Here is a 139,191-nt window from a genome sequence, read left to right on the forward strand (position 1 = left end):
CATACCTGTATAGTTCCCCTTCTCACTTTCCTGCTTGATCTGCTCAAAAAGGTGCATAATGTAAGTAGCAGACTCCGTAGTTTGTGCTTGAGAAGGTGTACTTCAAGTTGATAAAACACTCATCTCAGTCTCAACAACTTTAGATAAGGTGCTGAGGAGTGACACAGGCCAGTAGGCGGAGGACACAGTCTTTGTAGATGAGGTGATCTCCTTTGGAGGACAAGATGAACACCTGGGATATCATCTTCCTGGAGAACAATAATAAGAAAACAATGCATGTTAACTTTAATGGGTAACATCAACCTAGGTCCAATTTAGCTGCTTTTAGCAATGCTAGTATTTACACACTAGCATTGCTGGGAATAAGCTTGAAAAAAAACTGAATAGTCCGCCGGAAGTTACATCAAATACAATTTCAACTTAATCTGTCGATTTTCTTTAGGCTTGGTCCTTTTGCAGGGGGAAATTTGAGATAAAAAAAATAGATCTACTAGATTGTGTAATTAAACAGCATTTCCAAACGTGGGTCTGTTGTAGACCCATGCAGTACCTCATGTCAAAATAAAAATCCCCCACAAGTTATATTTTTTTCAGGTATTATGCACGTGTAGGACTTTTATGTTGACACGAGGTAAATGGAGAGGAATTGGGTCTACCCGTTTGGAAAGTCTTTAATTTATTTTCTATTACATTTTTTTCTTTCTTCAATTTACTCCCTGCATAAGGACGAACCCTACGAGTAAATTGAAATTGAATTGTATTTAACCTCCGTCTTCCGTAGGACATTTTTTTTTTCAAGCTATTTCCTATCAACGCTAGTGTAAATACTAGCGTTGCTAAATGCAGCAAGGTCCAATAGTATAAAGAGCTAGACATCAACTAAACTACTGTGTGCTCAGACATTCAAAGATCAACATTTCAAATGCTTGTGATTCACAATTATTGAGATTAACGTACCAGCAGCCAAAGAACAACCTACTCACTTGACTTGGCTAGAATGTGACTCCTAGTCTTTAACGTTACCACATTACAATAGCTAACTGTAAATTCAAATATCATGATTTAGTATGGAATGGAACTTTGCTTTCCTACAGGATGCTTGCTTACTTAATAATACAAAACAAAATCCCTTTGTATTTTTGTATTTTTACTTTTTTTAATGTTTTTTTTTTTATTAAACAGTAACATGCAAAACACAAAAACAGAACAGCCAGAGGGATTCCACAAAGAAATACGGAAGAGAAAGAAAAAAATAATACAAATCCACATTATATCAATTCAAATACAGACATGTAGTGAATACATTTTTGACATTTTTTTGTATACGTTTTAATGATTCTAAATAGTTTTCCAAATCAGATAAAAAATAAAGAAAAGGGACTTTTTCTTCATAAATGTTGATTTGTGTATCCTAATGAAATAAAGAGATGTATGACATACTCACGTTCAATTGTGGAATCAGTGTAGTAAAATAATGTCAAACTTTTGTTGCCAAGATATAGTTTTACATCAGTCCAGAATACTTCACTGTGTAAACAATGACAGAATAAGTGTTCAATAGATTCAGTTTCTAGTTCACAAAAACTTTATTCACTGGTAACTTCAGGTATATATTTAGAAATCAAGCTATTACACGGTGTGGCAGACCAGAAGGTTTGGTCAAGACGTTTACATAGATCAGACACGGACAGAGTATGATTAGCTCGGTTTCAAGGGTGTTTATTAAATAATAAAGGAAAAAGAAAAGAACACTAACCAGTTAACATTCTCTATAGAGTCAAGGCGATCCTTAGAGTCACTCAAATTGTTATCTAAGGAGTAAAGATTCTCATAAAACTTAGTGTTAAAGTATGACAACAACTCTCCATTCTCAGTGGTAAAAAAGTATCTACTGTTCTTTTCACCTTTTTCAAACCATTGTTTTCTGGATCTTATGAAGGCTCCTCTAGCCTTTTCCTCATAAAATGTATCTAGTTGATTCTGTGAATCCTTCAATTTAGCTTTCTCATTAAGATCAAGATGCTCAATCTCTGGGATAGCCGCAACTGTCTTAGAGAGTTCAGCTACCTCACATTTCCTTCTTAAAGCAAGCCGTTTTCCACAAGTAATACAGGCTGAGCGGATTTTAAATTTCAGCAGTTCCCAATATTTCCCATATTCTGCATTAGATGTAGCTAAATTCCAGTAAACAGAAATTAGATTTTTAATCACATTTTCTAAATCATCATGCAATAACAATGAGTTGTTTCATTTCCAATAACCACCAGAGTATTTTTTATCATCATTACTGCACATTCTGAAAGTCAGTCATATGACTTTATGATCCGTTAAGACTGCAGGCAGTATTTTTACCTCTACAGTGTTGGGCTCAAGACTAGAGGTTATCACCTACAAGTCAATTCTTGATTGTAGTGAACGATCTCTATTACTCCATGTGTATTGTTTCTCTCCAGGGTTTTTAACTCCCCATATGTCAATTAAGTCCAGGCTTTGGCAATCAATATGTAAGTAGGTAGCAGTCACGCAATTGTAAATGAGAACTTGTTCTCAACTTGCCTACCTGGTTAAATAAAGGTGAAATAAAAATAAATACAAATTTGTACACACACACACACACACACACACACGTGCGTGCGTGCGCATCAATTCTTTTTTGATGATTGTTGAAGGCCAGCTAAATTAACTTCAAGTTTCACAGCGCCACCTAGTGAGATTATTTAATTCATTGCACTTTCAAATTCACCATATTTTTGCAACATTGAATAGCTTTATATTTTATAAGAGCAATGTATTCACAGTAAATGTGTAGTTTTCATTTACCCTCCCCGCCCCCCAATAATCTAAAATTAACAAAGTCTAGGGGTCATGAACGCTGTGAACCAGAGCGTGGCGGTACCAAGCACATTTTAGCTTAGTCTAGGTTCAAAATGTCCCATTGTGGTTGGAAGTGATTTGGAACTCAGGCATGAGGTAGCTTAAACAAATGTCTGGTGAAGTTTTTGTCCTGAAGGGAAACGTTTTTGGGACAAGATGGCGGGTAGGCCTATGCCCGAATAGTTGTTGGATTTAGAGATGGAGTCAGGGGAACGCATATACAGTTGAAGTCGGAAGTTTACATACACTTAGATTGGAGTTATTAAAACTTGTTTTTCAACCACTCCACACATTTCTTGTTAACAAACTATAGTTTTGGCAAGTCGGTTAGGACATCTACTTTGTACATGACACAAGTCATTTTTTCAACAATTGTTTACAGACAGATTATTTCACCTATAATTCACTGTATCACAATTCCAGTGGCTCAGAAGTTTGCATACACTAAGTTGACTGTGCCTTTAAACAGCGTGGAAAATTCCAGAAAATGATGTCATGGCTTTAGAAGCTTCTGATAGGCTAATTGACATCATTTGAGTCAATTGGAGGTGTACCTGTGGATGTATCTCAAGGCCTACCTTCAAACTCAGTGCCTCATTGCTTGACATCATGGGAAAATCAAAAGAAATGAGCCAAGACCTCAGAAAAACAATTGTAGACCTCCACAAGTCTGGTTCATCCTTGGGAGCAATTTCCAAATGCCTGAAGGTACCACGTTCATCTGTACAAACAATAGTATGCAAGTATAAACACCATGGGACCACGCAGCCGCCATATCGCTCAGGAAGGAGACGCGTTCTGTCTCGTAGAGATTAATGTACTTTGGTGCGAAAAGTGCAAATCAATCCGAGAACAACAGCAAAGGACCTTGTGAAGATGCTGGAGGAAACAGGTACAAACGTATGTATATCCACAGTAAAACGAGTCCTATATCGACATAACCTGAAAGGCCGCTCAGCAAGGAAGAAGCCACTCCTCCAAAACCGCCAAGAAAAAGCCAGACTACGGTTTGCAACTGCACATGGGAACAAAGATCGTACTTTTTGGAGAAATGTCCTCTGGTCTGATGAAACAAAAATAGAACTGTTTGGCCAAAATGACCATCGTTATATTTGGAAGAAAAAGGGGGAGGCTTGCAAGCCAAAGAACACCATACCAACCATGAATTACGGGGGTGACAGCATCATGTTGTGGGGGTGCTTAGCTGCAGTAGGGACTGGTGCACTTCACAAAATAGATGGCATCACGAGGAGGGAAATGATGTGGATATATTGAAGCAACATCTCAAGACATCAGTCAGGAAGTTAAAGCTTGGTCGGAAATGGGTCTTCCACATGGACAATGACCCCAAGCATACGTCCAAAGTTGTGGCAAAATGGCTTAAGGGCATCAAAGTCAAGGTATTGGACTGGCTATCACAAAGCCCTGACCTCAATCCTACAGAAAATGTGTGGGCAGAACTGAAAAAGCATGTGTGAGCAAGAAGGCCTACAAACCTGACTCAGTTACACCAGCTCTGTCAGGAGGAATGGGCCAAAATTCACCCAACTTATTGTGGGAAGCTTGTGGAAGGCTACCCGAAATGTTTGACCCAAGTTTAACAATATAAAGGCAATGCTACCAAATACTAATTGAGTGTATGTAAACCTCTGACCCACTGGGAATGTGATGAAAGAAATAAAAGCTGAAATAAATCATTCTCTCTACTATTATTCTGACATTACCCATTCTTAAAATAAAGTGGTGATCCTAACTGACCTAAGACAGGGAATTTTTACTCTGATTAAATGTCAGGAATTGTGAAAAACTGAGTTTAAATGTATTTGGCTAAGGTGTATGTAAACTTCCGACTTCAACTGTAGGTGGGTAAGAAGGTGGGCAAAAAAACTAAATAAAGTGGAACATATTAAGAGTAAATATGGAATGCTGCAGAAGGAAATTGAACATGATGAGAATGAGGGTGAATTAACTGCTGTGGCAGGTGCAGTGAAGCTGAGTTTGAGCCTCATCCCAATGGTGATAAAGGTGATTATTGACCCAGTGGCAGTGAGATTTTTGAAAAGAATGGACCCTTGCCTTCTGCCTGATCAGTATGTGTTGTCAGGTTGGGTGGAGAAGAGGTTGGGGATTGTTGGGTTGGTAAAAGTAACGCCAAGAGCAGTTGTGTTGATTTTTAGTTTTTCTATCATCCAGAGGGAGCATGTGCTTCGACCACGTGACTAGGGACAAGAACTGTGAATTGCTTTCTTCTCTGGAGCAGGGCGCTGTTGAATGGAGTGATAACTGGAGTGGCGTTAAGTGTTGAGGATGGTCAACTGAAGTTTAAGATTCCCGGTGTCTGTGCGACACGGACCTGCTGAAGAGCTTGGTGAATCAGAGAAGACACTGTCTGTACTACTGAGTTTTGATGCAGAGTCTTTACCAGATGATGTCAAGTTAGAATGTGTCAGTTTTCCCATGAGAGCTTTTGTCCTGAACCCATTATGGTGTTTTAGGTGTCAAGCATATGGTCATGTGGCAGCAATGTGTGAGAGGGAGATTCCTAGATGTGAGAAGCGTGCAGGAGGACATGATACAAAGGAATGTGTAGTATCAGTGGAAAAAGTTGTGTGTGTAAACTGTAGGGGTACCCATGGTGCTGGAGATCAGAGGTGTCCGGTGAGAGAAAGGCAGGTTGAGGTTGCCATGATCAGAGTATTGCAGAAGGTGTTATATGCTGAGGCAGTGAAGAGAGCCCCAGGACAGCAACACAATTAGACCCAACCAAATCATGAAAAAAGAAAAAGATAATTACTTGACACATTGGAATGAATTAACAAGAAAAACAGAGCAACCTATAATGCTATTTGACCAAAACAGAGAGTATACAGTGGCAGAATACCTGACCACTGTGACTGACCCAAACTTAAGGAAAGCTTTGACTATGTACAGACTCAGTGAGCATAGCCTTGCCATTGAGAAAAGACGCCGTAGGCAGATCTGTCTCTCAAGAGAGACAGGCTATGTGCACACTGCCCACAAAATGAGGTGGAAACTGAGATGCATTTCCTAACCTAATGCCAAATGTACGACCATATTAGAGACACATATTTCCCTCAGATTACACAGAGCCACAAATAATTTGAAAACAAACCCGATTTTGATAAACTCCCATATCTACTGGGTGAAATACCACAGCGTGCCATCACAGCAGCAAGATTTGTGACCTGTTGCCACAAGAAAAGGGCAACCTGTGAAGATCAAACACCATTGTAAATACAACCCATATTTATGTTTATTTATTTTCCCTTTTGTACTTTAACCATTTGCACATCGTTACAACACGGTATATATACATAGTATGGCATTTGTAATGTCTTTATCCTTTTGGAACTTCTGTGAGTGTAATGTTTACTGTTCATTTTTGTTGTTTATTTCACTTTTATATATTATCTACTTCACTTGCTTTGGCAATGTTAACATATGTTTCCCATGCCAATAAAGCCCCTTGAATTGAATTGAGTTGTAGAGGAAGATGGGTCCAAAGAGGATCCCTGTGAGTAGGCCAAGGCCAATAGAAAGTGATAGGAATTACGTGTGATTCAATAAGTATATATATTTGTTACATTCATGGCTATGGTTGTCAACTGTACCTCAGGAAGGGAATGTAAACCACAGAGGATAAATATTGTGGTGGCAGCTGCAGAGAAGTACTTGGGTGTACGAGATTTTACTGCAGAAGAGTTACAAGGTGTTTTGAACATCCTCTCAGGCTGCTGGCCTGGTGTAGCATCAGATAGAGCCAAATTAGTGCAATAATGGTGAGATTTTAATGGCTGTAGTAAATTAGTAGGGATTTCTTTTCGCAAAGGGAAATAAAATCATACTGCAGAATAGTAGGTTGATACAATAGGTGGCGTCTTGCACCTATAACATCTGTTTCCGGCCAGGCATAATACAGAAGAAGAATATTATTATTATTATTATCCCATCTTCAACCTAGATTTTAGTGCGGAAGTGGATGCGCGGGAAAGGAACAAACGTGAAAATGGCTTCTCCGAAAACTGTTCCTAAAGATGCACAGGTAGGAGTAAACCACCTAGTTACAATTTGTGAAATGTCATAGTCTCAATCATTCACAGTAATGATGAGTGTTTAGTTAAATATCTATTGTGGCTTTGTCTGAAGTTTTTAAGAAGATTTTTGCAGGATTTTAAGCTCATCTCGCTAGCTAACGTTAGCTAGGTGGCGAACGTTGGGTAAGTTACGGTAGCTTGCGAGCTAGGTAGTTAGACAGTTATTTATCTTTTAGCTAGATAACGTTAGAACTAGAACATAATGCTTTCTTTTTCAAAGTGCATTTATGTAGGGTGCTGTTCAGAAATATAACTCAATGTCATTCTATTTGGATGTATTTTTATAACGCATCTACTTGCCTATTGTATTGGGAACAGTAGCTATAGTAGCTAGTTAACGTTAGCCTGTTATCAGGACAAACTAACGTCAGCAGCTGACTTAATTTTTATTGTTGTAGCTAGCGATCTAGTTAGTGCAGTTTATTTACCTTTATTTCAACAAGGAAGTCATATTGAAACTAAAATCTCTTACAAATGAGCCCTGCACAATACACAAACAAGCACATAAAACAGGTAAGTATAGATAAACATAAATATACTCAATGTAACACATTAAGAACACATAAGAACAAAAAGTCAATTAAAACCAACACATACTTAATTATAAAAATCCTGTCAGCTGTCTGAATTGCCCTAGGGACTTCAAAGCTAATGTCAGCATTGACGAGTTGATGGCACAGTATACTGCTTTTCTAGCTTCTTATCCTCTCTAATTCTTCCTTTGCAAAGGTTATGATCCAAATCCTCAAAGACATGGGGATAACAGAGTATGAGCCCAGAGTGATTAATCAAATGCTGGAATTTACCTACAGTAAGTATACATTCAATTCTCCCTTGTTATTTATGCTCTGTGTGCAATATTGCATATTAGCAGCTACAAGACAAACGTTAATGTACCAAAACAATAGTGCTGAGGGATTAGTGCTTTTTGAGGTCGTTTCCATGGATTTCGGTGTCAATTATTTTTACACACTAAATGTATTATGTGGGTTGAATGCTGTAATGACACAGAATAAAACAATTAATAAAGGTCTCATGATGATAGTGGTTGCCCATTACTGCTTATCACTTATTAACCATAATTTATTCACATTAGTTTACTTTAAAAATGTATATTTCAGTTGTTTATTTAATGTCTTTTAGGCCTATTTGATGACTTTATTATTTCCTATCTCTATAGAGCTGCTGTCTGACGAAATCACTCTTTTAGTAGTTTTTGAAAGTAAATAAGGCATATTTTTATGACTGCTGAATACCAACTATTATTCTTATATAATGTTTTTACAGGTAGAGAAGCAAGTGCTCTATCCATCTCGATCGCTCGTTTTTCCTCTTCTCTCCGTCTCAGACCAGACAAGTAGGCGCGCAATGGATTATGGTCATTGTAGTTCATTACCATGATTTCTGTGCTAAACTATTTATAATATTGGCCTGTTGGAAATTACAACTCTGTACTACATCGCACAGATCGGGCTTGACCTGATTCATCTCTAGAAAAACTGCACGTTGCGCTCACCAAAAAATTAAGAACTAAATGGAATTGAAATAATTGAACAGACGTCGGTCAATACATTTTTGAAACCCCCAAAATAACCAAAATGTCGGTTAATTACTGAGCACTACAAGAAAATAAAGTAATTTGATTTTACAGGATATGTGACAACCATTATCGAGGATGCCAAAATCTATGCAACACATGCCAAGAAGAACAATGTGGATGCTGACGACATAAGACTCGCGATCCAGAGTCGCATGGACCAGTCCTTCACCTCCCCACCACCACGAGATGTAAGATTGAGTAGCAGTGCCAAGATCGACATCATTATTTGCCTATTCAGGTGTTCATAAATGATCAAGGCTAACTCCTGACTATGTTGACTTTGTGTAGTTCCTGCTGGAGGTAGCTAGGCAGAAGAACCAGACCCCTCTGCCTTTGATTAAGCCATACACTGGGCCCCGCCTGCCCCCAGACCGTTACTGTCTGACTGCTCCTAACTACAGGCTCAAATCCATACAGAAAAAGGTAACCTCATGATCTGCTCTGCGCTTGCAATTCATCTTTATTTTATTCTATTTCATTCTGTTCTATGTTGAGAATCTTTCTGACTGTTCCTCTTCTGTGCAGATGTCCTCATCCGCGGGGAGAATAACAGTGCCTCGTCTCAGTGTAGGAGCTGTATCCAGCAGGTCCAGCACACCTACCTTTGGTGAGGGACCCTTTAGTGCATTAACTTTTCAGTAATATCTCTTCATTGTATTACATATTTTTCAAACACATTGTCACAAGCACGTATATTTGACATTGGGATTTGGGTTGGCCTTTTGGTGTGCAGCCCTGTTGCTACCTTATCTGATGTATTTTCTGTTTCATTACAAAAACATTGACTCCTTTCTTCTTGCATGTTTCCAGGCACTCCCTCAGTTCAGTCAGTCACTACCAAAGTGGGGACGCCAATGTCTCTGTCGGGGCAGCGCTTCACCGTTCAGATCCCATCCTCACAGACCGCAGCCTCCAAGTCCTGTAAGAGACTCCTTGAAATAAATTCATTAGGCCCAAATCTATGGATTCCACAATACTGAGAATACAGATAACTTAAGTAGGGGCGTGGATCAGAAAACCAGTCAGTATCTGGTGTGACCACCATTTGCCTCATGCAGTGTGATACATCTCCTTCGCATATAATTGATTAGGCTGTTGATTGTGGCCTGTGGAATTTCGGTCCATTTCTCTTCAATGGCTATGCGACGTTTGTGGATATTGGCGCGAACTGGAACATGCTGTCGATCCAGAGCATCCCCAACATGCTCAATGGGTACATGTCTGCTGAGTATACAGGCAATGGAAGAACTGGGACATTTTCAGCTTCCAGGAATTGTGTACAGGTCCATGCGACATGGGGCCGTACATTATCATACTGAAACATGAGGTGATGGCGTCGGATGAATGGCACGACAATGGGCCTCAGGATCTCTTCACAGTATGTCTGTGCATTCAAATTGCCATTGATAAAATGCAACGGTGTTCGTTGTCCGTAGCTTATGCCTGGCCACACCATAACCCCACCGGCACCCTGTTCACAACGTTGACATCAGCAAACCGCTCGCTCACATGACGTCATACACTCTGTCTGCCATCTGCCCGGTACATGTGAAACCGGGATTCATCCATGAAGAGTACACTTTTCCAGCGTACCAGTGGCCGTTGAAGGTGAGCATTTGCCCACTGAAGTCAGTTATGATGCCAAAGTGCAGTCAGGTCAAGACCCTAGTGAGGACACAGAGCATGCGAGGGAGCTTCCCTGAGACGGTTTCTGACAGTTTGTGCCAACAGTTTTCAGTTGGGCAAACCCATGGTTTCATTATCTGTCCGGGTGGCTGGTCTCAGACGATCCCGCAGGTGAAGAAGCCGGATGTGGAGGTCCTGGGCTGGCTTGGTTACGTGTGGTCTGCGGTTGTGACATTGGTTGGACGTACTGCCAAATTCTCTAAAATGATGTTGGAGTTGGCTTATGGTAGAGAAATGAACATTACATTCTCTGGCAACAGCTCTGGTGGATATTCCTGCAGTCAGCATGCCAATTGCACGCTCCCTCAACTTGAGACATCTGTGGCATTGTTGTGACACCACTGCACATTTTAGTGGCCTTTTATTGTCCCCAGCACAAGGTGCACCTGTGTAATGATCATGCTGTTTAATCAGCTTCTTGATATGCCACACCTATCAGGTGGATTATCTTGGCAAAGGAGAAATGCTCACTGACAGGGATTTTAACAAATTTGTGCACCAAATGTGCGTATGGGAAATTTCTGGGATCTATTATTTGAGCTCATTAAACATGGGACCAACACTTTTAAATGTTGCATTTTACATCTTTGTTCACTGTATTTACAGTGCCTAAAGAAAGTATCCACACCCCTAAGACTTTTTCCACATGTTGTTACAGCCTGAATTTAGAGATTGTGTCACTGGCCTAGACACAATACACCATAATGTCCAAGTAGAATTATGTGTTTAGAGATTTTTACAAATTGATTAAAAATGAAAAGCTGAAATGTCTAACTATTCAACCCCATTGTTATGGCAAGCCTGGAGTTTAGGAGTACAAATTTACTTAACAAGTCATAAGTTGCATGGACTGATTTTTGAATGACTACCTTATCGCTTTACCCCACACATACAATTATCTGTAAGGTCCTTCAGTCGAACAGTGAATTTCAAACACCGATTCTACCACAAAGACCAGGGACATTTTCCAATACCTTGCAAAGAAGGGCACCTAATGGTCGATTGGTTAACAATTTTAAAAAGCAGACATTGAATATCCCTTTTGACCATGGCGAAGTTATTAATTACACTTTGGATGGTGTATCAATACACCCAGTCACTACAAAGATACAGTTGTCCTTCCTAACTCTGTTGCCGAAGAGGAAGGAAACCACTCAGGGATTTCACTGAGGCCAATGGTGACTTTAAAACAGTTACAGGGTTTAATGGCTGTGATAGGAGAACTGATGATGGATCGACATTGTAGTTACTCCACAATACTAACCTAAATGACAGAGTGAAAATAAGGAAGCCTGTATAGAAAAATAATATTACACAACTTGCATCCTGTTTGCAATAAGGCACTAAACTAAAACTGCAAAAAAATGTGGCAAAGATATGTACTTGGCAAAGACTTGGGAGGGTTTTTTTTTTTTAGGATAAAAAGAAACTGAGAACCTGGTTGTCTGCTTTCCAACAGACACTGGGAGACATTCACCTTTCAGCAGGACAGTAACCTAAAACACAATGCCAAATCTACACTGGAGTTGCTTACCAAGACGACATTGAATGTTCATGAGTGGCAAGACTTAAATGGCTTACCAACAACCAACAGTTCACAGAGATGAATGAAAAATCTGATTTGCAAATATTGTACAATCCAAGTGTGCAAAGTTCAATCAAACTTTATTTTTCACGTGCCGAATACAAGTGTAGCCTTACCATGAAATGCTTACTTAGAAGTCCTATATTTACCAAATAAAGTAAAATAATTATATAAAGTAACAACAATTACAGGGGTACCGGTACCGAGTCAGTGTACGGGGTACAGGTTAGTTGAGGTAATTTGTACATGTAGGTAGGGGTGAAGTGACTATGCATAGATGGTAAACCGTGAGTAGCAGCAGTGTACAAAACAAATGGGGGGGGGGGTCAATGTAATAGTACAAAACGCTCAACAGCTTCGATCCCCAAGCCATAAGACTGCTGAACAATTAATTTGTTTGAATTAATTGTTCAGCAGTCTTATGGCTTGGTGATAGACGCTGTTGAGGAGCCTTTTGGTCTTAGATTTGGTGCTCTGTAACCGCTTGCCGTGCATTAGTAGAGAGAAGCGGCTATGACTGGGTGTGCGTTCCTCTGACACCGCCTATTTAAATAGGTCCTGGATTGCAGGAAGCTTAGCCCCAATGTTGTACTGGGCTGTACGCACTACCCTTTGTAGCTCCTTACGGTCAGATGCTGAGCAGTTGCAATACCAGGCGGTGATGCAACCGGTCAGGATGCTCTCGGTGGTGCAGCTTTAGAACCTTTTGAGGAGATGGGGACCCATGCCAAATTTTTTCAGTCTCCTGAGGAGGAATAGGTTGCTCTTGCCAGCATACTTGGGGTCCAACATGTACGCTGTGGTGTGTATAGGCTTCAGGCAGAAGTCTTCATGCTTTTTGATGTATTTCAGAACTGCAGTTTCCTCTGCTTGGAGCAACAGTGAAGTGGGCAGGGCAGTACGGATTTCTTCTCTTACATCTGCAAGCAGAGTCTGAACATCAGACAGGATGGCATTGTCTCCCTCAATCCATGCAATGGCTACTGCTATGGGTTTCGGGAGTTTCAGGCTGCTTACCGCTCTCTCCCAAAATGCATAATCCAGGAGGATCCTCTTGATGGGGCTGTCCATATCGGCAGACTGCGATATGGCCATTTCTTGTAGAGACTCCTTCCCCTCCAGGAGACTGTCAAACATGACAACACCAACCCCACTGGTGTTGCTGGGCAGCTACAGTGTGGCGCTCTTATTCTTCTTACTTTGCTTGGTGAGGTAGATTGCTGCTATAACTTGATGACCCTTCACATACCTAACCATTTCCTTGGCTCTCTTGTAGAGTGTATCCATTGTTTTCAGTGCCATGATGTCCTTGAGAAGCAGATTCAATGCATGAGCAGCACAGGCAATGGGTGTGATGTGAGGGTAGGACTCCTCCACTTTAGACCAAGCAGCCTTCATGTTCGCAGCATTGTCTGTCACCAGTGCAAATACCTTCTGTGGTCCATGGTCATTGATGACTGCCTTCAGCTCATCTGCAATGTAGAGACTGGTGTTTCTGTTGTCCCTTGTGTCTGTGCTCTTGTAGAATACTGGTTGAGGGGTGGATATGATGTAGTTAATTATTCCTTGCCCACGACCATTCGACGACACCCATCAGAGATGATTGCAATACAGTCTGTTTCTCTATGATTTGTTGGACCTTCACTTGAAATCTGCATCCAGCAAATGAGTAGATAAAGCATGTCTGGTTGGAGGGGTGTATGCTGGGGGAAGAACATTCAGAAATCTCTTCCAATACACATTGCCTGTGAGCATCAGAGGTGAACCAGTTGCATACACAGCTCGAGCAAGACATTCATCAGCATTTCTCTGACTACGTTCCTCCATTGAGTCAAACTTCTGATTCCAGGACCATGAGCTGTTGCTATTGATAAGGTGTCTGATTTATAATTTTAACCTCGAATAGAAGTAAAGGAACTTTTGCCAGAGGTTGCTTGTTGTGGGTGCTTAGGGAACTTTATGCACTTGGCCAGATGATGATTCTGCATCTTTGTTGCATTCTTTACATATGATTTGGCACAGTATTTGCAAATGTACAAGCTTTTCCTTCTACATTAGCTGCAGTGAAATGTCTCCACAAATCAGATAGTGCCCATGGCATTTTCCTGTAAAGATTAGAAAAAAATGAGTAAAAAAACCCAAATACAATTCCATGTACAAGTAAATAGTTAAGCCGTTAAACAACTCCTTTTGTAAGATAAATGTTTTAAAATGAAACATATTGAAACAGGTGAATTAACACTCCTCAGTTAGCAGGCTCAAGCAAGCCAAAACCCACATGGTAGCAAAAACTAACTATCAGAAATTGTTAACAAGTTAGAAATGATTTAAACACACTTTCCTGTAGGCTACTATTTACTAGTTAACAAATAATGTATGTCATATACAATATATTCACCCTACCTAGTATTTTAATCAACTTACCAGAAAGCATGTAGTCCTTGGCTCAGACAGTGTAGTAGTGTGGGCTCGATAGCATCTCATTAGTGTGCAAGATCTTCAGAATCAGCTGTACATGTGATGGAAGAATGCACTGTGCATGCAAGGGTTGCAATTCCATTGAATTGGGGATAGTTGAACCAAAATATGCCATAAGACCTAGAATTGCCATGTGAATCCCACAAAAAAAGGTACACTGTTATAAGCAAACTTTTTCTTTTGATGAAATGAAGCAAAATTCCCCAAATTCCCGGGCTTAACTTCCCATGGAAAATTTCTGGAAAGTTTCCGACCCTTGGAATACTTCAATGGGTATGAATACTTTCTGAATGCACTGTACATCATTAGTAATTCAGGTCTCTGAAGCTTCAATTCAGTAGTTTGTGGGGATTGTCTTAGCATTTATTCAGTGAATAAAATGTGAATTCAAAATGTTAATTATAAATCATGATTTTTGTCTTGTTTTCCAACAGCCACACCATCCACCCCAACGGTTCAAAACGTCCTAATCAATCCCTCCCTGATCGGCTCTAAGAACATCCTCATCACCACCAACATGGTGTCACAGAACTTGGCCAGTGAATCGCTGAAAAGGAAGCATGAAGATGATGACTATGATGCATTATGACCTCATGGATAAGTAGATAAAGCAGGGAGGAGTCGGCTAGATGAAAGCAAGCGTGTGCTGTAAATATTGTAGAAGGTAGTTTTGAGGTTAGCCAGCCAGTTTACAATTATCCCATCACATTGTGTAAAATGAGTAACTGTCATGCCTGTTTGCCACCAATTTTTGTACATACAAATAAAAAAGATATTTGTGACAAGAAGAAATTTGTCATTTAGCAGACACTCTTATGAAGAGTGACTTATAGGAGCAATTGGGGTTAGGTGCCTTGCTGAAAAGGGCACATTGACAGATTTGTTTCACTTAGTCTGCTCAGGGATTTAAACCAGCAACCTTTCAGTTACTGACTCAACACTCTTAACTGCTAGGCTATCTGCCACCTCCAATAGCAAGTCTAGTCCATTATAACTGTTATAATGGGACTTAAAATGAAAGCAAGAAGTGAGTGAATACAATAGGGGTTTTCCAGTTGTTTGGGCATAGTTCAGATGTATTCCAGTTAGTGGCCAATAGAGGGAGACTTCCCCAATCTGATTATAATTGTATTGGGAATAGGAACACTTGAATATCAAAGCAGTAGGCTTGTGCTCTTTTTTTTTTATAGTACTGAGATAAACAGTAAGAAACTGGACTGTCCTGTCAAACATTACCCAGCTACTAGGATACAACAATCATATTGCACATGAATAACTTGGACTTCCAAACTGTCCAGTAAATTGTGCAGCGTTCTAAATGTTTTACACGATATGTTATTTTACGATCAATGGTTTATCAAAACCTCTGATCCCAACGTTCATTTTACACCATGACTACGGTCGCGTTCCCCTGCTCAGACGTTGCATGTATCAACCATTGGTTGCAAGGCACGTCGACTGTCAGCGACTGACAGATTGCTATAACATATGTGGTTAGCTGATGCATAAAATACCTATCCAGGCGTTGTAAGATCTGGGAAGCGTCAGCAAAGCCTGGGCTGAAGAAAGTGCACGTTACATAACCGCCCAGGCTCACTTTCTAATTGGCGCAGAAGCTGTCAGTTCAAACCATGCTCTCCAATGGACTACTTGCTTTCTGTCAAACACAGGCCGCCATGTTCTGTCCCCGGGGGCTTGTAGATTTCTTGGAGCGGAGTCTGCCACGCCGAGGAGTGCGTAAACAGTGTTCTTGGGCTTCAAACTTCGCGCTGGGTTTATCCTAAAGAACTGAACTAATCGCTATGAGCCACCCGTCCTCTGCGGGCGGCGGGGGCGGAGGACTCGGTGCCGGGAAAGCAGGAGGAGGAAAGCACGGAGGTTCGGGAGGAGCTGCGGCCGCCGCAGCTGCTGTCGCCGCCGCCGGAGTTGGAGCTGTGGCCGGGTCTGTCTCGGCTCTACCTGCCGCTGTTGTTTCCTTGCCCTCAGCAGCACTACCTGGACAATCTGCTGAACTTACAGCCTTGTTTGAGTGCCCGGTTTGTTTTGACTACGTTCTGCCACCGATTCTGCAATGCCAGGCCGGGCATCTAGTTTGCAACCAATGTCGTCAAAAGCTGAGTTGTTGTCCAACTTGTCGAGGCCCTCTCACCCCGAGTATCAGGAACTTGGCTATGGAAAAAGTTGCCTCTACTCTACCGTTTCCTTGTAAGGTAAGAAAATACAGAGTTGCATTGAATCCGAAATACGCAGATATCTGATTTTAACTAGATTGTCGTACTTATTGCCAATTAATAACTTGATTGACAGCTAAAAGAGAGCTCGCAGTCACTTTCACAAATGTGTGTGCGAGTCCCTCGTGCGCTCCGATAGCTAGATCAAAACGAGTTCGGGTGACGATACAAGGTCCAGGTTTGTAGACCTCCGTACTGTCGCATCTTTCCCATCAGATATCTTCCAGTGTATTGTACTTGGGTAACGTTACTTTAAATGAGTCTAAAGCAAACAAAGAGTATTCGAATTGAAGGTTTGGACGTTGATTCCACGCAGGGGTTACTATTGCATCTCTGCTTTTTTTTTTTACTACTGGGAAGTAGCTAGTTATGATCTATACTGTGTTGTCATCATGGTTAGTCACTTGTTATGTAATTGTCAGAGAAGACCAGAATTGAATGGACCACAACATTGACGAATACTGTCCTGGCAAAGAACAAGAAGCCCTTGTATTGAACTAACATTGTCAGTTAAAGTATCTGGTGTTGTCATAAGGACCAGAAGTGTTGTCATTGTCTTTGTGAATCATCAACAGTACATTCTGTAAATCCGCTCAATCATTCACACAGTTTATGACTGATCAAATTACCTTTACAAATCAAGAAGTTCAGTTTGTAGTTCACACCCTTTCATTGGACCTGCTGAGATGATGCTGATATCATCACTCTTAACTGCTCCATGCGGGGTTCGATTAATCTTGCCCGGGCGCCCGTGTAGGTGTGTCTTGCACCGGCTCAAAGATGATTGCATTGAATTTGGAACCAGGCTGCCTCCCGGGCGTGAGCCAGGTGCCCCTCTGTCCAACTGCAAAGTCAGTTCAAAACAAAAGTGACATAATTAAGGATGTGTAGTAATTTTTAAGATTCTGTGTTTTCCCATGCAAAAGTGAATTGCTTTTGATAAATATGCTTTATCAGCCTTCCCAGTGAGAACTAGTTTGAAAACTCAAAATGTATTTTATGGAAAAGAGCTTCTGGATGATGCCTTGTTGACAAAATGATGCTTTACTGTTTGAATTGAGAAGGGCTCTCCTCCCTCCCCGCTTTCGCCTGATGACATGACAGGCTTTTTCCCGGTTCAAACTGGGCCAGCGTAAAATAACTCCCTCAATGTCCCAGGGTCCTGAGGGTCATGAATCCCTTTGGATTCCGACATTCAAAATGGAGCAGAGGAGGCTTAATGTGTGCAATTAAATTGGCTCTCACTACTCTCATTCATGAATGCTTGGATCCACTCAGTCAAGCCGTCGCTTGACGTCATGGTAGTGTGAAACACAGAAACGCATGTATTCCCCCTCTCTGTCAGCCAGGGCAGTAGCTGCTCCTGCATCTTAATGGTGCTGTGATTGCATTGCGGCCGCATTAAAGATGTATCAGCGCTCTGTGGTGCTACAATCCTTTTGAAAGATGATCTCTGCTTCATCTTCTCATTCTCTGGCTGAGGCTAAAGGCTGTGTCAGAGAGAAGCGGCGATAAAGAGACTAAGGTCAGTAATTTGGTATTTAATACCTGCCTGTATATCCATCCATATGTCCTCAAGTGTTTTTGTTGGGGTGCTAAGGCCTCTGCAGGACCCAGGCCCGCAGAGACGAACATTTGAAAGCTATATGAAGCCCTGCCCTGCCATGTCCTTCCTTGTCCTTCCCAGCCCTGCCTCAGTAGTCAGCCAAACCATCTTCAGCCCTCATCTCTCAGTAGTACCAACAACATAGAACCCTTTAACCTTCTCGAACTTCCACTGAGGACAGGTATCACTATGACCGATAACAGCACAGGACTAAGCAGACGCTTGACCCAAACATTATAGCTCTTGTTCTTCCAGTAGTGTTTCCTCTGAATGTCTGTTTATCTTCTCTAAAGCTGCAGCTCAGTGCTCCACTGCACATAGAGGTGTTATATAGTGATTTTATGCATGCCCATTTCCTCAGGAGCAGCTCAATGTTTATGCAGTTACTTTTGATGTATTTTGGACTTTTCCCAACCAGGTCCTCTCCTCTCCTGGTGTTAGTGTTGTAACGGTCTCAGCGTTGGCCTGCAGCCGCCACACTGTGTAATGGGATTAGACACGGATATGCTGAGCCCCAGGCCTGCCTGCCTACCTGCCTACCTGCCTACCTGCCTACCTACCTGCCTACATGCCTGCATGGGCTGACAATTTATTTTCGGTAGGAGTCAGTCTATTCTGGACCGGTTCCTGTTTTTTTGGGTTGTTCCCACACACACTGCCGGCACTCAACTGCCTTCCCTACGGTTTATTGTTGGCTACGAAAGCTGATTTTAACAGACGCTCGGGTGCGGACAAACACACCTTTTTGGACCCCTCTAATCACACCCCTTATCTGAGTCATTTAGAATGGCAGAGCCTGATTGCAGCAGACGGGGAACAACACACAAACATCATTATACATAGTAGGAGTCGCGTATGCATCATAATAGTAATGTCTCATATTCTCTCTTTCTCTCACACACACACAAACAGGTAGGCCTACTCACAAACCCTCACACACATTCCCCCCCACACACACTTACCTCCACTCCCCTCCACTCTCATAATGGAGATTTTAATGAGAAATCAGCAACATTTCACACTTCAGCTGAGCTTAGAAGCAGATCAAAAGCCCACACACACATTCTTGCTCATTCATTGTCTCTCTCTCATTAGCCTATCTCTTTCTCTCCCACACACACATGCACACATTGTTTCCCCTCCTTTCTGAGGTGTGTTCCCTCCATTATATGGCTGAGGGAGTGAGGATGCCTAGCCTGCTGCCTCTGGTTAATTTCACAGTTGAGCTGTTTGCAGGGTGACCCATGTGCCCTTGCAGCTTTTGTCGAAATCAGGCATTGGGCCATGTGAACAGACACACACACACACATACACCATGAGACAATTGTCTTAGCAGGAAAGATGCACTATTTCCTGTTGATCGAAGAAAAAAATCCTCTTAGGGAATTCTGGTTACTCATTTTCAGGAAATGAGTTGACGACTGAATAAACACACTTGAATGGAGAGGAACTCGCACATGGTTAATTCCACTCAATAAAAAACCATAAGCTTAAAGCTCGATTTCAGGGTGCAAGTGTTGTTGGGACATTCTCTTTTTAGAAGCAGCAAAACTGTTAGCAGGTCGAGAATCGTCTTCCCCTTATTTCATGATTGGTTATCCCAACACAAGTACAGCTTTTAATTGGATGTGTCAGGTCTGTATTGATTGACTATTTATGAAATGCTAACTATGTCTGGTCTTTCCACCCTACTGCATCCCCCTTGAGGTTGCATGGCCTGTGGTGCTGCGCTGGCCTGGCACGTCTCTCCTGAGCATGTGATTCCTCACTTCACTTCTGCCTCTATGGCCCCATGTTATTTTTAGAAGCAGGCAATGTGACATCTGCTTTGCATACTCCTCTGCCTCCGAGCTGAGACCTCTGCTGGGAGGGAGCAGGCAGTCTGTGTGTGTGTGTGAGGTGTGGTTAAAGTTGTGGCGTGGTTAGTCGATAAAGCAGGACGCCTGCTGAGGCCTGTGTGTGTTAGAGAGAGAGCAGGGCTGATGTATGACAGATGGTAGTTCAGCTCAGTTGTGGTGTGGATGGAATGGCTGTTCAGTAGGTGTGTTTTACAGTATTAGTGTGAGAGCTGCTTCCTTACTTTGGATGTTTTTCTATTAGCAGTCTATTGAGTTGGTTGCATACTTTTACATTTTTTTTGTCATTCATTATTTGTGTTTGCATTTGTTAGGATGTCAAGGGAGGTGTTAGGAAGTAGGACGGTGCAATGTTTGTTGTGGTTGTTTTTCAGTGAATGTATCAACTGCTCTGTACAGCAACATGTCTGTAGTGCCACTATCTCCTAATGTAGGGAACATAACTGCAGTGTTTATGTTTTAGACCAACAATTTAAAATGATAGACATCATTTGGAGATGAAATGGAATGTGAGTTTATAATGTAGTAGACCCTGCGAGTCAGTATATCCGACCTCTACTAGCTATTACAGCTGATGTGATGTCTCACCATGGGGGTTTCTAATGGGGATTTGATTAAACCAGCATTAGCTGTCTGGATCTCACTACCGCGGTCTTGTTAAGTGTGTGATTTAATGAAGAGGATCGTGAGCAGACTCTGGGGCATTCTATCTCCTCGGCTCTCCTCTCTCCTCGTCAGTCTTTCCCTGCATCTCCTCGGCGCTCCTTCTCACAGCCATCATCAAATTTTCACACTGTCAACCTGACAATGTCATCCACAAATACATTTCCGTGTGTGTGTGTGTGTGTGTGTGTGTGTGTGTGTGTCCACACAAACGCTGGCAGGTTGCCAATCCCATCCCCTCTCCCCCTCTGAAGTGTTGCTCTCCTGTGTGTGTGTGTGTGTGTGTGTGTGTGTGTGTGTCAGCGTTGTGATTGACACGTGTGCTTCTGTGTTGCGGTCTTGGGGGTATAGCTGAGGGGAGAGTCTCAAGCCAGAGCCGTATGATAACATCTCTACCTGCCTGTGGAGTATTGATTGTTCCAGTAGTGTAATGTGTTTTCCCTTGCATAAATGTATAGAACTGTCTTGGAATGGTATTTTTTAGACATACATCTCAATAACTCATTCTACTGATGTATGCGGTAGGGTAGTGGTCACCAACCTTTTCTGAGTCAAAATCACTTTCTGAATCAAAATACAAACCGAGATCTTCCGCTTAGATTTCTTTTAAACATGACTTAAAAAATGTAATCCTATGCCACATGAAGCTATTAAAAACATTACTGTAGCAATGAGGTTTGTGGAGTTAGGCTATAGGCCCAATACATTATCACCGCATATTGGCTTTGCTTGAATTTCCCTGCCAATGCATTGTTGACCTGACCATTTTTTGGTAGGCTATTTGATCACACCGGCAATCGATCAGTTGTATTACTTATGAGGCACATCTGAGTGAGCATACATTTTAAATAATTTGCTTTTTATTTTTTATTTTACTGGGCTGATGGTACCTGCATCTGATGGTCAGTCTCAGCGGCGGGAGAGAACAGTAGTGCACTTGATTTGTTCTCCGGGCCCGCCGGGAAGGCAGAGTTTGAACCTTCAGACACATGAAATGGTTCAAAATCAGAACACGCAGAGCTGAATCGGGTGCACCCTACCGCCAACTTTTGAGGGGAACTCAAGGCTTTATCGTTGGGTTTTTTACAGATGTTTGGCGACTAGAAATGCCTTGGAGATCGACCAGTCGATCGCAATCAACCAGTTGGCGACCACTGTGGTAGGGTGTGTATGGTTTGCTGTGTGTTCACCAAGCCCCTGAATGGGATTTATTTGACTGGAACCAGTTTTCATCATGCTGTATTAGCAGCCTGGGCTCAGTGGGGGTGAGATGTACTTGAATGAATGTCATCATGAAAACAAAAGAACATGATTTATCTGCTTTATGAGCTCCTAGCCCAGCTACCACCACATCGGTCCCTTTCTATTATAATGCTGAATCTCAATGACCAGATCATCAGTGTGTCCTCTACTCTTCCTTTTCCTTCCTCTCCTTCCCCTTATCTCTCTTCCTCCTCCTCCCTCTCTCCTGTGTGAGGAGTCATTCACCTCAGCCAGGCCAGAGTGATGGTCACACCTGACTGCACCATAAACCCTCATCCGTCAGCACTTAATTGAATTGCCTGGTGTTTAAGAACACTGTGCACCCGTCTGTCTCTGCGCGATGTCGGTCTTTTAATCATGCCTTTTCTCATTCGTCATTCTCTTCCTCTCTCTCATGCTTTTTCTTGTTATTTCCTCATTCTCTATCACTCCTCATTTATTGATTTAACCTTTTATTTAACTAGGCAAGTCAGTTAAGAACACTTTTATTTACAATGACGGCCTGGCAAAAGGCCTCATTCTCTCTTTCAAATTAAACATTATTTGCCACATGCGTCAAATACAACGAGAGTAGACTTGACCGTGAAATGCATGCTCGTGAGCCCTTCAAACGATGCGGAGTGAAAGAAAAATGATATAAATAGTAACAGGAGAAATAAAACACAGAAGGATGAAGCTAATATACAGGGAGTACTTTCCCTTCCTGTTCTAGTCTTGCTCCCCATCTCCTTCCCTTTGCTCTCACCCTTTCATCATCTGTTGTTTGGCAGTAATGGAGGCTCCTGGTCCTTTTTGGCTTCAGAGCATCCTGTTTGTCCTTGTCCATGTTGCACTGCAGTGTATGGGTTTGTGTGTGTGCATGCGTGTGCCTCATTACATCACACATGACTCCAGCTGTCTGATTCAGAGGGGTTTGGGTTAAATGGGGAAGACACATTTCAGTTGAAGGCATACAGTTGTACAACTGACTAGGTATCTCCCTTTCCCTAATTGTAACCTCACCTGATACTGTCACCCACAGCTAACACTATAAATATTCAGCCATGTACACTGCAGGGACGCTGACAGTTAGCTATGCAGCTTATGTAGGGGTGTCGTGTGGTTGTCTGTGTCTGCACATCTATCCATATGCATTTCGGTGTCTTTATGAGTGTGTGCTAACACACACTGGTGTGGGTGTTTGCACACACTATGTATGTGTGCCTACTGCCATACCTCTTGTTTGTAAACTTGGCGGCGGTGGGTGTTCTGAAGGCATTGCATTAGCAGAACTTCTCTCACTCTGGTTTAGAGAGTCCTCTGGAAGGACCTGCTGCTGAATCTGTTGTTTTTCGACTGAGGTGTGTCCGAGCCTCCAGACACAAGTACACACGCATACATGTACCTCCGGCTTCTCATCCACATCCCATTGAGGGAGGTAATAGAGGCCGGCCTTGGATAGGGGGGACACCATGGAAACGATGCTGGGGAAATGGAAAGTCAGTCGGCCAAGGCCAGCTGCTCTTCGATCAACCACCTGCCAGAGTCAATGAAACCAGCTCCCAGCACAGCTGTTTACAATATCCATCTCTCACACACACACACAATCTGCCAGGAAAAGGCTCTGCTCTGGAGTCCGAACAGTCTGTCCTACAGGGGCAGATGGATGCGGAGGGAAAAAGAGAGGAACAAAGAAAAACATGGGAGAGGAAAGCCAGGAGGTTGTTGACATAGACAATGTACAAACTGAGTAGACACATAGTCAACATATAGAACATTCAATGGAAATCAAGTAGAGGTCGACCGATTAATCAGAATGGCCGATTAATTGGGGCCGATTTCGAGTTTTCATAACAATCGGAAATCGGTATTTTTGGACACCGATTTGACCAATTTTATTTATTTATATATATATTTTTTTACTCCTTTTAACTAGGCAAGTCAGTTAAGAACAAATTCTTATTTTCAATGACGGCCTTGTAACGGTGGCTTAACTGCCTTGTGCAGGGGCAGAACGACAGATTTTTATCTTGTCAGCTCGTGGATTCAATCTTTCAACCTTACGGTTAACTAGTCCAACGCTCTAACCACCTGCTTTATATTGCACTCCACGAGGAGCCTGCCTGTTACGCGAATGCAGTAAGAAGCCAAGTTGCTAGCTAGCTAGCAACTTATCTTATAAAAAAACAATCAATCAATCATAATCACTAGTTAACTACACATGGTTGATGATATTACTAGTTTATCTAGCCTGTCCTGCATTGCATATAATCGCTTAGGTACACGTTGCTCCAACCATAAACATCAATGCCTTTCTTAAAATCCATACACAAGTATATATTTTTTAAACCTGCATATTTAGTTAATATTGCCTGCTAACATGAATTTATTTTAACTAGGGAAAATGTGTCACTTCTCTTGCAACAGAGTCAGGGTATATGCAGCAGTTTGGGCCGCCTGGCTCATTGCGAACTGTGAAGACTATATCTTCCTAACAAAGACAGCCGACTTCGCCAAACGGGGGATGATTTAACAAAAGCGCATTTGCGAAAAAAAGCACAATTGTTGCATGACTGTACCTAACCATAAACATCAATGCCTTTCTTAAAATCTATACACAGAAGTATATATTTTTAAACCTGCATATTTAGCTAAAAGAAATCCAGGTTAGCAGGCAATATTAACCAGGTGAAATTGTCACTTCTCTTGCGTCAGGGTAAATGCAACAGTTTGGGCCACCTGGCTCGTTGCGAACTAATTTGCCAGAATTTTACGTCATTATGACATAACATTGAAGGTTGTGCAATGTAACAGGAATATTTAGACTTAGGGATGCCACCTGTTAGATAAAATACTGAACGGTTCTGTATTTCACTGAAAGGAAAAACATTTTGTTTTCGAGATGATAGTGTCCGGATTCGACCATATTTAATCACCTAAGGCTCGTATTTCTGTGTGTTTATTCTAATATAATTAAGTCTATGATTTGATAGAGCAGTCTGACTGAGCGGTGGTAGGCAGCAGCAGGCTCGTAAGCATTCATTCAAACAGCACTTTCGTGCGTTTTGCCAGCAGCTCTTCGCTGTGCTTCAAGCATTGAGCTGTTTGACTTCAAGCCTATCAACTCCCAAGATTAGGTTGGTGTAACCGATGTGAAATGGCTAGCTAGTTAGCGGGGTGCGTGCTAATAGCGTTTCAAACGTCACTCGCTCTGAGACTTGGAGTAGTTGTTTCCCTTGCTCTGCATGGGTAACGCTGCTTCGAGGGTGGCTGTTGTCGATGTGTTCCTGGTTCGAGCCCAGGTAGGGGCGAGGAGAGGGACGGAAGCTATACTGTTACACTGGCAATACTAAAGTGCCTATAAGAACATCCAATAGTCAAAGGTATATGAAATACAAATCGTATAGAGAAATATTCCTATAATAACTACAACCTAAAACTTCTTACCTGGGAATATTGAAGACTCATGTTAAAAGGAACCACCAGTTTTCATATGTTCTCGTGTTCTGAGCAAGGAACTTAAACGTTAGCTTTTTTACATGACACATATTGCACTTTTACTTTCTTCTCCAACACTTTGTTTTTGCATTATTTAAACCAAATTGAACATGTTTCATTATTTATTGGAGGCTAAATTGATTTTATTGATGTATTATATTAAGGTAAAATAAGTGTTCATTCAGTATTGTTGTAATTGTCATTATTACAAATAAAAAATAAAAATAAATTGGCCAATTAATCGGTATCTGCTTTTTTTGGGTCCTCCAATAATCGGTATCGGCGTTGAAAAATCTTAATCGGTCAACCTCTAAAATCCAGTAAACAAACTCTGGAGTATAAACTGATTTACACTGAGGATGCATCTTAATATGCAGAGGGAGGGATGCTGCTGTAACGAATACAGTGCCCCCCCCCCACCCCACGCACACACACAGGCAGTCTCCCCGCCCCCTCCATTCGTTCGTGTGCTGCAGTCGTTCGATGGGGGAATGTTTTTGCGCGGCGCCTTGTCTGTTACCGCGCTGAGCTGAAAGGAGAGCGCAGCATAGTGTGTGTGTGTGTTATGCAGGCATTCCTCTGTCTAGCCTTAGGTGATTCAGTAGGAGCTTTTGCTGTGTGTGACAGCCACTATTCTGCTGTTCGTCGTGTGTTTAGCTCGATAAGCCATCGAGGAGGAGCTGTCATTGAGCGCTGTTTGCATTTGACTGCTGCAGGAGACCGCCAGGAAGGGAGGGAGCAGGAAAGCGGGAGCGCTGGAACGATGGAGAGACAGCTGTTACCCTTCATGTCCATTGGTCTGTTCATCTTCTCTAGAGATGCTGCTTGCTAGTGTTTAGCTGTGTGGCTGATACAGCACGTGCCTGAGTCAAGCTGAAGTCGTACGATGGCGGTACTGAATGTTCTCTCTGGGTAGAGGACGGACGGTGAGGTAGCTAGTCAGCTGGGCTCCATGCTGCTGTGTGCTGAGCATCACACTGTGTTTGTGTGAGCGAGAGAAGAGAAGCAGCTGAATTCCTCCACAGCAGAGAGGTTCGGAGCTCCTCGTGGCTTTGTTTAGGCTGCCTGGCAGGAGAGAAACAGTGGGCTGGTTTCAGTGTGTTCAGTCAGAGGCACAATAAATGTGTGAGCTGAGCTTTGCAGGTGGCAAGATTAGTGCTAGAGGTAACTTAGTGTGACTGTGGACCGGACAGACACACACCCATTCATTCACACTTAGAGAGACATGCATACCATTGACTGTGTGAAACCGATATTAGGGACTTTGTGTATTTTCAGCCGTTACTGCATCATTAGAGCAGTCAGTTAGGCAGGCAGCTCTCCTTACACCTCAGGCTGCTGTTACATTACAGCAGTGTTCTTTGGGGACTGATACTCAGATTGCTTTATTTAGCCAGCTGTGGAGCCCCTCATCTCTCTTACCTGGCTTATGGTTGAGACGGATAGGTATTCTATCCTTCGAGTGCAGAAGGGATTTAGCCCCTAAACTACTTGAGACTGTGAATTCAGCAGGTCTTTGGTAGACAGGCATTGAGATTTGGATTGGATCTGCTTGTGAAGGAAGAGTGCAGCCATTGATGGGTCTCGTGGGGGGGGTATAGTAAAGACTCAGTGGTGCGTGAAATTGGTTGAGGGATAGTGTGTCAGACGCGGGGGGGTGGGGGTGTTTGTGTGTGTGTCCATTCTCACGTGTCATGCTGTGCCCTGCATCCTGCCTGCCTCTCCTCAGGGAGATGGCTCAGTGGCGCTGCCTGCTGGGGTGGCACCGCCATCACGGGGTCAGCACGGGGGTCACGGCAGGGGCTGGGCTGGGGTCAGAAGTCAGGGTTGTGGTGGGGGGCACGACTCGACCCATCTGCCGCACCAATCCGCAACAGGGGAGCAAGGTGAGTACCTTAATTTACTCAGCAACCTTTCAGACAGTTTAAACCTACTATTTTTACACCACACTTTAGATCAGCTAGATACTGCTAAAAGAGCAATGAATAATATATAAACCCCATCCTTTAGGTGTCTATCCCCTCAGAGGGTTCTGTATTCTTTTGAGAGGAGTTTGTGTGATGCTTGTCATATAGGGGGCCTTGCTGCAGATGTGAGGGTTGTTATGCCCAGAGCCGTTTTTACCGCCAGAATGTAACTCGTTTGATTAAATTCTTGCCTCTGTTCTGCATGATGTTGAATATTTAGCAGCAGATGAAGGAAAGTCTTGTACTAAAATTAGAAGCGCTCTGCTCTCACCATGGCATCAAAACAATGTTGCTATATCTCATTTTGAAGCCTGCTATTGCAGCCAGGGAAAGAGTGTGACTGAAGGAAAAACAATTGGATAAGAAGAACAGGTAATGGAACATGTGGTGTTCAAGCTGGGAAATTTGATGCCTCTAACCCAATTACTAGACAATCTCTCACTGCCGGCCAATCTCATCCCAAACTTTTAGCCAGATTGCTATTGATCCTAGTGTGGGCAGAGGAATGGAGAGGAGGTGGTGGGTGTATGGCTGTGTCAGGGCTGGGGTTGGAGGGGTGGGGGGAGATGGAGAGGATGCAGATGGCCCTCTGTGACCCATTCCCTGGCAAAGAGGGTAATCAAACACCCCTGGTCTGGCAGCTGGATGACTGTTCGGGACACATGAGCCTCTGGGTACTCTGTTCAGTAGTCTGTCATTATGACCTCATCACGCTTCCCAGGCAGAGTACCATGAGGTCACTGCCTCTCACTGGAACTACAGGAGAGGACCACACCTACTCTCTATTCCTCACCAGCTTCTTGCTTTTCTTCTACAGTTCACTATTGTTTTTTCCTTTCCCTCTGTTTTTCTCTCTGTCTACCTCTACATCCAATGTTTCCTCTAAGCTGGGCGCAGAAGAAATATCAGCTTGCGCAGAGAAGCTTGAACTTCACTCAACTTTCTAGAGTTTTCCATGTTAACACTATCAACGTTTCCTTTTACTGTGGGAATTGTGATTGAATCAGCGCAATATTATCCACTTACAATGCAACATACCAAAATAAACTATGCAAGACTGAGTATGCTAAACTAAATATGCAAGAGATTTTGTTGTAGGCAGAATGCATTGGAGTAGGATTCTATACAGACCGGTGCAGAATAACCAATCAGCTGTAGTAGGCCTATGAAAATGGGCCATTGCCATATATGAATCTTTGCCATTTACTTTGAACTGGACTGTGTTTACAGCATGAGCAGTCATGAGTAGATGTGCTTGTTTTGAGATCAAAGCGAGAGCTGCATGTAGCCACGTGTGATCTATTAGCCCAGTTATAGATCATATGTACTGATTGCTTCCGACAAGCACAAAACGTGTACATTTCTAGACATCTTTGAAAATCAAGTCAGGTAAAGGGGCCATGTTGTATTTTGAGACGGACTTGAATAAGCTAAATAGGTAGAGGGTAGTATCATTTGTCTGATTCTTTATAATAATGGTATGGGAATAAAAATGCATTTTACTTTGTAAAGTGGTTTCTTGCATCAAACAACAACATTTTCAGTCACCTTGTCTGAAGGACAAGTAGATAAATAGGTTCATGTCAAGCCCTGCATGGTTTTGTTCAAACGTCTCATGGAATGTAGGCCTACAATAAACACCACACTTTGGCTGCTACTGTAAGCTATTTCCATTTTAAAATGTTATGGGATGCATTTTCTCCATTGTTGATGGTAGACCACTCTGTTAGGCCTACATTATGATAAAATAGCCACAGTAGCCTACTTGGCCACTCAGTTGGTAGAGCATGGTGTTTGAAACGCATGGTGTTTGCAACGCCAGGGTTGTGGGTTCGATTCCCACGGGGGGCCAGTACGAAAAAGAAAACAAAAACGTATGAAATGTATGCATTCACTACTGTAAGTCGCTCTGGATAAGAGCGTCTGCTAAATGACTAAAATGTAAAAATGTATAGCCTCAGTGTTCACAGCAAACACTCACTGGAAGTTGCACAGAATTTTCACAACGTTCAAGTTTGCTCTCAGTAGACATGACATTTTCTCAGTGGATTTTTTTTAATTTTTTTTAGGGAACGTCTACATCCACTTTGTTATTCTCTTGATCTCGCCACACTTCTCTTGCGCTCTCCCCTCTCCCTCCCTTTTTTGCTTACTTCATCCATCTTCTCTCTCCCGTTTGACTATTATTGTCCCTCCCTCTCTCTGTCTCGTGGGACATTCCCGCCATCCGTGGAGAAGCGCGAGAGAGAGCTGCAGGATGGAGGCTAGCTAGCAGGGTTTGTGTTCTGAGTGTGATGGCGGTTAATGATGCAGTCAGGCTCCAAGGAGTTAAGTCCCCTCAGCACCACCATCACTCCTCCCCAGGGCTCTGTCTCAGGGGATCTGCCTAGACAACACACACAAATTTACAGTATCCGTACAACCATCTCACACCCCTCTCATTTTCTCCAATCTGCTCTGTCAACGTCAATATGAAAGAAATCGTTCCGTTTATAGTAGAGGTCGACCGATTAATCGGCATGGCCGATTTTAATTAGGGCCGATTTCAAGTTTTCATAACAATCGGTAATCTGTATTTTTGCACGCCGATTACATTGCGATCCACAATGAGACTGTGTGGCAGGCTGACCACCTGTTACGCGAGTGCAGCAAGGAGCCAAGGTAAGTTGCTAGCTAGCATTAAACTTACCTTTATAAAAAAACAATCAATCTTAACATAATCACTAGTTAACTACACATAATTGATGATTTTTCTAGTTTAACCTCTATGGGCTAGGTGGGACGCTAGCGTGCCACCCGTGGTGCACTCCATCAACAGCAGGTGCATTTCAAGAGCGGCAAATTTGAATCCAAATAAATGTCAAAATTCAAATTTTTCAAACATACAACTATTTTACACCCTTTGAAAGATAAACATCTCCTTAATCTAACCACGTTTTACGATTTCAAAAAGGTTTTACGGCGAAAGCATAAATTTAGAGTATGTTAGGACAGTACATTTACAAGAGTTGTGTGTAATGTTTTGTCAATTCAAAGACAGGGTCACCAAAACCATAAAACCAGCTAAAATGATGCACTAACCTTTTACAATATCCATCAGATGACACTCCTAGGACATTATGTTAGACAATGCATGCATTTTTAGTTCTATCAAGTTCATATTTATATCCAAAAACAGCGTTTTACTATGGCATTGATGTTGAGGAAATCGTTTCCCTCCAATAACCGGCAGTCAAGTCAGCGTCACAAATTAAATAATTAAAATTAGAAAACATTGGTAAAATATTATATTGTCATTTAAAGAATTATAGATTTACATCTCTTGAACGCAATCAACTTGCCAGATTTAAAAATAACCTTACTGGGAAATCACACTTTGCAATAATCTGAGCACTGCGCCCAGAAAAATACGCGTTGCGATACAGACTAGACGTCATGTTGGGGAGATCTAAAATCGAAAATACTATGTAAATAATCCATTACCTTTGATTCTCTTCATCAGATGTCACTTCCAGGTATCACAGGTCCATAACGAATGTAGTTTTGTTCAAAAAAGCTCATCATTTATGTCCAAAACTCTCCGTCTTGTTAGCACATGATCTAAGCCAGCCGGACTTCTCGTCATGAACGAGGGGAAAAAATATATTTACGTTCGTTCAAACATGTCAAACGTTGTATAGCATAAATCATTAGGGCCTTTTTTAACCAGAACATGAATAATATTCAAGGTGGACGAATGCATACTCTTTTATAACGTATTGGAACGAGGGTACCCAACATGAACTCGCGCGCCAGGTGTCTAATGGGCCATCATCGTTCCATGGCTCTTGTTCGGTCAGATCTCCCTCCAGAAGACTCAAAACACTTTGTAAAGGCTGGTGACATCTAGTGGAAGCAATAGGAAGTGCCAAAATATTCCCCAGCCCCTGTGTTTTTCAATGGGATAGGTTTAAAGGTAATACAACACATCAGGTATCCACTTCCTGTCAGAAAATGTCTCAGGGTTTTGCCTGCCAAATGAGTTCTGTTATACTCACAGACACCATTCAAACAGTTTTAGAAAATGTAGGGTGTTTTCTATCCATATGTAATAAGTATATGCATATTCTAGTTACTGGGTAGGAGTGGTAACCAGATTAAATCGGGTATGTTTTTTTTATCCAGCCGTGTCAATACTGCCCCCTAGCCCTAACAGGTTAACTAGCTTGTCCTGCGTTGCATATAATCAATGCGGTGCCTGTTAATTTATCAGCGAATCGCAGCCTACTTCGCCAAACGGGTGATTACTTAACTTCTCTAGGGCCAGTGGGACGAGTTCGTCCCACCTACGTAACAGCCAGTGGAATCCCGTGGCGCGTTATTCAAATACCTTAGAAATGCTATTACTTCAATTTCTCAAACATATGACTATTTTACACCATTTTAAAGACAAGACTCTCGTTAATCTAACCACACTGTCCGATTTCAAAAAGGCTTTACAACGAAAGCAAAACATTAGATTATGTCAGCAGAGTACCCAGCCAGAAATAATCAGACATCCATTTTTCAAGCTAGCATATAATGTCACATAAACCCAAACCACAGCTAAATGCAGCACTAACCTTTGATGATCTTCATCAGATGACAATCCTAGGACATTATGTTATACAATACATGCATGTTTTGTTCAATCAAGTTCATATTTATATCAAAAACCAGCTTTTTACATTAGCATGTGACGTTCAGAACTAGCATACCCCCCGCAAACTTCCGGTGAATTTACTAAATTACTCACGATAAACGTTCACAAAAAACATAACAATTATTTAAAGAATTATAGATACAGAACTCCTCTATGCACTCGCTATGTCCGATTTTTAAAATGGCTTTTCGGTGAAAGCACATTTTGCAATATTCTAAGTAGATAGCCCGGCATCACAGGGCTAGCTATTTAGACACCCACCAAGTTTAGCCCTCACCAAAGTCAGATTTACTATAAGAAAAATGTTATTACCTTTGCTGTTCTTTGTCAGAATGCACTCCCAGGACTTCTACTTCAATAACAAATGTTGGTTTGGTTCAAAATAATCCATAGTTATGTTCAAATATCCTCTGTTTTGTTCGTGCGTTCAAGACACTATCCGAAGTGTAATGAAGGGTGATGCGCCCGACGCGTTTCGTGACAAAAAAAATCTAAATATTCCATTACTGTACTTCGAAGCATGTCAACCGCTGTTTAAAATCAATTTTTATGCCATTTTTCTCATAAAAAAGCGATAATATTCCGACCGGGAATCTGTGTTTTAGTACAAAGAGAGAGAAAATAAAAACATGGGGTCGCCTCGTGCACGCCCCTCTATCTCATAGTACTCTGACCGACCACTATCCAAACGCGCTAATGTTTTTCAGCCAGGGGCTGCCTCGACATCATTCAGCTTTTTCCCGGGTTCTGAGAGCATATGGGAGCCGTAGGAAGTGTCACGTTACAGCAAAGATCCTACGTTTTCAATAAAAAGAGTCAAGAAGCTCAAGGAATGGTCAGAGAGGGCACTTCCTGTACAGAATCTTCTCAGGTTTTTGCCTGCTATATGAGTTCTGTTATACTCACAGACACCATTCAACCAGTTTTAGAAACTTTAGGGTGTTTTCTATCCAAAGCCAATAACTATATGCATATTCTAGTTTCTGGGCAGTAGTAATAACCAGATTAAATTGGGTACGTTTTTTTTATCCGGCCGTGTAAATACTGCCCCCAAGCCCTAACAGGTTAACAAAAGTGCATTCGCGAAATAAGGACAATCGTTGCACCAATGAACCTAACCATAAACATCCATGCCTTTCTTAAAATTAATGCACAAGTATATTCTTTTTAAACCTGCATATTTAGTTAAAATATTCATGTTAGCAGGCAATATTAACTAGGGAAATTGTTACTTCTCTTGCGTTCAGTGCAAGCAGAGTCAGGGTATATGCAGCAGTTTGGACCGCCTGGCTCGTTGTGAACTGTGTGAAGACTATTTCTTCCTAACAAAGACTGTAAATAATTTGTCAAAATTTTTACATAATTATGACATAACATTGAAGGCTGTGCAATGTAACAGCAATATTTAGACTTAGGGTTGCCACCCGTTCAATAAAATACGGAATGATTCTGTATTTCACTGAAAGAATAAACGTTTTGTTTTCGAAAAGATAGTTTCCGGATTTGACCATATTAATGACCTAAGGTGTGTGTTTATTATATTATAATTAAGTCTATGATTTAATATTTGATAGAGCAGTCTGACTGACTGAGCGGTGGTAGGCAGCAGCAGGATCGTAAGCATTCATTCAAACAGCACTTTCCTACATTTGACAGCAGCTCTTCGCAATGCTTGAAGCACAGCTCTGTTTATGACTTGAAGCCTATCAACTCCCGAGATTAGGCTGGCAATACTATAGTGCCTATAAGAACATCCAATAGTCAAAGGTATATGAAATACAAATGGTATAGAGAGAAATAGTCCTATAATTCCCATAATAACTACAACCTAAAACTTCTTAACTGGGAATATTGAAGACTCATGTTAAAAGGAACCATCAGCTTTCATATGTTCTGAGCAAGGAACTTAAACGTTAGCGTTTTTACATGGCACATATTGCACTTTTGTTTTTGCATTATTTAAACCAAATTGAACATGTTTCAAAATTGATTTTATTTCTGTATTATATTAAGTTAAAATAAGTGTTCATTCAGTGTTGTAATTGTCATTGTTACAAATATATGTATGTATGTATAAATATCGGCTGATTTAATCGGTATCGGCGTTGAAAAATCATAATCGGTCGACCTCTAGTTTATAGTTCTGTTTTTAAGCACAATGACTAAAATGGCACTAATGTACACTACTCTAAGGCTGTGATCCCAGACTCTCTAATTGACTGACCTGTAAAGTCTTCCATCAGGTTAGTCTGAGGCCCATTAACCCAGGTACCTTGTAGTCTCTGGACCAGGTCTCTCAGCCAGCCCTACTGCCTTGTAGGGCTGGCTCATTAGCCACTTAGCAGGACTGATGAGTCTGCAACTTCACAGGCCTTTATGCTGCAACACAACAAAGGCCTGATGGAACACATCCTGGAGGGAGGACAAGACACTCTCTAGCTCAGGAGTGCTTCCAAAGTGCCTCAGCCAGTCAGTCGATACCAACCCAGCCCGGCACAGCAGTGGCACAGCAGTGAGGAAGTTGCCCAGGCGAATGGTGTCTTAGTCTGAGAAGCTGTTCAATAATTCAGTGTAGCGAACAACTTTTAACTGTTAGAACAGGCCTGACTGTTCCACTCCTGCACAGCCAGTGAGGTAGTTTGTGTACTTTGGGTTGGTCATCTCAAGATGTAGTGGTGGGAGAGAAGCTGGGTCTCTCAGCTGAATTGAGGTGGGTTTGGCAGTGTTTTACTGCTGCTTCAGGAGGTTGTCAGTAAATGGATTTTCTAGAAATGCCCTCACAGTTAATGGTCACACAACTGGGTGTTTTTATTCATCTTATCAAATTTGAGATGGTTACATGTCATTTGTTACTTGATTGCTGACCAGCTTATAATTGAGGTTGGCTGAGCTGGTTTTTGGACAGAATTTGAGAGAATCATGGACTCTTTTTTTTCACTTTAAAATGTATTCCAAAAAAACACCATTGATTTCAAAGTTTAACAAACCATACAACTTGACTACTTAACAGCACTACTTCCATGCACAAGGACAACTTAACAGTTTACACTGAAACATTTGCAAAAATTGATTTTTGTGGAAGAACTGTGCAAATGTAAACTTTGGTAACGGAATCTCCCTTCAGTTTTATATGCGACCGTGGTTTCCAAAAAACTCTTAAATATCTGCTTTGACTTAAGATTCAAAGATGTCTGCAGAAAGAATGCGGTGTCTGCTATGACATGGCACTTTGAGTTTGAAAAAAGATATTTTGGTTATTGAACTATGGTAAGTGAAGTGGATTTACACCTGCTAATGGAATTAAATCATGGGTCCCTGATGTGTACTACACAGAAATGCATAATTATGGGTATGAATGTCATTCTCCTCATGTATTACAAGTTTGGTCATCGCAGAACACAGTAGAGTACAGTACAATAACTGTACCTTAGTTTACTTTACTTTATTTTTCTTTACTTTATTGTATTGGTCTTTACTGTGCTCTACTCACTGTACAGTAAGTTGCTGTACTGTACTCAGTACTGTGCTCAACTCACTTGACTGTACTGTGATATCCAAACTTGTGAAACATTCATCTATGATGGGTTCAGATTTGGTACAATCCATTAACATCAAGGCCAGGGTAGCCTGACCAAATTTCAACTACTCTCTGGAGAGAGAGGCAGAGAGGGGGCGAGAGAGAAGGGTTGTCGAGACTGACTGTTTTAACACTTTTGGTTTGACCAACAGAAAGACAAAACGGTTATGAGCTGAACGTAACAGTATGCCAGTGAAAGGACGGTAGAAGGTGACCCAACAGTGGTTGGTGTCTTATGATTTCCCGTTGCAGTAATGGCGTTACTGATATTTGTTTTGTTGGTAATTCAGTAACCAAATTGGTAACGGAATTACAAGTTTTAATCACTTAATAACCAAAATGTATATCAGTAGAATCACCAACTTATTGGTAGGTGTACCATTACTTGTTAATTCTGTGAACTTTTATTATCCTCCCTCATGAGGTAGAGACATTAGAATATATCTTAAAGATATGTGGTGGTTTTTGTTCATGGAATTACAAGGCAATATTTCATAAACTCATAGAAGGTAAACGGCTTGGCAGGGGTCTTTACATCAACATTATTGTGTTTTGATGTATTTCTTTTTAAGACTTTTTCTGGCAGATGTTTTCCAAGACGCTTTTTCCATCTGTTTATCCAGAAATCAAAGCCTTTAATTATGCCTAAATTCTAAGATGGGGAAATGGTTGAAAATGTTAATCTATGCTTTCATTTCCCCAAAAATATGTTAACTTTTAGCTTTTCGACATGCTCCTTTGAACTTCACATGTTGGTGCTCATGGTTCCTTTTCGATGGAAATACCCTCAAGTCAAAAGCTGTCATCAAACACCAACAAAGAAGCCTACAGAATTTCAGAAAATATATGTACAATTAAGAATGTCAAAGCAGAGGGATAGAAGCCAAGGCGGTTTATCGAACTTCTGTTTTGATTCAACGTGAACACATAAGTCTAGGAAACGTTCACCAGCAGCTCCAGTCAGACTCCCCTCGCTGGCCAAGCTCACTGCACATGATTTGCAACTTAAATGTGGAAGTTCATTAATTCAGCAGCCAGCGGCTGGGCTGACCTTTGTACCTCTTCAAAGGTTTGGCCCGTTTCCTGGCAGGAACCCAGCCCCGTCTCTCTAGACCAGGGATCATCAACTAGATTCAGCCGCAGGCCATTTAAAAAAAAACAACAACAAAACACCCGCCAGTTGGGAAACCCCGCTCTAGACCTTGCCCCCCTGCCTCCGCTCCAGCACACGTACCCTAGTAGACCTATCTCCATCCCCATCTCCCCAGACCCATCGCCTCAGCCCCATCTCTATCTGCCCAGCACCAGTCCCATCCCTATTGCTAGCCCTATCCCCCAGCCTCCGCCATATCGCCCCCACCATGCAGCCCCATCCCAAGCCAGCCAGTACTAGAAAGATAATGCTTTAGTTAGGATTTTAGCAGGCCTCCAGAGCCCAGGCCTGGGCTAGATTAGGTTTAATTAAAATAAGCGTGAGGGAGAGAAGGAAGAAAATAGCATTTACCGCCACTGGGCGAATTTACCAGCTTTTGTTAATGTCAGGGGATTGCCAACAAACCAGTTGGTTTTTCACTCCCTGGTTTAGAGAGCTAAATTGATTTTAAACAATTGTGTGGGTGAATAAGTGTGAGGGGGTTGTGTGTGTGTGTGTGTGTGTGTGTGTGTGTGTGCACTACGTCATTGACAGTGTAGAGAAGTGTAGTTGACATGAAAACCCTGAGACTCTGTAGCACCCCACAGAGAGAGGCTGGGCTATGACTCTGGTCTGACACACACAAAACCACACTGGAGGAGGAGTAGATGGAGGATTGGACACAGTGTACAATCACTGTTATTGTATTCAGAGATGAAGAGGAGAACAAGGGGTTTGGTCCAAATGGAGCAGGGACATGCTACATTCCATGAGATGTAATGTGAGCGCTGCTCAGTTGTTTAGCGTGTATTCATGTTTTGGTGGCTCTGAGGAAATGTGACCATTTTTGATGGACAAGGTTTTTCAATTCAATTTTCCTAAATTAAATTCATTGGCAACATTGGGGAACTCTACCAGAGGTCCTCATTTACCCCTTCTCCCTCCCAACCCCCTAGCACACACACCCCTCATCCAGGAGGGGAGAGGAGGGAGCTTTATCACAGACGGCCTGCCGACAGGATTACGGCAACAAATCCTGTCAATCACTCATTAATAAAGGTGGATAAGAGGATCAGCTTCCCCCAGGGACTCAACCAGTGAAACAGACTGACTTCTATACAAATATTTGGTCTGGGAGAGAGTGAAAAAGGATATAGAGGAATTTGCGTGACTGCAAGTAGGCCCATTTGAAAATCCAAATGGAATGACGTTTAACCAGATTGTTAGGTTAATAATTGGGAAACTTTTAATGGACAGGAGAATCAGTATTTGATTTTAACCAACGTTTTCTAACCCAAACAGTTGCAGTTGTGTGTGTGTGTGTGTGTGTGTGTGGCCCCTGATGGTTTTAATACCCAGCTACCCTATATATAACGCACGGTTTGTCGGACATGCTTCTATTCTCTCAAATGGTCCAGTGGGTCCAATAGCTATGTTAGATCACACCAAGTGGGAAGCCTCTAATCTGCCACATAGATGAATATTTAATGGGGCAAATATTAAAACTTGCCCCCTAGGGCAGTTAACTGCAGGGTTGTGCTCAATTCAGAATTTTGAATTGACTCCCATTCAACTCATGAGTTAATTTGACTTGATTGGCCACACCCCACAGGATGTAGAATTTGAGTTTGAATGACAGGAAGTAGAATGTAATTCAGTGCAATTCAAAGAAATTCCACTCCGTCATAGAACATGAGATTTTTCATTGTATCTGACAGGTCACACTTCCAGATACCAAGGAATATATCACTTTTCTATGGAAACAATGTTCATACTCTTTTAACCTTAGTGCTTAGAATAGCCAATTAATAATTTAAGGGTTACTAATGCATTCTGGAAAATGTATATATCGACATGTTTTATGTACAAGATGTATATTTATATAGATTACACCTAATATAGAAGAGGCATTTGAATTTCATTGCATTCTATTTCCTTTTAATTCATGTTTACTATTTAAAATATAAATCCAATAATTGAATTGGAATTTGAGTCATTCTCAATTCAATTCTGAATTTACCACAACCCTGGTTAACTGGGGCCAAAACACAAGCATCTCTCACACCATGTCACCCCACATCCTCCCTCGGTCCCCCTCCTTCACACACTCCCATCCTTTCAACACCAGGTTAAAAGGAGGACACAGCACATAGCCCCTGTTGGAATGCTTAGAAAAATGCATCCTTTCTTCCTTCCTACCTTGCTTGGAGTAATGACTGATCTAACAGAACTGAGTGGGTATATTGTGACATTTGCTTCAATTCCTTCCTGAAGGAAATTCAAATTCAAGCTTTCCATCATAGACAATAGGTTGCCTATCTATCCCAGGTTATCCACCTTAATGACATCAAATGGATCTCCTGTCCTTGTGTTAGTAGCCCTTCAGGACGCGTGTCCAGCTCTAGTTCAGCAGAAGTCCTCTCCCTCCAGCCTTATCAAGGCCAAACAGCCAAATCCGCCCCCTCTTTGCACCTTTCGTTAGATAATCCACTTATTACTCCAACCATTCAATACCTCCCCAGCACTCCCAGAAACGGAGGAGCTACGCACATGACATGTCTTCCCATACTGTCTGTCCTCTCCTGCTACATTATCTTTACTGTTATCTGCTGATGATTCAGTATGTGCATTTCTTTTAAAAACATCCCTGCTAACGATGTCATGTGTCTCCATTTAGTTGAATGGCCTTGTATTGCATTGTTTTCATACGTCATTACCATCGAATCTTCTAAGATTTGTCCTGCCTAACATCTCCGTTGATGTGTTTGGAAGCTGTAGTAGTGCCAGAGGGTTTGTCTGGAGAGGTGCTGCTGCTGTTCAACTAGATTAAGCAGCCGTATGAGGAGGAGAGGAGGGAGAGCATACCAGTATGACCTTCATTGGTATTCCCTGTCGAAGATGATCAAGGAGAAAGCCCTGTACTGGAGCCATGCAATTCATCTCTTCTTGATTGACCTGAGCCTCTCTTTTAAGGAGCATGCATGCCTCACACCAGCTCATATACATGCACACATAAACATCTATAGGCAGCCGCTTCGTCGTCGAACACGCACACCACACACGTACACATCACACACTCGTACCCTGACACTTTCACGGAAAATGGAATGCCGCTGGCATTTACACTCAACCTTGGCTCCCCTCATCTGTGTAGCCTTAGTTTTCTATGCATGACATTGGTTGGACAGTAATGTCTCGCAAATGGTAATTGGTGATATTACAATCTCATGGGTCTTTTGATGAACATTTATCTTTATCATGTTCTTCACTTCCCCCCACTCCCTACCCTCCTAATTTTATCTACTACTCTTCACATGCTCTCCCTCACACCCCCCTCCCTTCTCCATGTCTTTGTTCCCTCTCTTGCACTCTTTCCCTGCCTCTCTTTTCTCTCTCCTCCCCCACATTTTTTTTCTCTCAATTTGTTCGTCTTTCGTTCCCTCTTCACCAACATCATTCCTTCATTTCCTCTTTTCCCCCATCTCCTTTTGTCATCTCTTTTCTTTGCCCTCTCCCATTCCATCTTTCCTCTCCCATCTGTGGCTCAATCAACTCCACTCCACTTCAAGCTTATTGTCATAAACAAGAATTGGTTATCAATCAACATACCTAAAACCAAATTGTAAACAATTATCATTTTCTCTCTCGCTCTCCCCCTCCAGTACGCATCAGCCGGCTGCCTGTTGTCTCTCCACCACAGTGAGAAGCCTGAACACGAGGAAGTGTGTGAGTTCCGTCCCTACACATGCCCGTGCCCCGGAGCTTCCTGTAAGTGGCAGGGCTCCCTGGAGGCCGTCATGCCTCACCTGATGCATGCCCACAAGTCCATCACCACCCTGCAGGGAGAAGACATCGTCTTCCTGGCCACAGACATCAACCTGCCGGGGGCTGTGGACTGGGTCATGATGCAGTCCTGCTTCGGCCACCACTTCATGCTGGTCCTGGAGAAGCAGGAGAAGTACGAGGGCCACCAACAGTTCTTCGCCGTGGTGCTGCTCATCGGAACGAGGAAGCAGGCCGAGAACTTCGCCTACCGCCTGGAGCTCAACGGGAACCGGCGGCGCCTCACCTGGGAGGCCACGCCCCGCTCCATCCACGACGGCGTGGCAGCTGCCATCATGAACAGCGACTGTCTGGTGTTTGACACATCCATCGCTCACCTGTTTGCTGACAACGGCAACCTGGGGATCAACGTCACCATCTCCATGTGCTGAGCTGCTCAGATGTGGAAACACACACACCCGTGCGTAGAAGTTACACACCTCTCGTTCTCAGACTTACACACAAACTAGTATACAGTTACTGACTGCTGTGTGATGCAGTAGAGTGTGTGTGTGTGTGTGTGTGTGTGTGTGTGTGTGAGAGGACAGGTAGGAGATGGAGAGGATATATGTGTGTGTGTTGCTGCTTGAGGCTGGTTGGCTCCCCATAATGCTTGAATGGAGACTGGCCTGTAGCGTAGTTTCAAGGTGTGTGTGCCTGTTCTCTCGTTGTGTGTGCTGGAGACCGTGTACAGTAGCTTACATGTGGTGGGCTTGTAATGATTGATGCCCTACCTGTGCCCAGGTGAGTTTGCCTTGCTCCCAGGACCCCACATCCCTCAACTGCTCCCACCGCGCTCACCCCCACCACCTCTTCTGCCCAGCCAACCAGTGCCAGGCAAGGAGGGCACTGCCCAGGGTAAGAAGGGGCGGTCCGTCAATCTGCAGCCACCCGGCAGATTCAGAGAAGCTCCACTTCAACAGCCAGTGGCCCCTGCAGATGCAGCTTTCTAATCCTCACAGCGAATCAAGTTTCAGTAAATTGCACAGTGGACAAATCGGGGCTTCAGAGACGCATGTGGGCAGAGTCGGGGCCTAATGGTGACCAATGCGCTGCCTCCCAGTCTGGGTTAGTGTGAGCTGAGGGGTTGCTCATGCTCTACTAAAGGATTACACAGACTACTAACCAACTCCTTACTGTTCAAAACAGTAAGCTGCAAAACGCAACCATTTCCATAAGTATGTCATGCTTAATTAAACAAGCCTATGTTATGTCCAGAGTGTCTATGAAATGAAGATGGTGACACTGTAACTGAGGAAGTTCAGTGTATAATATACACTGAGTGTACAAAACATTAGGAACACCTTCCTAGTATTGAGTTGCACCTTCCTAGTATTGCTTTCAGAACTGCCTCAATTTGTTGCGGCATGGACTCTACAAGGTGTCGAAAGCATTCCACAGAGATGCTGGCCGATGTTGACTCCAATGCTTCCCACAGTTGTCAAGTTGGCTGGATGTCCTTTGGATGGTGGACCGTTCTTGATGCACACGGGAAACTGTTAAGCATGAGAACCCCAGGAGTGTTGCAGTTCTTAACACACTCAGACCGGTGCGCCTGGCACCTACTACCATACCCCGTTCAAAGACACTTAAATATTTTGTCTTGCCCATTCATCCTCGGAATGGCATATATACACAATCCTTGTCTCAATTGTTTCAAGATTTAAAAATCTTTCGCTAACCCATCTCCTCCCCTTCATCTACACTGATTTGATGTGGATTTAACAGGTAACATCAATAATGGATCATAGATTTCACCTGGTTAGTCTGTCATGGAAAGAGCAGGTGTTCCTAATGTTTTGTACACTCAGGCGATTGATCCTGATTGTAAGCATATCTGTCCAGCATGTAGAATAAAGAAAGGTTCGATTTTTTTTGGTCTTAGGCGCTCATCATAACGTATCATAAAGGTTACATAATGCCGTCGTAATGATGGTATGAACCCTGTCATAACCACTGTTCGGTAAAACCCTAGTGCCTAGTTATTCACATGGATTCTGTATGACAATACAAACAACAAAAGAAAACAAAGTTAAGTTGAATATTTACATTCTCAAACAACAAAAGCATGTTACTTCTCTGAAGTCACAAGTTCTGTTGCTCATACCCTGACTGATCGAAGGTTAGCTTGTTTGCTAAGAATGAAGTCCCACACCTTTTTGTATGGTCATGTTTCATTTTCTATCCCTGAATGAAAGACCGGACCTTGGGACTATAAGATTCTATCTTACATTTTGGTCAAAAATGAGTTATTCAGATAGTTACTCTTTTGGTGGTCCTTTACATGTGAGAGAGGTCTGGGTTTATAATGAATAAATTATAAGTTATATTTGTGCAAACATCTTTTTAACTTTAAGGTTCTATCTGCAATCCAATGACAAACCAGCATTGTGAATCAAAAATAATTGCATGTAAGGTGATATACTTATTGAGTCATAAAAGAGTAAGACATCGCAAAACAGTTTTGACATCTGGGACTTGGAAAAATACTCCCATCTAAAAATGATATATTTTTCAGATAGAACCTTATAGTCCCAAGTTCTTGATTATTATATCATAGGTTCTGGTCCTCTTTTTCAATTCGATTTTTTTTTTTCTTTTTTTCTCACCACTTTTTCAGAACAATGGCCATAATGTAAGGTAAAAACGAATAAATCCAGGTGCATTAGAGCATCTTATAGGCACTTAGGAGAGGCATTACTGTTTTTGTCTTGTTCTATATCAATACGAAAACCTCCATGGAAGGGGTATTTCACTGAAATTACAAACTTATCACATTTTATTGATTAATAGCAAGTAGTTTACTGACCTTGTGTCAGAGACCAGAAAAATCTATCAGTTTACTCATCCAGAGCTAAGCTTTAAGCAACGCTACTAGTTATCCGTAGGATATAGTGCATTTGTCATTTTGGGGAACTTTCGCTGTAACAAATGGGATGAACGTTAATTAAGAAAGAATAATTCACTACAAAACAGTTCTGAGATGTGTGAACTTTTATGCTCAATATCTCAGAACTGCTTTGCGCAGATGGTCCCAAGGTCTCGAGGTGTCATGTCATATGTTAGATAGCATTATGTTCACTTCATGACACAAGTCAAGTCACATTTTATTGTGTGTGTGCGTTTGTGAATACTTTAATGTTTGCCTGAAGATTAGGTTATTGTCAAAGTTTGTAAAGCACTGAGAAGGTTCTGGAGCAAGTACTACAGTACCACCACGGTTGGGATTATATATGCTGTGTTTTTCTCTGCATACACTCCTTACCAACAGAGAAAAGTATGGAGGAGGCACGCATTTGTAAATACACACATTTTCTTAATCGTTGAACCTGGTTTACCTTCAGTTATTTTATGCTCTGATATACTGTAATATGGGGGTAGTTTTCCTCTTGTGTCAGTCAACCCACCACAGCCTTACTTTTGTATGTATCCTAACTAGCATGCCCTGCGTTGGGAGGGCATCTCTGAGGACTAACTCAGACTGACTCAGACCAACCCTTAGTGTCTTGAACAGACTCTCGGTTTGAGTGGACTTGGGTAAAATCCTGTGACAAAGTGGGTAAAAATGGGCATCCCATAGTAGTCTAGCCATGTACCTTCGCCCTCACCTGGCATCATAGTAACCAAACAAGTACCCACCTTTCCATGAAATACCTCTAATGACGTCGACCACGGATATGTCTGTAATCCAACAGTCCTCTCCTGCTCGCTCTCCTGATGTCCTACATGGGGGGGGAGGTATCCCCACTACTTGCCCACAAACCCCTGCAGTATACCCAGAAACACCCTCTGCCGATCACCACAACTCTCGTCTTTCTTATAAATATTTGAAATATGTAAATGTTGGATGACCATATTTTCTAAAAGATAGTATGAGGATATTCTGTCAATTTGAGCGCTATTTATGTGTTGTACATAGGTTTTGAGGTTATTTGGAGCTGTTGTAACTACCTGATATTCTGCTCTAGTGGTCAGTGTCCCTGCTTTACCCACTGCCTGGACAGACATTTCTGCCAACACAGTCCTTTGGGCAGCACAGTTCTGCAATCACTATGGTTTATCTGTAATGTCAGCAAAAAATGCTAACTGTGACGGTCATATTTTCCTATAATGGACTTAAGCCTTTAATGCTGCGTCAGTTATCATGATCAGTTGCCATGAGTCATCGAGAACTGCAGTCATCTTTTAATAATTTTTTTAACCTTTATTTAATCAGGGAGTCATACTGAGACCAATGTCTCATTCACAGATTAGCCCTGAATTACAGAAAATACGCATATCAATACACAATGCAAGCAGAAAGAAAAACATGGTCATAAAAAACAAACACATACATCAGTAATAATAGTAAAGATGATCTGTTTGGCATTTCATTAATATATTGTTAATGGGGCAATAGGAGATCAAATCAGTGAAAACTAAGGCAGAGACACTGTCCACAAAATGAGATTTCAGGATTTTATGGTGCATTTGTTTCCACTTTGCAAATTGAAAACACCTTTTAGGGCTTTTCACATGATTCAAACACAGAAAACCTGATTTTTTTTTAACAGTTTCCCTTCCAAAATATGGACATTATTTCATTCATATTGTAATTAATTATAGATCATAGAAATATTTAATAGAAATCTGGAAACACTGGACAGCTACTTTAAACATACGATGGCAGATAGAAATCCTTTGCAGGTACTGTCATATGAATACCAAGTCTTAGAAATGCTAATGAATACCTAGGTTGTCATTACAGTGGGTATCATAAGTATTCATCCCCCTTGGATGTATTTACAAAGTGGGATTGAAATTGATGTAATTGTGATTTTTTTGGGGGTCATTATACTACACGAAATACTCAATGTCGAAGTGAAAATAATTCTACAAATGAATAAACATTTTATTACTTGAATATAGTCGTTGCATAAGTATTCACCCCCTAATTTAGTTCAGGAGTAAAATTTGGCGTAATAAATTACATGGACTCACTCTGTGTGAAATAATAGATTTGACAATTTTTTTAGTGGCTACACCTTCCTCTGTCCTCCATATGGCATCTGTCAGGTCCCTCAGTCAAGTATTGAATTTCAAGCACAGATTCAATTACAAAGACCAGGGAGCCTCATAAAGAAGGGCAGTGATTGGTAGATGAGTAACAATAACAAATCAGAGATGGAATCTCTTTAAGCATGGTCAAATTAATAATTATGCTGTGGATGATGTATTAAACCACCCAGACACAACAGTTGTCGTTCTGAGCTGGAGGACAGGAAGGAAACTGCTCAGGGATGTCACCATGAGGCCATTAGTGATTTTAAAACTGCTACAGAGATAAATGGCTGTGATGGGAGAAAGCAACTGAGGATGGATCAACAACATTCTAGTTACTCCACAATAATGACAGTGAAAAGGCTACAAATATACAGAATATTCCAAAACAAAGCACTAAAGTTATACTGCGAGAAAACACGGCAAAGGAATACACTTTTTGGCCTAATTGCAAAGCCTTATGTTTGGGGCAAATCCAACACAACACATCACTGAGTAACTGCCTCCTTATTTTCAAGCATGGCAGCATCATGGTATGGGTAAGCTTGACATTGGCAAGAACTGGAATCTTTCAGGATAGATCCTAGAGGAAAACAGTCTTCAGTTTGCTTTCCACAAGACACTGGGAGACAAATGCACCTTTCAGCAGGGTAATAAACTACAACACAAGGCCAAATCTATACTGAAGTTGTTTACCAAGAAGACCGTTAATGTTCCTAAGTGACCAAGTGAAAGTTTGGACTTAAATCTGCTTGAAAATATATGGCAAGATTTCAAAATTGCTGTGTACCCCCAACACCTTGACAGAGCTTGACACATTTTGAAAATAATAATGGGCAAATATTGCACAATCCAAGTGTGAAGAGCTCTTAGAGACTAACCCAAGACTCACAGCTGTAATCGCTGCCCAAAAGTGTTTCTAGCATGTATTGACTCGGGGTGAATACTTAAGGTACTATATATTATTTTTCATTACATTTTAAGAAATGTAAAAAATAAAAATTTCACTTAGGCATTTCAGAGTACCGTAATTTCCAGACTATTAAGCGCACCTGAATATAAGCCGCACCCACTGAATTTAAAAAAATATATTATTTTGAACATAAATAAGCCGCACATGTCTATAAGCCGCAGGTGCCTACCGGTACATTGAAACAAATTAACTTTACACAGGCTTTAACGAAACACGGCTTGTAACAAAAATAAATAGGCTTTAACGAAACACGGTTTGTAACAAAAAAATAATAATTAGCAGTAAGCTTTAGTTGTCTTTTTGCACTGAGTCAATTCCTCACGCTGCTGTTTCCAACGTCTTATCATCGACTCATTAAGACCAAGCTCCCGTGCAGCAGCTCTATTTCCTTTTCCAACAGCCAGTTCAATCGCCTTCAATTTGAAAGCTGCATCATATGCATTTCTCCGTGTCTTTGCCATGATGAGGGTGACAAAATGACTACCGTAATCAGAATGATGGGAAGTTTGAGAGCGCTCGATTTAATCTAAACAGTAAACAAAAAAGTTGTTTGACCTTAACCCGTTCGGCAATTTCATTGGTCTAATGAAAGCTTCATGCCGCCAAAAAACTGATCACGTCACAGAATGTGTTTTTTGGAGAAAAAAAAATTGAAAGCGGGAAAAATCCATATTAACTGCGTCATTGCCGCGAGGTTCAAAGCCTGGGAAAAAAGTTGCGGCTTAAAGTCCGGAATTTATGGTATGTTGTATAGATCGTTGACAAATCCATTTTAATCCCACTAAAGCAATAAATTGTGAAGACATCCAAGGTGGCGGAATACTTATGATATCCACTGTACACTGAGTGTACAATATTCCTAATATTGAGTTTGACCCCCTTTTGCCCTCAGAACAGACTCAATTTGTCGGGGTATGGACTCTATAAGGTGTCAAGCGTTCCACAGGGATACTGGCCCATGTTGACTAATGCTTCCCACAGTTGTGTCAAATTGGCTGGATGTCCTTTGGGTGGTGGACCATTATTTATGCACACAGGAAATTGTTGAGCATGAAAAACCCAGCAGCATTGACACACTCAAACCAGTGCACCTGGCACCTACTACCATACCGCATTGAGGCATTTTCATCCGCCTGTCAATCCATTATAATCATTCTACAACCCTGAAAAGTACACACGTTCTTGACATACCTCAGGGAAATACAACCCAAGTGTTTTAGATTCAGTACATTCATAGTAAACATGATGTCAAATACATATTTTGTACAGCAGGCCCAATACTTCTCTCTTACCGAGTCTTGCCAAATCCTGTAAGGTTTCTATAACAGATATATGGGTGCAATTTGTTATTTGTGATAGATACTCTTGACAACTTCTTTTCAACTCTGGATGGACTGCATCATCTGTGTCAGATTGTGGATTGAGATGTGATCATTACAGTTTATGATCAGAGCTTATTTTCTGTTTTTAAAAGTTTGTTTTCTGTAAACAGGAAATGATGGGGGCTGATATTATCAGTGTTGTTAATTGTAATGGCAAAATATTTGTTCTGCTTGTGTGATGTGTTCCTATACAGTAGGAAACCTTTGAGGCTATATAGTGTGGAGTTTATAAACCAAGACAGAAGGTCAATATCTGGGTTGTTTACCTGAACTTTATTATTATCTCATCAGAGAATTTGTCAAAACCCAGTTAAATATGATGCTTGCATGATATTCAACTATATTGCATCACATAGTGCTAAATTGCACCAACTTCCATGCTCCAAAACTCCCCTTTCAATTGCAATTATGTCCCTAACTAAAAAAAGATATATTTGGGACACCGCAATGCTCTCCTCTCCTTTTCTTCCCAGCCTGGCTAAGTGTCTGCTCATCTGGGGCCCAGGTCAAAGCAGAAATTGACCTCTACCTGGAATTCATAAAAACTGTCTAGTACATCACCACCTAGGCAACTAACATAGCATCAACTGGACAAGAGGATAGCATAGCGGATCTATTCATGCAGCCAGACAACAACGGTGGTGACTAAAATCCCAGTGATTAAGTGAGTGTGGCTTGTCTGTTGCCTGGCCCCCCACTGGGAGAGTTTAGAGAGGATAAGGAACGGTTAACCCAGGGAGAGGGAGATTAACTCATATCTGTCTGAGGACAAAATGGTGGCTCGTCCTCAGTCTTTGTACCCCAGTTTGGTATTTTCATTGGAACCCTTGTGTGATGAGATTAAAAGAGCTGATTACATGTACTGTGTTTCAAATGTCAACGATCGACAGGCTCCTTCACACGCTTAACCTCTTGGTTGGAATTAAATTGTTTCTTTAATGGCTGATGATCACAGGCAGAATATGCTTTACCTCTTTTTCCCCTTTCATGTTTTGACACAAAGTGAATTTATTCATGGTATATATTTCTGTAGCAATGCTTTATTCTCTCTCGCTAGGTGATTAACTATGTTGCTGTGGCTTTTAAACATAATTTAGCGTGACGTTCAGTGATACGGATAAATTACAGTTAAAATCCTGTAAAGCAGGTATGGGCTAGTGATACCATGTAAATACTCTTTGTTTGATTAGAATTATTCATTTTCTAATTTTGTTGGTTCTTCACTGAATTACAAGTTGTGTAATGTTGTTTTGGACAGTCAACGTTATATCTTTGGAGGCTATTTCTCTCTTTCTTTTCACCCAAAATTACCTCTATTTTTGAAGCCAAGAGGAAGCTCTGATCTTGCGTTAGGTGTCTTTCACTTGAAATCCTATTACAAAAATAAATATGTTATTTATATGGCATCTGTCTCACTCTTGTTTGAAAGCAAATCTCAAGTCTTCTCTACAAAAGCAATTGTCATTTTTATTTACAACAGTAAATCAGTAAGTAAAATTAGTGTACATACAGCCGTTTAAAGGTGGCAATCTATTGGAAATCCAGTTCCCATTTACTCTGCTGCTGATGTTGACTAAGCTGTTGTCGTGGAAACAGTATAGGACATCTTCTCATGGCATGTATTTTCTGTTACTTTCTCCTGTAGTCTCTCTCCCGACTGTGTGCTTCTCTGTGCTTACTGGACTGGTCTCTCTCTCTATTCCTATCACTGTCCCCGTCTTTCTCTCGCTCCCTGTCCCTTTTTCTATCACTGTCCCTGTCTTTCTCTCGCTCCCTGTCCCTATTTCTATCACTGTCCCTGTCTTTCTCGCTCTCCCTATTTCTATCATTGTCCCTCTCTCTTTCTCTCTCCTCCCTGCCTGTCCTCTTGCTCTCCAACTGCAGTCCTCCATCTCTCCTCTCCCCCATCTCATGTCTCCTCTTCTCATCCTCCCTGGACCTATCCCTCTCTCTGTCCTGTTGGTCTCCATGGCGATTTCGGAACCCTCCATACTCCTGCCTGTGTGTATCTTGGGGGTTCCGTGGTTCTGCCCCAGGCCTCTCTCCCCTGGACCTCAGCCGCTCCTCTGCCGCCCCCCGCTGGCTGTACTTGTCATAACCCAGGTCCTCTTTCTCCTTCTTCACCCTCACTGTCGGGGCAGACCCAGGGGGAGTCTGGGCCAGCCTCTCCCTCTGCTCCCTCTCCTCCTTTAGGGCCTTCTTCTCCTTTTTATTTTTCTTCTCTTTCTTTTCTGGTTTGTAAATGAAAGAAAAGATGGAGTGAGGTCAGGTAAGAGGAGATGATATGAACATGACAGACACCTATTTGAGACACACTGACAGCCAAGTTATCCTTCACTACTCGGCTGTACTCAGTGTCCTTGCCTTACAATTAAAGTCTACTTTAGTCAAAACAGCTCTGGGAATGACAAGCAGCAGACATGTGCCATCTAAGCCTCCAGTAGTATCCCCTCCTCACCTTTCTTGGGCTTCTTCACTGGTACAGCATACTGTTCCTCTTCTTCGGACTCAGAGGATGAAGGGTCGGGTAGTTTAGGGGCACAGCCCTCCTCCCTTAGGCGCTTGGTGATATCGTCCATGTCCTCATTGTCTTTGGGAGGGCGGTAGTTCAGCACGTGGTCCACTCGGATGGTCCGCCCCTTTATCTAGATGTAATGAGGTACAGTAATTTACAAGTATTTTGCCAGTAAAAGGGTTTGGAACATCTAACCTTCATTTATGCATGTTTACTGGTTTAGTCTCAAAATGTATTTCTCTCTTGTTCTCTCTCAGCTGGGAGTGATTACTGTTCATTACCTTGATCCCGTTTAAGTTATCCACAGCCAGGATTGTGCTCCTCTGGTCCTCATAGCAGATGAAGCAGAAGCCTTTGGATTTACCAGTCTTCTTATCACGCACCAGGTTGATGTTGGCTATCTCGCCATACCTGCAGACACACATTAAGCAGGATAACTCAATCTAATGCAGAATGTTTTATTCAGAATGAAAAGGAGGAAGGTTCAGAGGGAAGAGTGGATGGAAGATAAGGATGGAACGATACATGCAATTGGATAAACAAGAGACAGAATGAACAGGGGGAGAGAAAGGGGAATGTGAGTGGAGAGATGGGAGGAAAGGGTATATGTATGGGCCTCACTGAGAGAAGACACAGACGATGTCACCTTCTGTCAGCTCATAAGGAAACCCACCTGCAGGTTACAACAGAAACACTAAGGTAAAAAAAAAAGGCTTTTTACTCTGGTGGTGAGACTGGAGAGCAAGCCATTAACTGTGAATAAACAAGCCACTCATTTTCAGCCCCCAACTGGTGAGCTGCCAGTACACTCTAAACACCAACCTTGGCTGTTAGTATGGTGTGGATTTGTAATACAAGGGTTTTGATCAATTCTACTCAATCCCACGGGTGTCTCTGACACAGCCTCTTACCGATGAAGATCCAGGCACTGTCCTTGTACTCCGAGTGCCATGACACAGTCTCCTTGACCCCCAGTGAGGCCTCTCTCTCATTCAGCTCATTGATCAGCTTCACTTTGGTCAGGGGACTGCAGGGTGGGACGAGGGAGAGATGGACTAAATAAGTGTTTAACATGCAATAGAATACAGAATCTTCTCTCTGCTGAGCCTGTCTCTTTTCTTGACCATCCATGGCCAAGCTTTTTTTTTACCCCATGAGTAACTACATACCATCTGACTAGTTAGCTAGCAGCTATTATGGTTAGTATGGTGTATTTATATAATTTTAACATTAGTAACAGTAGCAAATTATTAGCAAGACAACGTTAGCCATGTTGACTGATGTCTGAGTAGTTAGTGGCTGGCTAGTTAGTTAGCTAGATCTCTTCACATGATCACTATTAACATTACACCTAAGCGAGTAACTATATAATAGTTTTGTATCGACTATTAACAAATTGTACAGCACATAATCAGTCACTTATACTCACTTCATTATTAAGTGATCTTCATGAACGTAAACGCGATTCTGACTTTAAAATGGAGATCCCGTTTGTCACTACTTTAGTTAGCTACCACAGTCACAAAGTCAACATTGGCTATATCGTACATATTAACAAAAAAACATAAATTACGACCAAAAAGCTTCTTTTTTTTTTAAGGTTAAAGTTTGGCATAAGTTTAGCAGTGGGGTTAGTGTTAGGTTTAAAACCAGATTTTAGGAAGAGAAATTGGAGAAATAGGCGGGGTTTAGCCATTATGACTTTCTGGCTGGGGTAACAAGTGACAACCGGAGATACCCGAACAACTTCCGTTTTCGACGCGTCAGACTAAGCGGAGGGGATTGTGGGAGGTGTAGTTCAAAGGCATGTTCCCTTCTCAGTAGACGAACCTCAGACAAACTTGTAAGTACGAACAAAATCTTTTTTCCATAAGAGTTCCGCCGAAAAAAATGCATTTTAATGTTATCCAATTCCAAGAGTATTTTTTTGATTCAGCAAAAGTTTGCTTCAACGATAATGCATTGGCCCACACTTGTATGATCTGTTCTCTTTATGAAATCGGCTTTTATAGCACCATCAACCCTCATATTCGTGAGTGTAATTGTATTGCCTAGTTGTAAAATATGGATGTATTTATCCTATAAATAAGTGGTTATATGACAAGGAAGTGCCCATTAATGAATAATCATTCAACCAATGTCTCATTTATTTGAACTAACAAACACTCAAACAATACCTACCTCATATCAAGGTTTTCTCAATATGTTGCCACTATGGTACTGTAAGTGACAACAATAAAGCAATTCTTCATTGACACAAAGAGAGTAAATCATTTGGAGATGATGCAAAATGTGGGCAATAAAACACAACACACATTTCCCATGTACCTTCTGCATGGAGGTAATAACACACACTACTTTCATGAGAAATGACTTTGTAAAAAAAAGTTGTTCATATAATCATTGACATCAGAGAACAACCATTTGTACACAAAACAAGCTGTTCCACTTCAAAACACCTACACCTACTTACACCTCTCAACAGTGGTGTAAAGTACTTAAGTAAAAATACTTTAAAGTACTACTTAAGTAGTTTTTTGGGGTATCTGTTCTTTACTTTACTATTTACATTTTTGCCTACTTTTACTTCTACTTCACTACATTCCTAAAGAAAATAATGTATTTTTTACTCCATACATTTTTAAAAAGTACTCGTTACAACAAAAATACTCGTTACGTTTTGACAGGACAATGGTCAAATTCACGTACTTATCAAGAGACCATCCCTGGTCATCCCTACTGCCTCTGATCTGGTGGACTCACTAAACATAAAAAATAATGTGTAAATTATGTCTGAGTGTTGGAGATTGCCCCTGGCTATCTGTAAATAAATAAAAACAAGAACATTGTGCCGTCTGGTTTGCTTAATATAAAGAATTTAAAATTATTTATACTTTACTTTTAATACTTAGTGCCTTCGGAAAGTATTCAGACCCCTTGACTTTTTCCACATTTTGTTACGTTACAGCCATATTATTTTTCGACAACTTGATTGGAGTCCACCTATGGTACATTTTATTGATTGGACATAATTTGGAAAGGCCTGTCTATATAAGGTCCCACAGTTGACAGTGCATGTCAGAGCAAAAACCAAGCCATTAGGTCGAAGGAATTGTTAGTAGAGCGCCGAGACAGTATTGTGTCGAGGCACAGATCTAGGGAAGGGTACCAAAAATGTCTGCAGCATTGAAGGTCCACAAGAACACTGTGGCCTCCATAATTTTTAAATGGAAGAAGTTTAGAATCACCAAGGCTCTTTCTAGAGCTGGCCGCCTGGCCAAACTGAGCAATCAGGGGAGAAGGGCCTTGATCAGGGAGGTGACCAAGATCCTGATGGTCACTCGGACAGAGCTCTAGAGTTCCTCTGTGGAGACGGGAGAAACTTCCAGAAGGGCAACCATCTCTGCAGCAGTCCACCAAACAGGCCTTTATGGTAGAGTGGCCAGACGGAAGCCACTCCTCAGTAAAAGGCACATGACAGCCCGCTTAGAGTTTGCCAAAAGGCACCTAAAGATTGTCACACCATGAGAAATAAGATTCTCTGGTCTGATGAAACCAAGATTGAACACTTTCGCTTGAATGCCAAGCGTTACATCTGGAGGAACCTGGCACCATCCCTACGGTGAAGCATGGTGGTGGCAGCATCATGCTGTGGGGATGTTTTTCAGCGGCAGCGACACTAGTCAGGATGAGGCAAAGATGAACAGAGCAAAGTACAGAGAGATCCTTGATGAAAACCTGCTCCAGAGAGCTCAACAGCTCAGACTGGGGAGAAGGTTCACCTTCGGGTCTGAATACTTACATAAATGTCATATTTAAGTTTTTTATTTGCAAACATTTCTAAAAAACTAATTTTGCTGTGTCATTGTGGGGTATTGTGTGTAGATTGATGAGGGAAAAAACAATTTAATCAATTTTCGAATAAGACTAACTTAACAAAATGTGGAAAAAGTCAAGGGGTCTGAAAACTTTCCGAAGGCCGTGTAAATTCCATGTATTTTTGATACTTAAATATATTTCAAACCAAATACTTTTAGACTTTTACTCGGGTAGTATTTTACTGGGTGACTTTCACTTTTACTTTAGTAATTTTCTGTTAAGATATCTTTACTTTTACTCAAGTATTACAAATGAGTACTTTTTCCACCACTGCTTCTCAGACACACATAGACAACGGGCTCGTTTAAGTGGTAAGGTGAAAGCAACCGAATGTAGACAAAAGTCGAGGAGTTAAGTCGGGGGAGGTGCATCTGGGACAGCCTAAAGTCTGACACTAACCGGGTTTCCATCCAACCTTTTAATGCAAGTAAAGTACATGTCGGAAAAAAACAAACATTTAATGACAGGACTGATGGAAACAGAACATTTGTCGGTAAACTGTCCAGCTAGACAAAGTGGGATCTTTTTTGTCAGGAAAATTAATTATGCGAGAAATGTTGGTGGAAACGCTTTTATGCGCAAATATTGATATAATAACTATCATATCGAAGTCCCGCGATAACATGTTGTGTGATCCTCCCACTAGGACTAGTCGGGAAAACATACAGTGTCAATACCAGAGTGGGCAAATTCGCTATTTAACGCCAAATAATTTGCGAGAAAACCATCATTACAGTTGAAAATGTGATGGAAACCCATTTAACTTTTATTTTTTATTCGGTACATTCGAATTTAACTGCAAAAGTATGTATATGTGCACTACATCATCACGCACAGCTTTTTATCTGCAACAAGTCAATTTGATGGAAACATCTCTGGTGGGAAAAGGTGCATCTTTTTTAATGCAGATTTTAGAATATTTGCATGAAAATCTGTCGTCAATTAGGTGGAAACCTAGCTACTGATGTTGTTTTCCAACAGCAAGGCTCAGTGCAACATGGCGGTGTTGTCATTGTTTATAAAAGTTTTTCTTTATAATGTTGAAATAAACATGTCTCCAACCTAATAAATCCCAATAATAAAAAAAAAATAATATATCAAAACTCAAACTGAAAATATATATGTTTGTACATTGTACACTCAATTGGTGAGAGAGAGAGACTCAAATATCACAGTAATTTGTACATATCCACTGTATACATGAATTGCAGCAAAGTTTGCTCCTGTTTCAGTCATGTCATTGGTCACGTTCGAGTGGGTTAGGAAAAAACATCCTAATGATTGGTTGACAATAGAGCCTCCCACAATACAGGCATGGCTGCTCTGGGAACATACATTTTAATGTTGCAGGGAGGTTCTGAGGACGTTTTACTATGGTTCCCTAAAAGTATTCCTGGGAGGTTTTATTAAGGATCTGAGAACAGAAATTCTAGGTTATTTTATTTTCATTAAAACTTTCACTGAATGTTTCAATAAGACTTTTAATAACACTGCTAGCTTAGTTTAACTGTTTTGATCTCCAAGCACAGATAGGACACATTCATTTGCTTAGGCATTAATCATGCAAACACTGTGGCACTGTGTCAATGACATTTAAAGCTATGATCTTCTGTTCTCTATCCACCATGATGCCATGTTTTTTTACCTCATACAAAGCTGTTCATTTTAGTTTATTCAAACAGACCCCATTTCAAAGGAAACAAGCACTTAGTAAGATCAGGTGTGGCCAATTATTGGGTTTTAATGGAAAATATTTGTAGTGTTCTGAAAAAATGTAACCATGTGTAAACCTACAGAAAACGTTATGCTGAAGTACTGAAATTCCCACAGGAGAACATTGTTTCTTAACATTCTTGGAACAATTTGATGACATTCCCAATGCCAATCCAGTTGGAAAATGTTCCTAGAACATTACCAAAAAATGTAACTAAATGTAACCAAGTTTGAACTTTTAGGAAACGTTCTGTTAAAGTAATGAAATACCAAAAAAATAACATTATTTTGTCAAGTTCCTTAAATGTACTGAGAATGTTCCAAAGCCAAGTAACTATCCTGCACCATTCCCAGAACAATCAAGCTCTAAGAAACATATAGCACTCAGAGCATTATGTGCTAGCTGGGTGGGAATGCAGAGGGACAAAGTGCATACTTTGCAGAGATAATATCAATTAGGTTAATAGAGGAAACAGAGGAAAAACAGCAAATAGGTTTCATGATGTCTCCACAACCATTATCTCACTCTGTTATTTTTCCACTTTTGGTTGTTTTTGTCAGTTGGTTGCTGTCGCCAGACGTGTGACTTGAACCGTTTCTACCAGAAATGGAGAAAGCTCTAAGCTGCCACAGTAAGTGTCCAAATTGGTTTATTCAACCTCAATGAGTTGTTCTCAAAATGTTTAAGTCATTTACAAGGTGGTTGAGGCAGAAAGCGATGCAGTGTGGCCCTGTTCAGTGGTGACCGGGGGAAGGTGGGGTCCAGGCTCAGGGTATCGTCCACAGATATAACAGTATAAGTGTACACAGTATACGCAGCTCTGTCTGACATCTCTCACTAGCCTCTAACACAGCTGTGTTCTTGAACCTGTCCTTAACGGAGATGAGTGCCCCGATCTTCAGCCACACCTCCCTCTGCCAGCAGGCGTACACCAGAGGGTTGATGAGGGAGTTGGACAGCCCCAGCAGCTACAGGTCGTTCTCCAGCACCTTGTACAACTCACAGCCCTCACACAGCACCTGCACCACACACACCACAAAGGGCACCAGCAGATGGTGAAACATCCCATCAGCAGAGCCACGGTCCTCAGGGCCTTGACGTGGCCCCAGTAGTGGCTGCGCTGTGGAAGCCTTTAGCTGGCCTGACGGATCTGCATCTGGTGGCCGCAGGCAATCTTCAGGATGTCCAGGTAGAAGTAGGCGAAGACAGAGAGGCTGGGGAAGAAGCCAGCACAGAACACCACAATGAAGCCCCTAGGACAGATGACAGAGAAGAAGGTGCAAAGGCTGCTACTGTCTAAGTTTCTCTGCTGTAGCTGCCGCGCCATGCCTACAGAGCAGAGGAGAATAATAAACATACTATATACTACTATATTTATAGTATTTAGATTATTAATATAAAAATATATCATGTTCATTATCCAGTTGATCAAGAATTCACAAATTGAGTCTCTTCATCCCCTGAATTGAAATGAAACCCTGTTGTTAGGGACATCAGGGTATCTGGCAGGGCCAGGTTGATAAAGAAGCACCAGCTCTGACTGCCCTTCCTGCACATTAGCTGAAACAGAGCAGCAGCCACCAGAAGGTTGGTTGAGATAATGAGGAGACAGGCCACACTCAGGACCCATCCCATAATTTCTGGTGTCATTGAGGTGTAGACAACAGGGGTTGGTATAGGTCTCATACCAGGCATCATGGCCGTGAGGTTGCCAGCCGACTCTCCTATCCAGCATGTCTTATTGTAAGCTGCCATTGAGTCATTTACAAGCTCTAAGTCCTTTATATCTGTGAGATCCCCACCCCCTCAAAACAAATAAATTATATCCACCAACATCCACTCCTGCTGTGGTATATTGATATTTGAATCCAAAGACCCTTTTTCCTATTTGTATTGACTTCTGTAAATGTTTCTTGTTAATATCTTTCTCTGCCAAACTCCTTGTAAAACAATGATAAACGGTGCTGTTAATTAAAACGTTATAATGGAAAAAAAGGTAGAACATTCAGAGCGACTCATCCACTCCTGGTGTGCCTTTGCTCCTGAGAGGGAAAAGTATCTCCGCCTCTCTCGTCTGCAGCTGTGGTTCCTCTGCATCTGACTCTTGTCCAGCCTGCTATCTGGCTGCACCTTGAAAAGTCCCTGGTGCAGACATCCGGGATGATGGGGCCATTTTCCACAAGGGTTCACCACCACCGAATCTGGGTTAATGACAGTAGTATGCAGTATAAACATAATCTGACAATACACTAAGATAGATCTGCTTTTGATGCCATCTGTATCTTCATCATTAAGTCGTTTTTTTTTTAAGCCCCATTCATTGAATTCATTGAGTAGTGCAGTAAGGTAAGAGAGAAAGAGTTTTCTGTGGCGTGTCTCTTGGGAAGACCCATCTGTAGGCATATATGTGAGTCCTTTAGAAAACACAAGGAAGAAAAAAAATCCAGATAGAGACACGGAAGATAAAACAACCATCTACTCCCACTTACTAGAATCAATAAAGAGTATCTGCTCTCTTGGCTCCTCTAGTGTCTAAGGTGAGTCCTAGCAAAAATAATATAATAGAAGGACTTTTCATCTTGAGAAGCCCCTTCATCTTGGCACACAACACTGCACGATCACAGTGCTGTACAAAATGTCCTGTGACTAACCACTGTACCTATTGGTCGTTATGGCTAAGGGTTTTCTGTATGTATTTACACAGCTCTAGACAAACAGAGGCAAAATACATGATAAGGAGAGATAGGGAGAGAGAGTTTATATTTGCCAGACAGGATGACATGAATCTCTGTTATCAGTCAACTACATCCGTTTTACGTATGGGAAACATTTCATTGGGTGACATAACTTACTACCCTGCACAAATTACTACCCAACTTCCTCATAAGAGTATGCATTTACAGTTGAAGTCGAAAGTTTACATACACTTAAGTTGGAGTCATTAAAACTCGTTTTTCAACCACTCCACAAAGTTCTTGTTAACAAACTATAGTTTTGGCAAGTCGGTTAGGACATCTACTTCGTGCATGACACAAGTCATTTTTCCAACAATTGTTTACAGACAGAGTATTTCACTTATAATTCACTGTATCACAATTCCAGTGGGTCAGAAGTTTACATACACTAAGTTGATTGTGCCTTTAAACAGCTTGGAAAATTCCAGAAAATTATGTCATGGCTTTAGAAGCTTCTGATAGGCTAATTGACATAATTTGAGTCAATTGGAGGTGTACCCATGGATGTATTTCAAGGCCTACCTTCAAACTCAGTGCCTCCTTGCTTGACATCATGGGAAAATCAAAAGAAATCAGCCCAAGACCTCAGAAAAAAAATTGTAGACCTCCACAAGTCTGGTTCATCATTGGGAGTAATGTCCAAACGCCTGAAGGTACCACGTTCATCTGTACAAACAATAGTACGCAAGTATAAACACCATGGGGCCACGCATCTGTCATACTGCTCAGGAAGGAGATTCGTTCTGTCTCCTAGAGATGAACGTACTTTGGTGTGAAAAGTGCAAATGAATCCCAGAACAACAGCAAAGGACCTTGTGAAGATGCTGGAGGAAACAGGTACAAAAGTATCTATATCCACAGTAAAACGAGTCCTACATTGAAATAACCTGAAAGGCCACTCAGCAAGGAAGAAGCCACTGCTCCAAAACCGGCATAAAAAAGCCAGACTACGGTTTGCAACTGCACATGGGGACAAAGATCGTACTTTTTGGAGAAATGTCCTCTGATCTGATGAAACAAAAATAGAACTTTTTGCCCATAATGACCATCGTTATGTTTGGAGAGAAAAGTGGGAGGCTTGCAAGCTGAGGAACACCATCCCAACCGTGAAGCACAGGGGTGGCAGCATCATGTTGTGGGGGTGCTTTGCTGCTGGAGGAACTGGTGCACTTCACAAAATAGAAGGCATCATGAGGATGGAAAATGATGTGGATATATTGAAGCAACATCTCAAGACATCAGTCAGGAAGTTAAAGCTTGGTCGCAAATGGGTCTTCCAAATGGACAATGACCCCAAGCATACTTCCAAAGTTGTGGCAAAATGGCTTAAGGACAACAAAGTCAAGGTATTGGAGTGGCCATCACAAAGCCCTGACCTCAATCCTATAGAAAATTTGTGGGCAGGACTAAAAAAGTTTGTGCAAGCAAGGAGGCCTACAAACCTGACTCAGTTACTGTCACGACTTCCGCCGAAGTCGGTCCCTCTCCTTGTTCGGGCGGCGTTCGGCGGTCGACGTCACCGACCTTCTAGCCATCGCCGATCCACTTTTCATCTTCCATTTGTTTTGTCCTTGTCTTACACACCTGGTTTCAATCCCCCAATTACTTGTTCATTATTTAACCCTCTGTTCCCCCATGTTTGTTTGTGAGTGATTGTGGCCTTGTATTTATTTGACGTGTATTGTGGTTATTGTTGAGTAAATTGCGTACATTACTCATATCTGCTGTCCTGCGCCTGACTCATCTACACCAGCTACACACAGACGCATTACAGTTACACCAGCTCTGTCAGGAGGAATGGGCCAAAATTCACCCAACTTATTGTGGGAAGCTTGTGGAAGGCTACCCGAAACGTTTGACCCAAGTTAAACAATTTAAAAGGCAACGCTACCAAATACTAATTGAGTGTATGTAAACTTCTCACCCAATGGGAATGTGATGAAAGAAATAAAAGCTGAAATAAATCACTCTTTACTATTATTCTGACATTTCACATTCTTAAAAAATAAAGTGGTGATCCTAACTGACCTAAGACAGAGAATTTTTACTCTGATTAAATGTCAGGAATTGTGAAAAACTGAGTTTAAATGTATTTGGCAAAGGTGTATGTAAACTTTGACTTCAACTGTACATGTCTCTCTTCTCTCTCTTTCTGTAACTATTTCTCAACTCCCTCCTCTCTCACACCCTCAGCCACAACAACCCAACCAGGTCAGTCTAAACAGTATCACCAGGTTCACATCAAGTACACAGTGATCTTTTCATGTAGAGCAAAGATCCTCTTTTTATCACAGAGGGGGGAAAAACCTCTGGCTCCCACAGAGATACAATGTGGGAATGTTATTCATCCCTACTAGACCTTTCAGTGCCATTCAAAACTTCTGTTGGTCAGCAGTAATTGTGCCCACTGCCCCTGTACCAGTAGGAATTCTCCCCCTGTTTACACCTAGCACTGCCCACTCCTCACCTACGGGTTCTCAACCCCCCCCCATGCCCCGGCTAGAAACTTCTTGAAGGTGTTGTTATTCTTTGAATAGACTACAGTACCTCCTGTCTTGGGCTTGAACTTTGAAGTTGAACGCTGAAGTTGAGAATCGTTTGGACTGTGAATTAAAGATGTCTTTAAAGAGACGGCTGCTGTCCATGTTGTTGGGCTGTGTCTACTGCGTGGCTTCGCTCTTCTGCTTGAACCCCAACAACTGTGTCTCCATCAGCACCCGGTGAGTCTGTGTGAGTATGTGTGAGTATGTGTGTGTACAGGCATGAGTGAGTGTGTATTTCAGTGTATGTTTACCCGAGTGTTTGTATTTGTGTGAAAAATGTCTTAGTCATGAATCATGGTGTGTGTTAATAATATATTTTCTGTTCATCTGTTGGTAATTTGCAACAATCTGAGGTAGTGGCATGTCCTCTGTTTTATGTGTGTGATTTTTATATGTGTGTGTTGGCATATGTTTCCTCGCTTGATAGAGAATGAAATACACAGTATAACAATACAGGATGTAAAAAGAAGATTGCTATTGAGTTACTTTTTTGTTTTAATATACTCACAGTAAGGGTAATAAATAAAGTATTCATAAAGTAATTAACAAAGTAATAATGAAGTAATCTTTGCTCGAATATAAATATATATATTTTTAATACGGTATGTTAAACAGAACCTTACCTTGAACAGTTTGCTGTGTTTGGCACCACTCACTGATCATGTCTTTTGTGCTCTTTTGACAAACCATTTTAGGAATCTCATGACAGTTGTCCAGCAGCTGTACCAGCGAGTCACTAGGCTTATGCGCACCACTTTGTGATCTTGTGGAGCCCGTTAACACTCATCATCCTCAAGACTGAGTCACTCTACTGCCCTACCCTTTCCATCCAATGGAGATGACCTGCAGAGCACCTGCCACAGACAGAGCAAGAGGACAAATAGTGCTCTCACAGTCATGGATTGTTTTTTTGGAACACCTGAACATTCTTAGCCTCTTACCATTTCAGTTCACTGTAATAAAGAGGGAGATAGTAAAAAAAAATGTATTGATTCAGATAGATTTAGTAGTTGAGATCCTACTGGGCTTGTTGTGTGAGATGTGAATGAGGTGGTGGACGCAAAGAGGGCTGGCCTTTTGTGGGCCCTAAGCGAGATTTGGTTGAGAGTATATTTTAAAGTTAATTTACTGCAATACTACACATTTTGCATGGACCGGAGAGAACATTTTGCAATTTTATAATTCATTTCATGGAATTCTACTTATTTTGCAGAGATAAAAATTTGAAGTTTTAAAGCTAATTTCCTGCAATTCTACACATTTTACCATAACTCATGCCATGTCAATATAATATGATATCTGAGTGAGAGTGACTAATACAATCAATGGGGGCACACTGGAGTTCAGGGTCCCTGGGCATGTGCCCTGCGTGCCTGGTCGGTAATTCGGCCATGATTACTAAAAGTTTAGATTGCTGGCTAGACTAATTTACCAATCTCAAAAATTGTTGACATGAGCTAATTGAGTGACTGTCAGTGACTGACATGACAAGAGATTATTCTACTATTCTAACTCTCAACAGTTAGTTGAGACCCTGCCTGAGTTTGTTTGTGTGGTTTGGGGGCCCCTAGTGGCCGCTTATGTCTCTTAGTGGATAGGGGTGGCCCTGGACGCAAACATACTTGTAGGTCTACTATGTTTTCAGGTTTCACCTGTGATTCTGTGGCTCAGGCTGTTCCCTTTTATATGCTTGACTGATCTTTCCGTTATAGAACTTGAATGTTAGCACCATTGTTAGTACAGGAGGCAAAACATTTGTAATACATGGATGGGACACAATGAGCTGGCCATTGACACTGTGGATTTTATTTTGGCAGCTTTCCGTAGGCATAACGATGTAGGGTGTGGTTGCTCTTGCCTTGAGGGGAGACGCCACAGAACTGACTGATTTAAGTAGCTGGTAAATTTGTTTTGCACACAGAATGCCATTCACAGAGAGCATTTTTACTTTTGCAGAGTATGAATGAGTATGAACATACTTTTGCCGTGTATTAACTATTATGAGAATGCTTTTGCATAGCTGAAGAAATGCAGTGCATGTTAGAAGCATTTGCTTAAGTGCATGAGCTTTGTGTTAGTGGCAGAAATGTCCTGCATTGTAATGCGAGTGCTGGAAAAGCCAATTACAGGATCATTCAAAGATGTCATTCACTTCATGCCCTCTTGTGGAAAACTGAGCAGTTATTTCTACATGATGGTCAATAAATGAATGCTTTCAATGAGCTTCAAATCTACCAATGGACATGGAAAAGGTTTCCTGCTGGAATTGATGTGATTGTGTTTTGTTAAATCTGCTCCATGAATGCATATAGTGCAGTATGTGCTGTCTTCATAAAATAATACTGGGCTTTTACCTTGTGCAAATTATGGGAAGATAGGCAGGGGAGTATTGAACAACATGTAGTTCAACTTTGCATTAGTTTGGTGGTAGTTTAAATAAATTCAAATCTAGGTAGTGTTTTCAGTAATTACGTTTTTGCCATGTAGCAGTGTAGCTAACTACTGGAACTACAGACTACTTTTTTTGCTAAAATTAAATTAAAAAAGGTGAAGTAGGCAAGAATTTATTTTTAGTAGTAACTTTAGTTAAGTAAACTATATTTTCTGAGTATCTTCCCCAACATTGAAGATAATATGTCCAATACATTTGTACCACTTGACTGATCTAAATGTTATAACAGTTTAGTATTTTGTCATTCATGCTGCAGGCCTATAAAAACTGATATAATACACTTTACATTTGTTTTCATAAATGTTTGCCAGTATATTTTTTATATGCCTATAACTTTCACTCACAACATAAGTCTGGTGTAATAGATAGCCATATGACGTAATATATTTACTACATGATAAATATATATGTAGGCCTAAGGAAATTGTAACAAAGGCAAACTACATAAAAAGGGCGTTGCATCATTATCGCGTACCCTTCCAAATGGTTCCGGAAACTTCCGGTGCCCTCTGTGCCTCTTTCGGCACAAATCCACTAGAAATGGAAAGCTCGTAGCCGGATAACTTTTGTGTTGTTTTATTTATTGAATAAACCCACTTGATGTCGAAGATATGGAATCCAAAATAAAATAGCAGTGCACAACTTTTATTTACATTACTGGTAGGTGTCATTATGTGGTGTTGCAGTTTGTAGCGGGTTTCGTAACTTATTTCTAGAACTGTTGGCTTTAGCTAAGAAGCTACAGTAACTATAGTAGCAAGCTGGTTGTCGCTAACATGCGGACCTGACGGCCAACGCGGGTTCTGCTAAATGAACGATTATTCCTTTGATTTGATTGACATTTCAGATAGGACTGCGACTCACCTCTGTATTTTAAAAGTTGAACTGGTGTTAGCGTAGTATCAGATAACATTACATTGTGTCATCTTGTGGTGAAAATATGAATGACATTGCTGTCATTCGCGTGTTCCTACACACAGTTATGTGGGCGGGGAATGAAGCAACCAAAGCCAATTGGAATCCTTTAAATGTTGATTGACTTAAATTGCAGCCAATAGCAATTCTCAATATTTGTGATGGCTAATTTCATGACTCTTTGAGAGAGGCGTTCCTTTCCGGCGCAATATTCTGTGATGCTGATTGTATGAGCTCTCGGGGAGTAATCAAATCAGGTAGCACAATGTTACATGATGTACGATTACAACAATTTCTTTATTTGTATTTCGGCGGCCTGCTGTTGTTTTTAGCAGGGCTCCATCACGTAGAAGCGGCGGCCACCGAAATGACCAATCTGAACTGGAAACCGTTCATCTACGGAGGGATGGCCTCTATTGTCGCAGAATTCGGTAAGTGATGCACCAAACCATTTCACACTATTTTAATTTAATCATGCATTCATTTTATTATTATTTTACTCACACACATTTAAGACGTATGTTTAGCTCCATCACATTGAGAAACACTGCGAGATTTGCATCAGTCTCTCTTCTTGAGTGATGGCGAAGGCCCTAAATGATGGATGCTGCATCAAATGATTAATGATGCTACTCCATTGGAGTAGATCTACAGTGATGCAATTGTGTGCAACCCCAAGCAATTATAGATTTACTTAGATAAACCAACTTAAATGATACCGCTCCTTAGAAAAAATGTAAAACAATGCAACACACCTATTTGCTGAAAGCAATCATGTTGGTTTGCATTGCAATCAATGCATTGTTACTCCACCTCATTGTATTGAGATAATATATATACCCTGTGATAGTAAACCCTGTGAAAGTAATCACCTCTTCCGCTTTACTTCAGTATCATATCCCCTAATCTTTTGAAGGGGCTTGACAATTAGATCATTACATTAATTACGTATGTATGTATGTATGTATGTATGTATGTATGTATGTATGTATGTATGTATGTATGTATGTATACACTGAGTGTACAAAACATTAGGAATACCTTCCTAGTATTGAGTTGCGCCCCTTTTGCCCTCAGAATAGCCTAATTTAGTCTGGAAAGTTGTCGAAAGCGTTCCACAGGGATGCTGGCCCATGTTGACTCCAATGTTTCCCGCGGTTGTGTCCAGTTGGCTGGATGTCTTTTGGGTGGTGGACCATTCTTGACACACACAGGAAACTGTTGAGCGTAAAAAACCCAGCATTGTTCTTGACACACTCAAATAGTTGGACACAATGCATTTAGTTTTTGGCAGACTTTTAAAGCCAGAATGGAATGTTTGTTAGTAGGTGAGCCTGAGAACGAACTACCATACCCCATTCAAAGGCACTTAAATATTCTGTCTTGCCCATTCACCCTCTGAATGGCACACATACACAATCCCTGTCTCAAGGCTTAAAAATCATTATTTAACGTGTGTGTGTGTGTGTGTGTGTGTGTGTGTGTGTACACATACATACATACATACAGTACCAGTCAAAAGTTTGGACACACCTACTCATTCAAGGGTTTTCTTTACTTTTTACTATTTTATACATTGTAGAATAATAGTGAAGACATCAAAACTATGAAATAACACATGGAATCATGTAGTAACCACAAAAGTGTTAAACAAATCAAAATATATTTTAGATTCTTCAAAGTAGCCACCCTTTGCATTGATGACAGCTTTGTACAGTCTTGGCATTCTCTCAACCAGCTTCATGAGGTAGTCACATGGAATGCTTTCCCAAGAGTCTTGAAGGAGTTCCCACATATGCTGAGCAATTGTTGGCTGCTTTTCCTAAACTCTGTGGTCCAACGCATCCCAAACCATCTCAATCAGGTTGAGGTCGGGTGATTGTGGAGGCCAGGTCATCTGATGCAGCACTCCCATCACTCTCATTCTTGGTTAAATAGCCCTCACACAGCCTGGAGGTGTGTTGGGTCATTGTCCTGTTGATAAACAAATGATAGTCCCACTAAGCGCAAACCAGATGGGATGGCGTCTCGCTGCAGAATGCTGTGGTAGCCATGCTGGTTAAGTGTGGGTTGAATTCTAAATAAATCACTGACAGTGTCACCAGCAAAGCACCCCCACATCATCACACCACCTCCTCCGTGCTTCACGGGGGGAACCACACATGTGGAGATCATCCGTTCACCTACTCCATTTCTCACAAAGACAGTGGTTGTAACCAAAAATCTCAAATTTGGACTCATTAGACCAAAGGACAGATTTCCACCAGTCTAATGTCCATTGCTTGTGTTTTGTTGCCCAAGCAAGTCTCCTCTTCTTATTGGTGTCCTTTGGTAGTGGTTTTATTGCAGCAATTTGACCATGAAGGCCTGATTCACACAGTCTCTTCTGAACAGTTGATGTTGAGATGTGTCTGTTACTTGAACTCTGTGAAACATTTATTTGGGCTGCAATTTCTGAGGCTGGTAACTCTAATGAACTTATCCTCTGCAGCAGAGGTAACTCTGGATCTTCCTTTCCTGTAGCGGTTCTCATGATAGCCAGTTTCATCATAGCGCTTGATGGTCTTTGCGACTGCAAATATTCCGCCTTGACTGACCATGTCTTAAATGAATGATGGACTGTCGTTTCTCTTTGCTTATTTGAGCTGTTCTTGCCATAATATGGACTTGTTCTTTTACCAAATAGGACTATCTTCTGTACACCACCCTTACCTTGTCACAACACAACTGATTGGCTCAAATGCATTAAGAAGGAAAGAAATTCCACAAATTAACTTTGAACAAGGCACACCTATTAATTGAAATGCATTCCAGGTGACTACATCATGAAGCTGGTTGAGAGAATGCCAAGAGTGTGCAGAACTGTCATCAAGGTAAAGGGTGGCTTCTTTGAATAATCTTTGTTTAACACTTTTTGGTTACTACATGATTCCATATGTGTTATTCCATAGTTTTGATGTCTTCGCTATTGTTCTACAATGTAGAAAATAGTAAAAAATAAAGGGAAACCCTTGAATGATTAGGTATGTCCAGACTTTTGACTGGTAGTGTGCCTACAGTGCATTCGGAAAGTATTCAGACACCTTCCCTTTTTTTTAATACATTACAACCTTATTCTAAAATGTATTTATAAAAATCTTAATCTACACACAATACCCCATAATGTCAAAGCGAAAACAGGTTTTTGGAAATGTTAGCAAATTTATTAAAAATAGAAAACATATACCTTATTTACATAAGTATTCAAACCCTTTCCTATGAGACTTGAAATTGAGACCAGGTGCATCCTGTTTCCATTGATCATCCATGAGATGTTTCTACAACTTAATTGGAGTCCTCCTGTGGTAAATTCAATTGATTTGGAAAGGCACACCTGTCTATATGTCTGTCTATATAAGGTCCCACAGTTGACAGTGCATGTCAGAGCAAAAACCAAGCCATGATGTCAAGGAATTGTCCATAGAGCTCCGAGGCAGGATTGTGTTGAGGCACAGATCTGGGGAAGGGTACCAAAAAATGTCTGCAGCATTGAAGGTCCCCAAGAACATAGTGGCCTCCATCATTCTTAAATGTAAGACGTTTGAAACCACCAAGACTCTTCCTAGAGTTGGCCACCCGGCCAAACTGAGCGGCCTTGGTCATGGAGGTGACCAAGAACTCGATGGTGACTCTGACAGAGCTCCAGAGTTCATCTGCGGAGATGGGAGAACTTTCCAGAAGGACAAACCGTCTCTGCAGCACTCCACCAATCAGGCATTTATGGTAGAGTGGCCAGACGGAAGCCACTCCTCAGTAAAAGACACATGGCAGCCCGCTTGGAGTTTTCCAAAAGGCACCTAAAGGACTCTGACTATGAGAAACAAGATTCTCTGGTCTGATGCAACCAAGATTGAACTCTTTGGTCTGGAGGAAACCAGACAACATCCCTACGGTGAAGCGTGGTGGCAGCATCATGCTGTGGGGGTGTATTTCAGCGGCAGGGACTGGGATACTAGTCAGGATCGAGGCAAAGATGAACAGAGCAAAGTACAGAGAGATCCTTGATGAAAACCTGCTCCAGAGAGCTCAACAGCTCAGACTGGGGGGTGAAGGTTCACCTTCCAACAGGACAATGACCCTAAGCACACAGCCAAGACAACACAGGAGTGGCTTTGATACAAGTCTCTGAATGTCCTTGAATGGCCCAGCCAGAGCCCAGACCTGAGCCCGATCGAACATCTCAGGAGAGACCTGAAAATAGCTGTGCAGCGACGCTCCCCATCCAACCTGACAGAGCTTGAGAGGACCTGCAGAGAAGAATGTGAAAAACTCCCCAAATATAGGTTTGCCGAGCTTGTAGTGTCATACCCAAGACTACTCGATGCTGTAATCACTGCCAAAGTTGCTTCAACAAAGTACTGAGTAAAGGGTCTGAATTCTTAGGTAAATGTAATATTTCCTTCTTATTTTGTAAACATTTCTAAAAACTAGTTTTTACTTTGTTATTATTGGGTATTGTGTAAAAACAATTGAATCCATTTTAGAATCAGGCTGAAACGTAACAAAATGTGGAAAAAGTCAAGTGGTCTGAATGCACTGTATATTATATTTGTGGATGATTTTACTTCTGCCAAATGCCTTTTACGTTTTTGCGCTTTAGACCATTGCGCTACATTTTTGTCGATTGAATAAGCGTACAAAAGTATTTAAAAAAAAGCAAGGCTACTTCCTGTAAAACGATGCAGCACTTGCATAGCATATTATTAGCTGACCTAATGCCGCATTCCCGTGCTAGTCGGAACTAGGAAATTCAGAAATTTCCAACTTGCTAACTGGTTGTAATTATACACGTGCCATGTTTTAAAGAATCAGTAAGTCGTACATTTCTGAGTTTTCTAATTCCGACTAGAATGTGAACGTGGGATTAGTTACTGTGTGTCATCTGAACTTTCTTCATTGATCTCTAAACAAAACAATGTTGTCATGATGTTGTCTGTTGTTCTCCCCCTAGGTACATTCCCCATAGACCTGACTAAGACGCGGCTGCAGGTGCAGGGCCAGTCCCAGTACATGGAGGTGCGCTACCGGGGCATGTTCCACGCCCTGTTCAAGATCGGCAAGGAGGAAGGCATCAAGGCACTGTACTCTGGGTGAGCAAAAATAATATGGTTTAAACATGTTATACACTATAGAAAATAACATATTACATTTTACCTTTATTTAACTAGGCAAGTCGGTTAAGAACAAATTCTTGTTTTCAATGACGGCCTAGGAACTGCCTTGTTCAGGGGCAGAACAATTGATTTGTACCTTGTCAGCTCGGGGATTCGATCTTGCAACCTTCCGGTTACAAGTCCAACGCTCTAACCACTAGGCTACCTGCCGCCCCACATATTATGGCGTGCTATGTTGGAACATATACTTGCAAGTGAGTCTGCTCTGAAGTTGCACCTTTGGGCAGGTGAAGTTGCACCTTAGATCAGATGACTGCCTGGTGCGTATGAATATGAAAACACCATGAACACTGCATAGCAAAAATTCAAAGTGGTTATTGTATTCCAGATGCCTGCTATCATGGCTAGGATGAGGACATAGAGGGCTGTCATGCCATGTTTACAATATACTTTTGTTGTAGATGATCATGTTAAATGATATGCCATACATAACCATATGTTAATGTTCATGCTGTTTGCACAGTGTAATGCAACCTCATGCTGGATTTGTGGCAGTCAGTCTAAATGTAGTCCTTGGCCCTACTTGGTACTGTATGCAGAATTGTAGTAATCTTCTGCAGTTTATCAGAATTGATAATGTCAATGCTCAATGCTGGTGACTAGAGAGATTGTTGCAAATGTCTCAGTGCGTTGTTCCCTTCAGTGAATTGGCAAACGTTTTTACAGACTAAACAAAATATGTGATCCATACATGGTATTCACACATTACAGGACTACTGTAGGGAGGCAAGAAACTGTCAGGTCAGCTTAAGCTCCTGGCCTGAGTATGTCAACATCCAGGACACAATGTCCAGGTCTGAGTTCTTAGAGGAGGCTTAGGTCAGGGACTAACAGAATAGAAAACAACATCTTAGCTCAAAGGTGCGTCGGAGAAGCAACAACTGAACAATGGTACAAGTGATTCCTATGCTGCGAATTGGACTTGCAAATTCAACATTTTTGTTTTTTGTCAAAGCATGACTTTTCAAAGGTCTATGTGGCCAAATGGGTGAACTTGTCAATAAATGTTTAATTTGTAAGTATACACAGTGTCCGAGACTCTCTGTTCTACCATTGTGGAACATGGAATCAAACACAATATTTTTCTTCTTAGAACACAGTTAGATCATTATCATGTAAACCACTATCCATTAATCTAAATAAACTCTACTAGAACCTTCTCTCATTTTCAAGGATAATATCAACATTTGACCTCTGAGCTACTGACATGGAATCTGGTCTTGTTTGTGAGAGGGTGACCTTTGACAAGGGAAGTGGGCAGGATCTTTAGCACAACCTAGGGGCGAAGTGCTCTTCTTGGCTGTGGTTTTTATCAGGGAACTGCTTTTGAAATCCAGTACCTGTTAGGTCATTCTGCTCTCAGGGAGTCTGAACTAGTCTGATGACAACAATAGTCAATAGTGTGCAACCTAAACAAGAGTTGATTTAGGGAACTGAGCTCCACAGGTAGAATACAAATGCCTTCCAAAGTCTTGACAGTCCTGATGGCAAGGTAATGTGAAAATTAGGTAGAGTGCCTCTTCACTTGTTCATAGAAGTGACATTCCCTGATATTACTTCTGTCTTTCTCTTTTTCCGTGCAGCATCTCCCCAGCTCTCCTGAGGCAAGCCTCCTACGGGACCATCAAGATTGGGACATACAACACACTGAAGAGGTTATTTGTGACCCATCCGGAAGGTGGGTTTCAATGACTGTCCCCACTGCTTTCTATCTCACATCATATTCTCTTTGTTTGCTCCACCCATATAGCTCTTGATCAAATACCGAACTCCCAGCCAAATTCATGTTAGGGACTGACATTCCAAATACTCATACCAGGACAGGACAGTCACCCCTTTACAGCCGTGTGTGTGTGGGGGGGAGGAGGAGGAGGAGGAGGAGGAAGGAAGAGGTTAGCTGGTCAACCTGAAAGGGTAGAGGGGACAGCAGTCAGCACTTGATTTTACTTCACCATATACTGTTAATTTGCACACACAAAGAAACAACAGGGATTTAAATAAAGCCTGTAATTTTCAAATAGACCATTGTGCTGATTTTTCTGAAGATCAGTGTTTTGTTTCCAGGCCTTCCAGTAGAGTTGACAGGGCATTTTCTCATACCCTCGTCAGCAAAAATAACCGCTGGGGAAAACCTTTCAAATACCTGTCTGGACAACCTGCATTTGCACAGATGGAGAATGCCTAACTGCTGTCACTAATGCCCAATCTAAACAGACGACTGGGAGCCTCCATGACAAGAGGGAACAAATCTCCTCCGCTGTCTATCAATAGGTTTGCATTACATTAACCGGCGTCAGCATGTATCCCCATATCACAGGAATCACTTTCCACTGAGAGACTATCTGTATTTACTGTACAAACAATTACAATATTATTTGAACCCCTGCATTAGAGAAATGGACCAAACGAAGTCTGACAGGGGATCACCTAGTTAGTAAAGGAGCTGATTTTTTTCTAAGATTTAGTAAGGATTAGGGTTAGTAGGGAGTGGGGACTGGGTTTTATTTGTGATTGTGTGTGTTGTAAACAGAAGACCTCTGCTGTTGTGCTTCTTCACTCTGCATGCCTCACTCTGCCAGGATGTGCCACTGTGTTTTGAATGCTTATTTTGATACAGGCTGTGGTTTGCCTGGTGTGGTGGTTGGGCTGGGAATCCAGTGCCCGTTCTCCTGCCATAGTGAACGGTGCCAGGACCACACTAACTATTGGTCACATTGATCAAGGTTTCACTGTAACTATTGTTCTTAACTTGATCCGTTCTTTTTTTCCTGCGCCTGTGTCACACCTACTTCCACTGTAGATTTGTTTTGTTTGCCGGTGACTAATAATCTCTTGTCCTAACCCCAACTGTCATAACTTCTAGTAAATAAATGAAGGTCCCCATTCCATTTCAAACCTCGTACTGTAAGAGAGACAGGGTGCAGTCTCAATCTGTCCCATTACGGTAGTGTATCAATAATACAGTAGTGGTATGTTTTGAAATGGTGACAAATCCAAATTGCAGATAGATGTAGTTGGTAGTCATTTTTTACTTGTGATAATGTATAGGATAATGTCTCTCTGTTTTTTCTTTATGTACATGTAGGCTTTCTAATTCTCATGATTCTCTGTCTGGAGTTGAATTACTGCATGTTTGTGTTGCTCTTTTAGATGTTATGTTCACCTTGAAATAATAGATCATTTGCAAATCTTGTTGTTCAGAATTATAGCCTCTTGTTATTACGTGGGACATACTTCTGTCTTTCTAGCATTTCTCTCTCTCTGTGTGTGTTATGTGGAGGAGTAACGGGCTGTCCTGTGTTTGCCCTGACAGATGAGACCATGGTGATCAATGTGTTCTGTGGAGTGGTGTCTGGAGTCTTGTCCTCCTCTCTGGCCAACCCCACTGATGTCGTCAAGGTAAAAAAAAAAAGTATTTTAAAGAAGATCTAGATACCGGACATTGCAGATAGAAATGTCATGAATAGAACTGATGTGATTCCTTTTTGTGTCCGAGGCAGGTTTGTTCTATAATAGATTTTTATCTGAACGTTCCACAACGTTCTGGCCTGTTGAACACAAGCCCTGATGTTCTGTGTTCAGATCCGCATGCAGGCCCAGGGCAGTCTGTTACAAGGCAGCATGATGTCCAACTTCATTAGCATCTACCAGACAGAGGGAACCCGTGGCCTGTGGAGGGTGAGTGGTCCTCTCTCTGTCAGAACCTATCAAACAGTGGCTCTGATCTGTCCTAAACTACCCCCATGTACTGTGTGGTTGGGACAGCAGTAGTAGGTGAAGTATATAGGCATACTGTTGTTATGATTTCGTTGTTGTGGTCTTTGTTGTTGTGTAAGATGGTGACCAGTGAGAGAGAGATGTTTTTTTAGGCCATCTGAAGACCGTTGAGTGACTGGTACTCGCAGATTATTTATATTGTTGTCATCCTCAGGGCGTCATCCCTACAGCTCAGCGGGCAGCCATCGTAGTGGGAGTGGAGCTTCCTGTCTATGACATCACTAAGAAGCACCTCATCAAGTCTGGCACCATGGGAGACACCATACTCACACACTTTATGTGAGTTTAAACATCAATATTGGATAATGCATCTATAGAAATACTATTTGTTATTCCGTATGTACCGACATGCTCTCTTTAAAAAGGTTTTATATTGAGTGTGCATATTACATTTTAGTGAGTGAGCATATTACACCTGAACCTCTGGCTTCTCCCACTTCTGTCTCTTCCTGCAGTTCCAGTTTTATGTGTGGCCTGGCGGGGGCGCTAGCCTCCAACCCAGTGGACGTAGTGCGGACACGTATGATGAACCAGCGAGTGCTGTCAGGGAACCCCATGTATAAAGGCACGCTGGACGGAGTAATGCAGACATGGAAGAACGAGGGATTCTTTGCCCTCTACAAGGGCTTCTGGCCCAACTGGCTGCGGCTGGGGCCATGGAACATCATTGTATCCTTTCCATCAGTGGAATCAAAGTTCAAACCCACTGTGTTGCCAGCACTATGATCCAAATAACTGAACCATCCGAACACCTCTCATACTCACTCCCTGCATTTACATATCGATTTCTGTTATCAGTTCAGTTTTGCTTCAGGTCATATTGAGTATTTTAAACTGTCTGGTTTGAGCCCTGAATTCTGATTGGCTGACAGTTGTGGTATATCAGACGGTATACCACGGGTATGACAAAACATTTTATTTTTACTGCTCTAATTACGTTGGTATTACGTTATAATAGCGATAAGGCACCTCGGGGGTTTGTGGTATATCCCAATATACCACGGCTAAGGGCTGTGTCCAGGCACTCTGCGATGCATCGTGCATAAGATCAGCACTTAGCCGTGGTATATTGGCCATATACCACACCTCCTTGTGCCTTGTTGCTTAATTATAGACATTGTAGAGCACCATTCCTAGCAGTAGAAGGCGCCAAATACATGCACCGAAGCAAAATATGCAAGGATAGAACATTGTTATATACTGAACTAATATATTAACACATGCAACAATTAACGGTTTTACTGAGTTACAGTTCATATAAGGAAATCGGTCAATTGAAGAATTCATAAGGCCCTAATCTATGATATCACGACTGGGCAGGGGCGCAGCCATGGTGGGCACAGGCCGACCCAGTGGGGAGCCATACCCAGCCAATCAGAATAAGTTTTATCCCACAAAAGGGCTTTATTACAGACAGAATACTCCTCAGTTTAATCAGCTGTCCGGGTGGCTGGGCTCAGATGATCCTGCAGGTGAAGAAGCCGGGCTGGCGTTGTTTCACGTGGTCTGCGGTTGTCAGGCCAGTTGGACATACTGCCAAATTCTTTAAAATTACGTTGGAATGCGGCTTATGGTAGATAAATGAATATCCAATTCTCTGGCGATAGCTCTGGTGGACATTCCTGCAGTCAGCATGCCAATTGCACGCTCTCTCAACTTGAGACATCTGTGGCATTGTTGCGACACAACTGCACATTTTAGTGGCCTTTTATTGTCCCAGCACAAGGTGCACCTGTGTAATGATCATGCTGTTTAATCAGCTTCTTGATATGCCACATCTGTCAGGTGGCTGGATTATCTTGGCAAAGGAGAAATATTCACAAACAGGGATGTAAACATTTCTGCACAAAGGTTGGGAGAGAAGCTTTTTGTGCAAATTGACCATTTCTGGGATCTTTTATTTCAACTCATGAATAATGTAATCAACACATTTTTGTTCAGTATATTTACAGTGATATTGAATAATACCAAATGATAATTTTATTCAGTAAAGTCTTAAATGTATTATGATCATTTTTGTATGAGCACAGACAATATATACTTCAAGGCTGCCGTCATCTGTTGTCCTTAACCAGAGCTATTTAGTTCTTCATCACGTTTGAGCAGCTGAAGAAACTCAACTTGTAGTTGGAACAGGAAGTGGACACTCCATCGGACTAGATGTAGGGATGGGCAACTCCAGTCCTCGGGGGCCGGAGTGTTGTCCCACTTTTTCCCCATCCCTTGCAAACACAACTGTTTAAGGCCAGGCACCATACCCTATTGGGGATTTTTTTTTTTTTTATCTTAATCATATCACAATCAACTTTTCCTAGTTGAATGTAGACAAAGTTTTGTATAAATGTTTGAAATATTAAGATCTGCAAATGAGGTAATAAGTATACATATTTGCATACCATACAAATTCATTTTTTATAGATGCTGGATGAATTCTGCTTAAATGTTTGTTTCCGTTTAAGACACTCCAGGACCAGACCTGTCCAGAGCAGATTCTGGATAAACTTTTTCTTTAAAATACTAAAGACTTGTACATTAAAATGCATTTTTTTTTGGTGCAATTTTCCAAATGTTATCTAGAATTAAAAAAGGTTACACATCAACAATTCCCCCTTGGGCAAGTCTGGAGAATTTATCTAAGGATAACTACACACAATTTGAATGCAGATGCTTCTGAAGCTGAGAAAAATAAGTTGGCGGTGGGAAGAGTCTGACTTTTGGGAAATGACAGGTAACGACAAGTACACTGAATTAAGAATAGCAAAAGCCTATTTAGACAAAATCACCATCTCTTCAAAGTAAGTTATTAAATGTAGTCCAGTTTGTAACATTCTATGAAATGAACTTCAAAATTGTGTAATTCAATTCACTGAACTTTAAAATGATTGTCCATTTTTAAAGTGGTTAAAATGCATAATGTTGACGACGGTAGTATGATCAACTAAAGAAAATATACATTAAGCAAGTTTGACATTTTTAGGTTTGCTTCTTGGAAATACTAAAATTAATGAACCAAAATGCCAACAAACCTCAAAATTGATAGGTAGATGCAAAAATGCCACTTCAGCCTGTGGTGCCTGGCCTTAAACTGAAGATCATGATTTGTTGATTATTGGAGTCCGATGTGTTAGCTTGGGCTAAAGTGTGACACCAATCAGGCCCCCGAGGACTGGAATTTCCCATTACTGGTCTATAGTGTGTTGGAGAGCGGGAAACCCCACAACACCCCAGCCCATGTGTCAAACTCATTCCACAGAGGTCTGAGTGTCAAGGTTTTCGCTCCTCCCTTGTACTTGATTGATGAATTAAGGTCACTAATTAGTAAACTCCTCTCACCTGGATGTCTAAGTCTTAATTGAAAGGGAAAAACAAAAACCACTAGGCCAGGGTTATTCAACTCTTAATATACGAGTCTGCTGGTTTTCTGTTCTACCTGATAATTAATTGCACACACCTGGTATCTCAGGTCGAAATCAGTCCCTGATTAGAGGGGAACTATGAAAAATTCAGTGGAACTGGCTTTGAGGTCGAGAGTTGAGTTTGAAAACACTAGGCCCTGCATGGAATGCGTTTGACGCCTCAGCCCTTCGTCCTTGTTACATTCACAATCCCTCCCTCTGTCACACAATCTATATGTCTGTGCATGCTCATCTAAGTGTTATTTTAGTTTTATTTGAACATTTAATAATATTGATAGTATAAAAAAAAAACATTTAAAGTTATTAGTTGTATTATGTTTTTTTAAAACACTTCTTCATACCCCTCAACCACCCTTGAGGCCTCTCCTAGCAGCTCAATCTTAGGTTGTAGCAGAGGACGGAAGCCTGTTTGGGCCATAAGGTATTAGCTATGTACGTTGCCTGCCAGCAATCTTAGTGAGGAGGACTATCCTGGGTGGAACGGGAACTGGAGATCTACTTGAGCTTATTTAGAGAGATGTGGAATTGGCCTCTGATTGTGTCTGACCTAGTTTTTAACCACAGACGTGCAGGAAAAATACAAATGTTTTGTGTAATTTCAGCCAGAAAGTAGCGCACACGAGCCAAAACTGGTTCTGAAAATTGTGCACAGTTGTGTACGTCAACTATTTTGTATATGTTCCATCCTGAAATTGAAAAAAAATCTTCCTGCAATTCGTATGATATGTTACGTATCCCAATTCGTACAATATGTTACAAATGTAAAGATCTGGTTCAATCTCTTTAAATGTTTAGAATTGTCGTTTTACCTGTCTGATCTGACGTTTGAATAATCTATTCACTGTTTTGGGCAGCGCTAGCTAGCAGAGGATGCATGATGGGTTAACCGGGTTTTTATTTTCAAATCATTTATTCTCAATGACTTACCTTTTTAAGAAAAGGTTACAATAGATTCTGTTTGGTCTGTTAGAAGAACTCAGGACAAAGCTGAGACTGTATCTGTATGGCCAATAAGATGAGATTGGGGACTCTTTTGTCATTACTTGAATGCAGTCTGTTGTTGAACCAAAGCCACCAGTTGTTCCCTGAAGAGTGAATGCTTTCTGTGCATTTCACTACAAAATGTAGTCAATAGTCAAAAAGTCAAAAGCGGAGTCAATCACCACCTTCCGGAGACACCTGAAACCCCACCTCTTTAAGGAATACCTAGGATAGGATAAAGTAATCCTTCTAACCCCCCCCCCCCCCCCTTAAAATATTTAGATGCACTATTGTAAAGTGGTTGTTCCACTGGATATCATAAGGTGAATGCACCATTTTGTAAGTCGCTCTGGATAAGAGCGTCTGCTAAATGACTTAAATGTAAATGTAAATGTAAAACCCCCCGAATACCTGATAAGTTGTTGGCGCACGCACAAATTCTACTGTAAAAAAAAACATGTCACTTTTCGTCAAAAGGTAGTAGAACTATTGAAAGGTTTTAAATTATGTAATTTTCCTTTGCCCTCTCCATGTCCCCTGACCTCTGTGTGAAACAGAGATATGTTTTTTCTTGTCCGGAACAAGCATAGCAGTGGAAGCAATTAGGACATTTCTTGGACCTGCCTGGTTGTCATGGTGATTCCCATAAAAGTACATTATGTACATGTATGGACAGAGAGACACATGTGAAGGTGGATGCACCATATTGTGACAGGCATTTCTAGCTTGTACATAAAGTTACTTCAGAGTACTTGCTTTTTGTTTATATTTTGAGGTTTGAGTAAAGCCCTGAATAGAAATGGCCTGTAGTACTAGGATATGGGGGCCGTAGTGCCAAAGTGTGCATGTACTGCACCGCTGTTGTAAAGCGCTGTCCCTGAATAGGTCAGTGTTGGCTAGGTACCAGGAGAACTGCACTGTTACATACTTACTCAAGCCTTACACTTTACTTTCATAATCATGTTTCTAATTTCTATGATGCCTCTTTCTGTGCCTGTTGTGTTTTTATTAGAATGACAAGTTTTGTGGTAGCATTTCCAGATCATGTATATGGATATTAGGTGTGAGAGATGTAGGTGTTATGTACTGTGTAATTAATTGAAACCGACGTCCTGTTTTCTTTAGGTTTGATTTTTACAGATCATGCTTACGGGCGGCAGATGGCCTAGAGGTTAGAGTGTTCGGTCAGTGACCGAAAGGTTGCTAGTTCAAAGCCCTGAGCCAACAAGTTGAAAAATGTGTCTGTACCCTTGAGCAAGGAACTTAGCCCTAATTGCTCCATGATCGCCGTTGATAATGGCAGACCCTGGCCGTGACTCCACTCTCCAAGGGTGTCTGATGGGGAGTTGGGAGATTTAAAAAAAACTATCACAAATGAAAACAAACTTGTACATGTGTGAAATAGGACAATTATAAGCATTCATTTGTTGTTTCAGCAGTCATGTTTTAATAAGCCGTCCTTTCAGCGTTTTCAGCTTTACCATGATGATGTGTCTTTATCATGATGATGTAATACTTTTTTCCCACAGAGAATATTGTGTGGGTTTCTTTCCTTTTAAACACATCCATTGTTTGTTGTTTGTGTGGAAGAGACTATTATATTGGCTAATATATTTAGGCAGATTTATTGAAAAATATGAATGAATAACTTTTTTATTTTTATTGGATCGAATTTCTTTCCAAAGCTTTATCTATTTTTTAAATAACCTCATGTTTTCCCATATGAACTTAACAAAGAACACTTTCTTGAAGTCTTGAACTTGTTTCCCCTTTACTCAAAAATGCAGAGTATGTTATGTACTTATTTTTCTCTAATTGCTGTTCTTTTATAATGATTATTGGACAATTATTTCATTTATACAACCCATATAGTTGGCTCCAGCTGAATTCTGGTAACCACAAATTGATTATTACTTTGATATAGATTAATACATAGTTGGGTGATCAGTACATTTTCAGTTCATTCACTTCAGGGAGTGATTTGAGTTTCCAATTTAAGGATAGAAAAAACCCTAATTGAAAATGGATTCAATCATTGTATTGGAATTTCAGAATTGACCAACCCTGAATCCAATATGCTTTCTCTTCATAATCCTGTCTTTCTTTTTATATCATGAAAATGACAGTACAATGTTGTCATTCAGCTGTTACCATTTGACTCCTTAGACTTGCCTTACTGTATTGTTATACAGTTCCTTCAGAAAGTATTCATACCCTTTGACTTATTCCACATTTTGTTGTTACAGCCTGAATTCAAAATTCATCTACACCCAATACCCCAGAATGACAGTGAAAACACATTTTTTGAAATTATTGCAAATGTATTGGAAATGAAATACAAAAATATCTCATTTACATACAGTGCCAGTCAAGAGTTTGGACACACCTACTTATTCCAGGGTTTTTCTTTATTTTTTACTATTTTCTACACTGTAGAATAATAGTGAAGACATCAAAACTATGAAATAACACATAGAATCATGTAGTAAAAAAAAAGTATTAAACAAATCAAAATATATTTTATATTTGAGATTATTCATAGTAGCCACCTTTAGTGTGAGCAAAGCTGTCATCAAGGCTAAGTATTCACACCCCTGAGTCAATACATGTTAGAATCACCGTTGGCAGTGATTTACAGCTGTGAATCTTTCTGGGTAAGTGTCTAAGAACTTTGCACACCTGGATTGTACAATATTTGCACATTATTATTTAAACAATTCTTCAAGCTCTGTCAAATTGATTGATCATTGTTAGACAGCCATTTTCAAGTCTTGCCATAGATTTTCAAGACAATTAGGTCAAAACTGTAACTAGGCCACTCAGGAACATTCAATGTCGTCTTGGTAAGCAACTCCAGTGTATACTTGGCCTTGTATTTTAGGTTATTGTCCTGCTGAAAGGTGAATTGGTGTCTGTTGGAAAGCAGACTGAACCAGGTTTTCCTCTAGAATTTTGCCTGTGCTTAGTTCCGTTCCTTTTTATCCCCCCAAAAAACTCCCTAGTCCTTCCTGATGACAAGCATACCCCTAACATGACCACCATGCTTGAAAATATGAAGAGTGGTACTTAGTATTGGATTTGTCCCAAACATAACGCTTTGTATTCAGGACATAAAGTACATTTCTTTGCCACATTTTTAGCTGTTGTACATTCGTGCCTTATTACAAACACGATGCATGTTCTGGAATATGTTTTATTCTGTACAGGTGTCCTTCTTTTCACTCTGTCATTTAAGTTAGTTTTGTGAAATAACTACAATGTTGTTGATCCATCCTCAGTTTTATCCTATCACCTCATGGTGAAATCCCTGAGCGGTTTCCTTCCTCTCCGGCAACTGAGTTAGGAAGGATACATGCATCTTTGTAGTCACTGGGTGTATTGATACACCATCCAAAATCTAATTCATAACTTCACTGTGCTCAAAGGGATATTCAATGTCAGATTTTTTTTTTACCTATCTGCGAGGCATCTGCGAGGCATTTTACCCATCTGCGAGGCATTGGACCTCCCTGGTCTTTGTGGTTGAATCTGTGTTGTATGTGTGGGGTACAAAGACGAGGCAGTCATTCAAAAATCATGTTAAACACAATTATTGCACACAGTGAGTCCATGTAACTTATTATGTGACTTGTTAAGCACATTTTTACTCCTGAACTTATTTAGGCTTGCCATAACAAAGGGGTTGAATACTTATTGACTCAAGACATTCCAGCTTTTTATTTTTAATTAATAAAAAAAAATGTCAAGCATAATTCCCCTTTGATATTATGTGGTATTGTGTGTAGGCCAGTGACACAAAATCTACATTTTAATCCATTTTCAATTCCGGCTGTAACGCAACAAAATATGGAAGAAGTCAAGTGGTATGAATGCTTTCTAAAGGCATTGTATATTTTGACGACAATAAATCGTATTTATTTCTGTTTTCATGGTTGTATTCTCTACTGCTGGATGACTCAGCTGGCTGGGACACTGTTTGGTCTCTGTCAGATCTTTTAACCTGTCATATTACCTGGTCATGTGCACTTTGGTCAAATGTCTGTCGATAAAACTGTATTTGCAATCATATTTATAATCATTTTGCTTGTTTAGTCAATTGATTGTATGGTTGATTAATTATGTGTAAACTATTTTCAGTTATGAATTGGATTTGGCTTTGTATAAATAACAAGAATGTACACTTCCGAAATAAAATATATCCACTGATGGTTTTGATACATCCATCAGTGATCTATTTAAGCAATAAGGCCCGAGGGGTTGTGGTATATGGTCAATATACCACGGCTAAGAGCTGTTCTTATGTAAGACGGAGTGCCTGGACACAGCCCTTAGCCTGGTATATTGGCCATATATGACAAACCCCCGATGCGCCTTATTGCTATTATAAACTGGTTACCAACGTAATTAGAGCAGTAAAAATAAATGTTTTGTCATACCCGTGTTATAAGGTCTGATATCAAATCAAACTTTATTTGTCACGTGCCGATTACAAGTGTAAACCTTACCGTGAAATGCTTACTTACAAGCCCTTAACCAACAGTGCAGTTCAAGAAGAGTGGTACCGAGTCAGTGTGCGGGGGTACAGGTTAGTTGAGGTAATTTGTACATGTAGGTAGGGGTGAAGTGACTATGCATAGATAATAAACAGCGTGGTTGTCAGCCAATCAGTATTCAGGGCTCGAACCACCCAGTTTATCATTATCTTTAAGCACCGAACACAAGGGTGGACAGTTGAATAACCAAGTAAGAAGGAAATTACCTGATTTAGAATGTGCACACAATAATTGTCTCACTGTACCACAGGTCAAAATAGACTATGCATTCTATATATATATATATATATATATATATAAGGCAGGATTTCCAAAAATCGAACGCACCTCCGCAGGCTGTAGTAGCCTACAGGTCAACACCTGGAACTATCATACAGATTACAATTTTATACAGTGTATCTGTGGCCTGCCCTGTTTTGAATATGTTTGCCTCCCACATGACATTTTCCCGTCCATCTGATTTGAGAACGAGGCACACTATGTCAGTAAGTCATTTGCATAGATCGCCGCCCCCCAATGCTTTAGTTGCGTAGTCTATTATGCAAATCACTTTCTCTTTCAAGGAAGTTTCAGCGTTTCATAGGGACTGGACTTATTTGATTTACCCTTCACTCTGCAACTATTTTTCATGAAGTAGGCTATTCGATTGTCTTCGATAATAAAGGTCGCATGCGAGCACACATGGTCTAACAAGGACACTTTGTGGATAAACTTGGTAAATAGCCGTTTTCAAAGTTTCTGTCTGGGCGTAATTCTTCGCAGCAAGATGTCTATTCACAATACCTCCACATCATACAGGACCGTCAACGTCTCATCGGACCCGGCCACCACAGTGCTATCCTCGGGCCAATACATCGACGGTTACAGAACTATGAGTGTTTCGCATGCTCCGGTACAGTATGGTATTGATAATGGCTACGAGACCGTGCGCTACCTGATGCCCGTACAGCAGCCGATGCAGCAGCAGCAGATGCAGTACGTACTGGTCAACCAGGCCCCTCAGGTTATGCAGCAAATGGTGTCACCTGTATATTTGCAGAGTATGCAGAGTATGCAGAGGGTCAGCGTGAGTAGTTTGGAAGAATCGGACATCTACCGACAACAAAATGTAGAGGTGAGTTTATTACAACACACTGTATGATGGGGATTGATGGGGTTAATGAACAAATGGGGTTAATGCCTAAAATAGTATGAGTTTAACATTTCTAATATTTGTATATCATTTATTTTAAGAATGTAAAGAACTGTTTACACTTGGGCATAATGTTACTGATGGTCTTTGGGCCGCGTTAGGAAATCCATCCATGTGCAAATAAGAGAACAGTTTGTCAGTGCAGGTCGACATGACAGGTATAATATCATAATCTGCCCAGTGCATTGTCTTTACACCATTCTTTCTTTCTTTGATACTGTACAGAAAAAAAGCCACATGCTTGCTTTGTGATAGTGATTTGGCAGTAGGCTAAAGGAACAACAATTTGCTCCAGTATAACCCCGAGGGCTTCATTTGAACAAACCTAATGCAATGGTAAATCTAAACTTTGGTGGTAGTCCTAGGGTGTGTCAGAAATATTTTGGCTATTTTCACAACCAGAATTATGGGCGCGTAGCTGGTGGTGGCGGGAAACGGCTGGGTTTTGATGAATAAACAAGTTGAAGGTTTGTAGAGGCTTGGCCCCTCACTGGCCAATCAGAAAGTGCTCCATGGCTAAATATGTGGTTCGTTCAAGTTGTGCATTTATGGTCTTTTATGTATTGCATTGTCATCCACTACAATTTGAATGTTAGTCCATTATAGAGCCTAGTATGTTAAATAGCCTACAGAAACAAAATAACAAAATGTAGGCCTATCCCTAATTTGCTAAATATGTTTAACATATTTTTGAACATTAATTGCATGGCTTCAATATGGAAATATATAGGCCTACTGTAAAATGCATAATGTCTGAGCCATGGACATGCCAAACGTTGTCAATAAGCAAGATTACATTCACTATTAATTAGACCTTGAAAGACAGTGAATAATTCTAATAAAACATAACAACAACTTGTTTTAAATAGGCTGTCTAAATACAGTTAGAGGCACCATCATTTCTCCCCGTGGAAATATAATATTAGGCCTAAAAGACAACGTAGACTATGGAGGTTTTTACTCACATCACACTTTTCACAGGACCCGGAAAAAGATCCAATATAAAGAGAAAGGGGGAATGTCCACTCACCGTTACGACTTCCAAATATATATAACTATAGCATACCATCGCTGTCGATATGGCCAGTAGTGACTTTGCCACATGAAAGGTAAACAAACAAACAGGCAAATATAACCTACAAGCGGATTCAGCACCATGGGCAAAAAAGTCTCGCGATTTGACACTTCAGTCCAACAGAGGAAAGTGGAAGAGTTTTTTTTAATCAAAATGATAAAGTATTTTTAAATTACTTGATGTTCTTAAACAAGCTTCCTACAGTCACTGACACCATTCATGGAATGGACATTGCACATAATGAGTCTAAACATTTCAGAGAAGCTGGACAAAAATAATGTCCGTTGACTATTTTGCTGTTTGTGATATTTTCATAAAACATTGGTGAGGTAGTCCTACATAAGGCTACTGTTTGTGCCTCAGCTGGTAAACTCAATGCCATAACCAATTGCATTTGGCAGGCCTACCCCTAAGACCAGCTTTTGGTCGGTCTTAAATATCTCTGGTTGCGCTCACTGAAATTGGCATATTGGTGCATGTTTTTACCTCATATTTCCGCCTCTCTCACCTCAGCACAAGACCGCTGATGTTAGACAGGTAAACTACCGAACCTGTCGTAGGTCTGGAAAATGCAAGTATGACAGTTTTTACGCAATTCTCAAAATTGCAAACTAACGTATGTTTGACATTTGAGCCTCCTTTATACTTCCAGCCTGAAAATGCATCTCTGAGCCTGAGAAAAGCACACAGATGAAAGATGCATACTTTCCTGAATGCTTGTTTTTGCTTGAAACCCACAGGGTACTCCTGTTATGGAGCCATACCTAGTCAAGTTTAAACCAGCCGTCACACCTTATTACAACTAAATAATAAATCTACTTCTTACATCCCTCTGATTCAGCAGCCCCAGTCATCACTCTTATCTGCAGCAGTGTTTCTCGTTGAACTTTCAGTTTCATCATCAAACCAAGTCTTTTTCCTTCTTAGAAATTTGATGTGTAACACAAATTACATAGTAAGTGCTACCAGTAATATTCTAGAACCTATACTCTTAATGACCCTGTGCCTGTTTTTTTTCTTCCTTCAGAATTTCAATGGGAAAACTCCTTCTGTCTTCAGCCAGGCGTCTAGCTCCATCAAGAGCCCTGAGCCTGGTGTCGGAGAGGCGGAGGAGGAGGAGGAGGAGGAGGAGGAAGAAGAAGAGGAGGAGGAGGAGGAGGAGGAGGAGGAGGTGAGAGGGACTAAACACACCTGCACACACATCGAATTTACTTGCGTACTGCTCTTCACACAGAGAGACACACACACACACACACACACCACACATACACCTTCCTACATGCAAACCTGTTTAGTGCACATGAAAGCATCTAATTACACATGCACACACACACCTGCACAGGGCACACACACAAATATGCACTAACACACGCAAGACCTGACATGCACACATTTTATTTTTATTCAAAATACAATTGTAAGGAAACCAGCTGCGATAGGATTGTGAGTTTGCTCAACAAAAAATATGTTGAGTAAACTCACAACAAAAAGTTTGTGTGTGAATATTTTGTTGAGCAAACTCTCAATGGCAGCTGGTTGCCTTACAATTGTATGTTGAATCAACATCTTTTGTTTTCACAGTGTGGGTGTACAGCACAGCACTTCAGTCAATTATTCATGCAAGAAGTCATGCAAGCATACTGTAAATAATGCTGAGAGCTAACACACACACACACTACAGTCCTGGAATATATTTGCCTGCCTGGACCTTTATTTCTGGAGTCAGGTCTATTGACCGTTTATGACCCTTGACCCTGTTCACAGCTGTTTCTCAAATAACAGTTATGGAACTATGATAATTACCTAATGGTGCGGTCATTGTATTGAGCATTTAAGCTTGGTCTAGTTTGACCTAGTGGTGGCTTTGGAGCTTTTAACATGCCTTTACTAGAACAATGAGCCAATCACACACACACCTTTGACTAAAGTTTGGCCTTTTCGATACAGTTGGTTTTATGAATAGAGAACACAAACTGTATTACAGCTGAACTTTGTTCATCAGCGTTGTCCCTAGTCTTATGCAACGCTATGCGTGTGGCCAGGTTAGGGTGTGGCATGCCACCCTGTTACCAAGAAGCCTTTGCTGTGATCAGAGGCGGCAGCTCTTTTTGATCAGACCAGAGATGTCATGATAATAGCTGTTGTTCATGTGTGGTGTTGTTATCACCTGGCTTTCATGTCAATTTGCTGGGAGCACATTAACTGACGTATTGCTGTTCAGTATTGTTTTGTCAAATAATCATCACGGCATACTTGGGTCATGTCAAAGTGTGTGTGTGACTGAGTGTGTGAGTACATGTGTGTGTGTTAATGTGTAGATTTTGTCTGAGCGAGGATATCTTTTTAGCCGCTTGAAGAGGCATACTGAGCGCCTGAGGAGTTATTAGCATATTGTCTTGTTTAAGTCGTTTTAGGTTATTGTCATCTCACTTTGTGTTGTGACATGCCTATGTTGTTCAGGCTTGCATTCAACATATTTTAAGAATGAAATGAAGCATTCATTAATTCCAAGATCAGGACGCTTCAGGGCGTACAGCCATAGACTTAACGTTCTTCACGGATTCAGTTTTCCTTTCTCACTGAATCACATAAAACATATCCATTAATCACTACTGATTGTCAGGTACATTGTGAAGGGAGGACTGATCCAGCTTGTTCCTAACAACGCCACACCTATGTGTGTTATTGTATCTGGAAGAGGTGAGGTTGAAAGACAGAATTCTAGGTTTCTTGCTTTCTTCACACTAAGGAAAAACCGCAGCACTCTAACATGAATGTTAGTTTTCTCCTATAAAGATTTTGGGATTTAAAGTGATGTGTCAAAACAAATTTCAGTCAGCTTTGTTGCCCTGAGGGACTAAGATAATCACTTACCTTCTAATCTTCTGCTTGCATGACTATGTAAAATGTAGGCAAGTTAGTAGACGGCTGTACACACAGGAACTGTCTCTCACCCCCAAATTAGATTACTTTGTGCAGGCCCGGTCCTGGCCACTCTGCCGCCCTAGGCGAGGCAAAAATAATTGCAGCCCTTCTAAACCCTGCAAATCTACACTAGTCCCAGTAAGCAAAATGATGTTGAAAAGACGTCTATAATACACATTTTTCTGACGTTGAAGTTAGGTTCATTTTAGTTTCTGAATGTAAGGTTAAAATACTTATTTCCCGGACGTTGAAATTAGGTTCATTATCGGTTCTGAATGAAAGTTGATAAGACGTCAGTTATAGATGTCTATTTATGGACCAAATCAATGCTGGTCCAGACCATACCAAATCTGAACCAAACATTGATGTCTATATTTGGGCCGAATCAAGGCTGGTCCAGACCGGACCAAATCTGAAGCAAACATGGACGTCAATGATTGGTTCAAGGCCAGTCCGGACCACACCAAAAAAAGACAGCCGGACCAGACAGGACCCCCAAAATTTTCCAAAAAATATTGGGTGTAGCCTACAAATACTAATTCCGATTTTTTTGGTGAAATGAAATGTTGTCATTTTTCCAGACTGAATTCTTATACATTTCCATCCAAAAGAGCAATTGTCCAATAACTATGCTTCAAATGTTGATTTCATACATTGTGACAATAATGACACATCATGAGAATGGCCGCAAGTGTTCAGATGAGCATGACATTCTCTTTTTCAACCTATTTATTGAATATCTGTTGAATTATCGGCCGATACTGATATAGTGGTAAAAGGCCAATATCGGCGATCATGAACTGATATATCGGTCAGACTCTAAATTTTTCTATGTCAAACTTGGTTTTTGCATATAGGCAGCAGCCAGTTTAATTGCCATTTGGATCTAGACAGGTTATTTCAGTCTCTGGCCTGTGTTCCCACGATACACGAACAGCCCAGCGATGATAATGACTGGGCTTGGCATTTTATTGGCACACTGCTGCCCTTGATGATGAAAATTGCGAACACAAGGTACATACAGGTAGTTGATTGCTCAATAACTAGTGGTTACAGGCCTGTACACAGTAAAATGGTTTGCTGATAATTTTGGTTTGTGTGTTGTATGTGTTGAGTGATGTGCGTGTGTGCCTGGGTGTGCGTGCGCGAGTTTGTGTATTTGTGTATGACCAAACAGACCTCAATTTTATTTGCATATGTCCTTGTTATTGTTTACCTTATGCCTTCACATTCCTGTGAGGTCCTTTCCAGTGTCAAATGGTCAGACTGTTAGAAAGCTAACACTCCCTCCCACTCTACACAGGCAGTGTCACAATTCCCCAAACTCTGCTGTTACAGTGTAACACTGATGCCCTGGTTCATACTCCTGTCCTGACCTACATCAGTATTCACATGGACACACAGGGCCTTTGTGGATAAGTTATTAAAGTCTAGAAGGACTGGACACACTTCCAGGTGGAGCCATCATGATGTATTGCCTTCAAGTTTTAGATTACAGATGTATAGATAGTTAAAGGGGATTGCTGTCTCAGATTCTATAAGAAGAATACATGTGTTTGAAGGGATGACATTTTTATTTAGATCAAATTGTATGTGATACAAACCAGATACAAGTGGCTCAGTTGGTAGAGCATGGTGTTTGCAACGCCAGCATGATGTGTGCAACGCCAGGGTTGTGGGTTCGATTCCCACAGGGGGCCAGTGCAAAAAAAATAAAAAATAAAATGCATGAAATTAAAATGAAATGTATGTACTCACTACTGTAAGTCGCTCTGGATAAGAGCGTCTGCTAAATGACTAAAAATGTTTAAAAAAAATGTAAAAGTGTGCTTTTCACTCTAGATAAATGAGTGTGTCTGGGTTTATAAGGGCTTTCTTAAGAAAATGGAGGAATTTGAAATAGGGTCTGATCAATGATTATAGAATGTCTGTGTAATATCCTACTGCCCCCAGAGAGGGAAAGCTGGTTCAGCTGGATGGGTGTGTACAGTGTAGTAGGGATTTTAAGGGCAATTCCATGCTAGCATAGCCTGGAAATATGTTTGGTATCTCAGATTAAACTGTCAGATCTCACATAGAAACTTTATTGGGAGGAAGGATGTTTTAATATGCTTTTACATTTGTAACACAAACCATTTTTGAGAAAATCATGATTTAAAGTGACCATTTTAGGCCTTTTTTAGAGCTATACAGGCCACATGTAAGACCCAATGATCCGTGAACTGTACATTATACAGACAACAGCTCCTAACAGTGTGCTCTAAAATATGGAGCATCGCTACATTCTGAAATACAATTTTACACATGAATGAGAACTCCCTCAGCTGGTGATTTGCTAAATGCGCAATCCTACAGGTTAATGACCTATAATGTCAATTTCTATGTATAAAATGTATAATTTCTTCAGAAGGAGCAGAGAGCCACTCTGGAAATGTGATGTGTTTGAAGAGTATATTGTTCTAAATATAAGCTAAATCAAAAAGTGGCCTTTTGAGATGTTAATAATCAAATTTAATGTGAAAATGTTATTTCAGAATATAGCCATACATATTTTATAGCACACTGTTAGGAGTACGACACCAAGGTTTTGTCTGTATCATGTACGGTTCTGTCACGATTTTCTAAGACAGAACCCAGAAGCAGACCAGGACAAGGTGAGTAAAATGAAGGTGAGTATTTATTGGTAGTCTTGATGTGTAAATTGAATAATCCAGGAGACGGAACAGCAGCGGAGGTGAGTTGATGAGAGTAAATGGGTTGATCCAATGAAGTCACTGAATCCACCGACGGCCAGGTAAGGGAGTTGAATGTTCCGGGAGAATGACTGTAGACAGAGTAAACGGGAGTGAGTAACCGGCAACAAGTACAGAATAACAAAACAAACTCAGGGAACATGAGGCTGATACGCTGGCACAACATACTGTTCGTTGCTAACGATCCGGCAGGGAATGGATGTCAGGTCAGGGCTTATGAAGAGGTGATGATCAGGACCAGGTGTGCAGATGGTTGATGAGATGCAGGTGCGGGTAATCAAAAGTTCTCCCGCCTAGCTTCGTCGCCTGGCAACCAGACAGGAACCTCAGACAAAAGACTCCAAAACAAAAAACAGTCAGCTCAGGCAGAAAACAGACTCAGGAAGCGGGATTCTTGACAGGTTCATGGATCATAGGGCCTTACAGGAGAAATGTATAGGTCTAAAAGGTGCCTAAAATGGCCACTATCATCATGATTTTCTCAAAAAGTGGTTTGTGATACAAATGTAAAAAGCATGTTAAGGGCCTCACCAATATCTAATGGTAGAGTGTGGCGCGAAATACAAATACCTTAAAATGCTATAACTTCAATTTCTCAAACATATGACTATTTTACACCATTTTAAAGACAAGACTCTCGTTAATCTAACCACATTGTCCGATTTCAAAAAGGCTTTACAGCGAAAGCAAAACATTAGATTATGTCAGGAGAGTACCCTGCCAAAAATAAATCACACAGCCATTTTCAAAGCAAGCATATATGTCACAAAAACCAAAACCACAGCTAAATGCAGCACTAACCTTTGATGATCTTCATCAGATGGCACTCCTAGGACATTATGTTATACAATATATGCATGTTTTGTTCAATCAAGTTCATATTTATATCAAAAAACAGCTTTTTACATTAGCATGTGATGTTTAGAACTAGCATACCCACCGCAAACTTCCGGTGAATTTACTAAATTACTCACGATAAACGTTTACAAAAAACATAACAATTATTTAAAGAATTATAGATACAGAACTCCTTTATGCAATCGTGGTGTCAGATTTTAAAATAGCTTTTCGGCGAAAGCACATTTTGCAATATTCTGAGTAGATAGCTCGGCCATCACAGGCTAGCTAATTTGACACCCACCAAGTTTGGTGCTCACCAAACTCAGATTTACTATAAGAAAAATTGGATTAACTTTGCAGTTCTTTGTCAGAATGCACTCCCAGGACTTCTACTTCAACAACAAATGTTGTTTTGGTTCGAAATAATCCATAGTTATATCCAAATAGCTCCATTTTGTTAGTGCGTTCAGGTCACTATCCGAAGGGTGACGCGCGGGCGCATTTCGTGACAAAAAAATTCAAAATATTCCATTACCGTACTTCGAAGCATGTCAAACGCTGTGTAAAATCAATTTTTATGCTATTTTTCTCGTAAAATAGCGATAATATTCCAACCGGGCGACGTTATATTCATTCATAGACTGAAAGAAAAACATGGAGTCGTCTCGTGCACGCGCACTCCAGTGTCATTGTTCCCTGCCTGACCACTCACAAAAACTCCTGCTTTTTTTCGCCCAGAGACTGCAGAGACGTCATTCCACTTTCTGGCGCCTTCTGAGAGCCAATGGAAGCCTTAGAAAATGTCACGTTATAGCAGAGATGCTGTATTTTTGATAGAGATGCCCTAGAAGGAGAACAAATTGTCAGACAGGGCACTTCCTGTATGGAATCTTCTCAGGTTTTGGCCTGCCATATGAGTTCTGTTATACTCACAGACACCATTCAAACAGTTTTAGAAACTTTAGAGTGTTTTCTATCCAACTCTACTAATTGTATGCATATTCTAGTTTCTGGGCAGGAGTAGTAACCAGATTAAATCGGGTACGTTTTTTATCCGGACGTGAAAATACTGCCCCCTATCCCAAACAGGTTAAACATCCTTCCTCCCAATGAAGTGAAAATTGCCAGAACATTCTGTGATACCTAAAAATATCTTTGGACTAAGCTGTTGTGGAATTGCCCTTAAAATTATTTGACTGGGTTGGGCAATCTCCTAACAGCAATCCTTCAGAGCTGGTTGTTAATTAACTATGATAAGGATAAGCATATTCAGCTCATAATGACATTTTGTCTTGACTCACAGCCAACATCCTAATGATATAGCCCATGTTCATGCAATAAAACATAGTAAGATAAGAATGTCAAATAGAAGGGCTTGTTTGTTTCTGCATTCTTCTTGCACAGTCTGTTTCTGCTTCTCCCTGCTTTCCCACCGTTTCTCCTGCTTTACTATCACTCTCACCCTCCTATACCATTAACCCATAGTTTCCTCTCCTAAACCATTTTCTCATAGTGATCACCCTCCCCTATACCATTACCTCATAGAGATCACCCTCTCCTATACCATTACATCATAGAGATCACCCTCCCCTATACCATTACCTCATAGAGATCACCCTCTCCTATACCATTACCTCATAGTGATCACCCTCCCCTATACCATTACTTCATAGTGATCACCCTCCCCTATACCATTACCTCATAGAGATCACCCTCTCCTATACCATTACATCATAGAGATCACCCTCCCCTATACCATTACCTCATAGAGATCACCCTCTCCTATACCATTACCTCATAGTGATCACCCTCCCCTATACCATTACCTCATAGTGATCACCCTCCCCTATACCATTACCTCATAGAGATCACCCTCTCCTATACCATTACCTCATAGAGATCACCCTCCCCTATACCATTACCTCACAGTGATCACCCTTTCCTATACCATTACTTCATAGTGATCACCCTCTCCTATACCATTACCTCATAGTTGAACTCCCCTTCTCCAATACACATTCTACAGCCTGAGGTCAGCATAACCCCTACACTAGTGCCCTGCTTCACTTGGAGACAGATATACAGTACCAGTGAAAAGTTTGGACACACCTACGCATTTAAGGGTTTTTCTTAATTTTTACTATTTTCTACATTGTAAGATAATAGTGAAGACATCAAAACTATGAAATAACATATATGGAAGCATGTACAGTTGAAGTCGGAAGTTTACATACACTTAGGTTGGAGTCATTAAAATTCGTTTTTCAACCGCTCCACAAATTTCTTGTTAACAAACTATAGTTTTGGCAAGTCGGTCAGTCATTTTGTAATTTTTCTAACAATTGTTTACAGACAGATTATTTCACTTATAATTCACTGTATCACAATTCCAGTGGGTCAGAAGTTTACATACACTAAGTTGACTGTGCCTTTTAAACAGCTTGGGAAATTCCAGAAAATTATGTCATGGCTTTAGAATCTTCTGATAGGCTAATTGCCATAATTTGAGTCAATTGGAGGTGTACATGTGGATGTATTTCAAGGCCTACCTTCAAACTCAGTGCCTCTTTGCTTGACATCATGGGGGGAAAAAATTGTAGACCTCCACAAGTCTGGTTCGTCCTTGGGAGCAATTTCCAAACGCCTGAAGGTACCACATTCATCTGATCAAACAATAGTACGCAAGTATAAACACCATGGGACCACGCAGGCGTCATACCACTCAGGAAGGAGACGCGTTCTGAGATAAATGTACTTTGGTGCGAAAAGTGCAAATGAATCCCAGAACAACAGCAAAGGAATTTGTGAAGATCCTGGAGGAAACAGGTACAAAAGTATCTATATCCACAGTAAAACGAGACTTATATTAACATAACCTGAAAGGCCACTCAGCAAGGAAGAAGCCACTGCTCCAAAACCGCCATAAAAAAGCCAGACTATGGTTTGCAACTGCACATGGGGACAAAGATCGTACTTTTTGGAGAAATGTCCTCTGATCTGATGAAACAAAAATAGAACTGTTTGGCTATAATGACCATTGTTATGTTTGGAGGAAAAAGGGGGATGTTTGCAAGCCGAAGAACACCATCCCAACCGTGAAGCATGGGGGTGGCAGCATCATGTTGTGGGGGTGCTTTGCTGCAGGAGGGACTGGTGCACTTCACAAAATAAATGGCATCATGAGGTAGGAAAATTATGTGGATATATTGAAGCAACATGTCAAGACATCAGTCAGGAAGTTAAAGCTTGGTCGCAAATGGGTCTTCCAAATGGACAATGACCCCAAGCATACTTCCAAAGTTGTGGCAAAATGGCTTAAGGACAACAAAGTCAAGGTATTGGAGTGGCCATCACAAAGCCCTGACCTCAATCCTATAGAAAATGTGTGGGCTGAACTGAAAAAGCGTGTGTGAGCAAGGAGGCCTACAACCTGACTCAGTTACACCAGCTCTGTCAGGAGGAATGGGCCAAAATTCACCCAACTTATTGTGGGAAGCTTGTGGAAGGCTACCCGAAACGTTTGACCCAAATTAAACATTTTAAAGGCAATGCTACCAAATACTAATTGAGTGTATGTAAACTTCTGGCCCACTGGGAATGTGATGAAAGAAATAAAAGCTGAAAGAAATCATTCTTTCTACTATTATTCTGACATTTCACATTCTTAAAATAAAGTGGGAATCCTAACTGACCTAAGACAGGGAATTTGTACTAGTATTAAATGTCAGTAGTTGTGAAAAACTGAGTTTAAATGTATTTGGCTAAGGTGTATGTAAACTTCCGAATTCAACTGTAGTAACCAAACAGGTGTTAAAGAAATCTAAATATATTTTACATTTTAGATTCTTCAAAGTAGCCACCCTTTGCCTTGATGACAGCTTTGCACACTCTTGGCATTCTCTCAACCAGCTTCTCCTGGAATGTTTTTCCAACAGTCTTGAAGGAGTTCCCACATATACTGAGAACTTGTTGGATGCATTTCCTTCACTCTGCGGTCCAACTCATCCCAAAACATCTCAATTGAGTTGAGGTTGGGTGATTGTGGAGGCCAGGTCATCTGATGCAGCACTCCATCACTCTTCTTGGTGAGAGGCACACCTGTTAACTTCTATGGGCTACGTGGGACGCTAGCGTCCCACCCGCGGTACACACTATCAACAGCCAGTGAAAAATCAGAGCGCCAGATTCGAAAACAACAAAATGTCATAATTCAAATTTCTCAAACATACAACTATTTTACACCATTTTATAGATAAACATCTCCTTAATCCAACCACGTTATCCGATTTCAAAAAGGCTTTACGGCGAAAGCATAAAGTTAGATTATGTTAGGACAGTACATAGACAAATAATATACACAGCCATTTTCAATGCAAGGACAAGCGTCACCAAAAGCAGAAAACCAGCTAAAATTATGTACTAACCTTTGACAATCTTCATCAGATGACACTCCTAGGACATTACGTTAGAACAAGAAATGCATGTATTGTCTATCAAGTTCATATTTATATCCAAAAACCCCATTTTACATTGGCGCGTGACGTTCAGAAAATGTATTTCCCCCAAAACTGCCGGTGAATCAGCACAACAATTTACAAAAATACTCATTATAAACGTTGATAAAATATTAAACTGTTATTCAAAGAATTATAGATTAACATCTCCTGAATGCATCCGCATTGACAGATTTCAAAATAACTTTACTGGGAAAGCACACTTTGCAATAATCTGAGTACTGCGATCAGAAAAATACATCAGGCAATTACAGATACCCGCCATTTTGGAGTCATCTAAATGCATAAATAGCATTAGAAATATTCACTTACCTTTAATAATCTTCATCAGAAGGCACTTCCAGGAATCCCAGGTCCACAATAAATGTTGTTTTGTTCGATAAAGTTCATAATTTATGTCCAAATAACTTCATGTTGTTTGCGCGCTTGTATGTGGGAACTCCTTCAAGACTGTTTGTAAGCTACTCAAAATGTAGCGAGGAAAATGTCACGACGAAAAGTCAATAAAAGTTATATTTATGTTCGTTCAAACATGTCAAACGTTGTATAGCATCAATCTTTAGGGCCATTTTAACGTGAAACTTCAGTAATATTCAAACCGGACGATTCCATTGTCTTGAAAAACGTTTTGGAACACAGCTAACTCCCAAGTGAATGCGCGCCAATGAACTGATGTCCTTCCCTGGGTCTACAACTTCCCCACCTTCTCGTTCGGTCTCTGTTCACCATAGACGCCTCAAACAACTTTCTAAAGACTGTTGACATTTAGTGGAAGCCTTAGAAAGTGCAAAATGAACCCTAACTCACTGTGTGTTAGATAGGAAATCACTTCAAAAAACTACAGGCACCACCAACCATTTCCTGGTTGTATTTTTCTCAGGTTTTTGCCTGCCATATGACACCATTCAAACAGTTTTAGAAACTTCAGAGTGTTTTCTATCCAAATCTACTAGTTTCTGGGCCAGAGTAGTAACCTGTTTAAATTGGGTACGTTTTTCATCCGGCCGTGAAAATACTGCCCCCTAGCCCAGACAGGTTAATTGAAATGCATTCCAGGTGACTATCTCATGAAGCTGGTTGAGAGAATGACAAGAGTGTGCAAAGCTGTCATCAAGGCAAAGGGTGGCAACTTAATTTAACACTTTTTTGGTTACTACATGATTCCATATGTGTTATTTCATATTTTTGATGTCTATTTCTACAATGTATAAAATAGTAAATATAAAGAAAAACCCTTGAATGAGTAAGTGTGTCCAAATATTTGACTGGTACTATAGGTTTAACTATATGGAAACAGATACAAATGTAGGATCTTAATTTAATCCAGTTTGCTACAGCTGAAAAATGATCCTGCAGTAACAGGAAATGTGAATTATTATGTGGATTATATGGACATTTTCCATAAGGGATAATCAAGTCTGACATTTCAAAGTGGAAATTACAAAGTTCAGAAGCCTTTTTAAACCTCAAATACACTACACGTATAATCAAGCATTGCATGAAAGTTCTCCTGCAACAGGGTTATCAAATTACATTTTTTAGGTTTGACTCAAAGGGTATCTTGACCTTACAGTCTGGTAACCTATGTGTGTTTGTATAGATATAGAAAAGTTTCACTCAGGGTATAGCTAACCTCACCATTGTGCTTGAACTTAGTTATGCATGCCCAGTTCAGTTGTATCCATATAAGTTAAACTCCGTGCTATGGAGGGGCAGCAGCATAAAGTGTTTACAGAGCCTATTGCTTCTTGCCTCAGGTGTTGCTCTGCTCTCCAAACCGGTTGAGTGGCAGCCAGCTTCAGGGCCAAGCCTATCACCATAACCTTTACCAACTACCTCTCTTTCACTGGAAGAATCCCTGGAATGTTTCCATATCAGACACACCCAACCAGGAGCCAGGCAAGGTTCAAGGACACTATCCCTCCACACGGGTGATTACACCTAAAACACAGCAGTGCAGGCAGGAGCGAGTAAGCCAAACTATCACTTATTTCTACACATTAAAAAGACCCTTATTAATAACCCCTTGTCGCTCATCACATAGTACAGTACATGTCATAATCATATATTTTATTTATTTATTTAACCTTTATTTAACAAGGCAAGTCAGTTAAGAACAAATTCTTATTCACAATGACGGCTTACCCCGGCCAAACCCTAACCCGGACGACGCTGGGACAATTGTGTGCCGCCCTATGGGACTCCCAATCACAGCCGGTTGTGATACAGCCTGGAATTGAACCAGGGTCTGTAGTGATGCCTCTAGCACTGAGATGCAGTTCCTTAGACCGCTGCGCCACTCAGAAGCCCAAAGGTTAGCTCCCAACATGGCGCTAATATCTGAGATGTTATGACAGAATGGGTAGGGGAGAGAGAAGGTGAAATAGAGGGCGACTGTTTTTTAGATTATTACAGTATTATAGAGCAGTGAGGAGGAGCTCCATGGACCTTTTCTGTCCAGAAGTAATTTCACCATTCATTGTAGCCATTGGCGCTCTATAGAGTTGCTATTTTCTCAAGTTTTCGTGTCAATTAACTTGTGACATTCCTTGATTACTCATTATACTAATGAAGTCAGATTTAATCAACAAATACGATAGTCAGTTTAAAAATGGCTAAGGGTACACAAGACTGTGTACATATCTGGCTGTGTTGGCTAAATCACTACATATCCCATCGGACCAAGCGGGGAGAGGCTGCCCGTTTTCACAGTTCCAAGACCGGTCAGAAACGTCCAGCTGACCCTACGCCAATGATGCTGGTGGATCCTAAAACTGAATTTGGATCCACGTTAAGTAGCAATGATATTCTTCGCCACCTTTGTCTTTCGATACTAGAAAGAGCTTAAACCAATCATGACTATTCAACAAAACAAATCATTTTCAAGTTTCTTTCCAGCGAATGTCTTAGTTATATGATTGAATAACTAGCAAAGGGGTTATGAAGTTGAGGGTGCAGTTTTTATGACGCTTGGCAATGTGGGACGAAAACTATCATTGTTCAGCTGGGAGAAAACGGGGGAAACAAGCTCGGGACAGGATATAGGTTTTTATGCCCTAATAGCAGGAGCTGGCGTTTGATTAAACAATTCAGAGACTGAAACAAATACATCAGATGACAAATATTTAAGTAGAGCGACTCGATATACACATCCTGAAATCAGCTGTAACTGTTAATAGTAAAACAAAGCTTAAAACGATGTTTCAGTGAACCTGAATCCAGAAAATTGCAAAGCAAATTCTCCAGTGTTAAATCAACACTGACCATGTTCAATTTAACCCTGGGCCGGTGTCTATACGGGTCCACACTTTTGAGTGTTAAATTAACAGTGTGCTTTGTGCTGACACTGTTACACTTTGTCAATGTTAGGAAATGAACACTTTCAGTGTTATGCAATAACACCTCATATAGTATTTTTAATATTGAATTGAACCCCCTTGCTTACACCAAGAGGTTCATATCTCTTGACAAGGTTGGGTAATGGACATTTACAAAAATATTTACAGGTCTTTATTGCCACATGCTCTTATGTAAGCGCTTATACTGTAAATACTTTAGAACTGGCAGCAGACATGATACAACTTTAATGAATATAACCATAGACCACTTAAACTGGTACAACCCTTCTTGAAAGTCACACCCCCACTAAGCGACTCCCCCAATATAATTTCCCAGTGTGCCTTGCCAATTTGAGTGAATTGTACAGTTACAACCCTTGACTGTGTTTATTAGTGACAGACACATAATTGTTGAATTCGTTCATTTTCATTCCTGTGGACTTCAAAAAGTGAGTTTCTACTGTAGGCAAATGTTAAATATACACACAGTACCAGTAAAAAATTAGGACACACCTATTCATTCAAGTGTTCATTCAAGTGTCTTTATGTTTACTATTTTCTACATTGTAGAATAATAGTGAAGACATCAAAACTATGAAATAGCACATATGGAATCATGTAGTAACCAAAAAAGTGTTAAACAAATCAAAATGTATTTTAGATTTTAGATTCTTCATAGTAGCCACCCTTTGCCTTAATGACAGCTTTTAATTCTCTCAACCAGCTTCATGGGGTAGTCACCTGGAATGATTTTCCAATAGTCTGGAAGGAGTTCCCACATATGCTGAACACTTGTTGGCTGCTTTTCCTTCACTCTGCGGTCCAACTCACCCCAAACCATCTCAATTGGGTTGAGGTCGTGTGATTGTGGAGGCCAGGTCATCTGATGCAGCACTCCATCACTCCCCTTCTTGGTCAAATAACACTTACACAGCCTGGAGGTGTGTTTTGAGTCATTGTCTTGTTGAAAAACAAATGATAGTCACACTAAGCACAAACCGGATGGGATGGCGTATCGCTGCAGAATGCTGTGTTAGCCATGCTGGTTAAGTGTGCCTTGAATTCTAAATAAATCACTGACAGTGTCACCAGCAAAGCACCCCCATACCATCACACCTCCTCCTCCATGCTTCATGGTGGGAACCCAAAATGCGGAGATCATCCGTTCACCTACTCTGCGTCTCACAAAGACACGGCGGTTGGAACCAAAATTCTCAAATTTGGACTAATCAGACCAAAGGACAGATTTCCACCGGTCTAATGTCCATTGCTCGTGTTTCTTGGCCAAAGCAAGTCTCTTCTTATTGGTGTCCTTTAGTAGTGGTTTCTTTGCAGAAATTCGACCATGAAGGCCTGATTCACGTACACCTCTGAACAGTTGATGTTGAGCTGTGTCTGTAACTTGAACTCTGTGAGGTGCAGTTAATTGCCCATTTCTGAGGCTGGTAACTCTAATGAACTTATCCTCTGCAGCAGAGGTAACTCTGGGTCTTCCTTTCCTGTGGCTGTCCTCATGAGATCCAGTTTCGTCATAGCGCTTGATGGTTTTTGTGACTGCATTTGAAGAAACGTTCAAGGTTCTTGACATTTTCTGCATTGACTGACCTTTATGTCTTAAAGTAATGATGGACTGTCGTTTCTATTTGCTTATTTGAGCTATTCTTGCCATAATATGGACTTCTATCTTCTGTATACCACCCCTACCTTGTCACAACACAACTGATTGGCTCAAACGCATTAAAAAGGAAATAAGTTCCACAAATTAACGCTTAACAAGGAACACCTGTTAATTGAAATGCATTCCAGATGACTACCTCGTGAAGCTGGTTGAGAGCATGCCAAGAGTGTGCAAAGCTGTCATCAAGGCAAAAGGTGGCTACTTTGAATAATTTTTTTATACTTTTTTGGTTACTACATGATCCATATGTGTTATTTCATAGTTTTGATGTCTTCACTATTATTCTACAATATAGAAAAAAAGTTTTTAAATAAAGAAAAACCCTGCAATGAGTAGGTGTGTCCAAACTTTTGACTGGTACTGTGTGTATGTGTGTATATACAGTTGAAGTCAGAAGTTTACATACACCTTAGCCAAATACATTTAAACTCAGTTTTTCACAATTCCTGACATTTAATTCTCGTAAAAAATCCCTGTCTTAGGTCAGTTAGGATCACCACTTCATTTTAAGAATGTGAAATGTCAGAATAATAGTAGAGACAATGATTTATTTCAGCTTTTATTTCTTTCATCACATTCCCAATTGGTCAGAAGTTTACATACCCCCAACTAGTATTTGGTAGCATTGCCGTACTGTGAGACGCCTAAGACAGCGCTACAGGGAGACAGGATGGACAGCTGATCGCCCTCGCAGTGGCAGACCACGTGTAACAACACCTGCACAGGATCGGTACATCCAAACATCACACCTGCAGGACAGGTACAGGATGGCAACAACAACTGCCCAAGTTACACCAGGAACGCACAATCCCTCCATTAGTGCTCAGACTGTCCGCAATAGGCTGAGAGAGGCTGGACTGAGGGCTTGTAGGCCTGTTGTAAGGCAGGTCCTCACCAGACATCACCGGCAACAACTTCGCCTATGGGCACAAACCCACCATCGCTGGACCAGACAGGACTGGCAAAAAGTGCTCTTCACTGATGAGTCGCGGTTTTGTCTCACCAGGGGTGATGGTCGGATTCATGTTTATCGTTGAAGGAATGAGCGTTACACCGAGGCCTGTACTCTGGAGCGGGATCGATTTGGAGATGGAGGGTCCGTCATGGTCTGGGGCGGTGTGTCACAGCATCATCGGACTGAGCTTGTTATCATTGCAGGCAATCTCAACGCTGTGCGTTACAGGGAAGACATCCTCCTCCCTCATGTGGTACCCTTCCTGCAGGCTCATCCTGACATGACCCTCCAGCATGACAATGCCACCAGCAATATTGCTCGTTCTGTGCATGATTAACTGCAAGACAGGAATGTCAGTGTTCTGCCATGGCCAGCGAAGAGCCCGGATCTCAATCCCATTGAGCACGTCTGGGACCTGTTGGATCGGAGGGTGAGGGCTAGAGCCATTCCCCCCAGAAATGTCCGGGAACTTACAGGTGCCTTGGTGGAAGAGTGGGGTAACTTCTCACAGCAAGAACTGTGAGAGGAGGAGATGCACTGCAGTACTTAATGCAGCTGGTGGCCACACCAGATACTGACTGTTACTTTTGGTTTTAACCCCCCTTTGTTCAGGGACACATTATTAAATTTCTGTTAGTCACATGTCTGTGGAACTTGTTCAATTTATGTCTCAGTTGTTGAATCTTGTTATGTTCATAAAATATTTACAGCTGTTAAGTTTGCTGAAAATAAACGCAATTGACAGTGAGAGGACGTTTCTTTTTTTGCTGAGTTTATATATATATATATAGTGCTTATATATATATATATATATATATATATATATATATGTATATAACTGTTTACTACAAAACGTTACATATTTCATAATGCCTTGCTTTGATTGCCATGTTTTATCACAACACAGTGGTGTTAGGGACATACAGGTTTACAGTCCACATCAGGCCCTCAAGTCACATTATGCTGGCTTGCAAAGTAACATATAATTCCTATTGTAATCCAGCCAGAGTTAGGACATCCAACCTTTGGGATTTTTATACACTGGCAACCTGCATTCAGAATAAATGTCAAGGTTAGGAACATTGATAATGGACTACCTAAAAACATTCCAGTAAAAGGTGAAATAAATCTAAGGGTGAGCGATAATTACCCCATTCTTATTTGCACTCAAACATATCAGTGTGTGTGCGTGCTTTAAGTGTGAACAGAAACCTAACCAGCTGAAAACCATAGCTTCCTATTGGCTCAGTATCCCCTTTGGAATCTGGCCTGACTGGCTGCTGTGCGGCTCCACCACACCTACCATGGTTTGAAATTTGATATGGAGGAAGAGATCAGACAGAGAACACTATCTTCTCTCAGTCTACTGTCAGTGAAACCAGGTGAAACCAAACTCTGATCAGATCAGGCCAAAAACATAAACATCCGATTTCTAGATTTGTGAATTAGCCAAGATATTACATCAAGGGATATCTGAGACTCTTTCTACAGCCCATTCTTTTTCTCTGACATTTTCAACGTAATTTGTAATTTAAAAAAATATATATATTTAACCAGGTAGGCTAGTTGAGAACAAGTTCTCATTTACAACTGTGACCTGGCCAAGATAAAGCAAAGCAGTGCGACACAAACAACAACACAGAGTTACACATGGAATAAACAAACATACAGTAAAATAATACAATAGAGAAAGTCTATATACAGTGTGTGCAAATGAGGTAGGATAAGGGGGGTGAGGCAATAAATAGGCCATAGTGGCGAAATTATTACAATATGGCAAATTAAACACTTGGGTGATAGATGTGCAGAAGATGAATGTGCAAGTAGAGATACTGGGGTGCAAAGGAGCAAAATAAATAAAATAAATAACATTATGGTGATGAGGTAGTTGGATGGGCTATTTACAGATGGGCTATGTACAGGTGCAGTGATCTGTGAGCTGCTCTGACAGCTGGTGCTTAAAGCTAGTGAGGGAGATATGAGTCTCCAGCTTCAGGGATTTTTGCAGTTCGTTCCAGTCATTGGCAGCAGAGAACTGGAAGGAAAGGTGGCCGAAGGAGGAATTGGCTTTGGGGGTGACCAGTGAAATATACCTGCTGGAGCGCGTGCTGTGGGTGGGTGCTGCTATGGTGACCAGTGAGCTGAGATAAGGCGGGGCTTTATCTAGCAACGACTTATTGATGACCTGGTGCCAGTGGGTTTGGCGACGGATATGAAGCGAGGGCCAGCCAACGAGAGCATACAGGTCGCAGTGGTGGGTAGTATATGGGGCTTTGGTGACAAAACGGATGGCACTGTGATAGACTGCATCCAATTTGCTGAGTAGAGCGTTGGAGGCTATTTTGTAAATGACATCGCCGAAGTCGAGGATCGGTAGGATGGTCAGTTTTACTAGGGTAGGTTTGGCAGCATGAGTGAAGGATGCTTTGTTGCGAAATAGGAAGCCGATTCTAGATTTAATTTTGGAATGGAGATGCTTAATGTGAGTCTGGCAGGAGAGTTTACAGTCTAAGCAGACACCTAGGTATTTGTAGTTGTCCACATATTCTAAGTCAGAACCGTCCAGAGTAGTAATGCTGGACAGGTGGGTAGGTGTGGGCAGCGATCGGTTGAAGAGCATGCATTTAGTTTTGCTTGCATTTAAGAGCAGTTGGAGGCCACGGAAGGAGAGTTGTATGGCATTGAAGCACATCTGGAGGTTAGTTAAAACAGTGTCCAAAGAAGGGCCAGAAATATACAGAATGGTGTTGTCTGCGTAGAGGTGGATCAGAGAATCACCAGCAGCAAGAGCGACATCATTGATGTATAGAGAGAAGAGAGTCGACCCGAGGATTGAGCCCTATGGCACCCCCATAGAGACTGCCAGAGGTTCGGACAACAGGCCCTCCGATTTGACACACTGAACTCTGTCAGAGAAGTAGTTGATGAACCAGGCGAGGCAATCATTTGAGAAACCAAGGCTGTTGAGTCTGCCGATAAGAATGTGGTGATTGACAGAGTCAAAAGCCTTGGCCAGGTCGATGAATACAGCTGCACAGTATTGTCTCTTATCGATGGCAGTTATGTTATCGTTTAGGACCTTGAGCGTGGCTCGGAAACCATATTGCATAGCGGAGAAGGTACGGTGGGATTCGAAATGGTCGGTGATCTGTTTGTTAACTTGGCTTTCGAAGACCTTAGAAAGGCAGGATCGGATAGATATAGGTCTTTAGCGGTTTGGGTCTAGAGTGTCTCCCCCTTTGAAGAGGGGGATGACCGCAGCAGCTATTAAGCTATTGCCTTCAATAGACGGGCCCTATCTATTGATTGTCCTGATATAGGACAGCCAGCCATTATGAGGCACCAGGATCCAGTCGCTGAACCAACCCTATCTCTGAGTGGATGAAGTGGAAACTGAGCCAGTGTTGTGAGAGCATGATGGTTCTGCCTGTACTGACCTGTAAAATGTAGGGGCGGCGGCTCATTCTAATATTTTGCGGTGTGGTTTGCTCACAGCTCTTTTTGTGCAACTGTGAGCGAGAGAGTCATTCCAGTTGATCTAATCTGTTGTGTTTTGTCTTTACATGTTAAATATGACTGGGGTTAGTTATGGTGTCTTTTGAAAGACACCTTTAATAAGGCCTTGTGTCAGTTGAGGACTGTTGACAAAATCAGTGCTTGTTAATTCTCTAGCCCTGGACGCCCAACTGTTCCAGGGCTAGCACACCTCATTCAACTTTTGATATGGCTACCCGAAGAAAAACCCTGTATGTTTCTTCAAAATGTTCTTTGTAGAACCTTTGAGATTAAGAACGGTTCTTTATAGAACCATTCTCGATAATGGTTCTATGAAGAACCATAAAAAAAAGGGTTATAGCACAAAAAGGGTCATGGCTAGAAGGGATACAGCTATTGTCAAATTAGCGTAAATGTTTATTAGAGGCTAGAGCCCTGCACGGGCATGAATTTTAAGGCCGAGCCCCACCCATGCCCATGACGTTCAGGCCCTACCCAACCCAGGCCTAATTGCTTCTGCCAAATTTAAGGCCCTGCCCGAAACCCAAAATCAGAAAACTTTCTCCGTTAGTAAATCCATTAACTGCTCCTCTCTGTCTCACTCGATCGCTCGTGCGCACGGTCAGCTCGCTCTGCATGCACTCTGCTCATGGCTGCTCCTAGTCTGTGTACTATTAATATGATTCCAATGGAGTTTCCCATCTCCTCAAAAGTATCTCTGGCTCTGCTCAACGACCAGAGACATGAGAGAGCAGTAAGCTACTTTTGGTCACTCTAAGCAAATGGCTCAGCTTCAAAATGTTAGTGATCAATTTAGTGATACCCGAGCCCTGCCCGTACCATAGTTACTGATGAAAAACAGGCTATACCCGGTCCTAACCCGATATATAACGTCGGGGCTCGTCGAGCTCGGGTCGGGTAGCAGAGCTCTGTTAGAGGCCCTCCTCTTGGCCACAGAGACAACATTTTGCAGTTTTAAAGCCTGCAATTCTACATAGTTTGGGGGCGGAAAGAACATTTTAAAGATAGTTTCCTGCAATTCTATTCATTTTGTCATCGGACTGAGAGAATAATTGCATTTTCAAAGCTAATTTCCTGCAATTCTACACAGTTTTCCATTGAGCTGAGAGAAAATGTGCCATTCTACACATTTTGCAGTGGCTCATGCCGTGTTCTTATGCGACCTGAGTGACTTAAACATTATAGCAACATCAATTGCGGCCCCATGCCATTTTTTGCATTTTAGATTCTCCCTGGCTGTCTAGTTTTTATTTTGGTGAGTCGTAGTTCCCCAAAATGTACTTATTAAATAATATATTGTTCCATTATCTTTTCTACATACTTTATGTCTAGTTTTAGTCATTTAAGTTTACACTGAAAATGTTTTACCATACCGAAAATGATATATTTCATTTTGTATTTTTGGGGCAAGGAACAGTTGCATGTGTTGTGTTGTATTGTAGGAAACCGACTGTTGGGTAATTGATTCAATGATTGTAGATTGTCTCTCTCTTTTGCTTGTGGTAGACTGATGTGCAAGATTGAACTTTTTCCCTCTCTTTTTCCTCAGGAGGTAGAAGAGGAGAGTGTGGAAGAGAGGGTGGTGGAGAGGGTGATAGAGAACGTGTCTCAGGTGAAGATTAAGTGCAAGGTGAGGGAGGTACAACCAGTGGTGAAGATGGACACCCGTTTCTTTGGAGAGCTGCTGGCGGAGGTTTATAGGAAGAACTGTGACATCCACACGTGCATCTCAGAACACGTGGCCAAGATACGCGGACGGTGGGTTTAGCTTTTTTCAACATAAAGTCTTATTAATGTGTAGGGCTTATAGCTTTGTTATAGCTTTGTTTTTCCTCCAGCACTAACCATAAAACATAACATACTAAGAAAAACAATAAGGAAGCAAGACAGAAACCAAAGGGAGAAAGTACTGTAACTCTATCTCCTTCTACACTGTAGGGGTAGTTTTGGGTGCTGGTTGAGTATTTAAATAATCAGTGTTAGCTCTGGCTCTCCTCAGTTTCACACTGGGTTCAGAATGTCACACTCGCTCTAATTCAATTTGTCATGCTAGGTCATAAAATACTGGATGAGGTTTGTCAGGCTAGGTCATAAAATACTGGATGAGGTTTGTCATGCTATGTCATAAAATACTGGATGAGGTTTGTTAGGTTAGGTCATAAAATACTGTATGAGGTTTGTCATGCTAGGTCATAAAATACTGGATGAGGTTTGTCAGGTTAGGTCATAAAATACTGGATGAGGTTTGTCAGGTTAGGTCATAAAATACTGGATGAGGTTTGTCACGTTACGTCATAAAATACGGGGGGTCGGTGGCCGTGAGGTTTGTCAGGTTAGGTCATAAAATACTGTGAGGTGCACGCGCTCTGGTGGGTCAGGTTAGGTCATAAAATACTGTATGAGGTTTGTCACGTTACGTCATAAAATACTGGGTGAGGTTTGTCAGGTTAGGTCATAAAATACTGGATGAGGTTTGAGGCGCAGGCACTGTTACTCTGTAACCCATAGAGACTACAGTATTGGGGGAATATAACGCTCCTGGAGCCATTAAAGTCTCTAGTAGTCATTGTCAACACATTTTACATAAACTTTCTAGACTCACTAGCTAGGCCATATAATATGTACAGTAACGCTGTGGAATGTACAACTCCCTAATGTTTTTGGGGATAATCTGCTCAGCGACAATGTTTCCCAAGGAGTCCCGTAATTACAACCGTGAGTCAGACCTCTCTCTTTCTCTAGACTCTCTGTTTACTCATAGTACCTGTGATTCACTGAGCAAACACACCCCTCTGTTTCCCTGTCCTTTTGCATCCATGTGAACCTGTGTGTGTGTGTGTGTGTGTGTGTGTGTGTGTGTGTGTGTGTGTGTGTGTGTGTGTGTGTGTGTGTGTGTGTGTGTGTGTGTGTGTGTGTGTGTGTGTGTGTGTGTGTGTGTGTGTGTGTGTGTGTGTGTGTGTGTGTGTGTGTGTGTGTGTGTGTGTGTGTGTGTGTGTGTGTGTGTGTGTGTGTGTGTGTGCGTGTGTGCGTGTGTGTGTGCCTCATGACCTGTCATGTTCTTCAGTGTTTACCTTTCCATCTCTCTCCCAGGAAACACCTCCTGGACCCCAGCAACGACTACAAGGTACAGCAGGGAGGGAGGGGCGGCTGCCATGATGGTTTTACACAGTACACCATATAAGTCTTGTACTTTACGGTTTAAACAGTTACAGTGCATTCTTAAAGTATTCAGACCACGTTACAACCTTATTCTCTCATCAATCTATAAACAATACCCCATAATGACAAAGTAAAAACAGGTTTAGATTTTTGGTGTGCAAATGTATAAAAAAAATATGACATTTACATAAGTATTCAGAACCTTTACTCAGTACTTTGTTGAAGCACCTTTCGCAGCGATTACAGCCTCGTGTCTTCTTGGGTATGACACTACAAGTATGGCACACCTGTATTTGGAGAGTTTTTCCAATTCTCTGCAGATCATCTCAAGTTCTGTCAGGTTGGATGGGGAGCGTCACTGCACAGCTATTTTCAGGTCTCTCTAGAGATGTTAGATCAGGTTCAAGTCCAGGCTCTGGCTGGAAGCTTGTCCAGAAGCCACTCCTGTGTTGTCTTGGCTATGTGCTTTGGGTTGTTGTCCTGTTGGAAGGTGAACCTTCGCCTCAGCCTGAGGTCTTCAGTGCTCTGGAGCAGCTTTTCATCAAGGATCTCTCTGTACTTTGCTACGTTCATCTTTGCCTCGATCCTGACTAGTCTCCCAGTCCGTGCCGCTGAAAAACATCCCCACAGCATGATGCTGCCACCACCATAGGGATGGTGACAGATTTCCTCCAGACGTGACGCTTGGCATTCAGGCCAATGAGTTGGTTTCATCAGACCAGAGAATGTTGTTCCTTATGGTCTGAGAGTACTTTAGGTGCCTTTTCGGGAAACTCCAAGTGGGCTGTCGTGCTTTTTACTGAGGAGTGGCTTCCATCTGGCCGCACTACCATACAGTCCTGATTGGTGGAGTGCTGCAGAGATGGTTGTCCTTCTGGAAGGTTCTCCCATCTCCACAGACGAACTCTGGAGCTCTGTCAGAGTGACCATCGGGTTCTTGGTCACCTCCCTGACCAAGGCCCTTCTCCCCCTATTACTCAGTTTGGCCGTGCGGCCAGCGCTAAGAAGAGTCTTGGTGGTTCTAAAATTCTCCCTTTTAAGAATGATGGAGGTCAACTTTGAGTCTCATAGCAAAGGGTCTGAATACTTAGGAATACTTATTAGGTAATAAGGTATTTCTGTTTTTTTATGATTTTAAATTTGCTATTATGCGGTATTATGTGTAGATTGAGGAGGAGAAATATTTATTTGATCCATTTCAAATAAGCCTGTAACGTAACAAAATGTGTAAAAAGGGAAGGGGTCTGAATACTTTTTGAATGCAGTAGGGAAAAGCACAATGGTTTTGTTAGTAATTTCATTTTCTCACTAGGTGCTCAAAGTGCTCTTTAGAAGAAGGTAACCATTCGAAACATGAAAGACTAAACGTGTGTGTGTGTGTGTGTGTGTGTGTGTGTGTGTGTGTGTGTGTGTGTGTGTGTGTGTGTGTGTGTATTTGTCCAGATGGAGAGAGAGGACATCGAGACCCTGATCCCCAAAGGAGCATCTGAACTGACCAAACAGCAGATCCGTTACCTGCTGCAGGTAACACCTGTTTCTATTGGCTGTTTAACAGTGTTCTCCCAGAACATTCCCTCTCTGTCTTTCCCTCTATTAATCACTCTCTCCTGTCACTCTTGTTTTTCTCACATATCTTCTCTAACCCCCCCCCCTCCCGCTCTCTCAGACCCGTATGACAGCTGACAAGACAATGCGTCTCCTGCTGACCACCTTCAGCAGCCTGAGGGAGGAGCTGATCCACATGTCAGAGGACCTGAGGGTAAGACCTGGGGCCTGGGCCCCTAAAGTAGCCTCTTATGGCTCTTTTCTAAACTGTCCCATTGAAATATACATGTAGGCAGTCTTACAGAGTATTACTGCGCCTGTCTCTGTTAATGATTTATAAATGCACTAGATCGGTGGTTCCCATCCTTTTTTGGTTACTGTATCACCAACTGTTTTTTGCTCTGTCCGGAGTACCCCTGAAGTACCCCTTCATGTGCATTTTACCAGTAAGCCTATGGTCTCATGGGTCTTCTCAAGTACCCCCTATGGATAGGCCAAGTACCCCCAGAGGTACCCCTGGTTTGGAACCACTGCACTAGATGACTGACAGGGGACGCTGTTAATGCATACTTTTACATTCAATTCTGTGAGCTAAACATTAAAATGTACAAATGTATAAAACCATTTTCCTTAAAGTATAATGTTTTGAAAGTACTAATGTCACTGTCTTCATGACAACAAAAAATACTTTGGTCTCTGTTCTCCCAGCGTCTGGAGAGTGAGAAGGAGACCCTGGAGAGAGACTTAAGCTTCAAGGCTGACCAGGCTGAGCAGTATGACCGCCTCCTAGAGGCCGTACGAGAGAACAACAGACAGCTACAGGTAAGTGTGTGTGTTGGGGGAGTTTGTTATTGTGTGTCTTCCACTGTGTGTTGCTTGTGTGTGTTTGCCTGTGTGTACACCTCCTCTGCACTGTATGTTAGTGCAATGGGTGTATACAGTATATGTCTGAGAAACTCTGTCCATCCATCCATCCTATATAGATGTCTCTGAAGGAGAGCAGCTCCAGCCAGCGGACCCTGGAGACTCAGCTCCTGAGCAGCCACAGTACAGACTCAGACAGGGAGTTCCGCATCAGAGAACTGGAAGGCAGCTACCGAGCCCTGGAGAAGGAGAACGAAATGCTCAAACAGAAGGTACTCTAACTTTACTCTCCATCTCTGACTCTAACCTATCTCACTTCAGAGCTAGAATAAACTCTTACCAATTCTTCCTGCACATGATTACTTAACTATAGTATCTGACTGTAGAATTATTCTCATAGAACCAACTTCCTTAACTCACTTGTCTCTCTCTGTATCTGTTTTCATCCAGCTGGCAGGTCAGAGCAGCAGTAGCACCATTCAGTTTAAGACAGAGGAGCTGTCACGTCAGTACTCGGAGCAGCTAGCTGCCCTGCGCCAGGAGAAGGACAAGGAACTGCAGAGCCTCAGGGTGAGAAGCCTACAGAAATGTATGGATACAGGGATGGGCTTTCCTGCACAGTTGGAAGTAGTGTAGCAGTACTGACTGTACTTGTGAGCAGAAATATGGGTATGTAGTGTTATACTAACTATGGGTATGTAGTGTTATACTGACTATGGGTATATAGTGTTATACTGCCTATGGGTATGTAGTGTTATACTGCCTATGGGTATATAGTGTTATACTGACTATGGGTATGTAGTGTTATACTGTCTATGGGTATGTAGTGTTATACTGCCTATGGGTATGTAGTGTTATACTGACTATGGGTATATAGTGTTATACTGACTATGGGTATGTAGTGTTATACTGACTATGGGTATGTAGTGTTATGCTGCCTATGGGTATATAGTGTTATACTGACTATGGGTATGTAGTGTTATACTGACTATGGAAATGTAGTGTTATACTGACTATGGGTATATAGTGTTATACTGCCTATGGGTATATAGTGTTATACTGACTATGGGTATATAGTGTTATACTGACTATGGAAATGTAGTGTTATACTGACTATGGAAATGTAGTGTTATACTGACTATGGGTATATAGTGTTATACTGACTATGGGTATGTAGTGTTATACTGACTATGGGTATATAGTGTTATACTGACTATGGGTATATAGTGTTATACTGACTATGGGTATATAGTGTTATACTGCCTATGGGTATATAGTGTTATACTGACTATGGGTATGTAGTGTTATACTGACTATGGAAATGTAGTGTTATACTGACTATGGGTATGTAGTGTTATACTGACTATGGGTATGTAGTGTTATACTGACTATGGAAATGTAGTGTTATACTGACTATGTGTGTCTCTGACTATCTGTGTGTCTGTCCAGACCCAGCTGACACGGATCACCACGGAGTATACCACGGAGAGATCAGGTGACAAGAGCCTGCAGCTCCGCATCACACAGCTGCTGACAACACTGGAGCAGCGGGAGGTCGTCATCAAACGTCAGGAAGAGGTCAGGGGTCATAGTTACTGGTCACTGTTCAGCCTTTAGGCACAGATCTAGGATCAGATCTAAGAAAAAACTCAAACAAGATTTGTATGTATTGCCTGACTTAAACCCCCTTAAGAGAACCAAACTAACCCAACAGGTTTGGATTAGGGGAAAAAAACTGCTTTTAGGGTCTTTCATCTCATTTGTTCCCATAATCAAGTTATGGGTTTTGGTCCGGCCAGTCTGACTACATTCTCTCACAGTCCTTGTGTTAACGTGGCTCTGAAGGTTATTTTAATTTCACCTTAGGAATGTGTTTATCTGACACGCTTGTACACCTTTAGCTACATCATTAACACCTGTTTTACAGCACAGGCCTTCTTCCTCCTCCCTTATTATTCATCTCTGACCTCCCATTTCTGACCTTTAACCATCAGGAGATCTGGCGACTGCAGCAGAAGAAGAGCGACAGCGCCAAGAATGTCACCACAACCACTGTCACCAAAAGGTCAGCCCCCCCACAACACCATGAGCCTATTTTATGGGGAATATTTGGAAGAAGCTCCCCTAAAATGGGTTAATGTAATTTAGGATGCCTAGTGTGGAATTTCCCAAAACAGGATTTTGTACTGGTATACAGTAAGTACATAACCAACCAGTATGCGGTCCTTACTGTGTATAACTGATGTGTAGGTACAGTAACAGGTACCCCCTCTTGGGCCTGCTGAGTGAGGACTTCCAATCTACATTGCCCGTCAAGGACGCCAAGACCATCATCATCGAGAGCCGGACGGGGGAGATTATCAAACAGGTAGAGTAGAGCAGGTAAGAAGTGTAAGCTAGACGGCCATGCTAGAATGGACAAACTATAGTATAGCTCTACTGTAAGAACTGACGAGTAAGAACATCAGTTATTGTTCTGTTTAGAGTTTGAAGTGAGGGGTAAGATTAGGGAAATAATTAAGGTTAGGGTAAGTTGTGAAATATGATTAGTGATGTCCATTCTGACATGGCCAAATAGTGTTAACCCTGTGTGTACTGTCATGGGGAACCAGGAGGGAGAGAGCCTGGGTTCCTTACTGGGCTTTTACTATCTGGCCCTGTCAGAAGCTGGGCCAGGGGTCGCTGTGTGAGGAGGGATGATGAGAGGCGGATGGATGGATGGATGGAGGCAGTTCCCTCTGTGGTCCTGGAGAGCTAGGCACTGATGGCATGGAGAGACCATGTTCAATTCTGCCTCTGTCTGTTAGTAGTAAAAATAAATGGATGTTCTCCCAACTCTACTAAATTCCACATCAGGGTGGTATGTTTAATTGGACAGGTGTCCTTGTTTGTGAGAAGCATGCAAGAGGTAGTGATTGAGTTGGAGTGGATATACAGTGCATTCAGAAAGTATTCAGACCCCTTGAATATTTCCAAATGTTGTTACGTTACAGCCTTATTCTAAAATGTATAAAAAAGATTTTTTCCCCTCATCAATCTACAAACAATACCCCATAATGACAAAGCAAAAACAGGTTTATGTTTTTGGCGTGCAAATGTATAAAAAAAAAGGAAATATGACATTTACATAAGTATTCAGACCCTTTACTCAGTACTTTGTTGAAGCACCTTTGGAAGCGATTATAGCCTCGAGTCTTCTTGTGTATGACGCTAGAAGTTTGACACACCTGTATTTGGGGAGGTTTTTCCATTCTCTGCAGATCATCTCAAGCTCTGTCATGTTGGATGAGGAGTGTCACTGCACAGCTATTTTCAGGTCTCTCCAGAGATGTTCGATCGGGTTCAAGTCCAGGATCTGGCTGGGACGCTCAAGGACATTCAGAGATTTGTCCCGAAGCCACTTTCAGCCACTACTGAGGAGTGGCTTCAGTTTGGCCACTCTATCATAAAGGCCTGATTGGTGGAGTGCTGCAGAGATGGTTGTCCTTCTGGAAGGTTCTCCCATCTCCACAGAGGAACTCTGGAGCTCTGTCAGAGTGACCATCGGGTTCTTGGTCACCAAGGCCCTTCTCCCCCTATTGCTCAGTTTGGGCGGCCGGCCAGCTCTAGGAAGAGTCTTGGTGGTTCCAAACTTCTTCCATTTAAGAATCTGACTTATGTAAATAAGTATTCAGACAATGGGGTACTGTGTGTAGATTGATGAGGACTTTTTTTTAATCTAATCCTTTTTAGTAATAAGGCTGTAATGTAATAAAATGTGGGAATAGTAAAGGGGTCTGAATACTTTCCGAATGCACTGTTGGGTGACATTACCGACTTTTCCAGGGATTGGAGATCCACTGTTAGTCTTAGAGCTGTCATGACGTCTGAATCAAAGCTGTCATTAGCACACTAGTCAAAACAACAACATCAATCAGAGGGTTAGATTAGAGCAAGCTTTTCGTCTTTCCAAGGCATAATGAAAGAGTTGTGTGGCAGATTTATACTGAGTGAGAAAAAGCGAGGAACAGACATGTAATTAAGTACATCTGATGGATTAGTCCTTCACGCCATAACGACTGTATCCATGTTGTTTATTTTGAAACAGGAAATCATTACAACCCCTTAAAGAGACTTCTTCTCTCTGCTCCGCACAGGAATGAACGACAAGAAGACCCTGACGTTCCTACTCCCTCCCTCCCACACTCTGTCCGTCCCTCCCCTTCTCCCCCCGCAGCTGCCGTCTCCCTCTTCCTCAGGGCTCCCAGGGTGGTGGTGGTGGTGGTGGTGGTAGGTTCAACACCCCTATATTTGGGATGAGTGGTTTGGAACAAATGGGGTTGCTTAGACGAGAGGCTTCACTTTGGTTGTGATAGGGACACCAAATACTCAACGACCAAATATGTTATAGTAGAAGCTTATGCTACAGCCACGAGGGCTGGGGAGTGGACAGGGAAGAGGGGGTTGGTGCTTATTAGTGTGCAGCTATCTAGTCCGCTGTCCTCCATGGAGCCAGCACTACCCTGCTAATCTTGGGGACAACTCCTCTAAAGGCGTTATGGTTACTTTGCATGTAAATAAGTTAGCTAAATATGCTTTAATTATGTGCTAATTAAAAAGACTATGGTGAAACTCGCTTTGGCAGACATTTAATAAAAATGGCCACCTCTGGTCTGGTCTTTTGCTATTCTTTTGTGGCAAGGTAATGGTAGATAACTGTGATATGTTTTAGATGCATTTTGTTTCATGTTTAAACCTTAAGAGGTGCATGGGTTTGTTTTGAATGAGGGGTTATTTGAATGGAATGCTGTGCTTGGGGTTGGGGGTTGGAGTGGGTGTATGAGAATATGAATGACTGGGTTGGGCATGGACTGGTGCATGGTTCTATGGGTAATATACCATAGTGGATGACCTGGTCATTTTAGAAGCACAATAAACACTGTATGGAGTACTATGCTTTTCCTTCAATTGTTATCTGCTGAAGTTCTCTTTAATGTGCTCTCACATTTAAAGTCAGACTGTTCTTTTCTATTTAGGCCTTAACCTCTGCTTTTTGGAACTGTGAATAAAATGTAGAATTTAACGTCACTTGTCTTTAATTTTTTTATGTGTTTTATTTTCTTTTTACCTATGAAACGCCAATAATAAGGCCTAGGGGCAACTGCTATATTATCCAGTAGGGTGCCACTGTCAGTGTGCAGTTACCTTCTCATGGCAGCAGAGGGGGCCAGTGGCTTACACTTGTGCCTCAGAGTGACGGAGTGGTATGGAGCAGCCCCCCTCTGCTCTGCTCTCAGTGAATGAGGTCATGATATCTCTGTAGGGCTTGGCTCAGGCAGACTGTCAACCATTTCACTGTCCCATTCACTGGACTCTCTGTCTGACGATGCACACATGCCCTGTGATCTATATATGCTTGGTAATGGTAGAAGGACACTAGGAACTAGTGTTTTAGTGGTTAGATATTGCAGTGCTATTAGTAGTATTAACAGTCAAATAAGTAAAATTATTAGTTGTGTTGTTAGTGTGTGAGAAACTTTTCTGACACATTTCTTGACTGAACCATTTCCGTAGCCTGTTTTATGCATGCTTCATGAATTAGTGATGAGGCGTGGTGCTGGTCCCTGCTAGGTCCTCAACTGCTCTCTTCAGGAGAATGAGGTCAGGAGGGAAGCTACGGCTCCTAAAGGAAAATACTGTCTCATTCATAAAGTTAGGGATTATCTGGGCCTCTGCTATCTGACTGGCCTACCTACCTGGCCTCCTGATTGCCTGGCTAACCAGACTCCTTGCTCCGGCCAAACGGTACACCACGCCCAAGTCTGGATCTGAGTACATCGCAGACCCTTCACTGAATGCGAACACATTCGGCCATCTGATTGGTCCAGAAACCGATGGGTTGGACCAGAGCCAGAACACACGTGGGTAAAAAAAAAATCATCATTGGTTTTGATACTCTGATTGTTTAGAGACAATCCAATTGCTTTACGACTTTGTTTTGTACGACACCCCTCGTACCCCTCATCACCACAAACGACTTCAATGATGGCAGTCTCAGACTAAAGTATGTAGCGAACGGCAGAACAGCGTTGTCAGACTAGCCTCTTGGTACCTGTACATATATCACATCCTAACAAGTTATGACACACACAAGCAAGCACCCACGCAGAGTTACACGTACGCACACTATTGTGTCTATATGATCACAATAGTGATTTGATTTTGATTAATGTTGGTGCCAAACTCCTTCCAGAACTTCTCATTGTACTGCTCCTCTGCAATCTTCTTTATCATGTCCAGGGTCTTACGCACTTAGTTTCCCCTCTTCCAATCCGTCTCTCTCTCGTTCTCCACATCTCTATCCTCTCTCCCTCACTTCCCACTGCATGGCCTGATGTAGCTCTGAGAGTTAGAGATGCATGGGCTAGTGTGTGTGAGGTTGAGCGTTGGATGGGTGAGGAGAGAGGGGGAGATGTGGGGGCTGGGGATAATGGGGAAGCATTGATTATGGCTGATAATTCAGGGCTTTGATGTGGATAATGCAGTCTCTCTCTTCCTGCACTGCCTGTGTACTCAAAGCCCCTGGGGGCCACAGAGGATATTGGGTTTACACACTCTCTCTCTCTTTCTCTCTTGCTCTCTCTGTGTTTGATAGAATGAAAAATAGAGCATGCACGCACATGTAGAGTGTGTGTAAGTGAGTGATTGTGTAAGTGTGTGTTTGTACAGTACTACCACACAACTGTTTCTGTATGTACAAATTCACAGGGGTTTTACCATGTCTGTCTGCCGGTGTTCCTTAACTTCCTCAATTCTGTTGTGTCTATATAAGTTTTAGTTTTCATTGTTTTTCACTGTCTCTTTCCATCCATAACCAAAACCGTACTCTCTCTCTCCTTCTATCCTAACACAAACCATACTCTCTCTCTCTTTCTAATCTGACTACGCACACTCACAGGGCCCTACACACTTACAGGGCCCTACCGACTCACACACACACACACACTCACTCCATCATCTGCTCACTCACACATAATATGCACATACATTTATACTGACTCACACACACACTCACACACACACACACACACACACACACACACACACACACACACACACACACACACACACACACACAAGCTGCTGCTACTCTGTTTATCTTATATCCTGTTGCCTAGTCACCTTACCCCTATACATATCTACCTTCATCACTCTAGTATCCCTGCATATTGTAAATATGGTATTGGAACTGACTCTGTATATAGTATGCTTACTTAGTGTATTCTTATTGTATTTTTATTGTATTCTTCATATTTCCTCTTATTTCTCATGTTTTTTTTCTTCTAGTATTACATTGTTATTGATTATTGCATTGTTGGGTTTAGAGTTTGCAAGAAAGGCATTTCACTGTACTTGTGCATGTGACATTAAAACTTGAAAAGGACTAGGAAATGTGTGAGTGGCAGCTCTCTCTCTGGCCTCTGTTGAACCCTCTTTCCCTGTTACCCCTGTATCCCATCTAACCAGGACCCCTGCAGTGGGTCATTGGCGCCTGCCCCTCCCTGCAGCACTCCACCAATCAGGCCTTTATGGTAAAGTGGCCAGACAGAAGCCATTCCTCAGTAAAAGGCACATGACAGCCCACTTGGAGTTTGCCAAAAGGCACCTAAAGGACTCTCAGACCATGAGAAATAAGATTCTCTGGTCTGATGAAACCAAGATTGAACTCTTTGGCCTGAATGCCAAGCTGCACATCTGGAGGAAAAATGGCACCATTCCTGCGGTGAAGCATGGTGGTGGCAGCATCATGCAGTGGGGATGTTTTTCAGAGGCAGGGAATGGGAGACTAGTCAGGATCAAGGGAAAGATGAACAGAGCAAAGTAGAGAGAGATCCTTGATGAAAACCTGCTCCAGAGCGCTCAGGACCTCAGATTGGGGGTGAAGGTTCACCTTCCAACAGGACAACAACCCTAAGCACACAGCGAAGACAACGCAGGAGTGGCTTCTGGACAAGTCTCTGAATGTCCTTGAATGGCCCAGCCAGAGCCCAGACCTGAGCCCAATCGAACATCTCTGGAGAGACCTGAAAATAGCTGTGCAGCGACGCTCCCCATCCAACCTGACAGAGCTTGAGAGGATCTACAGAGAAAAATGTGAGAAACTCCCCAAAAACAGGTAAGCGTGTAGCGTCATACCCAAGAAGAATCGAGGCTGTAATCGCTGCCAAAGGTGCGTCAACAAAGGTCTGATTACTTATGTAAATGTGACATTTCAATTTTTTTATATATAATTTAGCAAAAATGTCTAAAAACCTGTTTTTGCTTTGTCATTATGGGGTATTGTGTGTAGATTGATGAGGGGGAAAAAACGATTTAATCCATTTTAGAATAAGGTTTGTAACGTAACAAAATGTGGAAAAAGTGAAGGGGTCTGAATACTTTCCGAATGCACTGTATATGCTTCAAATGCCAAACCACGCACACCCTCATCACCCCTCAAGCTCCTCTAACTCAACTCTTTGTCTCTCTAGTCTGTACCCCGCCCCTACCATATCACACACCCTCATCCGGCAAAGGCGCAGGTGTTGCTAACATTTACGATAGCAAATTTCAATTTACAAAACAAAAAACAATGACGTTTTCGTCTTTTGAGCTTCTAGTCATGAAATCTATGCAGCCTACTCACTCACTTTTTATAGCTACTGTTTACAGGCCTCCTGGGCCATATGCAGTGTTCCTCACTGAGTTCCCTGAATTCCTATCGGATCTTGTAGTCATAGCAGATAATATTCTAATTTTTGGTGACTTTAACATTCACATGGAAAAGTCCACAGACCCACTCCAAAAGGCTTTCGGAGCCATCATCGACTCAGTGGGTTTTGTCCAACATGTCTCTGGACCTACTCACTGCCACAGTCATACTCTGGACCTAGTTTTGTCCCATGGAATAAATGTTGTGGATCTTAATGTTTTTCCTCATAATCCTGGATTATCGGACCACCATTTTATTGTGTTTGCAATTGCAACAAATAATCTGCTCAGACCCCAACCAAGGAGCATTAAAAGTCGTGCTATAAATTCTCAGACAACCCAAAGATTCCTTGATGCCCTTCCAGACTCCCTCTGCCTACCCAAGGATGTCAGAGGACAAAAATCAGTTAACCACCTAACCGAGGAACTCAATTTAACCTTGCGCAATACCCTAGATGCAGTTGCACCCCTAAAAATTAAAAACATCTGTCATAAGAAACTAGCTCCCTGGTATACAGAAAATACACGAGCTCTGAAGCAAGCTTCCAGAAAATTGGAACGGAAATGGCGCCACACCAAACTGGAAGTCTTCCGACTAGCTTGGAAAGACAGTACCGTGCAGTATCGAAGAGCCCTCACTGCTGCTCGATCATCCTATTTTTCCAACTTAATTGAGGAAAATAAGAACAATCCGAAATTTCTTTTTGATACTGTCGCAAAGCTAACTAAAAAGCAGCATTCGCAAATGGAGGATGGCTTTCACTTCAGCAGAAATAAATGTATGAACTTCTTTGAGGAAAAGATCATGATCATTAGAAAGCAAATTACGGACTCCTCTTTAAATCTGGGTATTCCTCCAAAGCTCCATTGTCCTGAGTCTGCACAACTCTGCCAGGACCTAGGATCAAGGGAGATACTAAAATGTTTTAGTACTATATCTCTTGACACAATGATGAAAATAATCATGGCCTCCAAACCCTCAAGCTGCATACTGGACCCTATTCCAACTAAACTACTAAAAGAGCTGCTTCCTGTGCTTGGCCCTCCTATGTTGAACATAATAAACGTCTCTCTATCCCCCGGATGTGTACCAAGCTCACTAAAAGTGGCAGTAATAAAGCCTCTCTTGAAAAAGCCGAATCTTGACCCAGAAATTATAAAAAACTAATCGGCCTATATCGAGTCTTACATTCCTCTCAAAAATTTTAGAAAAAGCTGTTGCACAGCAACTCACTGCCTTCCTGAAGACAAACAATGTATACGAAACGCTTCAGTCTGGTTTTAGACCCCATCATAGCACTGAGACTGCACTTGTGAAGGTGGTAAATGACCTTTTAATGACGTCAGACCGAGGCTCTGCATCTGTCCTCGTACTCCTAGATCTTAGTGCCGCTTTTGATACCATCGATCACCACATTATTTTGGAGAGATTGGAAACCCAAATTGGTCTACATGGACAAGTTCTGGCCTGGTTTAGATCTTTTCTGTCGGAAAGATATCAGTTTGTCTCTGTGAATGGTTTGTCCTCTGACAAATCAATTGTAAATTTCGGTGTTCCTCAAGGTTCCGTTTTAGGACCACTATTGTTTTCACTATATATTTTACCTCTTGGGGATGTCATTCGAAAACATAATGTTAAATTTCACTGCTATGCGGACGACACACAGCTGTACATTTCAATGAAACATGGTGAAGCCCCAAAATTGCCCTCGCTAGAAGCCTGTGTTTCAGACATAAAGAAGTGGATGGCTGCAAACTTTCTACTTTTAAACTCGGACAAAACAGAGATGCTTGTTCTAGGTCCCAAGAAACAAAGAGATCTTCTGTTGAATCTGACAATTAATCTGGATGGTTGTACAGTCGTCTCAAATAAAACTGTGAAGGACCTCGGCGTTACTCTGGACCCTGATCTCTTTTGAAGAACATATCAAGACTGTTTCAAGGACAGCTTTTTTCCATCTACGTAACATTGCAAAAATCAGAAACTTTCTGTCCAAAAATGACGCAGAAAAATTAATCCATGCTTTTGTTACTTCTAGGCTGGACTACTGCAATGCTCTACTTTCCGGCTACCCGGATAAAGCACTAAATAAACTTCAGTTAGTGCTAAATACGGCTGCTAGAATCCTGACTATAACCCAAAAATTTGATCATATTACTCCAGTGCTAGCCTCCCTACACTGGCTTCCTGTTAAGGCAAGGGCTGATTTCAAGGTTTTACTGCTAACCTATAAAGCATTACATGGGCTTGCTCCTACCTATCTTTCCGATTTGGTCCTGCCGTACATACAGTGCCTTGCGAAAGTATTCGGCCCCCTTGAACTTTTCGACCTTTTGCCACATTTCAGGCTTCAAACATAAAGATATAAAACTGTAATTTTTTGTGAAGAATCAACAACAAGTGGGACACAATTAGGAAGTGGAACGAAATTTATTGGATATTTCAAACTTTTTTAACAAATAAAAAACTGAAAAATTGGGCGTGCAAAATTATTCAGCCCCTTTACTTTCAGTGCAGAAAACTCTCTCCAGAAGTTCAGTGAGGATCTCTGAATGATCCAATGTTGACCTAAATGACTAATGATGATAAATAGAATCCACCTGTGTGTAATCAAGTCTCCGTATAAATGCACCTGCTCTGTGATAGTCTCAGAGGTCCGTTTAAAGCGCAGAGAGCATCATGAAGAACAAGGAACACACCAGGCAGGTCCGAGATACTGTTGTGGAGAAGTTTAAAGCCGGATTTGGATAAAAAAAGATTTCCCAAGCTGTAAACATCCCAAGGAGCACTGTGCAAGCGATAATATTGAAATGGAAGGAGTATCAGACCACTGCAAATCTACGAAGACCCGGCCGTCCCTCTAAACGTTCAGCTCATACAAGGAGAAGACTGATCAGAGATGCAGCCAAGAGGCCCATGATCACTCTGGATGAACTGCAGAGATCTACAGCTGAGGTGGGAGACTCTGTCCATAGGACAACAATCAGTCGTATACTGCACAAATCTGGCCTTATGGAAGAGTGGCAAGAAGAAAGCCATTTCTTAAAGAAATCCATAAAAAGTGTGGTTTAAAGTTTGCCACTAGCCACCTGGGAGACACACCAAACATGTGGAAGAAGGTGCTCTGGTCAGATGAAACCAAAATCAAACTTTTTGGCAACAATGCAAAACGTTATGTTTGGCGTAAAAGCAACACAGCTCATCACCCTGAACACACCATCCCCACTGTCAAACATGGTGGTGGCAGCATCATGGTTTGGGCCTGCTTTTCTTCAGCAGGGGCAGGGAAGATGGTTAAAATTTATGGGAAGATGGATGGAGCCAAATACAGGACCATTCTGGAAGAAAACCTGATGGAGTCTGCAAAAGACCTGAGACTGGGACGGAGATTTGTCTTCCAACAAGACAATGATCCAAAACATAAAGCAAAATCTACAATGGAATGGTTCACAAATAAACATATCCAGGTGTTAGAATGGCCAAGTCAAAGTCCAGACCTGAATCCAATCGAGAATCTGTGGAAAGAACTGAAAACTGCTGTTCACAAACGCTCTCCATCCAACCTCACTGAGCTCGAGCTGTTTTGCAAGGAGGAATGGGCAAAAATGTCAGTCTCTCGATGTGCAAAACTGATAGAGACATACCCCAAGTGACTTACAGCTGTAATCGCAGCAAAAGGTGGCGCTACAAAGTATTAACTTAAGGGGGCTGAATAATTTTGCACGGCCAATTTTTCAGTTTTTTATTTGTTAAAAAAGTTTGAAATATCCAATAAATTTCGTTCCACTTCATGATTGTGTCCCACTTGTTGTTGATTCTTCACAAAAAATTACAGTTTTATATCTTTATGTTTGAAGCCTGAAATGTGGCAAAAGGTCGAAAAGTTCAAGGGGGCCGAATACTTTCGCAAGGCACTGTACCTACATGTACGCTATGGTCACAAGACGCAGGCCTCCTAATTGTCCCTAGAATTTCTAAGCAAACGGCTGGAGGTAGGGCTTTCTCCTATAGAGCTAAATTTTTATGGAATGGTCTGCCTACCCATGTGAGAGACGCAGACTCAGTCTCAACCTTTAAGTCTTTACTGAAGACTTATCTCTTCAGTAGGTCCTATGATTAAGTATAGTCTGGCCCAGGAGTGTGAAGGTGAACGGAAAGGCTGGAGCAACGAACCGCCCTTGCTGTCTCTGCCTTGCCGGTTCCCCTCTCTCCACTGGGATTCTCTGCCTCTAACCCTATTACAGGGGCTGAGTCACTGGCGTACTGGTGTTCTTCCATGCCGTCCATGGGAGGGGTGCGTCACTTGAGTGGGCTGAGTCACTGACGTGGTCTTCCTGTCTGGGTTGGCGCCCCCCCCCCTTGGGTTGTGCCGTGGCGGAGATCTTTGTGGGCTATACTCGGCCTTGTCTTAGGACGGTAAGTTGGTGGTTGGAGACATCCCTCTAGTGGTCTGGGGGCTGTGCTTTGGCAAAGTGGGTGGGGTTATTTCCTGCTTGTTTGGCCCTGTCCGGGGGTTTCATCGGATGGGGCCACAGTGTCTCCTGATCCCTCCTGTCTCAGCCTCCAGTATTTATGCTGCAGTAGTTTATGTGTCGGGGGGCTAGGGTCAGTCTGTTACATCTGGAGTATTTCTCTTGTCTTATCCGGTGTCCTGTGTGAATTTAAATATGCTCTCTCTAATTCTCTCTTTCTCTCTTTCTTTCTTTCTCTCGGAGGACCTGAGCCCTAGGACCATGCCTCAGGACTACCTGGCATGACGACTCCTTGCTGTCCCCAGTCCACCTGGCCGTGCTGCTGCTCCAGTTTCAACTGTTCTGCCTGCGGCTATGGAACCCTGACCTGTTCACCGGACGTGCTTGTTGCACCCTCGACAACTACTATGATTATTATTATTTGACCATGCTGGTCATTTATGAACATTTTAACATCTTGACCATGTTCTGTTATAATATCCACCCGGCACAGCCAGAAGAGGACTGGCCACCCCTCATAGCCTGGTTCCTCTCTAGGTTTCTTCCTAGGTTTTTGGCCTTTCTAGGGAGTTTTTCCTAGGGAGTTTTTCCTAGCCACCGTGCTTCTTTCACATGCATTGCTTGCTGTTTGGGGTTTTAGGCTGGGTTTCTGTACAGCACTTTGAGATATCAGCTGATGTACGAAGGGCTATATAAATACATTTGATTTGATTTGATTGGCCTTCAACCCTCACCACCTTCTGTGATCATTACCGCTACTCCCTAACCCCAGCCTCCCCTAGCCCCTACCATTCTGTGCCCATCACCGTCAGGTTTTTCTATTTGACCTTTTGACCTGGGAGAATGTCTTTGTTTGACAGCTGTCATGTCATGTCACTCTTTCTCATGTCTATTTCCCAGTCTCTTTTTCTCATTCTGTTTCCCTGTGTTAGGAAGAGCCCTCGCCCGTCCACTTTCTCTGTTTGCCTCTGTCAAGCAGAGCCCTCACCCCTCCGCTCTTTGTTTCCCTCTGTCAGGAAGAGCCCTCGTCCCTCCACTCTCTCTGTTTCCCTCTTTCCGGAAGAGACCTCGCCCCTCCACTTTCTCTGTTTCACTCTGTCAGGAAGAGCCCTCACCCTCCACTCTCTCTGTTCTCCTATGGAAGAGATGACTGCCCAGCAAACCGGGAACATTCCCAGAACCTTAGATAAGATTCCCATTAAGTTCTAGTTAGGGTTTTGTCTAGCATTAGAATGATAACATCCCCAAAACATTCAAATAATGATAGGATTTTTTGTTGTTGTTAAAATATATGAAATATCCTTGGAATGTTCTCCTAACATTCACTAAAATGTTGTGCACAATATCTGTAACAACCACCACAGAACATTCTCTAATAGTTCTTATTGTGTTATTACATTACCTGGAAATCTAATGTACCAGTAATATTTTCCCCCAAACCAAAATTGGTTCTGTGAAAATTCCCAGAGCATTCGTTAGGTTACAGAAAATGTTCTCATAACACAAAAACTGTCCAGACGTGCTGATGATTATGCAATGTTTGTGTAAAACATTCCCGTGATGTTGCAAGAACGTTCCCAGAAAACATTTTGTCTTGTCCCCGAATTTCCCTGGGTTAGTTACAGTTGAAGTCGGAAGTTTACATACACCTTAGCCAAATACATTTCAACTCAGTTTTTCACAATTCCTGACATTTAATCCTAGTACAAATTCCTGTCTTAGGGCAGTTAGGATCACCACTTTATTTTAAGAATGTGAAATGTCGGAATAATAGTAGAGAGAATGATTTATTTCAGCTTTTATTTCTTTCATCACATTCCCAGTGGGTCAGAAGTTTACATACACTCAATTAGTATTTGGTAGCATTACCTTTAAATTGTTTAATTTGAGTCAAACGTTTCGTGTAGCCTTCCACAAGCTTCCCACAATAAGTTGGGTGAATTTTGGCCTATTCCTTCTGACAGAGCTGGTGTAACTGAGTCAGGTTGTAGGCCTCCTTGCTCGCACACGCTTTTTCAGTTCTGCCCACAAATGTTCTATGGGATTGAGGTCAGGGCTTTGTGATGGCCACTCCAATACCTTGACTTTGTTGTCCTTAAGCCATTTTGCCACAACTTTGGAAGTATGCTTGGGGTCATTGTCCACTTGGAAGAACCATTTGCGACCAAGCTTTAACTTCCTGACTGATGTCTTGAGATGTTGCTTCAATATATCCACCAAATTTTCCTACCTCATGATGCCATTTATTTTGTGAAGTGCAATAGTCCCTCCTGCAGCAAAGCACCCCCGTGCTTCACTGTTGGGATGGTGTTCTTTGGCTTGCAAGCCTCTCCCTTTTTCCTCTGAACATAACGATGGTCATTATGGCCAAACAGCTCTATTTTTGTTTCATCAGACCAGAAGACATTTCTCCAAAAAGTACGATCTTTGTCCCCATGTGCAGTTGCAAACCCTAGTCTGGCTTTTTTATGGCGGTTTTGGAGCAGTGGCTTCTTCCTTGCTGAGCGGCCTTTCAGGTTATGTCGATATAGGACTTGTTTTACTGTGGATATAGATACTTTTGTACCTGTTTCCTCCAGCATCTTCACAAGGTCCTTTGCTGTTGTTCTGGGATTGATTTGCACTTTTCGCACCAAAGTACGTTCATCTCTAGGAGACAGAACACGACTCCTTCCTGAGCGGTATGACGGCTGCGTGGTCCCATGGTGTTTATACTTGCGTACTATTGTTTGTACAGATGAACGTGGTAACTTCAGGCATTTTGGAAATTGCTGCCAAGGATGAACCAGACTTGTGGAGGTCTACAATTTTTTTCTGAGGTCTCGGCTAATTTCTTTTGATTTTCCAATGATGTCAAGCAAAGAGGCACTGAGTTTGAAGGTAGGACTTGAAATACATCCACAGGTACACCTCCAATTGACTCAAATGATGTCATTTAGCCTATCATAAGCTTCTAAAGCCAGGACATCATTTTCTGGATTTTCCCAAGCTGTTTAAAGGCACAGTCAACTTAGTGTATGTAAACTTCTGACCCACTGGAATTGTGATACAGTGAATTATACGTGAAAGAATCTGTCTGTAAACAATTGTTTGAAAAATTACTTGTCATGCACAAAGTAAATGTCCTAACCGATTTTCCAAAACTATAGTTTGTTAACAAGAAATTTGTGGAGTGGTTGAAAAACGAGTTTTAATGACTCCAACTTAAGTGTATGGAAACTTCCGACCTCAATTGTATGTCTAAGAAGACTAAAAAGAAAGCATGGAATTCTTGATTGTCCATACTGCCATGGCTATATACTGAAAAAAAGAAGATCTGAGAGAGCTTCCCTGGTGGTGCAGAGGATTAAAGACCTGGTTTGGGAACCAAAAATCCTAGGTTCAAACCCCGCAGGTGTAGATAGTCAAGATATAGTATGAAGTGTAAAAAATATGGTTGTGATTGAATTATTAAATGCTGTTCAAATGTCCTATGAATTAAATGAAAATGCCATGTGTCTCTCCACCTTCAAATGAGAATTGACATTAATTCTGGAAAGAAACATAATGGGGGTGTATTCCAATCAGTTATCTTATGATTTAAGGAGCTACATTTTTGCATGCTGAGAATGTTGTGGTGGTATTAGGTCAAACTTAGATATACAGTTGTCTAACTGTTCTTGAAATGTTCTGAGGACCTCCAATACAAGGTAAAATGAATATTGCGTGAACATCAATTTAATATTTTGTTAAACCTAAAACAAATATGCTATGAACTTCATGAAAACAGACTTATTTGGAAATTGTGGAACATTGTGGGAATGTTATGTGCAACCTATGTGAATATCGCAAGAATTGTAACGAGTGTCATATAGAGACAACCAAGTGGGAACCAGTGGGAAAAGGCTGCCTAAGTATGGCTTCCAATCAGAGACAACGATAGACAGCTGCCTCTGATTGGAAACCATACCCGGCCAAAACATAGAAACACAAACATAGAATGCCCACCCCTATCACACCCTGACCTAACTAAACAGAGAAAAAACAGCTCTCTTAGGTCAGGGCATGACAGTAACCCCCCCCAAAGGTGCGGACTCCCGGCCGCAAACCTGAATCTATAGGGGAGGGTCCGGGTGTGCATCTGTACTTGGCAACGGCTTTGGTTCAGGGCATAGCACCCCCACCGCCCGCTGATCCCCCCGCTTCTGTGTGTCCGGAGGAACCAGACCATGGATCATCACCGGAGGCTTTGAAATGCCAACCGCCGCTGAAGACTCTGAGCTGCAGACCGCCGCTGAAGACTCTGAGCTGAAGATTCTGGGCTGCAGACCGCCACTGAAGACTCTGGGCTGCGGACCGTCGCCGGAGGCTCCGGACTGGGGAGCGTCGCAGGAGGCTCCGGACTGGGGAGCGTCGCCGGAGACTCCGTACTGGGGAGCGTCGCCGGAGGCTCCGCACTGGGGAGCGTCGTTGTAGGTTCCGGACTAGGGACCGTTGCTGCAGGCTCCATGCCATGGATCATCAATACAGGTTCCGCGCCATGGATCATCACTGGAGTCTTCGTGCCATGGATCATCTCTACAGGCTCCGGGCCATGGATTATCCCTACAGGCTCCGGACAATGGATAATCCCTACAGGCTTCTTGCCATTGATTATCCCTACAGGCTCCGGGCCATGAATTACCTCTGGAGGCTTCATGCCATGGAACATCCCTACAGGCTCCGGGCCATGGATCATCACTGGAGGTTTCATGCCATGGATCATCTCTACAGGCTTTGGATCATAGATTATCACTGGAGGCTTTTCTCGTGGAGCTGGAACAGGTCCCACCGGACTGGAGAGATGCACTGAGGACCGGGTGCGCAGAACTGGCACGGGGTATACTGGACTGTGGAGGCACACTGGAGGGAGAGTGCGAGGAGCAGGCACCGGACGTACTGGGCTATGGAGGCGCACTGGACGGAGAGTGCGAGGAGCAGGCACCGGACGTACTGGGCTATGGAGGCGCACTGGAGGGAGAGTGCGAGGAACAGACACATGCTCCCCACGATAAACACGGGGAGTTGGCTCAGGTCTCATCCCTGGCCCAGCCAAACTACCCGTGTGCCCCCCCCCCCCCCCCCCCCCCCCCGCCTCTCGTTCTTCCCCGGTAGGCTACGATACCTGTCCATAACCTGGCCCCAAGTCCAGTTTCTCCTTTCAATCCACTCCTCCATCGACCAGGTATCCATCTCTTCCCGGGCACGCCGCTTGATCCAATCGTGGTGGGTAGTTCTGTAACGGGCGTCGTATAGAGGGGACCAAGGCGCAGCGTGTTGAGTGCTCATATTGTATTTTTATGAAATCGTACACTTAGACAAATAAACAAAACGACAGCCATCAGTTCTGTCAGGTTACACAAACGAAACAGAAAACAACTACCCACGAAAACCAAGTGGGAAAAGGCTGCCTAAGTATGGCTTCCAATCAGAGACAACGATAGACAGCTGCCTCTGATTGGAAACCATACCCGGCCAAAACATAGAAACAGAAACATAGAATGCCCACCCCCTATCACACCCTGACCTAACTAAACAGAGAAAAAACAGCTCTCCTAGGTCAGGGCGTGACAAGAATATTCTTGCAACATCCCAAATAATCCCCATAGCTTAATTAAATGTTCTGGGAACCTTTAAAGAACAGACCAGGTGTTCTGTCAAAAATCTTACAGCATTATAGGAATGTCCTGTGCAACCTTCCTTAAACATTGCATGAATGTCATCACAACTGAGCATATTTTGTGTTTTGGGAACCTATCTCTTGCAATGTATCCACACTGTTCCCACAATATAATTAAATGTTCTAGGAACCTTTAAAGAACTCAGAAAGGCTGTTCTGTCAACAGTCTTGCAATATCAGAGGAATGTTCTGTGCACCCAGATACAAGCATTATCCGAATGCCAGCACAACTGGACTGTTTTAGTGTTTTTTGAACCTATCTCAAATCATCTCCCCCCAATGTCCCCACACCCTGAAGAAACATACTGGGAACCTTTTAAAGAACAGACAAAATGTGTTCTGGTTAATGATTTTTGCACCTAAAAGACACATTGTAGAATGGACAGTTTTGTGTTTTGGAAAAATATATTTTGTGATTTCCACACAATGTTCCCACCAGACCAGAATGTTTTATACAAACATTCTAGAATCATCAGCATGACTGGACAGTTTTTGTGTTATGCGAACATTTTCTGTGACCTAACGAATGTGGTGGGAACTTTCACAGAACCAATTTTGGTTTGCTGGGTAGGCTCATCTTTCCTCCATCTGATGTAATTATGGACTGTCTGTCTCCTCTTTATCTCTCTAAACTCCCCCTGTCTTTACTCTCTCTCTCTCTCTCTCTCTCTCTCAGGTTCACTTCCTCTCTCCATCTCTTTAAAACAGTCACTTTTAACCTCTCATCTTTTCCATCTCTCTTCTCACTCTTCCATCTGTCTTTCTTTTTTTATTTCTCTCTTTCTCAGTCCACTTTTTGGCTCGCGTGCCCTAGCTGCTGATGCACTCCTGGCCATTAATAAAAGTTTTATACCTAGTCAGTCAGGAAATGCATCTGAGCCCCAGCGGCTGCCTGCAGCCTCTCAGACCGACAGGAAATGGGAGTTTGGCTGGTGGCCAGCCCTGCTATTTCAGGGGGCGGCCGGAGCCAATCAACAAGCCCTGGTCAGTTAATGGAACACGGATACTTTGGCGAAATATCAGGAACAATTATGGAGGCGCGGAGGAGGGGGTAGAAGAGAGGAGGGGGGAACGATTGCCTCAGACATAGGACTAGGGAGGGGGAGTAGGGATGAAGATGGAGAGGGGTGGGGGGAGCTAAAGGGTGTGATGATGGGGAGAGGGAGAGGGGATGGGGCTAGGGAGGGGTAGGGTGTATTGCTTCATCGGCACAGGGCTGAACAGAGACTATAGCCAGGGATTGGAGGGACACGTGGAGAGGTGGGAGTAGGGAAGGTCGGCATTAAATCAGATTAGATACAGATGGCTGTGTTTATGAATCTCAGTGTTGTACAGAATGAGGGGATGAGGAGGGAATGAAGGGAGCTTGACTGTGGCTGCATTTCATTCTAGAAAGTTTCTCCTTTCCACTATGCCTGCATTCACTTCCCATGAAGAAAGAGTAATGAGGGGGAGGGAATGAGGACAGAGGGGAGGGAGCAAATGTCTGGAATGAAACACAGCCAGAGTGGGTTCTATAGTGTAACTGAATGAAACACAGCCAGAGTGGGTTCTATAGTATAACTGAATGAAACACAGCCAGAGTGGGTTCTATAGTATAACTGAATGAAACACAGCCAGAGTGGGTTCTATAGTATAACTGAATGAAACACAGCCAGAGTGGGTTCTATAGTATAACTGAATAAAACACAGCCAGAGTGAGTTCTATCGTATAACTGAATGAGACACAGCCAGAGTGGGTTCTATAGTATAACTGAATGAAACAGCCAGAGTGGGTTCTATAGTATAACTGAATGAAACACAGCCAGAGTGGGTTCTATAGTATAACTGAATGAAACACAGCCAGAGTGGGTTCTATAGTATAACTGAACGTAACACAGTCAGAGTGGGTTCTATAGTATAACTGAATAAAACACAGCCAGAGTGGGTTCTATAGTATAACTGAATGAAACACAGCCAGAGTGGGTTCTATAGTATAACTGAATAAAACACAGCCAGAGTGGGTTCTATAGTATAACTGAATGAAACACAGCCAGAGTGGGTTCTATAGTATAACTGAATAAAACACAGCCAGAGTGGGTTCTATAGTATAACTGAACGTAACACAGCCAGAGTGGGTTCTATCGTATAACTGAATGAAACACAGCCAGAGTGGGTTCTATATTATAACTGAATAAAACACAGCCAGAGTGAGTTCTATCGTATAACTGAATGAAACACAGCTAGAGTGGGTTCTATAGTATAACTGAATGAAACAGCCAGAGTGGGTTCTATAGTATAACTGAATGAAACACAGCCAGAGTGGGTTCTATAGTATAACTGAATGAAACACAGCTAGAGTGGGTTCTATAGTATAACTGAATGAAACACAGCTAGAGTGGGTTCTATAGTATAACTGAATGAAACACAGCCAGAGTGGGTTCTATAGTATAACTGAACGTAACACAGCCAGAGTGGGTTCTATAGTATAACTGAATGTAACACAGCCAGAGTGGGTTCTATATTATAACTGAATAAAACACAGCCAGAGTGGGTTCTATCGTATAACTGAACGTAACATAGCCAGAGTGGGTTCTATAGTATAACTGAACGTAACATAGCCAGAGTGGGTTCTGCAGTATTTTGAAGAAAAATGTCATGTTTGTGCTTTTCTAATAACCAATTTGACTGTGTTCATGCAAGTGACTGACTGATCGTGCCTGGGAGGAATCCTCACTATCAGTATCTGCAATTTGGCAGTACGCACAGAACATTGTTTTGAGAATGGAAAGGGATATCTCAGTTTCAAGGTCTCAGCTTGGAGAGAAGAAGCCTTGTGAGGTATTGGTCTGTCACAAGCAGGAACCAACGTTAATGATGAATTAATTTGGAATAATGAATAAGCTAAATCATTCAAATATAACTTGTCTGTCTAAGCAGTATAAATGAGAACTAACGGGACTGCCCTGGCAGAGCTCACTTCAGACCGGTACTTTAAGCATCTACATTTGACTGAGACCTCTCAAGCTTGCTGTTAACAAAGAATGATTAATTTAATATTAACTTTGAGTGTCCCTGTGTAGAATTTCCACAACAGTTTAACTGAATGTAACACAGCCAGAGTGGGTTCTATATTATAACTGAATGTAACACAGCCAGAGTGGGTTCTATAGTATAACTGAATGTAACACAGCCAGAGTGGGTTCTATAGTATAACTGAATGTAACACAGCCAGAGTGTGTTCTATATTATAACTGAATGTAGTATAGGCAGAGTGGGTTCAATAGTATAACTGAATGTAACACAGGCAGAGTGGGTTCTATATTATAACTGAATGTAGTATAGGCAGAGTGGGTTCAATAGTATAACTGAATGTAACACAGCCAGAGTGGGTTCTATAGTGTAACTGAATGTAACACAGCCAGAGTGGGTTCTATAGTATAACTGAATGTTGTGTAGGCAGAGTGGGTTCTATAGTATAACTGAATGTAGCATAGGCAGAGTAGGTTCTATAGTATAATTGAATGTAACACAGCCAGAGTGGGTTCTATAGTATAATTTAATTGAACATAGCCAGAGTGGTTGTCCCGACATTTAGTTAGGTCTATACAGTAGCGGTGAGAGTTGCGAAATACTGCAATCCTACTGCTACACTCTGGGTTTATGGAGCGCTCACAGCTGGAGTGTTTTGTGTGTTGGATTGCATTGGATTGTATGTGTGTGCCTGCATTTGTGTGTGTGTCATTGCTGGATTGCAGTGTGGTGTGGTTGTGCATGTGTGTGTGTGTGTCAGTGCTGGACTGCATTGTGTTGTGTAACCTGATCCTGAGCGCCAGGCGGGCTGAACTGACCTCCAGCTCTGGGGTTCTGCAACAGAGTGTTCACAGTGTATGCCTGTGGAACTGTGACAGTGGGATACAAACACACAGTGTGCAGAATGCCGGCAGAAATGAATGACTTTGTCAGCTGTGTGTCGGTCGTTAACCAGGCCGTTTTACATTGATCCTGTCCTGTCCCAAAACTACATCCTTACATCCCTACATTCAGTCCTCTATACATCCTCCATCCCTTCAGTCCTGCCCTGGTTCAGAACAGAGGTAATCACCCTAGACTCCTCTCTACCACTTTCTGGGCCTATAGTCTTACTAGCACTGATCGACAGTGCCCTCCCAGGAAATAAAAAAACACAGGAAATACGTGGATGACGTGAATCTGGATCAGACGTAGACACCTCAACTACCCTGTACCCTCCAACAGACCCTAAATGGTCTTGACATCTGGGTAGAGGACCACAGAATGAAACTAAACCCATAGAAATGAAAAGTTCTGCATGTCACCCACAGTAAGCGTCCACCCAACCTACTGACACTCTCCATTGACCAGAACACCCTTGAAGTCTGTGACATAGTAAGAATCCTGGTCGTCACCATCCAGAATAATTTACAATGGGACACTCAAGTGGACCACATGCTGAGCTCTGCCAACAGGAATCTGTTCGTTCAGCGGCGTCTGAAGAAATGTGGTGTCCTAGACCCAGAACTGGTTTCCATCTACAAAGGTGTCCCGTACTTCAATGTGCAGCCCCGGTCTGGCGCAGTTCTCTGACCAAAAACCAGGCTAAAAGGCTGGAACGCACACAGAAACAGGCCTGTAAGATCATCCTTGGCCAGAGGTACTCCGGCTACCCAGAGGTACTCCGGCTACCCAGAGGTACTCCGGCTACCCAGAGGTACTCCGGCTACCCAGAGGTACTCCGGCTACCCAGAGGTACTCCGGCTACCCAGAGGTACTCAGGCTACCCAGAGGTACTCAGGGGTAAATCGGAAACTAAATCCAAACTAAATCCCTTTGTATGACGATCTGAGACATGTTCTTTTTGTAAAATGTTGGTGATAACCCTGAAGTATTCTGGTTACGGGACGAGCAGAGGCTTGAATTCTGTTTCAGATGGGACGTGTTTGAGATTGCTCAGTTTGTTCATAATGCCTGGAGAAAAATGTGAAATGTACTGTTTATGAAGTGTGGCTAGATGGTAGCTGTACTTGCCATGGTTATTGTATGTGTGTAATTTGTACAATTGTATTTTGTAGTGTCTTGTAAGCCCATGTGGGCTGAACACCAATACCTTATTTGAGCAGGCTTCTAAACAAAAACGGATTTTCAATTTTCGCTTAGAGATTTTTTGCACTTTACATTTGTTGTATTTATTTAACATTTATGGTTTTTATTGTAACAGAAAAGTAATTCAGTGTTTTTAATGACAACTGTTTGTCATTATAAAACTTGTATTAATGCTGAAAGACCAATAAACTAATAAACGACCCTTGAATCCTTCTCTCCCTCCTCTCAGGTGTTTCCCCCAGCAGGAAGCAGTGCTGTTTGTTCCTGGACAGTGTCCGTTTACCATTTAGATGACTGTGTAGGGATGTATACAGTATATGCATAATGTCTATATGGCAGAAAATAGTCAGCCACAGAGATCTTGCAGAGAACCTGCTGAGTAAGACCGGGGCTGGTGGAACGGAAGAGTCCGAAATATACATTTGACTGCAAAAATATACATCATCAATATTGACGTTGACAGCTTTCAATATTACCCAGAGTGCTGCTGACAAGGCTTTCCAGGATGAGACCGGAAATAAGGAAGTTAACGAAATAAGTAAACACTGAAAAATAGAGCTAATGTTTTTGACTTGAAAATGGGTAACACTTTATTTGGATAGTCCATCTGTAGATGCTCTATCGACTATCTGTTAAACCCTTATCCTAACCCTAAACTTAATTCTAACCATTTCCCTATTCTTAACCCTTACCTAACCCTTATTCTAAACCTAACCCTAAACATAAACTTAGCAAATAGTTGCTTATCAACATATAGTTTGTTGATAGAATGACCATTTGTAGAGCATCTACAGATGTACTATCTGGACTATCCAAATAAAGTGTGACCTGAAAAGGTTTTGAAAGAGGCTCTCAGAGCTGTGTCTGTAGGTGAGAGGACACACAGAGTGGCACAGAATCAGTGACTTGTCTTGTATAAAGGTTGAGTGGCAGCTTTGTACAGGGGTGTTTGACCTGTGTGTGTTGTAAGGGCTTTTGATAGTTCATGTGGCTCCCCCACAACACTCTAAACATCTCTCTCTCCCTTTCTCGCCCTCACTCTCTTTCTCTCTCTCTACACTGTGATACTGTCAGCCTCGTGAGGCTTTTTATGACTTAACCCCTGCATTCCCCTCCTCTATTCTCTTCTTTTTCCCTCTCTTGGTCTTCCTCTCCCTTGCTCATCCCTTGCCCATCACATGCTCTTTCACCTCCCCTCCCCTCCCTCTCCCTTTTTCTCCCTCTCTCCCTCACTCCCTCTGTCTTTTCTCTCCCTCCTTTTTTCTCTTTCTTGCGCTCATTCTCCCCTTTTCTTCCCTTCTCTCTTTTCTATCTGTCTTTCTCTCCCCCTCTCCTTCCCTCTCTCTCCCTCTATCAAGGCTCTGCTCATAGACTCATATGGAACAGTGCCTGAGGGAGAGCAAATGAGAGATTCAGCCTGATGATGCCACTTAGCTATTAACTATCTGCAGCAAACATGTAACCCCCATCCTGAACAGAACCCTCCCCTGCCTCCCTCTACCATTCATGTCCAGCCCCCTCCTGCTCTCTTTCTCTCTGTTTCCCATCCTCCCTCCCTCCCTCCCTCCCTCCCTCCCTCCCTCCCTCCCTCCCTCCCTCCCTCCCTCCCTCCCTCCCTCCCTCCCTCCATCTCTCCCCCTCTTTCTGTGTCTGTGTCTCTCACGCTCTCCCTCACACACACACTCTCGGCTTGCAGAGAATGAGAGGATAAACGTACAGACAGGAAGGACTGACCCAAGAGCGTTAGAGAGAGAGATAGCGAGAGAGAGCCAGAGCGAGGGAGAGAGGGACGATCCAGCACCCAGTCGTTACGCTTCCAGGGATAGCAGAGAGAGAGACTACAGAGCCATACTACTACAATATCCCTGTGTCCTGTAATTTTGGAACTTTTTCACTTTAATTTAACTTTTTTTCACAACCTTCTTTTTTAATATAACAATAATTGTTTTCATTCTGAAGCAGAGGACCTGGCTGTTACTTCTTCTTGTGTTCTCTGGGATCTTTCTAATGCTACTCTGCCCTCTGGTCTCCAGTGATCAGCACACTGTGGACCAGGGACCTCTCTGCCCCTGACAAGGCATCGTGGAGAGGCTGCTTGGCTGCTTGTCGTCAGGTCTGGGTTGTTGCTGCTTCTTCTTTGCAGGGAATGACCCTAGGAGTTGTGGGATTGGTTGCACTACAGGGACGCTCCTGAAAAGCCTACGGAGGGGACTCAAGGTGAAGGAAGGGAAGGGAAGGAAGGCGCTGTGGCCCCACAGAACTGAGAGAACTGCTCCCCCCCTCCCCAACCCCAAGACGCTCCATCCCATTGCAGCATGGATCTCCCCCCATTCAGAGGTAGGTACAAACAGCCCCCCCCCCCCCCCCCCCCCCGTACCAACCCATCTCTATTTTATGAGGAAAAACACTAAAAGTGGATATCCAAAGAGCTTTACACTTTTACTAGACTCTCACATGTATTCTTTATATTCAACTTAACCGTGTGTAGAAGTGGTCTGCTTTCAGTAGGTCCTTCTCTGGCCTTACTGTTTAAAGCTTTATGCCGCTGGGATAGTTGTGTGGTGTGTCTACCTGGGAGAGTGTGGTGTGGTATGGTGTGTAGCTGGTTTGATGTGGTATGGTGTGTAACTGGTTTGGTGTGGTGTGGTATGGTATGGTGTGTAACTGGTTTGATGTGGTGTGGTGTGGTATGGTGTGTAGCTGGTTTGATGTGGTGTGGTGTGGTATGGTGTGTAGCTGGTTTGATGTGGTATGATGTGTAACTGGTTTGATGTGGTATGGTGTGTAACTGGTTTGATGTGGTATGGTATGTAACTGGTTTGATGTGGTGGGGTGGGGTATGGTGTGTAACTGGTTTGATGTGGTGTGGTGTGTAACTGGTTTGGTGTGGTATGGTGTGTAACTGGTTTGGTGTGGTATGGTGTGTAGCTGGTTTGATGTGGTATGGTGTGTAACTGGTTTGGTGTGGTGTGGTATGGTGTGTAGCTGGTTTGATGTGGTATGGTGTGTAACTGGTTTGGTGTGGTGTGGTGTGGTATGGTGTGTAACTGGTTTGATGTTGTGTGGTGTGGTGTGGTATGGTGTGTAGCTGGTTTGATGTGGTGTGGTGTGGTATGGTGTGTAGCTGGTTTGATGTGGTATGGTGTGTAACTGGTTTGGTGTGGTATGGTGTGTAGCTGGTTTGATGTGGTGTGGTGTGGTGTGGTGTGGTGTGTAGCTGGTTTGATGTGGTATGGTGTGTAACTGGTTTGATGTGGTATGGTGTGTAACTGGTTTGATGTGGTATGGTGTGTAACTGGTTTGATGTGGTGTGGTCTGGTATGGTGTGTAGCTGGTTTGATGTGGTATGGTGTGTAACTGGTTTGGTGTGGTGTGGTATGTGTACTGTAACTGGGATAGTTTGGTGTGGTGAGTCTAACTGGGGAGAGGTGTGGTATTGTTTGGTATGGTGTATAACCGGTTTGCATAACTGGAAGAGTGGTGTGATGTTATGTGGTATGTTGTGATGTGTGTACTGTAACTGGGATAGTTTTGTGTGGTAAGAGTAACTGATATGGTATGGTGTGAGTAAATGGTTTGGTGTGGTGTGAGTAAATGGTTTGGTGTGGTGTGAGTAAATGGTTTGGTGTGGTGTGAGTAACAGGTTTGGTGCGGTGTGAGTAACAGGTTTGGTGCGGTGTGAGTAAATGGTTTGGTGCGGTGTGAGTAAATGGTTTGGTGCGGTGTGAGTAAATGGTTTGGTGCGGTGTGAGTAACAGGTTTGGTGCGGTGTGAGTAAATGGTTTGGTGTGGTGTGAGTAAATGGTTTGGTGTGGTGTGAATAAATGGTTTGGTGTGGTGTGAGTAAATGGTTTGGTGTGGTGTGAGTAAATGGTTTGGTGTGGTGTGAGTAAATGGTTTGGTATGGTGTAAGTAAATGGTTTGGTGTGGTGTGAGTAAATGGTTTGGTGTGGTGTGAGTAAATGGTTTGGTGTGGTGTGAGTAAATGGTTTGGTATGGTGTAAGTAAATGGTTTGGTGCAGTGTGAGTAACAGGTTTGGTGCGGTGTGAGTAAATGGTTTGGTGTGGTGTGAGTAAATGGTTTGGTGTGGTGTGAGTAAATGGTTTGGTGCGGTGTGAGTAACGGGTTTGGTGT

The 139,191-nt window shown here is 41.9% G+C and overlaps 6 protein-coding genes and 1 long non-coding RNA gene across 17 annotated transcripts in view; 5 read left to right on the plus strand and 2 right to left on the minus strand.

The window, feature by feature from the left end:
* The first annotated feature begins 6,755 nt into the window (after positions 1-6,755).
* LOC106567893 (transcription initiation factor TFIID subunit 9) lies at positions 6,756-15,130 on the plus strand. Of its 2 annotated transcripts, none has more exons than XM_014137757.3 (7): positions 6,756-6,937; positions 7,719-7,800; positions 8,641-8,777; positions 8,878-9,012; positions 9,115-9,196; positions 9,400-9,510; positions 14,773-15,130. In XM_014137757.3, the coding sequence occupies exons 1-7, from the start codon at positions 6,875-6,877 to the stop codon at positions 14,925-14,927; spliced, it is 765 nt and encodes a 254-aa protein (XP_013993232.3). In that variant the 5' UTR covers positions 6,756-6,874; the 3' UTR covers positions 14,928-15,130. The 2 variants fall into 2 exon arrangements, with proteins under 2 accessions (XP_013993232.3, XP_013993233.3); XM_014137758.3 differs by lacking the exon at positions 6,756-6,937 and adding an exon at positions 6,991-7,112.
* An 848-nt stretch (positions 15,131-15,978) lies between these two features.
* LOC106567892 (E3 ubiquitin-protein ligase Siah2) lies at positions 15,979-49,414 on the plus strand. Of its 3 annotated transcripts, XM_014137755.3 has the most exons (3): positions 15,981-16,548; positions 40,454-41,034; positions 41,358-49,414. In XM_014137755.3, the coding sequence occupies exons 1-2, from the start codon at positions 16,141-16,143 to the stop codon at positions 41,003-41,005; spliced, it is 960 nt and encodes a 319-aa protein (XP_013993230.1). In that variant the 5' UTR covers positions 15,981-16,140; the 3' UTR covers positions 41,006-41,034; positions 41,358-49,414. The 3 variants fall into 3 exon arrangements, with proteins under 3 accessions (XP_013993229.1, XP_013993230.1, XP_013993231.1); XM_014137754.3 differs by having other exon boundaries at positions 15,979-16,548; positions 40,454-49,414; XM_014137756.3 differs by lacking the exon at positions 15,981-16,548 and adding an exon at positions 25,904-27,320 and having other exon boundaries at positions 40,454-49,414.
* Positions 49,415-49,450: 36 nt separating this feature from the next.
* LOC106567889 (uncharacterized) lies at positions 49,451-52,184 on the minus strand. Of its 2 annotated transcripts, XM_014137748.3 has the most exons (6): positions 51,953-52,184; positions 51,435-51,550; positions 51,145-51,196; positions 50,805-50,934; positions 50,467-50,653; positions 49,451-50,239 (listed from the first exon to the last, which is right to left on the minus strand). In XM_014137748.3, the coding sequence occupies exons 1-6, from the start codon at positions 51,955-51,957 to the stop codon at positions 49,638-49,640; spliced, it is 1,092 nt and encodes a 363-aa protein (XP_013993223.3). In that variant the 5' UTR covers positions 51,958-52,184; the 3' UTR covers positions 49,451-49,637. The 2 variants fall into 2 exon arrangements, with proteins under 2 accessions (XP_013993223.3, XP_013993224.3); XM_014137749.3 differs by lacking the exon at positions 51,145-51,196.
* Positions 52,185-56,748: 4,564 nt separating this feature from the next.
* LOC106567891 (uncharacterized) lies at positions 56,749-62,244 on the minus strand. Its single transcript, XR_001320191.3, has 3 exons — positions 62,018-62,244; positions 61,399-61,813; positions 56,749-58,317 (listed from the first exon to the last, which is right to left on the minus strand). It is a non-coding gene; the product is annotated as an uncharacterized LOC106567891 (long non-coding RNA).
* A 2,095-nt stretch (positions 62,245-64,339) lies between these two features.
* LOC106567890 (brain mitochondrial carrier protein 1) lies at positions 64,340-82,588 on the plus strand. 4 transcript variants are annotated; one of them, XM_045692261.2, is made up of 10 exons: positions 64,340-64,506; positions 65,094-65,192; positions 67,576-67,634; positions 69,752-69,890; positions 71,558-71,652; positions 73,288-73,373; positions 73,557-73,652; positions 73,906-74,030; positions 74,207-74,420; positions 75,837-82,588. In XM_045692261.2, exons 4-10 carry the CDS (start codon positions 69,811-69,813, stop codon positions 75,876-75,878), a joined length of 738 nt encoding a protein of 245 aa, XP_045548217.1. In that variant the 5' UTR covers positions 64,340-64,506; positions 65,094-65,192; positions 67,576-67,634; positions 69,752-69,810; the 3' UTR covers positions 75,879-82,588. The 4 variants fall into 4 exon arrangements, with proteins under 4 accessions (XP_045548217.1, XP_013993226.1, XP_013993227.1 ...); XM_014137751.3 differs by lacking the exon at positions 67,576-67,634; XM_014137752.3 differs by lacking the exon at positions 67,576-67,634 and having other exon boundaries at positions 65,097-65,192.
* A 643-nt stretch (positions 82,589-83,231) lies between these two features.
* LOC106567888 (protein POF1B) lies at positions 83,232-116,117 on the plus strand. 3 transcript variants are annotated; one of them, XM_014137746.3, is made up of 13 exons: positions 83,232-83,815; positions 85,996-86,139; positions 107,037-107,245; positions 108,578-108,611; positions 110,090-110,170; positions 110,313-110,405; positions 110,900-111,013; positions 111,175-111,327; positions 111,506-111,625; positions 112,505-112,633; positions 113,050-113,120; positions 113,306-113,437; positions 115,192-116,117. In XM_014137746.3, the coding sequence occupies exons 1-12, from the start codon at positions 83,468-83,470 to the stop codon at positions 113,430-113,432; spliced, it is 1,623 nt and encodes a 540-aa protein (XP_013993221.2). In that variant the 5' UTR covers positions 83,232-83,467; the 3' UTR covers positions 113,433-113,437; positions 115,192-116,117. The 3 variants fall into 3 exon arrangements, with proteins under 3 accessions (XP_013993221.2, XP_013993222.2, XP_082816511.1); XM_014137747.3 differs by having other exon boundaries at positions 113,306-113,423; XM_082960385.1 differs by having other exon boundaries at positions 107,040-107,245.
* A 20,608-nt stretch (positions 116,118-136,725) lies between these two features.
* Positions 136,726-139,191, plus strand: part of LOC106567887 (protein sprouty homolog 3) — a 21,581-nt gene continuing 19,115 nt past the window's right edge. For both annotated transcript variants that reach the window (XM_014137745.3, XM_014137744.3), the window contains exon 1: positions 136,726-137,393. The gene's annotated coding sequence lies outside the window, so the exon portion shown is untranslated. The remainder of the gene's footprint in view (positions 137,394-139,191) is intronic.

Source organism: Salmo salar, chromosome 13 (genome assembly GCF_965601325.2).
Source record: "Salmo salar chromosome 13, fSalSal1, whole genome shotgun sequence".
NCBI lineage: Eukaryota > Metazoa > Chordata > Actinopteri > Salmoniformes > Salmonidae > Salmo > Salmo salar.

Coding starts and splice junctions, on each gene's coding strand:
- LOC106567888 (XM_014137746.3), top strand. CDS start 83,468: ATGTCTATTCACAATACCTCCACATCATACAGGACCGTCAACGTCTCA. Junction 112,634..113,049: donor TCATCAAACGTCAGGAAGAG/GTCAGGGGTCAT, acceptor TTTAACCATCAG/GAGATCTGGCGACTGCAGCA. Junction 113,121..113,305: donor ACAACCACTGTCACCAAAAG/GTCAGCCCCCCC, acceptor ACTGATGTGTAG/GTACAGTAACAGGTACCCCC.
- LOC106567890 (XM_014137750.3), top strand. CDS start 64,991: ATGAGCTCTCGGGGAGTAATCAAATCAGGTAGCACAATGTTACATGAT. Junction 65,193..69,751: donor CTCTATTGTCGCAGAATTCG/GTAAGTGATGCA, acceptor TTCTCCCCCTAG/GTACATTCCCCATAGACCTG. Junction 73,374..73,556: donor ACCCCACTGATGTCGTCAAG/GTAAAAAAAAAA, acceptor TTCTGTGTTCAG/ATCCGCATGCAGGCCCAGGG.
- LOC106567889 (XM_014137748.3), bottom strand. Junction 51,197..51,434: donor CAGTGCCTGGATCTTCATCG/GTAAGAGGCTGT, acceptor TGTAACCTGCAG/GTGGGTTTCCTTATGAGCTG. Junction 50,935..51,144: donor ATCGTCTGTGTCTTCTCTCA/GTGAGGCCCATA, acceptor GTGTGTCTGCAG/GTATGGCGAGATAGCCAACA.
- LOC106567892 (XM_014137754.3), top strand. CDS start 16,141: ATGAGCCACCCGTCCTCTGCGGGCGGCGGGGGCGGAGGACTCGGTGCC. Junction 16,549..40,453: donor CTCTACCGTTTCCTTGTAAG/GTAAGAAAATAC, acceptor CTCCCCCTCCAG/TACGCATCAGCCGGCTGCCT.
- LOC106567893 (XM_014137757.3), top strand. CDS start 6,875: ATGCGCGGGAAAGGAACAAACGTGAAAATGGCTTCTCCGAAAACTGTT. Junction 6,938..7,718: donor CTGTTCCTAAAGATGCACAG/GTAGGAGTAAAC, acceptor TCCTTTGCAAAG/GTTATGATCCAAATCCTCAA. Junction 8,778..8,877: donor CCTCCCCACCACCACGAGAT/GTAAGATTGAGT, acceptor GACTTTGTGTAG/TTCCTGCTGGAGGTAGCTAG.